Source organism: Pleurodeles waltl, chromosome 8, assembly GCF_031143425.1.
Source record: "Pleurodeles waltl isolate 20211129_DDA chromosome 8, aPleWal1.hap1.20221129, whole genome shotgun sequence".
NCBI classification, from domain to species: Eukaryota; Metazoa; Chordata; class Amphibia; order Caudata; family Salamandridae; genus Pleurodeles; species Pleurodeles waltl.
Window position 1 is genome coordinate 1,444,707,060 of NC_090447.1, and position 101,121 is coordinate 1,444,808,180.

Below are 101,121 nucleotides of genomic sequence, written 5' to 3' on the forward strand. Positions count from 1 at the left end.
GGAAGACGGATCAATTGGTGTCCACTTCTACCACTGAAATTGTAAGCAATAGATTAACCCAGATTGAGAGGCCTCCCGTAGCTCGCCCAAGAGCAGAAGGAGTAGCAACAACAGAAAAGCAAGCAAAGGCCTCACATGATACAGGATTTATAACACAGATCTCTTGAAAATCTTTGATGTAAAATCGGCGAATAATCATCATCCAGTCTGGACTGCCATTCTTGGGGGTGATACTGCAACCAATCAATGAAAAAGAGGTTGCAGGCTTGCTAAAGTGCCTTTCTGTACCAAAATGACTTAACAGTAAACAGGAGGAGTGATTAACAGATCCTCCTATGACCTATAAGGCCTGAAGAAGGAAGATGATCTGTACATCTGCCAGGTCTGGCGGGTCTGTCGGTATCGTGGTCAGGTTCCTCTGGGTCCCCAGGCTACTGCACATCGCTGTACTCTGGCCCACGTCCTGCATCCTGCCACTCACAAGCGCCCTATCTTCCCTTCTTTTAGGCTAGGATGGCCTCAGGCAAATAGTTCCACCAAGAGGGATCGGGCGAATAGAAGTGAGTCTGTTGGGCCTCCCAGCCCTTCAGGCTGCTGTGCCTCGGTGACGAGAAGAGTAAAGGCCGCACATCTAGGCAGATTGCGCAGTAAGGGGGCCTTCCTCATGCTCATGGCTCATCTAGACCCCAACAGCGCTGGCCAAAGTCACACCAGCTGCCATGCTTAGGAGGATGCTCCCCATGCGAAGACCCCTTCAGTTTCTGGCTCCCGGCACCCGGCAGTAGGTGTGGTGGGGAGAAGGGCTCTGGGATCCTTCACTACTAAGCAGTACTAGCAGCCCCAAAAGACCAGTTACCGTGAGGCTCACCCATATCCAGGATTACCAAACTTTACCTATTTTCTTTACTACATGCCAGAAACACCATATACGCTCCAGTGGATGAACTGGCATATGGATCACAGTGTAAGCCCACTTTGGTAAGCTGAGGACCAGGGACTGCTTTTATGAGTTGATGCAAGGAGGAATCATCATTTAAACATCCCATAGGTACCACACACAATAATCTAGACATTTAAATAATTTGCCCCCCACCAATTTTCCTGGAGATAGGCTTATATACTTGTTACACTCACTCAGCACACTAGGAAACCTTTATGAACAGATTTCTTACTGCTTTTGCTTCTGAGTCTTCCATTGGATGCTGTTCAGGGCCCTGATTTAGAGTTCGATGGACATGTTACACCGTCACAAACATGACAGATATCCCATTTGCTGTATTATAAGTGCATTATATCCAATGGCACTTATAATACATCAAACAGGATATTCATCATATTTGTGACTAAGTAACCCATCCTCCAAATTCTAAATCAGGCCCTAAATCTCTTTTTATGAGCTTGAAATCCTCCAGTGAGGTAAGGCTGCAGCCTGTGTGTGGCAAGGGCTTCATGGGGCTGGCTACCTTCTTACTATGGACCTGCTTTTAGAAACCATGCACCCTGCCTTGTGGACTACAAGGCCTACACAGGGGTGACTTACTAATATTAAAAAGGGTAATTTTGACATGTTGAGCTGCAGTTTTGAAACTGCAGCAGCCAGGCTACAGTGGCAGCCTTAGGATGGTCTTCCCCAAAACGTTTTGTCTTCTCCCTTCCTGTTTTTACCAAATTAGTTTTTGTTTGCCTTAGGACTTTGTGCCCTTTACCACTGTTAACCAGCTCAAAAGGGCTTGTGCTCACTTTCTAAAACATGCTTAAACTGGCGTATACCTGATTGGCATATTTAATTTATTTATGAGTCCCTTGTAAAGCTGCATACCATATACCTACATCCGGAAAATTACATGCTATTATTGTGCCACACACTGAAGTAGCCCCTTAGATCATGTCTCAGGCCTGCCGTTGCTACCTATGTGTAGTTTTTAACTACCAATTCAACCTTCCCTGGGGCAGGGAGCATTGTATTTAAAAAGGTGGACATGTACTTTGAAGTTTTATGTCCTGGTAGTGAAAAACACACAAATTTGTTTTTCACTACTATGAGGTCTACTTTTTCCAAAGGATAACAGTGAGTTACCCTATTACATTTATTAAGTTTGGGAGCAGGTAGAAATGCAATTTTAGGGCGTCTGAGGAATTGTAATTTAAAATTCTCTTTAATAATAAAGTAGAATTTTAAGTAACAACTCTGAAAAAGCCACTTTTAGAAAGTTGCCATTTTTCTTGTCCTAACCATGTGGAGCCTGCAGTCTGTTTACTGGGTCACAGGACTAGGTGTAGTAGGCAGTGTATTCCTTCCAGACAGTCACAAAACAGAATGATTGGCTGTTAGCAGGATGGGCCATACTGACAAGATGGGAGCGGTGGAGCTGAGCCCCACTTGCACTTCAAAGAAGCTGCCTCCACCACACACACAAAGTTCACACGAGCCTGTTGTCTCCCTAGCCGTCCAGGGACCAGGGCAAGGAGAAAGGAAATTCCAGGTACCTTTATGCCAGGGGAGGTGTCTCAAGAAGCTTCTAACACTTCAAAGCTGCACCAGGTATAAAATTAGGACTCTCAGACTCACTCTTCAGTTCACTTCTGGACCTGTGAAAGACTCTCAGAGGACTGCCTTGCTGCCTGTAGCCTGCTGTGTACTTCAGAGGGCTGTCCTACAGCTTGATATCTGCTTTACTTGAACTCAGGACTACCAGAGTGACTCCAAGGACCAGTTGGATGGCCTCCTGATCAGAGCCTCAGGGACAGAAAAGGCTCTAACCATCTTGAACACACACCTGGCCTTAGCCTAAGTGAGTCCTGAACCTCCAAGTGGTGGCGCTCCAGTGCTGGATCCTTGGAAGGGGTGCTAAATTGCCCAGATAGTCCACATACAAAACATGGGGCTAAGAAAATTTTCAGCCAAAAAGTTTCCTTAGAATCGAGAGGAGACTGGGACCTACCTGCTTGCCTATCCACCCCAGGTGCATTGTGCAGGTGTTGTTTTGGAATCAAATAATATATTATATTTTACTATATTGTTCTAACAATGTGGATTTTGTCTTGTGTTTTCACTTTATTACTGTTTGAGTGCTGCATAAATACCTTACACATTGCCTCTAAGTTAAGCCTGACTGCTTTCGTGCCAAGCTACCAAAGGGTGAAGCAGAGGTTAATTTAACGACTTTTTGTGGTTCACCCTCACAAGAACTGTGGCTGGTGCTTGAGTAGGGTTACACCCCGCTGTCAACAATCTAATTTCTCACACATAGTGAGATAAAGACGAAACATGCTGATGAACCTTTAAAAACAACTAATAAACAATGAATCACATTATTTCAAATTGGGTTTACAAGAAATGGAGATTATACATAGAGGCAAACAATAAATATGGTTACATTTTTGGAACAGTTTTAAGCAGGCCAAAGGAGCTGACAGTTGACTTGAATAATTACTCACTCTACCTATCACCTTGTTTCATTGATAAGAATGTATGTTTAGTCCAAAGTAAGCCTGCCTTTACAATTCAATGTGGCCTTTTATTTAACTCAGACTCCCCCAAAGCGCGAAAAGAGGTCTTAACATAAACTGGTTAAAACTCAAACTTAAACAATCTTAAAAGATTCCCTAATTAAATGTAATAAGCCCTATATAGGCTAAAACCAAATCCCTAATAATAACGGTTGGACTTTTTTTTCCTTTTGCAGGGTCATCTCCAATCTTTTTTCCTCCTGCATCCTATTTTTTCTGACCTGTTTTTGTTGGCTTTTGAACTCTGAGCACTTTACCACTGCTAACCAGTGCTAAAGTGCATATGCTTTCTGTGTAAATTGTATTGTTGATTGGTTTATCCATGATTGGCATATTTGATTTACTGGTAGGTCCCTAGTACAGTGCACTAGAGGTGCCCAGGGCCTGTAAATCAAATGCTACTAATGGGCCTGCAGCACTGGTTGTGCCACACACTTTAGTAGCCCTGTAATCATGTCTCAGACCTACCACTGCAATGTCTGTGTGTGCAGTTTTAAACTGCCAATTCGACTTGGCAAGTGTACCCACTTGCCAGGCCTAAACTTTCCCTTTTCTTACATGTAAGACACCCCTAAGGTAGGCCCTAGGTAGCCCAATGAGCAGGGTGCAGTGTATGTTTAAGGTATGACATATACCAACGTGTTTTAAATGTACTGTCAGTGAAATACTGCCAAATTCAGTTTTCACTGTTGCAAGGCCTATCTCTCTCATAGGTTAACATGGGGGCTGCCTTTAAATATGATTTACAAGTAGATTCCCTTTGGGAGCAGATAGGCATGTGGAGTTTGGGGTCTCTGGACTCACAATTTAAAAATACACATTTTAGTGAAGTTGGTTTTTAGATTGGGTATTTTAAAATGCCACTTTTAAGAAAGTAGGCATTTTCTTGCTTAAACCATTCTGTGACTCTGCCTGTTTGTGGATTCCCTCTCTGGGTTAGTTTGAAAGTTGGGCTGTTTGCACCTCTCTCTAGACAGTCACACAAAGGGAGCTGGGGTGTAGCCTGCATATCCTGATGAGCCATTTGTGCTAGGAGGGAGAGGAGGAGTGGTCACTTACACCTGAAACAGCTGTGCCTACCCTCACACAATGCAGTCTCCAACCTCCAGGTGTGTGTATAAGAAGAGCACCCAACCCCCCGAAAATTAGATCACTTCTGGACTCAAGATGAACCTCTGCCAAGGAGAAGAGATGAAGAGCTGAGGAGAAGTGCTGCCCTGCCTGTGACTGTGCTTTGTGAAGCTATCCTGCAGTTGCTGCTTCTGCCTGTGAAAGGGGACAAAGACTGGACTTTGTTGTGCACTCCTGCTTGTGAAGAATCTCCAAGGGCTCGAACTGAGCTTGACTCCTGTTGTTGAAGTCTCAGGGCCATCAAAGACTCTCTGCCGATACTCCTGCCCTGCCAAGTGGTGCCCTATCCTGTTCCTGGGCCCTTGGAAGGTGAAGCTGGCAGACAAAGACTGAAAATCCACGCACAGACCGCCGTGCGGGGAAATCTTTGAAGCACCTATCAAGACGCTGCTGAGAAACGCCGGCCGCCGGCTTTGCAACTGAAATCTACTCTCCACCTGCATCGCAGCTGGATGATCGAAGCAAAGCAGCTGGAGAAATGATGTGCAACACTCGCTAACAGAGGCTGATAACGTCGCAACCCCACACAGCGTGGTTTGGTGATACTGTGTGACCGGATTTTCAACGCAACATCGCTGGGAGCGAAAAAACAACGCACGCCGACCCGTCTGGAGGAGGAACGACGCACGGGCTCGCTTGCGAGTGAGAAATCGATGCATCGTTGGCCTTTTCCGATGCACACTCACCCGTGCGGTGTTCTTTTGACGCTATCCAGGTATGTTTGCATGCTAGCAGTGTTCTCACTGTTTCCTAAAGTATTTAAGACTCTTTTTGCTTTGTAAATTCATAACTTGACTTGTGTATGTTGGATTTTTGTCGTTTTGGTCTTGTTTTGTTTAGATAAATATTACCTATATTTCTAAACCTGTGTTGTGTCATTTTGTAGTGTTTTCACTGAGTTTCTGTGTGTGTTATACTTTACACATTGCTTCTGAAGTTAAGCCTGCTTGCTCGTGCTAAGCTACGAAGGGGGTGAGCATGGCTTAACCAAGGGTGATTCTCCTTTACCTGACTAGAGTGAGGCTCCTTGCTTGGACAGGGGGTAACCTGATTGCCAGCCAAAGACCCCATTTCTAACAATAACACTGTTTAAGTTGTTCTCATATTTGATCCGAAATAATAACCAAAGAAGAAGAGTGTGCAAATGACTTAAATCTGAAATATAACCTTGGCCCAGTTCTTCATGGATGATGCGGAAGGGATAACAGCCACCTAAAAAAACTGATTTTCAAGCACTTGCAGTGAGGAATTATATGAGTATCCCCATATAGCTGACTTGTATACACTTGGCCTGACAGATCTTTAGCATTGCCTCAATAGATTTGCTAGCCTGGAACCAAATTAGAATCCGACTGAAGTTGATGTAAACAATTGGTATCTCTTGGATAAAAAAGTGTGGACCAGTCATTAGCACAATTTAACATTACACCAAGGTAGCAAAGGGATTGAACCTTAGTTCTAACGCTTTTGTTCACAATCTTGTTCACAAACATATGGCATTTAGTTGATCTGGGGCTCACAACCATAACATGCAATTTACTAAGGTTTGTACTAAGGTCTAAATAATCAATACAGGAAACAAAAAATCTAAAAGGTGTTGCAACCTATTAGCCGTTCTAGAAAGTACCATCATGTCTTCAACATATAGCGGGATGGTCGATTAAACACAGAGTAAAACAAAAAAAAAAGAGGAAACAGTATCAGTACGCAAAAAGTGGTGATAGGCAAAAAGAGGCACTTTCTTACAGTATGGACCTGGAAACTGGGTATCAACAAAGCAAATAGTGATGAGAGACATGAGGATAGAAAGTGAGTAGGATGATGCCATTGTGCAATAGTATGTCATTAATAGGGAACATAATGTAATAACATAATATTAATAATATGCAGCAACAGACCACCCTACTGGATTAGGTGCCAGATTTACATAGAATGTTTAAAGGTTGCAGAAGCTCCAATTTGGAGTTTGCGTTTTCTGTTGTACCATTCCCATTTTAGGAGTTGGTAAACGTTTACCCTCTCCTAAAATGGCACTGCAGCCCCTTCCAGTTCCTAATTGGGAGAGTTGCATTATGGCCACCCCTTTGAAATACTGAACCTTTATGTGAAAACTCTGAGAAGTTACCAACTCCAGAGCTGGGGAGTAACCCATTCACAAAAGGGAATGGGTCCCTTCCCCTTAGTGAATGTAAAGGATTCTCAAACAAATTTTAAAACAAATGAAACACTTTTTTCCACATTTCCATTGAGGAGAACATCAGTATTTAAGAAAAAAAGATTCTTTATTTAACATCAATCACTGTCACATTGGTCTGCAGGACGTAGTTGGGTATCATCCCTGTGGAGCCGGCTAATCAGAGTGAGTCGCAATTTGTGACCTACTTCATAAAATTTCTGGTGAGCTAGGTTGTATAATGACCCACTCTGAATCAGAATCTGAATTTTATGAACCAATTTATTAGTGCATAGATCAGCTCAGATAGTTCTATACTGGTCACAATAACACTGGTCACAAATTGGGACCATTTTTAGACCTAACATTTAGCACATCTGGCCCTAGGTCTTATACTCTTAAGGATGTGAAGTTCTCTTGAAATTTTACATGTATATAAAGTATTTAGTATCTACAAAAAAACATACAAGTGTTTATTGACGATATGTAAAGTAATAAGGGACCAATTGAAGCCTGGCGGATGGGACACTCCATCAGAAGCGTGACGAATATTCTGTCGACCTTATTACAAGTGTGTTATATCTTATGGCACATATAATGCAGTAGACTGCATGTACGTCAATTCTGTAGGAGAGTACTCATTCCTCCAAACTGTAAATGGGAACCTAAGTGTTGAATAGAAGTGTTTACATTTTCAGATACGTTTTCAGAATATTTTTTTTATTTACTATCAGTCCTAAGATTTCCTTCATATGAATCAAGTATCGCCATCAGATTATAAATTAATTAAACCACACATGCATTTATTTTTTAAGTAAAGAATAGAACTAGTAATATGTGCAACTCGTACCTCCAACAACTAAGTTTTCTGTTAAGCACAAGATACATACTAGAGGGATGATGGCAGATATTAACCATTGGAAGGGCTAAAAGATGACCAGGGGCCTGATTTAGAACTCAGCATGTGTGTTACTCCATCACAATGGTGATGGCCATACTGTCTGCCAAAATCTAAGTCCCATAGAATATAATGGGATTTAGATTTTGGCGGATGGGATATCCTTTACTGTTGTGACAGAGTAACCCATCTGCCACATTCAAATTCAGACCCTTGGTCTTTTATGGTAGCTGGTGTCTTAAGTGGTTGAGAAACTGGAGCAGCAGTGTACTACAAACATAGACTGTGGTAAATAGTTGTTTGTAGCTTGAATCGTAAAGGCATGTAGCTGGAATGTGAAAGGCACGTACTACGGGAAAGAGCACAATTCAAGAGAATAACTTAACACAAATCAAATTATAAATTCAATAAAAAACCAGAAGGGGGCGTAACACAACACAACCAAACAATCAAAACACAACGCAGTAAACCCAATACAGTACAACACAAGAAAACATAACATCCTGTGTTGTATTAGTGCATCATTACGTTGAGTTCTTTTTGCTTTGTAATTGACTCTGTATGTTGCATTGAATGAATAAATGATTAAATTAAAACATTTGTAGAGTGCAGCAGCTGCTCCAAATGTAGGGTTCCAGCTCTAGTTGCAGGAAAGAGAAAACAGACAACTGGCATACCTTAAAAGCAATGTGGACATGAAATTAAAGGAGATTCATACTTCTTTAAAAAGATGAGTCTTTAAAAGGGCTTTGAACCTAGCCAACTTTGTCATTGTGTTGGTGTGTTGTATTTTATATTTGCTGTGGTGTTATTGTTGGACTCTTAGATTGTTATTCTTCGTTGTGCTTTATTTCTATCACTGTGGTCTGTTACTGTAATATGTATGCCGTTGTTATGGTGGTGATTTACCTCAACTACAGTCTCTTTGCTTAAAAATGAACAGACATTCTTGTAACAGTTTACCACCTCCACAAATCTTATTTCAAACTAGAATGGTAAAATTGCTGTGCACTAATCACTAACAACCTTACTTACCACCAAAGGCTTGCAAGCCAAAAATGTTTTGTGATTCGGACACAGCACTCTAGTGGGATCGATCACACAGCTTCTTTGGGTTACTCATATTACATAAAACAATAACTATGAGTAGATGAAAAGGAACAGATGAATTTAAAATCATGACACTTGTTTGCTCATTTTATTAGGGATAGATATCTAGCAGCAAATGACAATGAAAAGTGTAAATCATTAGGTGCTGTGAATTAGGTTGAGTTGAACAAGAAAGTTTTGAACTTCATACGATAGCTCTCGAAGGGGGGCATCTTAAATCTTTCATTCAAATCCACCTCTGTCTCTTTCCTTAAAGCATAAAGAACTCCACTAACTAGTTTGTCTATGGAACATAGATCCTAGATTATTTGGAACCTTCTGTTCTTTCCAGTCACTTCCGCTATCAGTGTGGCAATGATTTTCGTTAATTTCTTCTGCTGAGCCTTTTTGCATATAAGGATATCTTCTCACCAACATTCTGAAAGAGAAAACAACAGGATACACTTTAGTTTTTTTATTTTGTAAACCCTGAAAGAAAACATGTGAAGGGCAGAGTAAGGATGAAAGTTACTGGTACAACGTGTAGCTGTACCATTTATTTGTCCCTAAAGTAGCCTCTGCATTCTTTCTTCTGGCACCAGTTTAAGGGGCCTATAACCCTTAGAGATCCACCAAATAGCAGATTGGTGCCCCCCAGGGTCACCCATTTGGTGGAACCTGAGGTAAAGTCTCTGATTGGTCTCCACAAACTTAGGGCCTAATTAACTTCCTGGCAGATGGCCCTTTTGGAGTAAATTACCTCATCGCCCTGGCGGAGACACCATCCGCCAGATTTAGAAATGATCACCAAACAGGTAATTATTTCTAATGCATTTCTAGGAAATGATAGGGACCACTATCACAGTGGTTCCTGTCAATGCTTTTCACTATTTAGGGCAGGGCTCCGTCAATATGAGTCAAATTTGTTTAAAAAAAAAAAAAAAAAACATGATATTCACAATGGGAGCCCTTTCCCATGCAAGGAGAGCTTTTTTCAGTTTTCACTGCCCCCTTACTCCAGGGCTTTCCTGGTGGTGATGGGCTGTTAAAACTGACCTCTAACTACACCAATCTAAGTTAGATGGATGGAATTTGAGTTCTGCCTCAGATGGGTCTTACTCAATAAGCCATTAGAGGGGTTTGATCATGGCAGAGATGGAGTCCATGTGCATTTAAATTCAACTGTCAGACTGTTATGTTGGTGGTATGTGTACTCTGCCACCATTTCAATGGAGTATAAATACCACCAACATAAAAATTAGGCCATTTGTCTTAATTAGAAGTACTTCCTTAATCCTCTTACATCAAAACCTGACTAGCATTAGTATGATGTACTGTTTTGAGGTGCCCAACAATACCCATTGGTACTGCCTGCTGTTCGTCCCATGAAAATTAAGCCAGAAGCTCCGGGTGAGGAGTCTGCTGCTTCTCTCCAGATCTGTACTGTTACTGACTTTGTAGTATGCAGATAGCCCCCAAGCTGGCCCACTTGGAAGGTTGAAGAAAGACCATAAACCTTCTCCATCTATAACCATGAGATTACAAGTAGGCTACTGAAGAATTGGCTTAGATCAATGTCAGTGTTTATGTAGAGTTGCTTAACCCTTCAAACGCCTAAACAGGTATGAAGTTGTGTTCCGTAAGAGATCAACTGTTACGGCTTTCAGGTCTGCCTGGCAAGCATACTCCATGCATCGATGTTTGCTGTTTCGATCCATCTAGCCATTGGCTAGCCATTCTGCCATACAGCCGGATCCTCTCCTATTGTGAGCCCTGAGCATTCTTGGGCATGTGACACTTTTGTCCCTTGACAACTCATGTCAATATGCCGCCCTTGTGTCCAACATCGCACATAAAAAATTTGAGACACTTTCTCATTACTTTACAGGCCGATGATACTATATCTAAATTGCCGTGGTGTTTGCCTGGTTTCAGATGTTCCTGAACCTCTATGATGGTGAAGACTCTTGAAAGATTGTGATCACATCACACATTGTACAATATATTTGTATTCCTCATGAATATGTCACTGGAGTAATGTTACATACTGCATCATGTTAGTTCTGTTTAACTGTTTATACTGTATGCATACTGTAGACATATTTCATACTCATATAAATTATATCCCACATGTCAACTTGGCTTGGTATTCAAGCTATTTTGAAACTGTGATAATTGTTCTGTACTTTACATATGCTGGCCACTTACATCCCTTTAGTTAGGCCTTGGCTGCTTGTCCACTTATGCAAAGGGAGGCAAGGCTCCTTTGGGGAGGCTCACGGTCATTCTGGGTTTCCCACTGGGCTGGCGGGCGACCGCCGAAAGTCCGCCCGCCAGCCCAGCGGGAAACACCCTTCCCACGAGGAAGCCGGCTCAGAATGGAGCCGGCGGAGTGGGAAGGTGCGACGGGTGCAGTTGCACCCGTCGCGAATTTCAGTGTCTGCAAAGCAGACACTGAAATTCTTTGTGGGGCCCTCTTACGGGGGCCCCTGCAGTGCCCATGCCATAGGCATGGGCACTGCAGGGGCCCCCAGGGGCCCCACGACACCCCATACTGCCATCCTGTTCCTGGCGGGCGAACCGCCAGGAACAGGATGGCGGTATGGGGTGTCAGAATCCCCATGGCGGATTCCCATGGGCAGCGGAGAGTCGGCGGTACACCGCCGGCTTTCCGCTTCTGGCCGCGGCTGTACCGCCGCGGTCAGAATGCCCGGCGGAGCACCGCCAGCCTGTTGGCGGTGCTACCGCCAACCTCCGCCATGGCGGTATTTACAGCCAGGGTCAGAATGACCCCCATGGTCTTTTAAGCTCTGGTTTGCAGGGACCCTAACCTTTCCTACATTGAATGCTTAATGGACCCAGCAACTACATCAGTCTGACAAAGGTAAATATTTTGATTAACATATTTTAACTACTGGGAAATTCCTTCAAGCAGTACTCAAGTCACTACTTATAGGTTTACCTTAAAATGGGGTGAATCATATGGAAATTGTGCCCAATTTATTTTTTAATAGATCTGCTTGTGATACAGCCTGGCAACAAAAAAGCCAATTTGCATCTGAGGTACCATGCAAAATCCTATGCTTCACCAGAGCAGTCTGTTGGGATTCTATATTCAGCTTCCTGTATATGAAGATTAAGACAACTTTGTGTTTGAAGGAGTGAGATGCATTTCCAAACCTTTAAATTCCACTGGGATCACTACTTTCAAAGTGACTTTAAGATATAAATGATAACCTCAAAAGCACCAGTTAAGAAACCGTTGCTGCCTTAAATACCACACAAACTATTCACTGCTCATGATTTCACCCACAACATCGTGCATGCCATCACAAACAATCATTGATGAGTGACAAAACTGCACTTTACTGCTTCCAAAACAACCCTTACTTCTCTGTAATTAAGGTTTTTATAGAGAATTTCATGGATTTTGTGTAAATATATTCCCCAGATGAATAGAGGGCCATGCCGTGCACCCAGTGCCAATGTGATTTATCCCTGTAGGGAATGGTACAAGATAATCCCATGTACTCAGGCCCTATAACCTCTGGTTACTGGACACAGAGCCTGCCCCATGTACATCTGCAATCTGAAAATACAGCGCATAGCTCTTGGCTGTGGCATCTTTCACTCACCTTTATTTCTAAGTTATTGATGGAAGCACTCACCTAGGTGGGGTTCCCCATTCAGTTCTCACATCCTTTTAGACTTATTTCAAATTCGGTACTTGAGAGAGCCAACAATATTCTCAAACAAGTCTTTGTTGTTGGGATCTTAGTTGATATTACAACTTGGCTAAATATCCTATACAGTGCACCAAGAGCTCATGTTATGACGAAATGCATGCTTTATGAGATGTATGAAAATGTATACATGCAATCTTCGGGAAAGGAGAATCCTCATGATCAATCATGCCTTGCTCTGTCACAGGATTTTTAGGTTGTCCAGCAAAGTTTGGTTGACACACACGAAGTAGAGTCCAATCAAAGTTTTCTGGCTGTTACCCAATGTTGGAAAACTTGTGGCTGTGAAGCTGGGCGAAAAAGAGGAATTAAATCCCGCCTACAAAAGGGCTGTGATAGTCATAGTGATAAAAGGAACAAGAAGTGGCATTGTCACTGTTACTTAGAAAGAAGAAACAGAGACTGATATCCATTGACTGTACCATGTGGACTATTTTGTACAGTCCACAGAGGAACTACCAGAATTACCACAGACTGTACAACAGACAAGAGTTACGGCAGGTTGTGCTACATTCAGAACACACCCTAATGAAGAATAGCCAAGTCCGTGCATAAATAAACAAGAAATAATTGCTGAGATGATTGGTCATGCATTGCTAACACCATTTGCACCACCACTAACACCTGCCACAGATGACCTTGAAAGCTTGTTTGCTGAGAGCACCAAAAACCCTCAAGATTGTAACTTACAGCTATCTAAATGCAAAACATTCATAGCTTAGTGCTTGCTGGAGAGCAACATTGTAGCTTTCAAATGGCTTTCATGGAGAATTTACTCGGAAATTGGCAAACGTAGATTTGTGGAGTTCAGATTTGCAATTGAGACTTGCATTAAGCCTCCATGGACCTATGTCTGGATAGCTTTAACACTAATTGTGTCCACGTTTATCTGACCATGGTGTGGACAGAGAATCTAAAGGAAATGATGATGATGTCAAACAAGCAGAAATGCCTACATAGAGTCACTAGAAGTGAGTGGAATAAGTTTACAGTTAGAACAGAAACTATATTGCTGCAAGACGGTGTCTATTGGAAGGATTTGGGTTAACAAATCCTAGGACCAGGGGAGACTGTACAAATGCTGCGTATGTTTTGACTGAACCTAGATGACATATTATCACAAGGACCTCTTATGAGTGACTAGGTTAGGAACAATATACATTTATTTGTTGATTTACAATCCCAGCACTTTAATGTATGGTGATGATCCACATCTCACTACAGGTGACTATAGAGAATTATAGTGTTAGAGTAGAAATGCTGACACATTTCAAATGTCGCTAGGATGATGTTTCAGCACACTGAGTGGGAAAACTTCACTGAACCGATGGGGAAGATTGAACCTGAATTTATTACAGATTTCCCTCACTACAAACCAAAATTGACTAGAACGATTTGACCCTGATACTTCTACAATCAGAAGTACTCATGTTTTTTCTATGAATAAAATAATGTATTCTTCTATATTTTGAATCAAAATGCCCAACAGGGGTTTATGTTGTTGCTTTAAACAATTTCTTTACATGGAGTGTGGGGAACAGAGTGATGACAAAGCCAAGGAACAGACACTGTTTTTGCTGCATGAAATGACACTGTCCATCAAGCAACATACTTAGGTTTTGCAGTGAGTAGAAAATAATTTTCATTGCACTTAGACAAATCTCCCACATTTTCTAAACTGGAAATGATGAAAGGTGCTAGTTAGAAATGAAATTGATGCTTTGTTTGCTACTGACATTTTTTACAAAGTAACAGACGAATGTAAAGTAGCATGCTTTTGGAATCTGCACAGAAATTAGCATGATCAGAGACTTGCTATAGGATTTGTAAGATCAGTAGTGTACAAGCTAGATCCGAAGTCTTGGAAGGTCAATGTCAGTACCTATAGTATTGGAAAATGTTTTCAATTATAGTCTAAATCAGTCCCCAAAATAATGGAATACATTGACTGATTTAATGAATGAATGAATATGAATGTTTTTCCTAAGGAATTGCAACAGTAAAGCAAGTCAAAAAGAGATTTAATAGTGTGCATATCAATTGCGTTAAAGTAGAAATCAGCCAATCCCATGAGGGAAGCAGCCGGGAGAAATAGGGAAATAGATACTGAGAATAGTAGAGGCAAACTAAGCATAATACTTTAGGACCTTAGAATGCTGAAAGAAAGAATATATTCCTTTCACAAGTGGCATCTCTTAAAATTGTGACAGACAGATTAGGAAACTATAAGCATGAATATGGGCAGTAAAAAGCTACTTTTTGCGTTGCAATCTTCTACATGAGAGCTAAAGTCACACAGACTGCCATAGAACTGCCCAATTTTTTTAAATGTTATGGTGTGAATGATCATCAAAAAATATTAAGTAAATGGAACTCAATTTAAGAGTTTAGTTTTGGTACATACATTTGGGCTAACTCGTTCATCGCAATCAAAAAGTAAGTATAAGGGGGCGGAGTCTGGCTGCCGTCTGATGGCCGCCTCAACGTAGAGCTCCGAGACTCGAGGCGATAAGGATTACCCAAACAGCTGTCAAAAAGCCTCCTTGGATTCAGAATGAGAGGAAATATAGATGTGATAACAGCCAACATAACTCTAATTGAAGCCCTGAAGCCCGGCTACAAATCACCTGAACACGGCCCAGCTGAGCAAAGAACAACACTTTCTGTCAGGACACAGCGTCAGCTGCTGAAGAGATAAGGGGCTTTCTTCGTGTTTAAACTGGGAGGCTGCACCAGGGGAATTAAATTACTGTTGACCTTTGGTTGAACTCTCCACACAGCACAGGGAAGCCTCTGACAAGTCTCAACTCTGAGGTATTTTCTCTTTGCTTAACTGTTCAGACTCCATTACCTGAATGTGTGAGCACAGGATTTTCTTGTCAGCTGAGTGTGTGGAAGGAAATACAGCCAGTTCCTTAACAGATAAGTGGAATTCCCTTTCTTGAAAGGCTGCTGTAGGGGAAACATATGGACTTTCACTTCTGAGGTATTTCTCTTCATTTGACAGTTTAGAGTCTGCTACGCAATTAAGTAAATGCTGGAATTCCTATCAGCAGAGGGTGTAAAGCAAATTTGGATAGGCAGGCAAAAGATGTGAGCTGTTTCTGATGCACTGATTCTCAGGGACACCTGTCTGAAAGCATTCAATCATTATTTTTTAAAATTCTAGAAGTCTGTGGCAAAGACTAATTCTGTCAGGAAACACAGCCAGCTGCTGGTGGGATAAGTGAAAAGGCTGCTGTAAGAGAAGCCTCTGACAACTCTCAACTATGAGGTATTTCTCTTCACTTAACTGTTCAGGATCCATTACGTGATTATGTAAGCGCAGGAATTTCTTGTCTACAGGTGTGTGGCGTAAATACAGTTTGGCAAGTGAGTGTTGTACACCATTCCTACAGCTGAGAGAGTTTGTGAAAATTACTCATTCTATCAGGAAACACAGACAGTTTCTGAAGAGATATGTGAAATTCCTTTCCTTGAATGTCGAAAGGCTGCTGTATGAGAAGCATATCAACTTTCACTTCTGAGATATTTCTCTAAATTTGACAATTCAGACTCTACTCCGAAATTAAATAAACCCCGGAATTCCTATCAGCAGAGGGGTAAAGTGAATTTGGGTAGGCAGGCGAAAACTGTACAACATTTCTGATGCACTGTTTCTCAGCGACACCCGCTTGAAAACATATAGCCATAATTTTAAAATCCCAGATGTTTGTCACCATTTACAGTGTTAATATCTACCTACTTTGTGAGTCAATTGGATATCATATTTGATTACTAAGCTGTACTTATTTATTGTCTTCTCTAACATTAAAATATAACAGTATGGCCAGTGGCAAATCTAATAGAAAGCCTTTGTTTACTCAAATAGTAGGGAACACTGTACCTCCAGGGACGTCTACTATTGTCCCACAAGACATTGCTTCTATGGGCCTTATTTTAAAAGAGATCTCTGCAGTGGGGCAAAGATTGGGATCTATGGATGTAAAAATTTCAGATCTCGCAACAGAAATGAAGACAATACGGATGGATCTAAACTCTTTTCATACCAAAGTGGAAATTTTAGATCAAAGAACCACTTTTTTGGAAGAGAAATTAGATAATGCAGAGTATTGGGGTCCGGATATCTGGCACCTAAAACAAACAGTTATAGATTTGGAAGACAGGGCCCGAAGAAATAACATTCGTTTTTATGGAATTCCAGAAAAAATGGAAGTCAATAATGATGTGAAGAACTTGCTACTAACGTTAATACCGCGGCTACTGAACATATCTTTTGAGCATCCCCTTGAGTTGCAGAGAGCTCACAGAATTCGATTAAGAACTTCAACTTCAACTCTTGAATCTAGACCTAGATCGATTGTAACATGCCTCTTACGTCATGAACAGGTCTGCCAAATATTAACAGCTGCTCGTAAACATGGTCCGTATGACTTGGAAGGCCATAAAGTGTTTATTGCTGCAGACTTCTCCACTGAAACCAATGCCAAACGAAAAGCGTTCCTGCAACTTAGGCCAAGACTTCGCAAATGGGATATCAAATATGGTCTTTTAGAACCTGCCACAATGTGGATCACAATGGATGGGAACTCAAGGAATTACACAGAGCCTGAGGATCTGGAACGCTTCCTGGACAGTTTGGATGACCAACATATGGACTCAACACCACTGAACAAAGCCATCGCACCAGTAGATTACACATCCGTACCTTTAGGAAAGAGTTTGACAGAGATAAAGCAGTCCACTTCGTAAAGTCACTCACACAGGAAAATTCCAGAGACAAATCGAGATCACCTCTAAAGTCACCCACGTCTTTTAATAAAGTAACTGATGCTCAACCTTCCACTATCACTTCTTCCAGCTAGATGAGTATATTTATACATGCTATGTATTAATATAATGTTATTACTGTTTTACTGCAGTTATTCATTCTGATGGATATGATTCATTTCCTATCCTCATATATTGCTGTTAAATAACCATGTACATTTCCTACTGTATTTGTATTTACAGATTTTCTCTTGGATAGATTTTAAAACTCCATGGAGTGGTTTTTCTTATAATCTATTTACCATGAGTGGTTTTCCTTTCTTCCCCTCTAGAGTCTGGGTTTCGAATTGAGGTTTAGACCCACCGACGAAAGATACATATTATTTGATCTGCAGTGTTCTTTTACATTCTAGCACTTAGAACGGTGTACTTACACCATTTAGAGTTTAGTGTTAACAATATTTTATGATTATAGTTCCACATATTGGTTTCAGGTTTACTATACTCCAGTAAGTTCTCATTATCACATTACCATATAATTGATCTACTTCCTTTTTTAGCATTTTGACTCAGTTTCACACAATACAAATATACTTTAACATTTTCAGTCAGCATCATGACAACAAGTCCTATGCAAATTGTCTCTCTCAATGTCAATGGCTTTACTAATTACATTAAAAGGAAGAAAATGATTTCCTATTTAGCCTCCAAACATACTGACATTGCTCTCATCCAGGAGACTCATCTATCTGAAATAGAATCAGAAAAATTCAAACGAGATTGGGTAGGCCAGATTCTTTACAGCTGCAAATCCCCTTCTCACATATCAGGAGATGCTGCATCCCACACTACTACTAGAAAAAGTGGTGTAGCCATTCTAATACGGAAAACATTGCAATGCCAAATTCTTCAGTCATGGTCAGATGAGGATGGTAGATTTGTTTTAGCCAAGCATAAAGTTGGTAACAATATATTAGGAGTGGGTTCCATTTATGCCCCTGTTGGGACTAAAGCCCCCTTTTTCCTTCATCTAAATAGAATTCTAACAGAAATGGGAATTTCCAGAATAGTTTTGGGAGGCGATTGGAATCTTGCGCCAGATGTGATCTTAGACAGATCAGGTCCCCTGGACACAACTCATGGTAGAGATAGAGCCATACTGGGAGACATCAGGGAAGATCATGGTTTGATCGATATCTGGCGTTTACTACATCCATCAGATAAGGGGTTTACATATCACTCAACAGTACATGATTCCCATTCTAGAATAGATTACTTCCTTATTTCACATTCTATTACACCACAAGTACTAGATTGTGATATTTTAGAAATTGCACTGTCAGATCACGCTCCTATCAGTCTCCAGCTTGATTGGGGTCTGAAACGCCCTTGTAGGAAACCATGGCGATTAAACATATCGCGCTACAAACTACCAGCAGAAAAGTCACAATTACAATCACATTTGACTACTGATATGAAAGATAACAAAGGATCAGTTTCTTCTACACAAATCTTATGGGCAGCCGCAAAAGCCACTATTAGGGGGCAAATTATGAGGGATTCTGCCATAACAAATAAACGCAGAATAGAACAACAGGCCATTTTGGAAAATGATATCAAAACACTGACACATACTCATTTTAGTAATCCAACTGAAGCTTCCAGATGCAGATTGGAAAAAGCTAAAATGGAACTTAATACACTATGGGGGTCATTACAACATTAGCGGTAAAAGCCGCTTACCGCCGTGCAGAAGACCGCCAATACACTGCTGCGGCCGCGGAAATACGCCACAGCTATTATGACCCACATCTCGGAACCCGTCTAAATTCAGACACCCACACAAGTCCGCCACACCAAAGGTCAGTGATAAACTGGCGAAAACAAATCCTCCACTGTCACGCCAACAGAAACACGCCCATGCTATCACGACACACGAATCCACGCTGCGGTCTTTTAACTGCGGTATTCCATTGGCGGTACACAACGCCACGCTCAAAATACACACACATCTCCAAAACATCACCACATTGGACAAATCGAAATACACACACCTGATACACATACAAACACCACTCCCACACACTCAATACTATATAAAACACACACCCACATCACCCACAAACCCCTACGACCAAAAGTTTTGACGAAGGCCAGAGAGACTGCACAGCATAGACAACCCCACCACACAGAGGCACACAACAGCATCACCCACACAACATCCACGCACAAAACACCACACACCACTACACATCACCGCACTCATCACCACATACACCACCCCACACATCACCTACACCACCCCATGGCACGGCAAAGACACCCCAGGTTCTCCGAGGAGGAGCTCAGGGTCATGGTGGAGGAAATCGGCCGGGTAGAGCCACAGCTATTTGGATCACAGGTGCAGCACACCTCCATAGCTAGGAAGATGGAGCTATGGCGAAGAATAGTGGACAGGGTCAACGCAGTGGGACAACACCCAAGAAATCGGGAGGACATCAGGAAGAGGTGGAACGACCTACGGGGGAAGGTGCGTTCCGTGGTCTCAAGACACAACATCGTGGTACAGCGGACTGGCGGCGGACCCCCACCTCCTCCCCCACAATAACAACATGGGAGGAGCAGGTCTTGACCATTATGCATCCTTAGGGCCTCGGAGGAGTCGGTGGAGGAATGGACTCTGGTAAGTCAAATTTTATCTATCATATCCCCCACCCTACCTGCATGCTATCACAGACCCCCACCCTCACCCCCTCCCCTATCACTCCAACTCCTCACTAATGTACTAATAACACAAACCACCCATCCCAACACCAACCCCTGCATGACACAACAAAGCATGGACACCCCTCACTAAAGCATGCCCACTGCACATACCCATAACACCCCCCCAACCATCATCACACAAGCCCTCACACGGGAATGCTAGCACCGGGGTACACGCTCACCCACCTATTGCACACCATGACACACACACTTGCAATAATCATGCTTTTACACCCCTGCAGGACCACTACCCAACGTCACCAGACAGGAGGGTCCAGACATCTCTACCCCACCCACAGAAGAGGCCCACAGTGATGACAGCAGCTCTGGCCAGCTGGATCCAGATGACCAGCCCGGACCATCGTGGGCCTTGGGACAGTCGGTTCCCCTCGCACAGGCACAGCCCACCACAGACCTTCCACCCTCTGGTAACACCAGCACAACACCCACCCAGCGGGCCCATACCTCCGTCTCCAGGACACGTCAATCAGCTGTGTGTCCACCACTACAGGGAACCCAGGATAACCCACCACCCCAACAACAACAGGGACCTGGGGGCAGTGGTAGTGGGCACACGGTCCAGGGGACGGAGGCCCAGGAACACAGGGGAACTGGGAGGGCTGCTGTGCGACAGGGGGCGGACAGGCCAAGGGAACCCACTCTCCACGAGGCCCTCTCCTCCATCATGGGAGCATACCACCACTCCCAGGAGACGATGGCTACGGTCCTGGCCAAGTTTCAGGGGACCCAGCGCATGCAGGAGGAACAGTATTTGGGGTTCAGGGAGGAACTCAGAACCATCAGCTCCGCCCTGGGCACCATCGTAGGGGTGCTGAAGGAGATACTGAACACCAGGAGGGACACCGTGGCACTCCAAGGGGCCCCTGACACTAGCATGGACGATGAACTGCCCACCACCTCGCCGGCACTAGTGGACAGGAGGCACCGCCACAGGGCCACCACACCAGAACCCCACCCCCTGCAGACGGAGAACCACCCTGCAAGCGGTCCCTGAGATCCAGGAACAGGACAGAGCACGATGGCAAGACCCCCGCCAAGAAATGAGACCACCCTGATTGTCATCCCACTGTCCCACTTTGTCACCCTGTCCATATTGGAACTGCCCCAGCTCCACTTCCTATGCCCATATGGGCCGTGCACCTGTGAGACTAATAGACTGGACTCTGCCATGGACATTCCTCCACCATCACCCCTCACTATTTTACCACCCCCCTCCAATATTTAGCACTTTAATAAACACCCTTGAAGCACAAAACAATCTGGAGTCAGTCTGTGATTATGAACATGTGTATTAGCAATGACAGTGACAAAATCCGTTCTCAAATGTAATGTCAACATACCTATGTCACACATCACAAGTCCATGAAGAATGTAAGCAGATGACCCACGTTGGTAACCACACCTGTGAAACCGTAATGGAAATGTACAACTCAGTTACCATATACTGCTTGAAATTGACAGACATGATAGAGGTAGAAGTGTGAAAGTACTTGTAGTAGGCAAGAATGTGTTCTCACCTGTGTGTCACTGGAAATATTGCTGGATGACTGAGTCCCTGTTGTCAATTCTTCCTCTGCTTCCTCCTCATCACTGTCCACAGGCTCCACAGCTGCCACAACACCGTCATCTGGACCATCCTCCTGCAGAAAAGGCACCTGGCGTCGCAAAGCCAGATTGTGAAGCATACAGCTTGGCGATGATGATCTGGCACACCTTCCTTGGTTAGTAGAATAGGGAACCACCTGTCATATAGAGGCACCTGAACCTGGCCTTCAGGAGGCCGAAGGTTCGTTCGATCACCCTCCTGGTCTGCCCATGGGCCTCATTGTAGCGTTCCTCTGCCCTGGTCCTGGGATTCCTCACTGGGGTCAGTAGCCATGACAGGTTGGGGTAACCAGAGTCCCCTAATAGCCACACACGGTGCCTCTGGAGTTGACCCATCACATAAGGGATGCTGCTATTCCGCAGGATGTAGGCACCATGCACTGAGCCAGGGAACATAGCATTTACCTTGGAGATGTACTGTCTGCCAAACATACCATCTGTACATTCATCGAATGATAACTCTTCCGGTTCCTGTACACCTGTTCACTCCTGTGGGGGGGGGACCAAAGCCACATGGGTCCCATCAATGGCACCTATGATGTTGGGGATATGTCCAAGGGCATAGAAGTCACCTTTAACAGTAGCCAAATCCTCCACCTGAGGGAAAACGATGTAGCTCCTCATGTGTTTCAGCAGGGCAGACAACACTCTGGACAACACGTTGGAAAACATAGGCTGGGACATCCCTGATGCCATGGCTACTGTTGTTTGAAAAGACCCACTTGCAAGGAAATAGAGCACTGATAGCACCTGCACTTGAGGGGGGATCCCTGTGGGATGGCGGATAGCTGACATCAGGTCAGGCTCCAACTGGGTACACAGTTCCTGGATTGTGGCACGGTCAAACCTGTAGGTGATGATTAAATGTCGCTCCTCCATTGTCAACAGGTCCACCAGCGGTCGGTACACCGGAGGATTCCGCCATCTCCTCACATGTCCCAGCTGACGGTGCCTAGGAAGGACAACAGTGACCACAGAGTCAATCAACTCAGAGGTATGTACCCACAGTCTACACAGACCACAAAACATAATCCAAAAAGTTGTCTGTATGTGTGTTGAGTCCAGGCCTAGGTATGTGTGACGCAGTTGAAAATGAAGCCATGTGGGTCCCTGAAATGGCGGCTGCCTGACCTCTAAACTGGGACAATGGGATGTGAGGTAACTGCGCTGGTGTTGTAGACCGCTGCGCAATGCTGCATTGGTTAACATTGGACCCTATGGGTCCCAGGATCCAATGACGAAGTGCGCCGGCGGTGATGAAACGCACCGCAGCGGACGTCACCGCCGCGGACATGACCGCCATTTTCTATCTGTTGAATCATTCGATACCTGATCTTCGACAGGAGAGGACTTACACTGCAAGTGCTGCTGTGACCTTGGTCTGGAAGAGACAATGGCTCGTGCATCTGGGGAAAGGGCCGCTGCCTTCACTGCACAGGAGTTTGAGAAGCTCGTGGACGGGTCCTCCCCCAGTACACGCTACTCTACGGTCCTCCAGACCAACAGGTGAGTACACAGGGAGCAAGTTGTATGGGCTATGCCTGGGTGGAGAGGCCTGGTTGTAAGAAGGAAAGGGGCAGAGTTCTGCGAGCATGAAGGACTGTGAATGCATGTGCCACATGGCAAGGGTAGGGATGTGGGCCACTCACTTTGACGGTGCAGTTGGTAATGACTTCTCTTCTTCCCCTGTACATGTCATGTAGGTCAGCGCCCACCAGAAGAAGGATATTTGGCGAGCCATCGCCAAGGACGTCCAGACCCTGGGGGTCAACCAGAGACAGAGCACCCACTGCCGTAAAAGATGGGAGGACATTCGCCGCTGGAGTAATAAGACGGTGGAGGCTCAGCTGGGGATGGCCTCCCAACGTGGGAGGGGTGCCCGTCGCACCATGACCCCCCTGATGTTCAGGATCCTGGCGGTGGCCTACCCTGAGTTGGATGGGCGCTTGAGGGCACCACAGCAGACACAAGGGGGTGAGTACACTCTCATTCAGCGGACTTTGCGCGCAGTGAACGTGTCTGGGTGGGGGAGGAGGGCTGTGTTTTTCCCTAGGGCAGGGCGAGTTCCGTAGGCTAGGCCCCTCCGTAATGCAGGCCATTTGGCACTCCACCCCACCTCTGTAGAGTGCCAAGTACAGGTATACATGCCCCTGTGTCATCTATGTGTGCTGATGTCCACCATAGCCATGTAGGCCATATCCCAGGAGGCCACCGCCCGAGTCAGTGCTCAGGAGGGCAGCCCCATCGTCACTGGCCAGGAGGCCAACGCCAGAGTCAGTGCCCAGGAGGGCCACGGCAGCCACAGCCCCGCTGGGCAATGAAGGACCGCCATGGCAAACACTGCTGAACAGGTCATAGACAGCAAAGTCATGCACCGCTGAACAGGGCAAGCACCGCTGAACAGGGCAAAGACTGCCATGGCAAGCACCGCTGAACAGGGCAAGCACCGCTGAACAGGGCAAGCACCGCTGAACAGGGCAAAGACAGCAAAGTCATGCACCGCTGAACAGGGCAAAGACAGCCATGGCAAGCACCGCTGAACAGGGCAAGCACCGCTGAACAGGGCAAAGACTGCCATGGCAAGCACCGCTGAACAGGGCAAAGACAGCAAAGTCATGCACCGCTGAACAGGGCAAGCACCGCTGAACAGGGCAAAGACCGCCATGGCAAGCACCGTTGAACAGGGCAAGCACTGCCAACTCAAGCACCGCTAGCCCATGTGCGGCAGGGGCAGTGACGGAACTGGGACCGTCACAGGAAGGGGGATGCACTCTGGGCACCAGTCCCCCTCCAGAACCAGTGGAGAACAGCATCCACTCCATCTGTCCTTAACAGTATGAAGCACTCTGGGCACCAGTCCCCCTCCAGAACCAGTGGAGACTGTTATCGACTTGAGAGACTGTGGCTTCGCACTCCCCAGGATGATACAGTGGGCAACCCACCCACTGTAGAGACTTGAGAGTCTGTGGCTTTGCACTCCCCAGGATTGAACAGTGGGCAACCCACCCACTGTAGAGACTTGAGAGACTGTGACTTTGCACTCCCCAGGATTGAACAGTGGGCAACCCACCCACTGTAGAGACTTGAGAGACTGTGGCTTTGCACTCCCCAGGTTTGAACAGTGGGCACCCCACCCACTGTAGAGACTTGAGAGACTGTGGCTTTGCACTCCCCAGGATACATCAATGGGCATGGAGCCCCCTCGTGGATCTGGCGTGCTGCACTCATCCGGCTGAGGTGCCCCCCCTTCACTTCCCCCTGAGGTGCCTGTTGTATTTCTATCTGATGCCCCAGCAGTGTTCTCTCCGTTTTGCTCAGGTATCGTGTGTGGGCCTCGCCCATGCATTTTGGGCTCAGTGGTCCACGGACATTGAATGGTGCATTACCTGCACTACTAATCGTGATGTATATTTTGTTGAATGTGAAATTATATTTGTATATATTTGGTTACTGTATTTAGATATATTACAATGGTTGAATTCATTTCCTTTTGTCTTTGCATTCTTCCGGGGGGTTTGTGGGTTGTTACTGTAATGTTTGGATATGCATTGTTGTGTGTGTTGTAGTGGGTGAGGATCGGGGTGGGGGTGTTGCGTTTGTGTGTCCCTGACTTTTGCCTCCCCTATGTCGTAGGTGCAGTACTCACTGGTGTCTTCAGTGCCGGCGTTGATGATGGTCGTACAGGAGCAGGAAGACTGTCGCAGCGAGTATTTGGAGTTCCGGTTCCATGGTGTCCTCCTTCCTCGTGGAGTGTGTAGAGGGGAGCATTTTCCCATTGAAATGGCTGTTTCCGCCGTGTTTTTATCCACGGTGAATCCGCCCCGGTAAAGGAGGCGGATTGGTAGGTTGTGATACTGTGGGCGGTACTTTGTCTTCCGCCTGTCTGTTGGCGGTGACTGCCGCGCTGTTTGTCTGTACCGCCATGGCGGTCGGTGTGTTAAAGTGGCTGTCTTTGTTGGCGGTTTCCGCCACGGTCATAATTCCCATTTTTTTCCGGCGGCCTGTTTGCGGTCTTACCGCCGCTTTAACACCGTCCGCCAGGGTTGTAATGACCCCCTATATACTTCCAAAGCATAATATATGCTAAATAGACTTAAGGCTCGCAATTATGAACAAGGAGAAAAAGCAGGCCGTTTACTAGCGGCACGATTAAAACAGCGAGAAGCTATGACAGCTATTCCAGCTATATATAACCCTGAGGGTAAACTAATAACTGAGACTCAAGCAATAGCTAACACGTTTGCAGATTATTATACCAAGTTATATAGTTCAGAAGTTGATGATGACCTCCTCAAAGAACAGGAATTCTTTGATAAAATAACACTACTTTGTCTCAATGAACAGGACCAGCTCATACTGACTGGCGAAATAACAAAGGATGAAATTGCGCAAGCAATCTCCAGTCTCCAATACAATAAAGCACCGGGAGAAGATGGTTTTCCTGGGGAATTTTACCGTTGGGTAAAACGAGAAGCAATAGATGCCCTTTATGAGGTTTATAAAGAAGCAGAGGAAACTGGTAGTCTCTCCTCACTCTCAAATAAAGCTATCATAACTGTCCTTCCCAAGCCTGAGAAAGATCCATTATACTGCAGTAACTATCGTCCGATTTTTCTTCTGAATACAGATTCAAAGCAATTAGCCACCATTCTTGCCAAAAGACTCAAACAAGTTATCTCTAAACTCATACATAATTCTCAAGTTGGATTCATGCCAGGCAGAAACTCTCATAGCCATCTCCGCACTTTGGCTCACATACTTTGGTTTTCCAAGGATACTGGAGAAGACAGAGTAGCATTATCCTTAGATTCCGAGAAGGCCTTTGACCGCATTGAATGGAGCTATATGTTCCGTACATTGCATAGTTTGGGATTAGGTGATGATTTTATCTCTAAGGTTAAATGGTTATACAAGACACCATCTGCATAAGTGAATTGTGGGGGTTTCCTTTCAAAAACCTTTTTAGTGCAAAGAGGTACCTGCCAGGGTTGCCCTTTATCGCCCCTCTTATTTCTTCTTGCACTTGAACCACTGGCTGCAGCAATAAGACAGTGTTCACAAATAGCAGGCATTCCTACACCAGCAGGCATCTCAAAACTACTTCTATACGCGGATGACATATTACTCACACTTACGGATCTACCTACTTCACTCTCGGCACTCATGTCTACTATTTCTCACTTCTCAAACATTTCTGGATACAAAGTCAATTGGAATAAGAGTGAAGCTCTCCCATTGTCTCGGGGCACAACAAAAGCAGCTATCTTAGGCTACAATTTTCAATGGAAAGCGGATCGCCTGAAGTATCTAGGTATTTATATCAACACAGGTTAAGAACTTATGATTCAAGATAACTTAGATCCACTCATTGCTAAAACGAAGTCAGAATATGAAAAATTGTCCCATCTTAACCTGTCCTTTTAGGGTAGAGTCCAGGCAGTGAAAATGATTATAGTGCCTCGTTTCACATATGTTTTAGGTATGTTACCTTTGACAGTTAAAATATCAATACTGCGAGACATTGACAAAGGTATTAAAACCTTTATTTGGGGATCTCTGAGACCTAGACTCAAAATCTCCAAACTGATTGCTCACAGGCGATCTGTTGGCCTTAGTTTACCATGCATTGAACATTACTATACAGCCCTCCATTTATCTCAATTGGTTTATCTTTGGCCAATACAGGATGACCCCCCACTATGGGTTCTTATTGAAAAGCAATCTTTACAGGTATACAAAATGTTTTATACTCATAAATCGCCTGCTTTACAAAGTTCTAACCCTATTATTCAGTCTATGCTTAAGATTTCGATACACTCCCACAAACTCTTTAAGAGTAATCCGAGGCTACATAATAAGGCTCCCGTATGGCATAACGCTGATATTAGAATAGGGAATCAGACAATTTCCTGGGATACGTGGGAGAGAGCAGGTATTCTAATGCTGGATCATTTATTCACTTTAGAAGGCGAGCTTAAAACCTTTACGATGCTTCAGATAGAATTTCAACTCCCTAGCTCTCAAAAGGGGAAATACTTACAATTGAAACAAGCTCTACTTAGTAGACTAGGACCATTTCCGTGGATACCTGAGGATTCCCCAGTCGTACAATACTTAAAAACTTGGTCGAAATTGTAAGGAGCGGTCTCTGGATTTTATAATCTCATTGTGCATAAACTACATTCATCACCATTACTAGCACAACTCCACGTCAAATGGCAAGGATTACTTAATGTAGCGTATTCCAATGAGGACTGGACGGATGTTGTTATGAACATGGATAAAGGAATCAGAGAGGCAAGAATGAAATTTACTCTTTTCAAAATTCTTCATAATTGGTACTGGTCACCACAAAAACTCAAGGCAGCAGGTTTACTACACCATTCTACCTGTTGGAGGTGACCTCATGAGGACTGTGATATCCTACACATTTTATTTCGATGTCCATTTTTTTACGGAATACTGGTCTTCTATAACTTCCTCTCTACACAGAGCTATACATGAGTCCATTCCTTTAACAGAAACATTAGTTATTTTACATGATGTTACTGATCTCCCAAATCTAACAAACCATACAAGACGATTGATTGCTATTGCACTCACTGTAGCAAAAATTTGTATATTACGACATTGGAGAACACCACAACGTCCTACACATGATGAATGGCTTATTGAAATATATAACATGGCATCATATGAAAAGCTGGTTTACAGATTGCAAGACAATGTTGGGATTTTCATCCAAATTTGGAAACCCTTTCTAGCTAATACATATTCTATTAATATTCACACCTATCTTTATTAAGACATTTTTATTATTGTTTTGAGTCATGCTGTTATTGAGACAATTGGCACTTCACCCATTAACACTGTTATTTTAAGTAGGACTTACTGTTCACCAATTCAACACGGTTGAATTGGCAGGAATATCTCCATTTGAAATGTTATATATGTGGATTTGTATGATATTACTATCTCAACTGTCTTCTAACAACCTATAATATATGGTGTAATACATATTGCATAATTCTTTCTTTCCAGATTTTCTTTTATAGGTCTACTTCTAAGAGTTAATGCACAGTTGGATGCTCATAAATAACCTCATATATTGCATTTATTGATAGATTTATAATGTTTTTTTTTTATGTTTATAAATCTGAGAAGTTAATATTTCATAATATTTTTCATATATGGCCATAATTTGATTTATTGTTTCTCTATTTAACACAGTTTGTATATTGACATGTACTTCTCAATAAACATATACATATACAAAAAAATAAGTAGAAGATGGAGTTGTGAGCACATCAAAAAACAACACCAAATCGTCACTGGAGTCCATAAAAACAAGTCTTTTATTCCTAGGCTCTCAGTAAAACATGTGCTAGCCAGCCAACGCGTGTTTTGTCAATAACCCAATGGCTTCTTCAGGGCTAGGAGGAGCACATACAAGTACACAATAAGTTCATCAAGGTCATAAATAAAAGTGAAACTAAATATGAATAGTTCACCTCAAGGTAAGGGAAGTGATTATGTCCAAACAAGTATCTCCCCTAGTACCTTAAAGATTGCCAAACAGTAAAAGTGAGTGAAGTACTGTAAAAAACTGGGTTATTACTTGAGAGGGATGGAAGCCTCATAATACGAACAATAAAAACAATCCTTGTAAGGCAGAACCACAAAGGTCACTAAATTAACCTGTGTTTAACCCTCTGGTAGCTAGGCACAACGCGGTCAGGCATAACTAAGAGGAAATGTGTATAGTATTTATGCAGCACAGAAACAGTAATAAAGTAAAAACACAACACAAGAAAAATCCCCACACAAATTTAGAAAAATAGAGTCGTTTTTAATAAATACAAAGACAACAAAACAAACAAAATCAAATCAGTAGAACTGGAGAAATTAAGTTTTAGGTAAAAAATGCGCTAAGGAGCAGAAAGCTCCACTTGTGATTATCTGGTCTCTTTGGACCGGGGAAAGTCACAAGTTCAGTCCAACCGTGATGGACGGCGGGTTGGATACAAAGATCAGATTAGTCCTGCTGAAGAGTTGCTTCTTAAGTCCGGCGTGAACAGTTCCGTTCACGTTAGAGTGAGCCGCGAGCACATGGGTTCCAGCACAAGGAGCAGGTCGAGCTTCAATGACGGTCGTTGCTGTAGCATGAAGAGCTGGTCGCCAATAGAGCTTTTCATTGGTTGATCTTCATGGATGGTCACTGTCAGCACGATGAACAGCTTTCACTGGTGCTTCATGTTGGTGGTCATTGAGGGTGGTCAATTCTTGGTGCAAAGAGGTTACTTTTATGTCGCAATAAACCCGATCCTCAGAATTTTCACCTTTTCTTAAGGAGTTCACACTGATGCCAACCAAGGATCCAGGACCTGGGGGACACGTCTTGGAAATCATCACTTACTCCAAAAGAGGACAGTAGCAGGGCTCAGGCAGGTCCGGGCAGCTCCAGTTGGTGCTGGTTAGATAGGCAGCTGCAGGGAGGTCAGTGTAAGCTTGTTCTGTCCCTGTAGCTCACAGAAGAAGTCAGACAACTGACTCATGAAGTCACTCTGGGTAGCGTGGGTACAAGGCAAGCTGGTTCATTGTTCCTTCTTCAGACAGCAAGGCAGTTCTTCCAGCAGCAAGCCAGTCCTGCTGGCAGCGAGGGCAGACCTTCATCTGAACCTTTCACAGTCCAGGAATGTTTTTATAATATGTTTCCTAGGTCCCCTTTTCATACCTGGTGCAAGCCTTGATGTAATGGGGTTCCCTGACGTACTCCCATAACTGGTTTTAGTGATTTCTTCCCCTTCTCCTGGTCCTGGCTCCAAAATGTCTAGGGTGACAAAGGCAAAAGCAGGCCCAATGTCATGTTCCTTTGTGTGTGCTGCAGGCAGTACCCTTTGAAATCTAACCAAGGCAGGGTACAGCTTCTCGCCAGCAATCCTGTAAGAAGATCCTCTTCCCCAAACAGAGTCTTACTTTGTCCCACTGTCTGAAAGCAATACACAATCCCCCAACAGCGGAGCCATTCATATTCATGTGACCCAGGGCACTGGTAGAAATGCACAGTCAATTTAGGCAGAAAAATGCTAAAGTTCTAAAGGTGGGATTTTCGAAATTGTAATTTAAAATCTGACTATACCATTAAAAATATATTTTAAAAAATGTAATTACAATTCATTTGAGTGTAAACATAATTCCTCCAGCTGCCTCAATCTGAATTTAGCATTTACTAACTGTAGTAAGGTAACCCAGTGTTAGTCTATGAGAGAGATAAGACTTGCAACAGTGAAAAATAACATTAAGGGTTTTTCACTGCCACAATATGTAAAACTTAAACACAATTGTCCCTTATTTTAATTTCCATGCCCACTGTTCTAGCAGTGGTTCAGATCTACCTTTGGGATGACTTATACGTTTTAAAAAGAAAGGTGTAGGGCTGGTAAAAGATTAACTTGCCAGGTCAAAATTACATTTTAAAACTGTACTATGCGCTGAAGTGGCAGGCCTGAGATGTTTTACAGGGTTACTTTAGTGAGTGGCACAATACCTGCTGCTGCCCACCAGTAGCATTTAATTTACAGGCTCTGAATAGAGGTAGAACCACGTAAATTAAATGTGCCAATTAGGTGTAGACCAATTTTACCTCATGTTTTATGGAGAGAGGGCTTTAGTACTGGTAAGCTGGTGTAAAGTGCACAGAGTCCAAATGGCAATGAAAACAAGTTCAGAAAAGTTAGGAAGCCAACGGAAAAAGTTTGGGAGAATACCACAATAAGGATGTCATGTCTAACAAGTACAACTTGGGAACCAGGTACCTATGCTATATTATACTTTCGTAGGCCAAATGAGTGTCGATGACCAACAGTAGCATATTACTAACTATTACATACTGCACTTTTTGTCAAAACATGCAAGATCACGTCAAAATGAGAAAGATAGAGTAACAGGCCACTAAGCCAAAAAGGGTATTTGAAGATGGTTCAATTCTAGAAGTGAAAAATACCCCAATATAGTGAACATCTAAATGAAAGTGACAAAAAAAATCTAAGGAATGAGATACTGTGGAATTATCTCACCTTCTCAGTGTATATAATCCTGCACTGCAGAATATATAGTCCTTAACTTTGTTTATGATTCATAGCAGGAGATCTATGGATTAGAAGGGGCTCACTCTTTAGTGTGTGTGCACATTTCCCTCCCTAAACTCCCCCTTAACATGCCATTTACTCCTCCTTAATCCTCACTGAACCCCTCCTGTTTAGTTGTCTTTTCTAATTTGTAGCCACTCCCCCACCCACTCCTCATTTATTAAATTTATTAATAAAACTCATGCTTACGGGTGAGAAGATCTCAGTAGTTGGGGCAGAGATCTCAGCATGTAAATGATAGGAGGGATGGAGGAATAGACCTCTGTAGGCAGGTCGGTGAATAGCATTTTGTAGTATGTAAGTAGTACTATTGTAATATTACTAACCATATTACAACATGAAGTTTGGGCATAAGCCCCAAAATGTTACAATACAGGTGTGAGGTTAAACCTATTTGGTAAGGTATTAATCAGCATACCAGATGGGGCCATTGATTGTCAATCATGACAATCTTCACACAAGACGGGGGATTTCATGTTACTCACTATTTATTGGGATAACATTCGGTAGATACCTAAACCCCGGAATTGACTACAGGTCAGTGGCAGCTGGTGATTCCTGAAAGTGGTGAGGCATAATACTTGCCATTGGTTCACATTATTGTTTTACAAAATTTGCCTTGGGAACCCTCAAACACAAATGTACCCATACACTCACACTCACTGTTTCTCACATACAAACAACACTCAGTGACCCTCACTCACAACTACAGGGGTACAGGTGCTCTGATTTGAAGTCCTAGGACACAGGCCTTTGTGCCCTGGTGCAAGTGCACCTGCTGCATCTTTGGCAGCGGTACCCCGACTCACTCTCACTCCTTTTCACAGTCTCCCCCTCACTCAATCATTCTAATTCACTCACATGGCTTTACTCACGTCCTCATTCTCACCTATTCATAGTCAGTCTTTGATTTTCACTCTTCCTTTCTCATTGGCACTTTCAAACACATTGTTCTACCACACATTTGACTCAATTTCACTCTCTCAATCACTCACAAACACATGTTCCCACACGTATGCACAGAGGACACTGAGGGCCTCATTCTGACCCTGGCGGACGGCGGAGGCCGTCCGCCAGGGTACCGCCGCTGAATGACCGCACCGCGGTCAAAAGACCGCGGCGGCCATTCAGACATTTCCTCTGGGCCGGCGGGTGCTCTCCAAAAGAGCACCCGCCGGCCCAGAGGAAATGCCCCTGCAACGAGGACGCCGGCTCAGAATTGAGCCGGCGTAGTTGCAGGGGTGCGACAGGTGCAGTTGCACCCGTCGCGTATTTCAGTGTCTGCTCAGCAGACACTGAAATACTTTTCGGGGCCCTCTTACGGGGGCCCCTGCCGAGCCCATGCCATTGGCATGGGCACGGCAGGGGCCCACAGGGGCCCCGCGGCACCCCCTACCGCCATCCTGTTCCTGGCGGGCGAACCGCCAGGAACAGGATGGCGGTAGGGGGTGTCAGAATCCCCCATGGCGGCGCAGCAAGCTGCGCCGCCATGGGGGATTCTAAGGGCAGCGGTAAACCGGCGGGAGACCGCCGGTTTGCCTCTTCTGACCGCGGCCGAACCGCCGCGGTCAGAATGCCCTGCGGGGCACCGCCGGCCTGTCGGCGGTGCTCCTGCCGACCCTGGCCCCGGCGGTCTTAGACCGCCGGGGTCAGAATGACCCCCAGAATTATCACTTTTTCGCTTACCTTTCTGTTTTGTGCTTTCAACTCAGAGTCTCCATTGCAGCAGCAGAACAGGAATCTGGCGATGGACACTGGAACCTGCAGGCCATGATTTCCAATGAGGAACCAGATAGAGCAGCATGGCTAGGTTTAAGTGGAAGACCCACCTCAAGCCCTCACCCAGCTTCTTGATAGGAGAGGAAGCACAACCATATCAGAAGGTGGGACAGTGCTGGTGCTCCTTCTCCCTCTGCTTTGTGTGACCCCTCCCTGGCCTCAAGAATGCACTGATGTGTACCCTGAAATCCATATGTTAGCAGATAATGTGCTGCCTGAGGCATAGGCAGTATTTCTGGCAACTAAAAAGGATTATGCCTGAGTTCAGGGTCATAGTTGAACTATGCCCCTCACATGCACAATCCAAACATCTATCTACAGAGTGCTGTGTTTTTAAACAACACTCTATACCTGTATCATTGCTCAACCCTCTTCTCTTCCTCCTGTCATCAGGAGCCTGGTGGGGAGGTAAGAGGGTTGACCTCACGTGTTAGACCTGGCATCCTTGGTGTGGTTTCCCCTGTCTTTTTGCCTCTGCTTCCTGTATTTTTGGCTATGTGCTGGACTTCGTTGTGCTGGTTTTTGGTACTCTGGGCACTTTACCACTGCTGACCAGTGCTAAAGTGCAAGTGCTCCCTGTGTAAATTATGATTATGATTGGTTATTCATAATTGGCATATTTGATTCACTAGTAAGTTCCTAGTAAAATGCACTAGAGGTGTCCAGTGCCTCTAAATCAAATGCTACTAGTGGGCCTGCAGAACCTATAGTGTCACCCACATAAGTAGCCCTGTAAACATGTTTCAGACCTGCCACTGCAGTGTCTGTGTGTGTAGTCCTACACCGCTAATTCAACCTGGCAAGTGTACCAACTTTCCAGGCCCAAACCTTCCCTTTTACTACCTGTAAGTCACCCCTAAGGTAGGCCCTAGGTAGCCCCATGGACAGGGTGCAGTGTACTTAAGAGGTAGGACATGTAATGGTGTGTTTTAAATGTCTGATAGTGAAATACTTCCAAATTCTGTTGTCACTATTGCAAAAACTATCTCTCACATAGTTTAACATGGGAACTGTCTTTAAATGTCTTTTAAGTGTAGTTTCCCCTTGGGAGCCACTAGAGAAATGGAGTTTGGGGTCTCTAAACTTACAATTTAAAAATACATCTTTTTGTAAAGTTGTTATTTAGATTGTCAGTTTGAAAATGCCACTTTTAAAAAGTTGGCGTTTTCTTGCTTAACCCTTCTATGCCTCTGCCTGCCTGTGGAATCCACGTCTCGGTCAAACTGACAGTTGGGCTGTTTGTGAATTCCCTCTAGACAGTGACACAAAGGTAGCAGAGGTATGTCCTGCGTATCCTGATGAGTCTTCCTGGGCTAGAGTGGAGAGGGAGGAGCTGACACCAGCACCTGGAAGGGCTGTGACTGTCCTCACACAATGCAGTCTTCAACCCCCTGTTGTGTGTCTGGGGACAGGCCTGGGCAAGGCAGGATCTTGTGAACAACAGAGACTTTCCTTTGAAGTTTGCCTACTTCAAAGGCAGAAATGAGCGTAAGTAGTGGACACAAAACCCCAGATTCTTAGAACACTTCTGGATCAAGAGTAACCTCTGCCAAGGAGAAGAACTGAAGAGCTGAAGGAGGAGTACTGCCCCTTTGCTGTGTCTACTTTGCTGGGTTGGCCTGCAGTTGCTACGTCTGCCTTAAAGAGAACAAAGACTGGACTTTGCTGTTTATCCTGCTTGTTAAGTTTCTCCAAGGGCATGGACTGAGCTTGCCTCCTGTTAAGAAGTCTCAGGGACAGCAAAGGCTTCACCTACCAGCTTCTGGGATCACCTGCTCTGGACCCTAACTCACCAGATGGTGCCTATTCCAGTTTCTGGCCCCTAAGGAGTGAAAGCTGGCCTACACACAAGAAGAACCAGGTGAACCGACTCCAGATGACTCCCGGATCGACACCGCTGCCTGACTCCACAAAGCTGCCTGCACCTGAAGCCACGGTCCCCGCTGGAGTGCGACGACCATGACTGACTCCGCAGTCCCAACGCCGCCACAACCCCGCTGACGTCCTGCGACTTCGTGAGACCCGAGTGCCATGTCACTGAAGTTCATGACACCCGACTCCGCCGCGGTACCTGCAGCTCTTTGACGTGACAGCAACCCTGAGAGGTCGCCCCACTGCATCTTGACCCGCCGGACTTATCGCCTCCACCGGAGCGTAATGAACCGACACTTCACACCGACGGTGCATCATCTCCCTTGCCACACCGGATCCAGCAACACCTCACCTCCCCGACCCTGTGTACCACCTTGCTTCCTCGTTATTAAAGGTACTGTACCTGGGGGTCCTTGCAACTCCGTGACCGGCGCCATTGGCATCAGATTGTTGGGAACGACTCTGTCACGACGCCATGATAGCACCAAATTGAAGCTTTTGTGTATCTAAGCACTATACTGAATTTTTATCTTTGAAAATCTTTGCAAATTCATATTTTGTTTGTGTATGTCAGAATTTTGTCATTTTGGTCGTTTATTTACTTAGATAAATATTGGCTATTTTCCTAAACTGGTGTTGAGGACTTTTGTGGTGTTTTCACTGTGTTACTGTGTGTGTTTGTACAAACACTTTACACATTGCCTCTCAGATAAGCCTGACTGCTTGTGCCAAACTACTAAGGGGGTGAGCAGGAATTATCTGAGCTGTGTATTTCCCTTACACTGACTAGAGTGAGGGTCCCTACTTGGGCAGGGTGTAAACTGACTGCCAACTAGAGACCCCATTTCTAACATCACGTAACACGAAAGTCATGTTTGCACGAACACTTATAAATTAAGTGATTACAAATGTAATCATTTTATTTAGCAGTGGCTCCTAGGCAACTCACAGGTGGCAGGGCTATGCCCATAAGCTCCTGAAGAGGAATCCCCACCTGCTACTAGCATTTTGGAGGAAAGGAGAACAGGCAGGTGCCTTTCCTTCTGCCTCTACTGAGATAGGCTTGTGGGAAGGGAATGTCATTAGTCAGACAAACATATCAGCAGGTGACATATATAGAGCCCTGTACTGCAATCATGAAATCAGTACACACACCCAGTATTTGGTATTTTATACATTATTTTTTTTACAAATAATGTGGACTAGAATGATTGTATTGAAAACAGCTCAGCAACAATCATAGCAATTAGGTAAGGTTCAAGTGCGCCCCAAGCATATTTCATCATACACCCCTATTTTACTACTTTTAACCTAAAATGGTTGTAACCAGCCCTCTAATAGCATGGCTTGGTAAGTGTTTTTTCTATGCTAGTATATCAATATGCCCTGTAATACAGCCCCCCCCAGTATACATTATGGTTACTTCAGACTTGAAGTCAGAAATCCATAATTTATAAAATTCTACTCCCTGCAACCAGTTTTTGTGGCTATCCCTACCCCAGTCCTAATATGCTATATGCCTTTTGTAGCACCATTTTTTCAGCCGCCCTAATGGGGGAATCCCCCCCTTGCATACATTATGCCTGGCACAGGCAAAATGTGGTGCAAGGGTTCACAAAGTGGCTCAATGCATGCATTGTGCCACTTTGAAATATAGTGCAGGGAAAATGCCACTTAAGCACCACCTTAGTGTAAAAACAAATTACGCTATGGCAGCGCTAAGGTAGCACTAGCGGCTCTTAAATCTGCCCCTATTATTTAGGAATTGACAATGTGCAATTTTAAATCGGTGCAGTCGCAGAATTGCATTTTTATACTTTAACTGAATCGTATACTCAATTATGTTTTCTGTACAAGTAAAAGATCTACTGGTTTGTTGCACATTCATACACACCACATATTCAACAATTCATGCTTTTGCACAACCGTACTTTTATCTGTGCACTAACTTCAGATTTTGCTTCTTAATATTGAGAGAAAGGTGAAATATGAATACTTTCTCTACCAATTTATTCTCACATCGACCATTTAAGAGGCTAGGTAACCAACCCAAGCATTTTCAAATAGATGGACCAAAACTTCTAATATGTGCATTTATTAAAACATAATTAAGAGTTAGTGCCCACACCTGAAGACAACAAGACTATTAATTACCTACCCAAGTAATATGGGCCTAAGCTACAAGCAAGGATTTTATACCAAGAAATGACACCAGTTTAATGTAAAGTAGAAGAGTGAACTTGACCGGTATTCTTCCCCACTTTTGTCTTCTTGTAGAAATTATTTTTTCATGTGAAAAAAAAACTCTTCCTATACACTCCCATACGATTTGGGGAGGTGATTCGTTCTGGAAACACAGCTGGACCTGTTTATAGGGGCATTTTGGAGTATGTAAAGTAGTATTTCTGTAGTACTATCTTAGGTTCTCTTCCAGGGGATCCTCATCAATAGTCATAAACATTGAATATTCCCGCCCTTGTGCGGGGACCCCGGAGCATATATAAAATACATATATATAAAGCATGAAATATGCACAAAAAATATATATATATCATTTTTAGTAGACAGATTTTCATACTAAACTCATATATACTTGTGTAAAACAGCAATGCAGACTATAACCATAATCTAAAATGCTTTATTTCTATGAAGTTTTTTTTTTTTTTTAAATAGTCCTTTTCAAAAATTACAATAAGAGAAATAATATTTACCAAAGCCTCATAAATGGGCCTAGGGAAATAAGGAGTAGTAACATCAGAGAAAAAAGAAGAAAAACTACATTGAAAAACAATGGAGCATTCTTAGCCAATAGGCTGCATGCAGGTTAACACAGGAGAACTATAAAAATTCTGGCACCGTGCCTTTAAGACCCTGAGCACCTCCAGTATCCCACCATGCCTCAGGGGTGAAGGGGAGGTGACAGTTAGTTCACAGTTAGGTCAGTTCTTTTTTCCGGCTTCTTCTGAGAGGATCCTGGAGCATAGAGCTCTCAGTTTTTCTGAGTTTTTCTCAGAAAAATACTTCAGAACAGTGTTTTTTCCACCTTTACTCGACATCTAACATCTTTGTCTGAGTCTGGAAGTTTTGTCCTGACTGAAAAATGCCTTCCCTTTTTGTGAAGTGCCCTTCCTGTGGGAAGAAGAAGGCCCAGTCAGATCCACACTCTCTCTGCATTGTGTGCTTGCCTCAGAGTCACTGCACTGACACTTGCAAACACTGCAAGAATATGTCAAAAAGAACTCTGAAGGACAGGGAGAAGATCAGGCTTCATGGGCTTCATGAGAGGCAGAAAACATCATCCTCTTCGCTTCCCAGGCAGCCAACAAGCCATTCTCAGGAGAGACAGGCTAGATCAACGTCAGCAGGTAGGAAGATACCTGTTTGTTCTCCATCGACGTCGTCGCTGCCACCATCTCACTGTTATAGATCGCCGTCGACGGCGACCCGACCGACGTCAAAGGATACGGCGTCGAAAGAACATGGCCATCGCAGGGGCATATCTCCATCGACGGCAACCCACCGATCGACGTCGAGCCATCACCGGCGTGCCCATTCGCCACCGAAGGCCTCGCACCCCTCAACGTCAAGAAAGGCGACGTCAAAATCACCTCAACGGCGGGAGCGAGGACATCCGCCATCGGCGGTCCACCGCTCGACGGCGAGGCACGCGACGGCGAGCAGGTCGCGGTCAAGGGACCACCGGTCAACGTCGAGGCACTCGACGTCGAGACCAAAGCAACCTGTGGCACCCCCTTCGACGTCGTTACAGCTGTCGACGTCGACACAGGTTTTACCTGTCTTGCAGGGAGCAGAGCATCGGCTTCCGCCTGCAGATAAGACCACTCCAACATCTCCGGTGGTCTCCATAAGAAGTGGTTCATCTCGGTCGAGAGCTGCAGCGTCTGGGCATGTCTCGCCCATCAACTTGTCACTGAGGTGGCTGGAGAGCCTTAATAGACCGACTGCCTCCCCGGACTCGCAGTATTCGAGGATGTACTCTCCTACTGCCTCTCTCCCGAGAACACCATCACCGACAGCGCGGGCAGGACGGGCTCGTTCTGCTTCTCACCAGTCGACCACGAGGCCTGGGCGCTCTGCTACAGCATCTTAAAGCAGGTCACACTCCCGGAGACGATCTAGGTCACGATCACGACACAGAAGGTCGCCCTCCTGGTCATCGTCGGAGTCATCCGTCAGGCAATACTCCCCCACCTCAACGGATTCTCCACCAGCTAGGGTTTCCCCGGTGGTCGACATCACTACCTTTAATGCGGTGCTTATCAGGGAGCACAAAAACTAAACATAAGGTTTGTGCAAGAAGGTCTTCCTGGTTGAGACTGACAGGATTAAAACAGGAAGCGCAACAGCGTATCTTAAATCTTCCGTTCAACGGGAACTCGCTGTTTGGTGCCCATACAGACGAAGAGATGGCGCGCATGAAGATGGAAGTGGATACCATGAGGGCAGTAGGCCTGGAGAGGAAAAAGGACTTCAGGCGAAGGTATAGGCCTTACGACAGGCACCCTTTTCAGCAGAGGGTTCAAACCCCTCATTGGTCTCAGAGGCCACAGCAGAGGCAAGGACGCCCACTTTTTCAGTCTTGTAAGGCCACGAGGGACCGAGGGTCAAGTAGACCACAGCAGTCCACACCAAAAACGCCAGCAAAACAATGAGGACTCGCTTCCCTTAACACTGTGCACCACTCCGGTGGGAGGAAGTATCACAGACTTTATTCACGAGTGGCGTGGTATAACAAAAGACAAATGGGTGCTCAACATTGTCGAGAATGGGTACTCTCTTCTTTTCCGACAACCTCCACCGCACTTGCCACCAACTAAATGCAATCCGTCTCACGTCAGCCTATTGCGCAGAGAGGCTCACGCCCTTTTACGAAAGAAAGCAATAGAAAAAGTTCCAGTCGCGCACAGAGGGAAGGGAGTATACTCCCGTTATTTTCTGGTACCAATAAAAGGCCGAGAGGGAGTTTTCAGACCGATTCTGGACTTACGACTACTGAACAAGTACATAAAAAAGCAAAAGTTCAGGATGCTGGCCCTTCACCAGATTTTCCCTCAGCTACATCAGGAGGACTGGATGTGCTCCATCGGCCTGCAGGATGCATATTTTCACATCCCGATCATTCCCAAGCATCGGAAATTCCTACGCTTCCGGATAGCCTCACAGCACTATCAGTTCAAGGTGCTACCATTCGGACTGAAATCTGCCCCTCGCGTTTTCTCAAAATGCGTAGCAGTGGTGGCGGCACATCTAAGGAAGCTAAAAATCTTAATTTACCCATACCTAGACGACTGGCTACTGAAAGCCTCCTCTCCGGAACAGGCGAGAAGCCATCGGGACATTGTGCTCAAGGTTTTCAGGTCTCTAGGTCTACAAGTCAACTACCAAAAGTCCACCTTGATTTCAACGCAAAATCTCCACTACCTGGGAGCAATACTGGATACAGAGCTCGAAAGAGTGTATCCTTCGGAAGAATGACTATTATCAATAAAGAGAAAGTGTCAAGACATGTTGAAGTCCGACGCACCTACGGCCCGTCAGGTGACATCTCTACTGGGCTCCATGGCCTCATGCATTTTCATTGTCCCGAATGCCATGCTACATATGAGGCCTCTCCAAGAGGCACTGGAAAACAACTGGAACCAGAGCACAGGCCGCTGGGAGGACAGGGTGCGGCTTCCGATAGGAGCACGACAGTCGTTGCAATGGTGGATGCACAGACCTCACCTGTCAGTCGGGGCTCCGTTTCACCAGGTAATCCCATCCGACACTCTGGTAACGGATGCGTCTCTTCAGGGATGGGGAGCTCATCTAGGTCCCCTTCAAGCTCAGGGCCTGTGGTCCGACAACGAAAGGGAGTACCACATCAACCTGCTGGAGCTCAGAGCAGTCCATCTAGCTCTCAAGTCTTTTGCTCCATCGATTCAGGGGAAATCTCTACTAATACAAACGGACAATACGACCACAATGTATTATTTGAACAGACAAGTTGGAACGAGATCCCTACCCCTATCTCGGGAGACTCAAACAATATGGCGTTGGCTCCTGGCGAGAGGAATGTCGCTTACAGCGGTTCACCTACCAGGTCAACAAAACGTGGAGGCGGACTTCCTGAGCAGACACCTCGAGGACGCCCACGATTGGGTCCTGCACAACGAAGTCGTCGAAGACATCTTCGCTCAATGGGGTCGGCCTCAATTGGATCTCTTCGCAGACGAGGTAAACAGGAAATGCCCAGACTTCGCATCCAGGTTCTACCGTCCGGGATCTCGAGGGAATGTCCTGTTGATCGACTGGTCAGGGATATTTCTCTATGCTTTTCCATCGATCCCACTCATACCGGCGGTGGTCAACAAACTTTACAGATCCAGCACCAGAATGATTCTCATAGCTCCGCAAAGGCCTCGTCAGTTCTGGTACACAGATCTCCTCAACCTATCGGAACAACCTCACAGGAGGCTGCCGTGCAGACCGGATCTCCTTTGCAGGCTGGGGGGCAGGATACTTCACCCCAACCTACCCTCTCTGACGGCATGGCTCCTGAATTCCTGCAGTATGGGCACCTAGGGCTCTCGCAGGAGTGCATGAACATCTTGAAGGAGTCCAGACGACCTTCCACGCAGCGTTCTTACGCTTTCAAGTAGAAGAGGTTCTACATATGGTGCCGTCAGCAAGGTCAGAATCCTATACAGGCTCAGGAGGAGGTCATACTGTCTTACCTGCTCCATTTGGCAAAATCCGGTCTGCAGGTATCATCTATTAAGGTACATTTATCTGCCATTACAGCCTATCGTAAGTCACCTTCTCAGGAATCCTTTTTTACGAGAGTAGTAGTCAAGGATTTCTTAGAAGGTTTGAAAAATGTTTTTCCACCCATTCGGAAACCCTCCCCTCCATGGGAGCTGAACATAGTGCTATCAAAACTTATGGGCCCTCCTTTCGAACCTATACACAAAGCCTCTTTGCAACACCTTACGTGGAAGACGGCTTTTTTGGTAGCCATTACTTCCGCAAGGAGGGTCAGTGAGATTCAGGCTTTGTCCTCCAAAGAACCGTACACAGTCTTCCACGAAAATAGAGTGGTTCTACGAACTCACCCATCATTCCTACCGAAGGTGGTGTCAGAATTTCACATCAATCAGACTATTTCTCTACCAACTTTTTTCCCCAATCCGGAGACTCCGGCGGAGAAAGCTTTGCACTCCCTAGATTTGAAAAGAGTGATAACATTTTACTTGGATAAAACCAAGCTAATTAGACATTCCAACCACTTGTTTGTAAATTATGGTCATTTGAGAACAGGAGAGGCAGCATCAAAATGAACCATATCTAGATGGATAGTTTCTTGTATTGTTAATGCATATCAATTGGCTAACAAACAACTACTTGCTAGACCTAAGGCGCATTCAACAAGAGGAAAGGCGGCTACTGCTGCCCTCCTTAATAATGTCCCAATCTCTGAAATTTGTAAGGCTGCTACATGTAAGTCTGTACATACATTTACTAGACATTACTGTTTGGACTCAGATGCAAGAGCAGACTCCCAAGTTGGGCAAGCTTCTCTGAGAAATTTGTTTGCATGATACATATCTATTCCTGCACTTCTATTGGACGGTCCGCAGAGTCAAGGGATGGGCTTGCTAATCTATTAATGTTTATGACTATTGATGAGGATCCCCTGGAAGAGAAGGATAAGTTACTTACCTGTAAATCCTAGTTCTCTTCCAGGGGTATCCTCATCAAAGTCATAAACAACCCACCCACCTCCCCGGACGCACGTCTCCTAGAAGTGCAGGACAGACTATCTTTCGAATCTGCTACACAGCTTGTCACCGTAAAAAAGTACTGACCTAACTGTGAACTAACTGTCACCTCCCCTTCACCCCTGAGGCATGGTGGGATACTTGAGGTGCTCAGGGTCTTAAAGGCACGGTGCCAGAATTTTTATAGTTGTCCTGTGTTAACCTGCATGCAGCCTATTGGCTAAGAATGCTCCATTGTTTTTCAATGTAGTTTTTCTTCTTTTTTCTCTGATGTTACTACTGCTTATTTCCCTAGGCCCAGTTATGAGGCTTTGGTAAATATTATTTCTCTTATTGTAATTTTTGAAAAGGACTATTTAAAAAAAAAAAAAAAAACTTCATAGAAATAAGGCATTTTAGCCTGTTTATGGTTATAGTCTGCATCGCTGTTTTACACAAGTATATATGAGTTTAGTATGAAAATGTGTCTACTAAAAATGCTATATATATATTTTTTGTGCATATTTCATGCTTTATATGTATGTATTTTATATATGCTCCGGGGTCCCCGCACAAGGGCGGGAATATTCAATGTTTATGACTTTGATGAGGATACCCCTGGAAGAGAACTAGGATTTACAGGTAAGTAACTTATCCTTCTCTGCCATTCCTTTGTGAATTGCCCTCAAAACATAAAATAAGAATAAAATGGGACTATTAATGGACTATTCATATGCAATTAGTACAAGTAGAACAGAATGTGCCCTCTTTCCACTTTTACTTATAAGGAGTTGGGTGTTTTGGGGTCGATTTACAATAGCATGTTAGAGAACATAAAGCATGTAAGAGAACATAAAATACTACTTCTGTAGCATAACTTCCCATTCAAATAAATGCTTTACTAAATTGCCCCTCTGTGACAAGAACATTTAGTTTGTGAAAATGCACAACTGACTGCATAGTTCGAAACTACCAATAAAGCTTTTGAGAAACCTCAAATGTTTGGAGATCACGCTTTCGCATTCTCCCTTTGTCCTTTTCCTAAACTTAAGTGCTAATGTTTGCCAGGTAGGCAGCCTTTTTCACTTTGATAAGTGGATCTGCACACACAAATTCAAACAGAAATGCATTTATTTTGAGCAATTTCCATTGGTAATAGATGCTTACTCAAGGACACCATGAGTAAGCAAGCCTTATTCTTGGAAATTCATTAGTAAATTACACCTGGGCCTAGATTAAGATGCACATCCTCGTGGAAAATGTTTAGTTAATCAGGTCTTGATATTCTGGAGTGAGTCACACCGAAGCCTGGATTATGATTCATTTACTTATTGAAACTGTGAATTGGATCCTTTGTGTAAATCATGAATTCATCTTTAGAAGTGAAGAGTTCAATTTTATGCTTGTATGTGACTTAAACAGTTTGTGAAATGAAACAGAACAAAAAGTAGTACATGAGAACATCATCAGATTGCTTGGGAGCATTTAGTCATTTATTGGGTAATGGTGAACGGAAACAAAGTCAATGATATCACAGCACAGGATTTTGTATATATGCATTAGTACAAAGTGTAATATGCTATTTATTACCTTTGTTGAGTGCGCGGAGGGACCCTGACTCACAAAAGGCAAAGCGTTGAGTGTGGGTCATATTTCTCTCTCTCAACAAATTCAATAAATAGCATATTACACTCTACACTTCCGGACATATGGTATAAGACATTTAGGGATGTGCGTAACTGTTGTAATTCTCTTTTGTGTAATTACTCATAATTATTGCAAAATTACTTGTAATCATGTACAATTACTTCAAAAGTTTAGTCCAACATTTAGGGCTATTTGCTTAGTACAAAATGCACCCTCACATCTAAAATAAGCCTGAGGATACATTGCCCGCTAAAGGAAATAGCACTAAATGTTACAGCACCCCAAAAGCAGTAGCCAGCAGCTGCTCGCTGTCTCTTAGGGCCAGATGTAGGTAGGTTTCCTTTTGCGAGTTGCAAATTGCGAGTCCCAGCGACTCGCAATTTGCAACTCGCAAAAGGAAATGCAGAAAGGTGTCTCAGACACCTTCTGCGACTCGCTATGGGGTCGCAATGACCCACCTCATGAATATTAATGAGGTGGGTTGCAGTTTGCGACCCCATAGCGAGTCTAGGCACTCACGGGGATGGTGGCCTGCTGGAGACAGCAGACCACCATGTCCGTGACTGCTTTTAAATAAAGCAGTTTTGTTTTTTTCTCTTTGCAGCCTGTTTTCCTTAAAGGAAAACGAGCTGCAAATAGAAAAAATACCGAAACCTTTTTGTTTCGGTTTTTTCAGAGTAGGCAGTGGTCCAAAGGACCACTGCCTGCTCTGAAAAAATATTTTTGTGGGCATTCACAAAGGGGAAGGGGTCCCATGGGGACCCCTTCCCTTTAGCGAATGAGTTACCATCCACTTCAAGTGGATGGTAACTGCCAGTTGGTTTGCGACCGCTTTCGCGGTCACAAAGCAACTCTACATCGTGATGCGGTCGCAAATAGGAAGGGAACATCCCTTCCTATTTGCGAGTCGGAATCACATTTTACGAGTCGGTACCGACTCGCAAAATGTGATTCTGCATCGCGTAAGGGCTTTTGCGCCTCGCAAACTACGTTTTTCGCCGTTTACGAGGCGCAAAAGCCTTCCTACATCTGGCCCCAAGTTCCTTTTTCCTGTGCTTCTGCGGTAGGATTTTTCCCCAAATTACTCTTGATTACTCTAGTTGGCATGGTGTAATTGTAAGTAATGAAATTACTCTGATTAACCCGGCGTAGTAAAAATGTCATCCAGGCCTAACAACATGCCTTTTTTTCAAAAAGATATTTAATCACAAACAGGTTGCATATGGTTAAGTTTGACAGGAAGTAAAAATGACTTTGAAGATTTCTTGTAACTATTAGGAAAGGAACCTCCATGTGTGAAGTAGTTGTAACATGCAATTACTGAGGCATTTAAGTGTTTTCTCCACGCCAGCTTTGCAGTATTATAGTGACAACATTGAAATATGACCTTTGCATTGTAATAATAAAAGTGTGAATGTGTGTTTATTAGAACAGTTGCTCCGAACACCTTGTGTTATTGAGCCACATCCATTTTCACTGCAACAACATGAACATTTTTTTTATTCATTTATGTTTTATATCTGTTCAAAGGAAAAGCAGCAGGGGAATCTTCCTTCTGCTCTTTCCGCATTAACTTACTGTGTTGAAAAAATGTTTTCTAGTCGTGTTTACTTATTCCTACAAAGTATACACTAATAGCATGAAGAGATGCATTTATGGATGCTTGAATTGTGTCAGCAAAGCAGCTGACAGAGGAAAGGAATATTGGAATGCGTTGTGTTATTATGGTTTCCCTTTCTTTTTTCATGCTCAGTGATGGAAATGGAACTTCAAATGACACCGACAATGACTGGAAGCCACAATGTGTGTGAATCCATTGTAGCTACTGTCAATAGTCGAGCGGACAGGCTGACTATACGACTACTTTGGCCGTATCACTGAAAGTGAACACTGGTGATGGCCACAGTTTGGGGCTGACTGGTGTAATAAGTAGTTGAAGAACTGGAACAGTGCTATTTTGCCACCTTAGATAGTGTTAAATTGTTGTTTTTCATAGGAACGTCCAGGACGTAGGCTGATTTTGAGTGGAAACAAAGCAGTGTGTGTTCCTCTATCAAAAGAAAAGAACAAGACATAAAATCATACCGCACAGAAAGCACCTTCCGACCCCGCAATTAAAACTTAACTTGGCACATCACAACAAAACCGTCAAAGCAAAATCCATCGAAAAACTGCGGAACTAAATAAAATACTTTGTAATATTACAGCAAAAATAGCCAGCTGCACAAAAATCAACATCTCACATCACCAACACAACAAAATGCCACACAATAAATATAGCATAAACGCTCTCACCCCACCTTATCCCCTCCATAATTTTAATAAAGCGGTGGGGGGGGGGGAGTTGTTGAGAACAAGTGCTACCTTAATAGCACAAGACAAAAATGTGACTGCACCCCATGTTTCTTCTGCTTCTCAGTATTTCCAGACTGCCCATAAGGTGGCATTCAAATCATGCAACGAAATAACACTGTTTTGTTTCGAGAAGGTTGTTGCGGCTCACATTTATGTTCAGATACTTCAACACGTTTCCTATGGACACATAACGAGTGTAAAACTAGGGTTCACCAGACCCTTAACGCTCTAATGGGTACTGATTCCCCAAACATCAGACACAGAATTCCTTGCATCCCGGAGTTGTCTCCGTGAATAGTGTTGTTTCTTCGTCCAAAGCAGCAGACTTGGAATGAGCCAGAAATAGGCCCGGACACCAAATAAAAAGTAGCCCCCATTAGTGAATCAGATGACTTAAAAATATAGCCCACATTTGTGACAGTTTTAAACTTGTAAAGATACTTTATATGGGTCTTATACAAGGTAATGGAGAATGCATGCATGGGTGCTTGCTGCAGCCAATGCTAGTGGTAATATCAGGGAAATCAACATTAAAAATCAGCCACTAGACCATAAAGCAGGCCCAGAAACAGCCAAAAAATTGGCCCCCCACACCGACCAGTCAGCTCAGCCCTACCGGCACTGCCAGATTGCTCTATAGGCAGGGCTTTAAGTGGGCCAGGTTCCTCCGGGTCTCAGACCCGACAGGTATTTAAAAACAGACATTGAAACGGGCCCCTCTCAAGCCCTATGGTCATGCCCTTAACTTTATAAGCAAAAATACTGATCGATTTCTGAGCAAAGATTTGAAACAAACATTATGGTAATCTATGTCACTGTAGGTTATTTCATGCAGCATCTTACTCTTGTGCAGAGTTTATGAAGGGGCATGACTAAGAGCTTTAGATCTGAGGCTGAAGGCAGTGTGAGCTCCAGTGCCTGTCAGTGGGTTAAAATGTGTTCACAGTACATGTACATCCAATCCTTGGCCTCTCTGCAGAGTGCACAGAGGAAGGGTCACGTGTGCCCATTCCAACTGTGATTCTATGCAAATGTGTGTCAAGGAGGTACACAGTTTTCAAAATATTGACAAGGTGAAAGTAAAACGAAATTGAGTGCTTGCAAATGAGTGGGTGCGATCAGTGCTTAATTTGTAAATAAAAAGGTGCCAGTGCCCAAAGCCCTTCTCTTAAACACACGGCAGCTGCAATTAAATGCGTGAACACGGAATCCTGAGGCGGCGTAATCCTGAAGCCATCTCAGGCCTCTTCAACCCATGTAAAACCACTGCCTGCCCCTTCATCTCACTCTTGCAGCTTTTCTAATTTCTCCCTTTGAGACGCTTTTTTGTTTTTCCCTTCCTCCGTCTTCCCCATATGTGTCTTTTGCTCGCAGCAAATGTTTGAGGCAGAAGAATAAGCCCCGGCCCTTAAAAATAAGTGCCGGTGCTCAGCACCCGAAACAACAAGCACAAATTAAGCACTGGGTGCGATGTGTGTGTTGGGGGGAAGTGAAAAAGATGCTCAGAAGTATGTGCAGGAGAGATTGACGAGACGGTCTGAAGAAGAAAGAGATGAGAGATGCAGATAGTGGATTTCAGATAGATGTGAGGAGAAAGAGGGCTAAGTGTCGGATATATACTGCAGAAGAAAGTGGCGTGAAGGGAAGAGCAGAAGTGATTGACTTTGAAGACAAAACCTTCCTCAAACATTAGTAATGATTAGTTCAAACTCTCATACTTATAGAACTGAAACATGTTCAATGTTAATTATTTGAAATGAAATCGATGTTACTCTGTAAGAGCTAACAACCATTGTCCAAGACAATAGTGAAAATAGTAACAACTTATTTTAGGCCTATGTCAGTTGTTGTAGCTGCATGCGGTAACAGAAAGCTAAGCGAGGAGCTGAAATGAAAGTCAGGTGAAAGCACGAAATTTTAGTTTATATGTTTAAACCACGCCCTTAGTTACATAGGCAACACCTCTTGGAAATGATTCCTAGTTACACTTATTTAGCAAGGACCCTCTGAGAGCCCCCCCCCCACGTTTTTCATTCCACTTAAAGTCCTGCATATTGGCCTGTCCGACCCTGACAGGCGGACCCCAATGGTGGCACTCAAGTTCTCTCGGGCGTCCTTCGCATTCAAGCTTGGATTAAACGCAGTGCTTTAAATGGGCCGGTACTGTCCGGTACTGAGTACCGGCACTTTTTTATTTTTGAGAGGGAGAGTACCTGCATTTCTCAAGAAAAACTTAATACTTTTGATTAGAGAGTACCGGAACTTCTCAGAAGCAAGCAGGTACTCTGGTACAAAGTACCTTCACTTCTATGTTTCCATTTCAAGCGCTGAATAAACGTATCTGAAGCCCGCTATTCTGGCAGTTGCCTTCACAAGCGGAAGTGAGACGAAGTCAGCCAGTCACTTGTCAGGCAATATGTCTGAGTTTAAAAAATGGAGTATAGCCTTACCGCATACTTTTGAAGCTGGGCAGGGCAAAGCAGAAATATCCATAGTTCTACATGATTAATTTCTTTAGTTGCAATTTTTTAAATGCTATATCAAATGCTGGATTTTTAAGCAGGCATCTTTATGCGGATACTTTAAATAATCACGAGCTTATTTAACAGGACCTCTTTCACATGAGGTATCTGGGATGAGTGCCATTTTTTTCTTAAAGACTCCAAATCAGTAGATCTCGAAGTTGTCCTTCCACGTGACCGGCTAGAAGTTTATATTTGCAGCACGCACCGGTTCCATTAAAAGCATTACAGCCTCGCTATGAAGCACCCGTACTTTCCTTTCCAAGCTCGCGGAGTGCACCTGCAGGCTGGAAGGACAGCAGCGAATACCCATGAGGAATGACATACTTTAGTTCTAATCACTAAGGGGGTCATTCCGAGCCTGGCGGTCCAAGACCGCCAGGGCGGAGGGCAGCGGAAGCACCGCCAACAGGCTGGCGGTGCTTCCTGGGCTATTCTGACCGCGGCGGTAAAGCCGCGGTCAGAAAAGGGGAACCAGCGGTTTCCCAACGGTTTTCCCCTGGCCCAGGGAATCCTCCATGGCGGCGCTGCTTGCGGTAACCGCATGGCGGGCGGCGACCGCCTAAATAGCATCATATTAGAACTACGGGGGACAACATTTCTCGGACATTTTTGTTCACGTATCATTCTGTAATATTTACGAATTAGCTGGGCAAATATCACAACGTGGGCCGGCGGGTGAACGCGTGGTGGTGAGGTGTGTGGATGGATGCATGCATTTGGGTGAATGTGTGTGTGTGGACGGGTAGGTGGAGGTATGCTTTTGTGTGTGATGGATGGATGAAGGGATGAACAGTGCAGGAAGTGTGGGGGATCTGGCAGCTATTATTCAGCCTGGTACAGGCTGGACGCAGTGAATATGCTGAATGACAACAGAACACATTCAGCAGCACCCGCACGTTGTCTGCTTTCTTTACGAAGCCTCAACATGCCCGTGGTTTGGGGGCTTTCTTATTCACTTCCAAGTGGGCCCAAAATGAAGGCCTGATTTAAAGGACCGATAACCCTTCTTTTATTAGAGCATTAGCCTCGATGGGAGATATCTGGAGCCTAACACCTCGATGCGAATGCTGTGGAGGAAAACAAAGGCCCGCAGCTTGTTAGCACTTATGGAGCACTTAAGAGAAACTATGACTGGGAGGCAGGTTTTTGACTTGTTCAGCCGCTACACACGAGAGTTAACTCTGCTATATTAAAAGACATGCAATTTATGAACTGAAAGAAAAAAAACAACCTCTGTATCAAAAGCGGTAAGGTTCTTACATAGGAGACAAATCTGTGACCTGCATGTCACAATGTGCTTTGCAGCAGGCACATTAACCCTCTAAGCCACTTTGAGCCAAAATTGTGACTAAGCAAATCTCAAATCTCTGCAGGAAGTTTATTACCAAACATATTTATTGTCCCTGAACACAGCTGGGCACATGATGATATCTGGAACAAGTGCTATCACCCCATAAGATTTATTGAAATACCTATTTCAGACCCGGTAAGTAAGCCAGAATACAATTTCTCTGGCTTGTGACCTGGTTGCTAATTTCTTTGCAGCTGAGTTTTAAAAAATGAAATATTTAAATTTAGTGTCCTTTCTTTTCATGACTCCCTGCCCCTTCCGCTGCAACAGCTTGATCCACAAATTATGTGGTTGTTAGACCTGACGCCCTTAGGGTGGTCACCCCTAACTTTTTGCCTGCCTCCCTCCACTTGTTTGTACACTGCTTTTGCTGGCTTTTAGACTCTGTGCACTTTACCACTGCTAACCAGTGCTAAAGTGCATATGCTCTCTCCCTTTAAACATGGTAACCTTGGATCATACCCAATTGGACTATTTAATTTACCTATAAGTTCCTAGTAAGGTGCACTGTATGTGCCCAGGGCCTGTAGATTGAATGCTGCTAGTGGGCCTGCAGCACTGGTTGTGCCACCCACTTAAGTAGCCCCTTTACCTTGTCTCAGGCCTGCCATTGCAAGGCCTGTGTGTGCAGTTTCACTGTCACTTCGACTTGGCATTTAGAAGTACTTGCCAAGCCTAAAACTCCCCTTTTTCTACATATAAGTCACCTCTAATGTGTGCCCTAGGTAACCCCTAGGGCAGGGTGCTGTGTGGGTACAAGGCAGGACGCTGTGTGGGTACAAGGCAGGACATGTACCTGTGTAGTTTACATGTCCTGGTAGTGTAAAACTCCTAAATTCATTTTTACACTACTTTGAGGCCTGCTCCCTTCATAGGCTAACATTTGGGCTACCCTCATACATTATTGAAGTGGTAGCTGCTGATCTGAAAGGAGTAGGAAGGTCATATTTAGTATGGCCAGAATGGTAATACAAAATCCTGTTGACTGGTGAAGTTGGATTTAATATTGCTATTCTAGAAATGACACTTTTAGAAAGTGAGCATTTCTTTGCACTTCAATCTTTCTGTGCCTTACAATCCACGTCTGGCTGGGTTTAGTTGACAGCTCCTTGTGCATTCACTCAGACACACCACAAACACAGGGTACTCAGCCTCACTTGCATACATCTGCATTTTGAATGGGTCTTCCTGGGCTTGGAGGGTGGAGGTCCTGCTCTCACACAAAGGACTGCCACACCCCCTACTGGGACCCTGGCAGACAGGATTGAACTGAAAGGGGACCTGGTGCACTTCTAAGCCACTCTTTGAAGTCTCTCCCACTTCAAAGGCACATTTGGGTATAAAACAGGGCCTCTGCCCTACCACCTCAGACACTTCCTAGAGAAGAAACCTGAACCAGAACCTGCACCCTGACAAGAACTGCCTGGCTGCCTAAAGGACTCACCTGACTGATTTCTTCAAAGGACTGCTGCCTTGCTGTTGCCCTGCTGCCTTGCTGAACTCCTGCCTTGCTGCAGAAGTGCTCTCCAAGGGCTTGGATAGAGCTTGCCTCCTGTTCCCTGAAGTCTCAGGACCAAAAAGACTTCTCCCTTTCAACTGGACTCCTTGTGCGCCAAAAAATTTGACGCACAGCTTGTTCCGCGGTGAAAAATTCACTGCACGCCGAACCGGAAAGACGCCGCTCGACCCCACGAGGAAAAGATCGACGTGACGCCTGTAGTGCGACTGGAACTTCGACGCACGACCCACCTGGACAACGCCGCCGGACTCCCAGAGGGGAAATCGACACAGCGCCTGCCGTGAGGAAGAGAATTCCACGCACAGCCCACCGGAACGATGCGCAGCCGGACTACAAGCCCAGGATTCCACGCACAGACTCCGGGGCGTCTGAAAACTCCGTGACCCACAGAGGAGACCTGTCCGCGCGCCGGAAATCGACGCAATGTCTTCCCTGCGTGAAAAATATCGACCCATGTCCATGTGTGAAGGGGCGAAACCGACGCACACACCATTTTCCACGCATCTCCTCCTCTGCGACCCTTTGCGGAGATTTTTCACTCCAAACAAGGTACTTTGTTCTTGAAAGAGACTTTGTTTGATTTTTAAAGACTTAAGACACTTTATATCACTTTCCAGTGATATCTTTACACTCTCTTATTGCATCATTTATCGTTTTGACCTGCAAATATCCAAATAAATATTATATATTTTTCTAAACACAGTGTGGTGTATTTTTGTGGTGCTATATTGTGTTATTGTATGATTTATTGCACAAATACTTTACACATTGCCTTCTAAGTTAAGCCTGACTGCTCAGTGCCAAGCTACCAGAGGGTGGGCGCAGGATAATTTGGATTGTGTGTGACTTACCCTGACTAGAGTGAGGGTCCTTGCTTGGACAGGGGGTAACCTGACTGCCAACCAAAGACCCCATTTCTAACAGTGGTCATGGAATAAATATTTTCCAGATGGGTGCATGGTTGCTAAATATGAGTGCATGGATTGGGTGAATGACTAGGAGAGGTTTGATGGATGCCTTGATGTGGGAGCATGGGTAATGCAATCTATGGGTGTGGTTAAAAGAATGCATACATTACCTATAGTGGGTGCATGGATAGATTAATTAAAGAAGTGTGTGGAGGGCTGTTCACGGTAGTGAGTAAATGAAGGATTGGCATGTTTGTGGGGGTGGGCTAATGAATCAATGGTAGATGGCTGGATAAATGGATACTAGAAAAACATGCACATTTTGTACATCTGCTTTTACTTAATATGTCTCATGTTAACATGTTACTACAGTTTATGTTGCAAACTGTTACATAGCTCTGTGCATTGTTCTCTTTATTCAGGGCAAAATCTCTTTTGAAATAAAGCAATTTTCCAATGTACAACCTGCTGCTAGAACCTCTTGCAGTGAAAACATACACCAAATCTCAGGCACAGTTCCTCCTCATCTCTTGGACACAAAGGCCCTGATTAAGATCTTGGGGGGTATTACTGCCGGACCGCAGTGGCCGCGGACCCGAGTACTCCGTTGTGGATGGTGTTCCAACCGCTGTATTTAGATGTTGCAGTCCTGCAAACGGTGTACCAATGGGGATTTCTGATGGAGGGAGACGGTCATGGGAGACAATAGACAGAGTACAATGGCAGCAGTCATAGAATGGAGGTAAGTGACACACACACTGTACCTTAGCCATATGTGTCCAGTTGCGCAACTCACTACATACACAGTATAATCCTTTTCCATTCCCCCACAATACAACACATAATGCAGAAAACAAACATTGCCAATACATCTATGACACAACATACACACACTATTGACACTACACCCACATATGACACAACTACAACAACCAACACAATGAGACACCACAAACACACTCACATAAAAGCACAATTGCACATATCAGAACAGCAACCAATACACAACAACAAAACATACCTGAATGTTTCGCACAGCAACACAACACACAACCTAACATACATCAGACCCACAAGCAAGTGGCACACATACTGACAAACCACATCATCTACTCCAGCTCCCTCTACCTCAATCAGCCAATCCATTCACACACACAAACATTTACTGACTCACATAGACAGCTGGAAGCACAACATCACAGGTACAGGTCCCCTTGCAATGTGCACACCGTGTCATAGCTGCCAAGTGTGATGTTTTTGATATTGTAGTGCCAGCATTTATTTGCCAATGAATACTGACATCAAAATAACAATTGTGTGTGAGTAATATGTGTCTTGTACCAGTGTGTCCCCACCAATGTCTGACACAGATCTTTGTCTGACATATGCGTGTCACAGGTATTGAAAAAAATGAGTGTGACATGTATATGACTGAAGTGGGCCTGAGCCCACATACAGTCACCACACAACTTATCGAGGCAATACAGAATCCCTACCTTCAAGTCTGGCGATGTCATGATTCCTCCCTGGTCCAGTGGCAGCAGCGAAGGCAGGTGATATCCAGTTGTGTTCAGTACAAAATAGAAGCAGAAACATGAAGAAAGGTACGTTTTGTGCTCCTTTTCCCTCCGATCCACCAACTCAGGTGTGAAGGTTGCACCACTACAGCCGGCTTGACGGAAAGGCGTATCAAAATCTGCTCAGTGGGAAGAGTGGCTGGAGTCTCACCGCCAGCCCCGATTTCCACAGCCGCCATCAACAGGGCGGAAGATTCCTTGCAGTGTTGTGGAACTCAAGTGGTGTTTCGCCTATGGTCCCGCCAACATCTAATTCGGGTGGGCTGACCGCCAAGGCAGCAGATAGATATTCCGATGAAAAACTAGCGGCGAGACCGTTACTTCAAAGATCTAAATCAGGGCCAAAGTTGGGTAGCTCTCTGCGTAAAAACAGGGCTCTCTACAAGTTGTAAACACTTGTCTTAAAAGCACCGGTATACAACATATACCCACTTTACTCTGATAACATTTTGACTCACGATGTCCTGCCAGTAACCTATCAGTCAGAAACTTTAGTTTACATCAATGCCTTCATGTGCAAGGTTCTGGTTTCAATCTCCACATATTAATGGTGCCTTTGGATACCTGGTCTTAGTCGTCCCTCACTTACTCTTTTAAAATTATCTTCTGGTGCCATCTCAAACAATAAGAAAGACAATAATATAGTGCTTTATATGTGCCAGAGTTTGCCGATGTTCGGCACAGCACTTATTTTTCAAGACCAACACTTATTCCAGGCAGTCAACCTCATGGCACAGCTCTCTGTCTATTTTTGAGAAAAGCACGTCACCAACAAACATTCCCTGATCTTTGTCTCCATCTTCCAGATCCTTTCTTATCACTGTTTGTCACTTTTTTGCAGTCTTTCTTTTCCTCCTTCCTCCCTTGTTTTGTTTTCGTGGCTGTCTTACTTTGAGTGAAAGTCTGATGAGGAAAAATAAGTGCTGATCCCCAAAAATGAGTGCCTGTTGGCCCAATGTGCAACAACCAGCTCAAATTAAGCACTGTATGAGTCCGAAATCAGGCACAGAGAGTCAAGGAAAGGACTCAAGAGGTAATCGAAGGTAAAAACATCAAAGCTATGGCAGTTTAAGGGTATTTGGAGGTTTCAAATCTAGAAGTGAGAATTTAGAGACATTGCAATCTACAGATGTCCGTATCTTCCTGACTAATATTTATGTAGGATACTCTGGACTTAAAAGTGGGCTTAACTGTAGTATTGATAATCTTTGCTCTAGATCGTTTGGTGACGTTAATGTCTAGTGAAGACTTTAAAAGGGTTGCGACCCCGCCTTCTCTAACTGAATGTCGTTCGAAAGGTTTAAGCGGTATTCCAGGGAGAGAGAGATGTGAGGACAAATCAGTGTCGGGGGTAACCCTTGTTTTAATGACGAAAAACAGTCTAAATAAGGATTAGAAAGGACTTTAAAGTGGTAGAAAACTCCACAGAGGGCCACATTTGAGAATATTCGGTTGAGAACCATCAACGGAGGATGGAGAGGAAACGAAAGGGCAAGAGAGAAGTGAGACACGGAAGGTAGGTTAGCGGGGGGTGGATGCACATTGCTTTATTTTTTAGGAGCATCACGCATCTCTAATGTCAGAAGATGTGATTTCACGTGAACGTCAATGTGTGTAAGAACATGATGGAAATAGAGAGGGGAGTAATGTCGGATTTACATGGAGTGAGTGTGGTGATGGCTTTAGGATAATAGATTGCTAGTGGGTCATAGAATGTAGTAATGTCATGAAAGTCTGAGTCTGTATGTCAGTTATGTCTGTGACCCTGATGTACGGATGCATCTTGATGTCTCCAAAAAACTACTTCAACATCACTGTGTTTCTAGAGGAATAGTTCACTTCAGTAAGGTGAAGGGTTGAGGGGAAGCATCGCTGTAATGTAAGGATGGATAATCGAATGGTCGAAATGGGGGGTTGTATCAATAGATACCTCTGATAGGTAACCCCGCCCCAACCCCCACACCTGCCAGCAGCAGCAGCTGCAAAAAAAAAAAAAAAACAATAATAAACAATGTTTATTATCATTTTTCTTTTTCAGGGGGCGTGGTCAAATGGGATGACGAGCACAAAGGGGGCGTGATGTGCATTCCCCTCAGTGCGCATGTGTGTTTGGTCGGCTGCCTTGGGTGGCCAAACACATGTGCGCCCTGTGCTCTCTCTAACCCGGCAACCCCGCACTGTGTTGCCGGGTTGGAGACACAAGCAGAGGATCCCAGTCTGCCACTGAGCACCAAGCCAGGATGCTCTGGCCATTCCTAAGGCTGGTTTCATGCTGCCCGCAGCATGAGAGCAGAGTTAGGATTGGCTGCTGGGAGCCTGTGCCTGCTCTGATTGAGGATCGAGGAGCGGCACGGCTGAGGCGAGTAAGGTAAGGTTTTTTTCTTTCATTATTTTTTAATGTGTAATGTTTTTTGTGTCCCCCACCCGCCGCTTTACCCAGACTGGAGCCGCCCCTGGGAAAGGAGAATAAAAACTCAGAACGTGCTGTTGCATGAAATGATAAACATGAGGCTCAAGGCTAAAGCGACCAGAGGGCTAAAGATGTGAGTCGGACAAACTATAGAGTCACATAAACAGAAGGCAGTGTGATTGTCAGATCAGAATCAGACCGAGAACTTGGCCAAGATCAAGAAGCAATTTAACAGATCAAATAGAGATCCACTGCAGCTGTCTTGGATGAATACGTTTGAAGAAATACCAAGTAAACTGTCACCAGCAGACCGGCAATAAAGTTACGAGATCAATGAACTCTGGTGCTCAATAGGCACACATAGGTGGCCTGTAGAGTTTAGCGTGCCAGGCGCACAATCCAGAACATAATATTTCTGTAAAAATGAGCTGTTGCTGATGGAATTAAGAAACCTTTGCAATCAACCCTAGTTTTATTGAAGAGATCTGGAAAAGTAACTCGTTCCTCATTTTGCCGGGGTTGAGATCAACTGAATCAGAAGGTATCTGAGGCGATGGATTGGCAATCTTCAGCATATTCTGGAGCCACCAGTCTGAACAACAGTTTGAATGTAGAGTTTCGGCAAAATTAGATTTGGTTTACAAAGGCTTAGGCAAGAAAATGTGACTTTGACTGAAAGGTCCAGCTAATTCCAAACAAGTGAAACTCTCCTATTCACAGCAAGCATGGACAAAGCCAATAGGTCTAGTTTCACGAACACAGCTTAATTTTGAGGCAGGGGACTGTTAGGAATGTATTATGTGCAGATATTTTACATCTTTACACTTGCAGCAGTGTTGTGTATTATTTTGGACTGTGTTTGATTATATTGCACTGCACTGTATCATTTGTATAGCAATGAATACCCGAATGAGACTCAAAACCTCTTTCAGGTAGTTAGGTTAAAGTGTCCTCTCTTTATAGTGTATAGTTTGTAGAGTGTGGGTTTCCAGTGTGACCTGTGTGGGGGATGTTGTGTGACATGCACGTGGTGTGATGAGTGCTCCAGTCATATCATGGGAAACCCATGGCTCTTCTTAGTCGTGGGGTGGGACAGAGAGGATTAAGAGAGTCAGATCTGTAAAATATGTACCATGGTCCTCAAGAATATGCAAGGGCTATTTAGAATTCCGAGCTTGGTTTGTGAGGGGTAGGTATGGTCTTCCTCCTCTGTTCCAGGAGTTCACTCTGGTTCTGACTCTGGTAGCTGGGCTTACACAACTAGTGCATGAGATCTTGAGACTGTGCACATGCAACAAGTATGGCTGCGAAGAGTAAGGTGGATCGGGATGGCTTACATTATATCCCTTATGCTCTTGTTTGGCACTGCCTAGGATATGGCAGATGTTAATTTGTAGTGTAGCCATTTTTAATATAGCTTCATGCACGTTAGTTTAACATACTAGGCCGCTGTGCACTTTGCCCTAGATACATTTTATTCAGCCTCGCACTGTTATTTTACAATAACCAGTTTTACGGTCTTGTTTTTATTTCCTTCTATCACACTGTTTAGCTTAGTTCAGCACTGTGTTCTCAAATAATGCATTCTTGATCGCCCTGTGCTTCAGTCAAGGCTACAGTCTGGTACATTGCCGGTAAACGTGGTAGAAAGTTTAGTCTCCAGTATTCGTAGAAAATACACATCCTTACGTAGGGACATTTTCTTAGAACATCTGCGTGTTAGTTATAAAAACACTTCCTAGTCCTAGTACAGGTCAGAGGGAGATTCCGGCCAGGAACCTACAACTAGATGCTGACTGCCCCGTTGCAGATGCTGATGCAGATTACAGGCCTTTGCTCAGGTATGAGGGTTGATGTCCTCCCGGGGAAACCTGAAAGGCAGGCTTAGAGCTTCACATGCTGTGCTCGAAATATAACTTAGAGAGAACATAATTTAGCGGCACTATGATAGCTTTATTCTTGTGTTTCACTCTCATCGTTACTATTTTAATCCTACTGTGTTGTGTAGTTCTGGTTATTGCAGCTCACGCTTTGCTATCTAACATGCAGTTGTTTTATTAAACCAGTCTTTAAAACTGGAACTGCCTTTGTCATTTATGTATGAGACCGCACTGTGTATGAGAGAACCAGTTGTGACCTGAGTGACTACGACTTCCCTGGGAAGTGCTAAGATGTCATGTGCTCAGCTGCCCAATTGTCTCTCCCATTTGGGAGAGATGAGGCACTGCTAGTTAGCCAGAGCAAAACCCAGATTTAGAGTGAGAAGGGTCCTTCACCGTGGGTCAGACTTAGTCCCCCACACTGCGAACGATCTTGCCGCTCAAAATCCAGTAGTCTCATTAGGATAATGAGAGCCTACGGGACATGGCGCCGCCAACGTTTGGTGAGGCTCTAATTTTCGGGTCCACCAGCATATCTCGGTCTCATTTGTATATAATGACCCCTCAGTTCCTTGTACGGAGACGTCCGTGGTACTGAGGATTTCCACTACCGCCGTATAGGTAACCCTATTTTACAGCGAGTGGTTGTCCAAGCTTGAACCTTAAAAGTAAAAAAAAAAAAAAACCCTGCCTTGGTGTGCCTTCTCTGAACCCTTGCTGCTATTATAATGGCGAATCCCCAGGCTGTACAAATAGCTCTTAACATGAGACAACCACTTACGACACATTTACTAGCACATGGACTTACAGCACAGGGAGGTCCAGTCACATTTGTGGTGGACGCTCACACAGCCTATAGAACAGAGCTGTTTTACTCTTGGGTCACATTTCCAGCAGAACACAAATACATTTCATACATATACAGTTGCGAACGCTCTTGGGCAGTACAGGGCGTACGCATACTTAGAGATACCTTTAACTTATCAGTGAACATAATAATTGGCTTGATGGCGCCCTACCCGATACAATATTACCAGTGAGGTTAGGTCCACTAAGTAATGATGGTCCGACATGGCCTTTATTGGCCACATACACACCTCATCCTGTGGTTGCGAATATGGCGGTAGCTGAGGTTCGATGCTTATATATTGAATTAACAGCAATATATAGACGATTAGTACAATTTGTGATGCATACACTAAATACAAACCCAGCGTGTGCTGCTCCAGCACAACCACATGCAGTAACACCAGGTACAAAACCGGTGACTGTACACTCTATTATGGGTAAAGTCCCAGCTAAACGAGAGGAGACTCAGTTTTGGCTAGCACAAAAAATTAATAAGTTGGAGGCAGTATTTCCCCATACGGGACCTCAGGATAAACATAGAATATTAACTATTTGCTTGCCCTTTGGTATGGTTCCCACAGTTGAACACTGTAATACATGGGGCACTCTATACAACGGCACATGGTACACCGACACTAGCCAACTTACCGGAAGTGCTTAAACAAATTCAAGATGAATACGGGGCTGCCCCGGCCCTAGATTTAGGAATGCAACTGATGGGCAACTTTGCCACAGTTTCTTCAATTATCCTAAGTGTTAGACCTTTCATCCTTGGCGTGGTCTCCCTTAACTTCTTGCCTCTGTTCCCCAGGTTGTTGATGTGTGCTGGACTCTGATTTTGCTGTTTTTGTTACTCTGGGCACTTTACCACTGCTAACCAGTGCTAAAGTTCAAGTGCTCCTTTACAAAATGTGTATGTGATTGGTTTATCCATGATTGGCATATTTGATTTATTAGTAAGTCCCTAGTACAGTGCACTAAAGGTGCCCAGGGCCTATAAATCAAATGCTACTAGTGGGCCTGCAGCACTGGTTGTGCCACCCACATAAGTAGCTCTGTAATCATGTCTCAGACCTGCCACTTCAGTGTCTGTGTGTGCAGTTTTATCTGTAAACTCGACTTGGCAAGTGTACCCACTTGCCAGGCCTAAACCTTCCCTTTTCTTACATGTAAGACACCCCTAAGGTAGGCCCTAGGTAGCCCCAAGGACAGGCTGCAGTGTATGGTTAAGGTAGGACATATATTAATGTGTTTTATATGTCCTGACAGTGAAATATTGCTAAATTCATTTTTCACTGTTGCAAAGCCTGTCCCTCTCATAGGTTCACATGGGGGCTACCTTTAAATCTGATTAAAGTGTAGATTCCCTTTGGGAGCGGATGGACATGTGGAGTTTGGGGTCTCTGAGCTCACAATTGAAATTCATCTTTTAGTAAAGTTGATTTTAAGATTGTGTGTTTGGAAATGCCACTTTTAGAAAGTGAGCATTTTCTTGCTTATACAATTTCTGTGACTCTGCATGTTTGTGGATTCCCTGTCTGGGTCAGTTTGACAGTTGGGCTGGTTGCACCTCACACTACACAGTGACACAAAGGGAGCTGGGGTGTAGCCTGCATATCCTGATGAGCCATCTGTGCTAGGAGGGAGGGGAGGAGTGGTCATTCACACCTGAAAGGGCTGTGCCTGCCCTCACACAATGCAGTCTCCAACCCCCTGGTGAGGGTCTGGGGCCTGGCCTGGGCAAGGCAGGATTTCACATTCCAAAGAGACTTTACTTTGAAGTAGGCCTACTTCAAAGGAGAAATTGGGTATAAGAAGGGCACCCAAAACCACAGACTTTAGAAACACTTCTGGAACCAAGAGGCACCTCTGCTTGGTGAAGAGCTGAATAGCTGAGGAAGAAGTGCTGCCCTGCCTGTGACTGTGCTTTTGTGGCGCTTTCCTGCAGTGCTGCTTCTGCCAGAGTAAGAGGGCAAAGACTGGGCTTTGTGTGCCTTCCATCTTGTGAAGAAATCTCCAAGGGCTTGATTTGGAGCGTGCCTCCTGTTGTTTGAAGTCTCAGGGACAGCAAAGACTTCTCTCTGCCAGCACCAGGAGTCTCTGCAGAGACTCCTGCTCTGACAAGTGGTGCCCTATCCAGTCCCTGGGCCCTTGAAAGGAAAGCTGGTGGAAATCCAAGGAAATCGACTTCGGACGACTTCGGACCGACACCGCTGCTGAATCCGGTGACACCGCCTGCACCCGACGTCGTGACCTTCGCTGGAACGCAACGCTCTACGCAGGCCCGACGCAACTGCAGCTCGCTGAAGTCCGCGACTCCGTGGAAGTCGCCGCACCACGTCGTGACCGATGCCGTTCGAAGTGCGCGGATTCAACGTTTCGCACAGACGCCGCGATCTCCGACTTCGTGCATCGGCTTGTTTTCACTCTTCACCAAAGGTACTGTACTTGGGGGTCTACGCGACTCCGTGTCCGGCGCCGCTTGTGTCGGCTTTTTGGCAACGACTCTGTCACAACGCCGTGTTAACACCTCATTGTAGCATTTTTGTTTCTAAGCGCTATTTTTGAGTTTAATCTTTAAAAATTCATAACTTGACTTGTGTATGTTGGATTTTTGTCATTTTGGTCTTGTTTTGTTTAGATAAATATTTCCTATTTTTCTAAACTGGTGTTGTGTCATTTGGTAGTGTTTTCATTAAGTTTCTGTGTGTGTTGGTACAAATACTTTACACCTAGCACTCTGAAGTTAAGCCTACTGCTCTGCCAAGCTACCGAGGGGGTAAGCAGGGGTTAGCTGAGGGTGATTCTCTTTTACCCTGACTAGAGTGAGGGTCCTTGCTTGAACAGGGGGTAACCTGACTGTCAACCAAAGACCCCATTTCTAACATTGGTGGCAGCGGTGGGATTTGGACTTGTATTTGTACTTGACATACAGTGATTAAGTGTACACTACTGTTTGAGTTCAGACCACTACGTGACCACATACTACTTGTTTGGTGATCTTTTGATTTTTTCTCTTTGGGACTGTTTTTGTTCTACTTTCATTTTTTCCCCGCTGATTCCTTGATTGACTTTCTTTGGAACTTCATTTGGGAACTAGTTTTTCTGCCTTTGGATTCTGCACTTGTTTTTGAATCTTCATCATGTCCCATGCTGGAGATCCATCAGTTGGAGCTGACTTTGACCTTGAGAAATTGGAGAGTTATACCAAAGCTCAGTTGAAGCAGTTCTGTAAAAGTTTTGACTGTCCCATTAAGAGCTCATCCAGGAAGGAGGAGCTGTGAAAGGCGCTGAGGGCCTGGGTGACAGCCAAGAGCACTGAAGGGCACACAGAGGATGAGGGAGAGTGTTCAGTACACAATGGTATTGTGGGTGGGCCTGTTATGTCCAGGAAGAAGGTCTCCAGGGCAGGTAGCAGTGTCTCATCCAAGGGTCTGACACCTGAGGAGTTACAGGACAGACAGGCAGAAAGGGAGTACCAATTGGAGCAGAGGTGGCTAGCCCTTGAGGAGAGGAAGTTAGCGATGGCTCACGAGCTTAGCTTGAAAGAGATGGATCATAGAAGCCAGTCCAGTAGAGATGGTGGCAGCAACCCTACAGTGCAGCCTGAGAGGAGGGTGCACATTCCAAAAGACCTTGTGAAAGATTATAAGAGGGAGGATGACATATACTTGTGGTTCAAAGGGTATGAGTCTGCTCTCCACATGAATCTGGTCCCTGAAGCTCATTTGGGGGCGGGTCTGTGGAAGCACTTTGAGGTAGAGGGGAGGGATACACTGACAGCCTTAGGGGATGCTCAGAATCTCACCTACTCTAACATGAAGGATGCCTTGCTTACAAGGTATGGTCTTACCCCTGAGCAGTACAAGGATACTTTTAGGTCCTACAAGAAGAAGGAATCCCAAACATGATTGGAATGTGTTGATTCTTATTGCAGGTCACTGGATGGTTGGGTGAAGAGCAGTAAGGTAACTACGTATGAGGGGCTTTACAATCTGATTGCTTGGGAGCACTTGTACAGTTTATGTTTTCCAGAGCTGCGCCAACACCTGATTGACAGCAAGCTGACTGACCCCAGGAAGCTTGCGCAGGAAGCGGACCGCTGGGAGAGCACCAGGGTCCAAAAGAGGTATTGGGGAGACCATGCCAAGGGTGGGCAGGGTCCCTCTCAGAAGAAAGGGGGTTGTAGAAAGGGGGGGGTAAGGGCAAACAGGGGGAGTTCTCTAAAGGGCCCCAAACTGATTCCCAGGGTAAGGATTCCCAACCCCCCCAGTGAAAAGAAGCCATGGTTCTCCAAAGGGAGCTGAGGTGTAGCCTGCATATCCTGATGAGCCATCTGTGCGAGGAGGGAGGGGAGGAGTGGTCATTCACACCTGAAAGGGCTGGCCTGCCCTCACACAATGCAGTCTCCAACCCCCTGGTGAGTGTCTGGGGCCTGGCCTGGGCAAGGCAGGATTTCACATTCCAAAGAGACTTTACTTTGAAGTAGGCCTACTTCAAAGGAGAAATTGGGTATAAGAAGGGCACCCAAAACCACAGACTTTAGAAACACTTCTGGAACCAAGAGGAACCTCTGCCTGGTGAAGAGCTGAATAGCTGAGGAAGATGTGCTGCCCTGCCTGTGACTGTGCTTTTGTGGCGCTTTCCTGCAGTGCTGCTTCTGCCAGAGTAAGAGGGCAAAGACTGGACTTTGTGTGCCTTCCATCTTGTGAAGAAATCTCCAAGAGCTTGATTTAGAGCGTGCCTCCTGTTGTTTGAAGTCTCAGGGACAGCAAAGACTTCTCTCTGCCAGCACCAGGAGTCTCTGGAGAGACTCCTGCTCTGACAAGTGGTGCCCTATCCAGTCCCTGGGCCCTTGAAAGGAAAGCTGGTGGAAATCCAAGGAAATCAACTTCGGACGACTTCGGACCGATGCCGCTGCTGAATCCGGTGACACAGCCTGCACCCGACGCCGTGACCTTCGCTGGTACGTGACGCTCTTCGCAGGCCCGACGCCGCTGCAGCTCGCTGGAGTCCGCGACTCCGTGGAAGTCGCCGCACCACGTCGTGACCGATGCTGCTCGAAGTGCGCGGATTCAACGTTTCGCACAGACGCCGCGATCCCCGACTTCGCGCATCGGCTTGTTTTCACTCTTCACCAAAGGTACTGTACTTGGGGGTCTACGCGACTCCGTGTCCGGCGCCGCTTGTGTTGGCTTGTTGGGAACTACTCCGTCACAACGCCGTGTTAACACCTCATCGTAGCATTTTTGTTTCTAAGCGCTATTTTTGAGTTTAATCTTTAAAAATTCATAACTTGACTTGTGTATGTTGGATTTTTGTCGTTTTGGTCTTCTTTTGTTTAGATAAATATTTCGTATTTTTCTAAACTGGTGTTGTGTCATTTTGTAGTGTTTTCATTAAGTTACTGTGTGTGTCGTTACAAATACTTTACACCTAGCACTCTGAAGTTAAGCCTACTGCTCTGCCAAGCTACCAAGGGGGTAAGCAGGGGTTAGCTGAGGGTGATTCTCTCTTACCCTGACTAGAGTGAGGGTCCTTGCTTGAACAGGGGGTAACCTGACTGTCAACCAAAGACCCCATTTCTAACATTGGTGGCAGCGGTGGGATTTGGACTTGTATTTGTACTTGACATACAGTGATTAAGTGTATACTACTTTTTGAGTTCAGACCACTATGTGACCACATACTACTTGTTTTGTGATCTTTTGATTTTTTCTCTTTGGGACTGTTTTTGTTCTACTTCCATTTTTTCCCCGCTGATTCCTTGATTCACTTTCTTTGGAACTTCATTTCGGAACTTGTTTTTCTGCCTTTGGAACTTTGCACTTGTTTTTGAATCTTCATCATGTCCCATGCTGGAGATCCATCAGTTGGAGCTGACTTTGACCTTGAGAAATTGGAGAGTTATACCAAAGCTCAGTTGAAGCAGTTCTGTAAAAGTTTTGACTGTCCCATTAAGAGCTCATCCAGGAAGGAGGAGCTGCAAAAGGCGTTGAGGGCCTGGGTGTCAGCCAAGAGCACTGAAGGGCACACAGAGGATGAGGGAGATGAGGAGGATGAGGAAGAGTGTTCAGTACACAATGGTATTGTGGGTGGGCCTGTTATGTCCAGGGAGAAGGTCTCCAGGGCAGGTAGCAGTGTCTCATCCAAGGGTCTGACACCTGAGGAGTTACAGGACAGACAGGCAGAAAGGGAGTACCAATTGAAGCAGAGGAGGCTAGCCCTTGAGGAGAGGAAGTTAGCGATGGCTCACAAGCTTAGCTTGAAAGAGATGGATCATAGAAGCCAGTCCAGTAGAGATGGTGGCAGCAACCCTACAGTACAGCCCTGAGAGGAGGGTGCACAATCCAAAAGACCTTGTGAAAGATTATAAGAGGGAGGATGACATATACTTGTGGTTCAAAGGGTATGAGTCTGCTCTCCACATGAATCTGGTCCCTGAAGCTCATTGGGGGGCGGGTCTGTGGAAGCACTTTGAGGTAGAGGGGAGGGATACACTGACAGCCTTAGAGGATGCTCAGAATCTCACCTACTCTAACATGAAGGATGCCTTGCTTACAAGGTATGGTCTTACCCCTGAGAAGTACAAGGATAAGTTTAGGTCCTACAAGAAGAAGGAATCCCAAACATGATTGGAATGTGTTGATTCTTATTGCAGGTCACTGGATGGTTGGGTGAAGGGCAGTAAGGTAACTACGTATGAGGGGCTTTACAATCTGATTGCTTGGGAGCTGTGCCAATACCTGATTGACAGCAAGCTGACTGACCCCAGGAATCTTGCGCAGGAAGCGGACCGCTGGGAGAGCACCAGGGTCCAAAAGAGGTATGGGGGAGACCACGCCAAGGGTGGGCAGGGTCCCTCTCAGAAGAAAGGGGGGTGTAAGGGCAAACAGGGGGAGTTCTTTAAAGGGCCCCAAACTCTTTCCCAGGGTAAGGATTCCCAACCCCCCAGTGAAAAGAAGCCATGGTTCTCCAAAGGGAAGCCAGTGGCAGGTGGTCCCCCACGTAAGTGTTATGCATGTGACCAGGTGGGTCAAGTGAGGGGGGACCCCAAATGCCCCAAAAGTACACCGGCACCCACTGGTGCACCATCCCAGGGTTTGGCCAGTGTAGCGCTTGGGGAGGAGTTGGTTTCAGGTGGGTGGGAACCAGCTGAGATGACCCTTGTCTCATTAGGGGACAGTGAGATGGTCCAGAGAACCCTAGTGCCTGAAAACACTAAGAAGTACAGGCAGTGGGTGACCATTAATGGACAGAGGGTGTAGGCTCAGAGAGGCACAGGAGCCAGTGTGACTACAGTGAGGAGTCAGCTGGTGTCTGAAGAGCAGATTGATCCCCGGGTACTTCACCAAGTAGCTGCAGTGGACAACTCAGAGAGCCTGTGCAGAGTGGCACAGGTTCCCTTTGAATGGGGGGGGGTCTCAGGGGCCTTGAAGGTAGCTGTGAGTCCAACCATGCCTGTTGATTGTTTGCTAGGCAATGACCTGGAGGATTCCCCTTGGAAGGAGGAGGAACACAGGTCTCACTTGGAGATGTTGGGTCTGCCTGGGTGGGTATGCGTATTCACCCGGTCAATGGCAGCCCGTCAGGGTAATCAAGAGCCCCTGGAGCCTGAAACAGTGGCCCAGGGGACCGCTAAGAAGAGGAAGGGCAGGGGGCGCGGGAAACCGGCCCCAGAAGTTCCCACAGTCCGGGAGGAGGCGGAGCCTGAGGGTGACGCCCCGGAGCCTACAGGGGAACAGGTGGCTGAACTGGGGGAGGTCCCTGAGCTGTCGCAGTGGCAGCAGGAAGGCGGACCCACCAGGGAAGCATTCTGTGCAGCACAGAAGTCATGCCCTACTTTGGAGGGTTTGCGGCAGCAGGCGGCAGACCAGGTGGCTGGCAAGGATACAGGATCACACCTGATTTATTGGGAGGATGACCTCCTGTATAGCGAGCCTAAGGTTCCTGAGCCTGGGTCAGCCCGTGTGCTGGTGGTACCCCAGTGCTTCAGGGCCTTCCTACTGGGGTTGGCTCATGATGTGCCTTTAGCTGGACATTTGGGGCAGGACAAGACCTTTGAGAGGCTTGTCACCCACTTTTACTGGCCCCTAATGCGCAGGCACTCAGATGCCTGGGCCCTTGAAAGGAAAGCTGGTGGAAATCCAAGGAAATCGACTTCGGACGACTTCGGACGACGCCGCTGCTGAATCCGGTGACACCGCCTGCACCCGACGCCGTGACCTTCGCTGGAACTCGACGCTCTACGCAGGCCCAACGCCGCTGCAGCTGGCTGAAGTCCACGACTCCGTGGAAGTCGCCACACCACGTCGTGACCGACGCTGCTCAAAGTGCGCGGATTCAACGTTTCGCACAGACGCCGCGATCCTTCGAGCATCGGCTTGTTTTCACTCTTCACCAAAGGTACTGTACTTGGGGGCTACGCGACTCCTTGTCCGGCGCCGCTGGTGTCGGCTTGTTGGGAACGACTCCGTCACGACGCCGTGTTAACACCTCATCGAAGCATTTTTGTTTCTAAGCGCTATTTTTGAGTTTAATCTTTAAAAATTCATAACTTGACTTGTGTATGTTGGATTTTTGTTGTTTTGGTCTTGTTTTGTTTAGATAAATATTTCCTATTTTTCTAAACTGGTGTTGTGTCATTTCGTAGTGTTTTCATTAAGTTACTGTGTGTGTTGGTACAAATACTTTACACCTAGCACTCTGAAGTTAAGCCTACTGCTCTGCTAAGCTACCAAGGGGGTAAGCAGGGGTTAGCTGAGGGTGATTCTCTTTTACCCTGACTAGAGTGAGGGTCCTTGCTTGAACAGGGGGTAACATGACTGTCAACCAAAGACCCTATTTCTAACACTAAGTAACCTTAAAGGGGAAGGAGTTGCACTTGACGTGCGCATGCGTCTTCGTGACGTTCCGCAACAAGATCAGGAGCGAGAACTGCCTAAAATAATAGTGGAAACATATTCCAGTATCGGTCGAGATAGCCTTGGGGCTAGACCAGAAAAACCTCAATTTCAGGGTAAAATTAATAAAGACAATACTAAGCAACAACCATGAGGGTAATAACAAACGCTGGGAGAAAAAACAACAAACATCTAAAAAAGAAAGGAGAGAATCTCCACTCACGGAGACCCCACAGAATAGGTATAATCTCAGAAATAGAGAGAATATAAAAACGCCTGATAGATATCAATATACTGATATACGCCAATCTCGTTCCTTTCAGGACTCATCAGAAAAGAGAAATGAGAGAGGTGGCCGATCAGAGCGGAGAACAGAGTATGTGAAACCGAAACAGGAATCACAACACTCTTCAGAGGTTTCTGTTAAGAAGGAAGAGAAACCAGTACAACAAAAACAACAGTTTAAAAAGAAAAAAGTGGTAGCTGTCTCAGTTAGACATGCCACTCAGGAAGAGGGTTCTCTTGAAGAACAAGAACTGGGCTCTAGCACTGCTAGACAGCGCGGCAGAGGTCACAATAGTTCACTGGAGTCTTCTAGAGCATTGGAGGTGAAAGCAACTGATGACTTCATACAAGTAGAAACAGCGGATATGCGTGTCTCCGAACCCGATAGGGTGTATAGAGTAACTCTACAATTAGAAGGAGACATTGAACGCACCATACACGCAATCTTCTGGGATCGTGTAGTTAAAATATATGACATTTTGTTGGCCGCCTGATTTTGTCCGCACCTGCTCAGCTGGGGAGGAGGTTATTAGACCTTCCTTCGCGCCCCTTGTTCCAGAGGAACTTGCTGAGTCATATTCAATAGAATGGGCTCTCGCACAAGCACCTGCGTTATATAGAAATCATGTAGGGTGGGACAGGGATTCTCCATACCATGTAATTCCCATTAAAGGTGAACCTCAGCCACAACCGCAGTATCCCATAAAACATGAAGCAAGGGCACCGGTGAGAGAAATACTTACGCAATTAGAATACCAGGGGGTGATTTACTCACCGATGAATAATCCCTTATTTCCTGTAGTTAAACCGGACCATTCATACAGAATAGTCTTAGACTACAGACATTTAAACGGAAATACACGTACATATGCAATACAAAATTTGCATAGCGCTGCACTAATGAGCAATATTGTGCGAAAAAAGTATAAAACAACTTTGGATATCTCAAATGGATTCTTCTGCCAGAATATAGTGCCTGAAAGCAGAGACTTAACAAGCTTTAGCTCACTAGGCTCCCTTTGCCTCAGGGGTATAAGAACAGCCCAGGACTGCTTGCAGCTCGTGTGACTGCTATTTTACACGAGTTGGACCCTGAAGCATTGTCATCTGTGGATGATATATATCTCATGGATGACGAATAACTACAACATTTAAGACGGGTAGCCCGCATTGTTGTAGGGTTTTCCGAAGTCGGCTACAAATTTAACTTCAAAAAATCAAAAATTGCCTTCCTCAGCATCCTGTTCCTGGGATGTGAGCTGTCAAATGAAGGGAAGAGCCTAGCGCCACAATTTTTAGAAAAATGTGCACAATTGCAACCACCAAATACGATAAAAAAACTACAATCATTGTTGGGCTTTCTAAATTTTGGTAGAACATACATTCCTGATTATGCTACACGCATAAAACCTTTAAATTAATTAATACATCCTGTTTTTTCAGGCAAATACTGGACAATTGAACACACACATACTCTTCGAGAGTTACAAGCAGACATGCTAGCAGCAAACAAAACATCTACACACACGGGACAATAAGACACATTTGGTCATCAGGGTAATAGCTGGGGCCATTGGGTTTACTTATGTCACATTTAATGAAGGTGAGACAGTCCTGATTGCATACAAATCACACCTGTATTCCGCTGCTGAACAACAATTTGCACTCACAGAGAAAATACTCACTGCTGTACAGATGTCTGTTATTAAAGAAAGACCTCTTGCCCAAGGAAAATGCATTATTTTCATTTCTCCTGTTCCGGCCCTTGAGGCTGTTACAAATGCTAGTGTCCCGAACGCAAAAGCACTTCATCCAAGATGGATACAATGGGCTACGTCTCTAACAGCCACTGATGTAGACTACATTTTTGACCCAAAGTTACAAACTCAAGAATTTCTACAATATGAAGTTGAATATCCAGTTCTCGCTGACACCTTGCCAATTGATCAATATAATGTAGTCATGTACACCGATGGCTCAGCGCAACCAGCGATTGGAACTAAACATCAAGATTCTGCTGCATGTGCGGTCGTGAGTGGCTATATGGAGGGGGAGAAATTCTGTCCCCAACATACCTATACACAGACCTTAGAGGATTGTACAGCACAATTAGCTGAGCTGAAAGCCCTACTAATGGCACTAGAACATACAGATCCGACACAGTTCACACTGATTGTTTGTGATTCATATTATGGCATCCAGTCTTTTAATGAATACCTGCATTACTGGCGCTTAAATGGGTTCAGAGATTCGAAAGGCAACACCATAAAACACAGACTACTGTGGGGGAAGGTAGAAGACCTGAAAGAGACGCTACCCAAAGTCCATGTTGTGCATACACTTGGACACCAGCGTGTTGGGATACACGTTGCTGGAAACACTTTGGCTGATGAAGCCGCAAAGTCGGCAGTGGCAGTTGCCACTGTAGCTGCAGTGACTCGTTCGAGTTTCAAACCAGACACAGACATTATGGCTGCCATAAAAGGTACGGTTGATGGTACACCTTATCCTAAAGGATTTCCTGATAAATACCAATACTTGATGTGAAGTATGCTGAACGCTGAAGTTAAAATTCCAGGTGTAGGCGTACGCGACATCCCCAATAAAGATGTAAGACCACAATTGATTAAAGCAGCGCATGAGGGGGTGGCATCTGCACATGCTGGCGTGGCTAGTACAATTTCACTCTTGCAGGCCCGTTATTGGTAGCCTGGTCTCTATAAAGAGGCTAAGCAGTATGTCCTTTGTTGTGACATCTATCAACAAATTAAAGTTTCCACATCTAAGCGCCCGCCGCAGACCCCCCTCTTAATCTCAAATAGACCATTACAATGTGTGTACTTGGATCATTGCGGTCCATTAACACCTGATAGTGCATACAAATATATACTAGTCGCTGTTGATTCTTGCTCCAGATTTGTGTGGGTGTTTCCACAACGCTCGGCTGACGCTCGGACTGTTATTAAAGATTTGCGAGTCTTTGTCGGTACATATGCAGTTGCGGCATTCCATTCGGCCCAGGGCCCTGCTTTTGCCTCAAGGGCATTCAGGGACACCATGGCTTTGTTGGGGGTCCAGTTCCAGTACTCGTCTCCATTTCATCCCGAGGGAAGTTCAGTTGTGGAGCGATTAAACCGCGATTTAAAGCAATCCTTAACGGCCAGAGTCTTAGGTACGGGTCGTAGTTGGCTAACCCACTTGTGTGGAGTTCAGAGAGCCCTAAATAACCTGCCTAGAAGGTCCCTGGGGGTCATACTTCATAAGAGTGCCTGTTCGGAACACAAATGTTTGTTCCGCATCTTGATGGTCCTGGTGTGGAGGTGGCGGAAACACCTTTTGACATAAATGATTGTGTCACTGTTTTACAGGAATTACAGCAGTTCCGTTAAGATAACTCTTCTAAAAGTGCTGCCTCCACAGGAATTAAGGATGTGGCAGTAACACCTACCGGCTGGATTCCCAGAGTTGGGGATCTTGTGCGGGAAAAGGTTGCAGTGAAAAAATAATTTGGTCCTTCTTATCGAGCACCAGTCCCTGTGTTGGGGATACACGGTACCAGAACTGTTATCCTACCACCGTTGCCAGGTGCCAAAGAAAACCGCTTTGTTTGGATTGACAATGTCAAGTTACAACATGTGGACGATTCTACACAGCCGACCAAAAGGAACGTCCAGTAGCTCACGAATCCCTCTCACCACTGGAGAAGAAGTTCCGCTTCAAGTTATCTATACTAACACTGATGCCTCTCCGAGCTTGGGGAGGGTGGATGATGATGATCTCGCATTGGTTCCACTAACAGCGAGCAACTTAGAAACATTTGATCAAGTCACTATGACTACAAACGTGACAGATGGTGCTGTCTACAGTGTCCCGCCACGGCAAACACCTACTCCTCCATTGACTACGGCAACGCCTTTTGCACGAACTGCCTCTGGTTACTTTGCCGACAATTCGATGGTCTATCGGACTTGTTTGCCTCTGCAACTGCTGACCTGTCAGGTCCACGTGAGCTGATACATTGGCTTAAAAATACGTATTTTATTTTTCCATGGAATTATCTGTGGCTTTTCTTGACTGTCCTAGCATTTTTTCTTTGGATTGGGTTTGTCATTACCTTTTTTCTGTTAATACATGGTCATTTCCTTCCCGAGAGATCAGTGGTTGAACAGGTGGAGGAGGTATTGAAACCACATTTTTCATCACATAAGGTTCGAAGAGGCTTGTCCTTTGTGAACATTTCTGCAGTACCAATTCCAGATGGGATTGTGTGGGATAAAGTAATGTTTGATATACACGGTCCCACTGAAATAATTCAAATACCGTATGTGTTAAAGTTATCCATGAATGATATAGTTATACCAGGCATTGTATTTGATGATTGGGATGTGAAAACAGTTGATTCGATGATGACAGACCTGCAATATTATACTGTCTATGAAAATGAGGATGTTTACCAGTTTAAGGACAATTATGGTGACATGTTTTGCTATAATTATTATGGGCACCACTTCATACATAAAGCGAGCAGTCCAAAAACGATATTTGATTATACACAATAGGAACATTGCCAAACTCCCCCGCAAGGGAGTTCAAAAACGTATTTTGAAAAATTTGCGTATTTTTCTGGGCATCATCAAAAAAATGCTGAGTCATATTATTTTAAGATAACTCCGACTAGGGATAAACAAATGTTGTTGACCAACACAAAATGTATATATTCTGACTCCTTTGTTTCCCGGTTATCAATTGGAGGTTATGAAGATTGGTCAAAAAATGTTGATTTGAAAAGTGTTTGGGGAACAAAAAATTGGCAAATCAAGAGTAGAGAAACATTGTTTAGAGCATGTCTCATGCCCGTTCAAATGATTTTTTAGAATGAAACAGTACAACAGACCAGTTGCTTAGGCTTAGCTACAATTAGAGAATTAAACAGGCCCAGTATACCTGCCCCTGCAAAATTTAATAACTGACAAAAGTACACAAATGCAACTTTTAGTGAGCTTAATGAGTGGGTTCAGAATGGTACATTTACTACTTCACTGTCACGTCCAGGAAGGTGGTTATTGTGGCCAATAGATACCAATGGGTGTCATCAACGTTTTGTCACCTCCTCGGGGGGTTTCCGAATGAGTAGGTCAGACCCTCGCTATATATCACCAGAACACGCTGAAATAATTACAACATATAGGGCCTGATTCTAACTTTGGAGGACAGTGTTAAACCGTCCCAAAAGTGGCGGATATACCACCTACCGTATTACGAGTTCCATAGGATATAATGGACTCGTAATACGGTAGGTGGTATATCCGCCACTTTTGGGACGGTTTAACACTGTCCTCCAAAGTTAGAATCAGGCCCATAGTGTAGGAAAATTGTGCCAACAGTGGCTAAAATCATCCTCACTAGATGGGGTTAAGACACATCTCAGTCTCCTGTCTAACAACACTGACTTACAAGATTTTTTGTCAGGACCAAAGATACCACGTAGGAAGCGTTTCTTGTATGAGGTATACAGTGAAATATGGAAACTTTCCCAACAAGAGGCTGCAGCCCGGTTAAGGCAGATCGATCAGGAAAATTTGAAAAAGGCATTAGCTGTTGTGGATAATGGAATTCACACCTTGTCCGACCGGATATATACAATTAACAACATTATTTCTTCTGCCATAGACATTATACGATCTGAAATGTCTTCTTTATATCATGGACAGAGTCAGACCAGGTCCATCATGCAGTTGGGTTGGATGCTTCAGACATTGAAAGCAGGTCGCGTTCCGTGGCAGCACATCAGTGCCAGGGATATATTTTTTCCTTTAATTTAACGCGACACCAACAACTAATGGCTAAGAAGGAGGCAACTTATGTCATGCTCAACATTGAAAAGATAGAAAGATTGCCTTTTACCGTGGCTGAGATTCCCTCAGCAGAGTGGTTGATACACGGGGTCATTAATCTGCCTATTTCTACATTACAATTCACTTCTTGTTTGAAACATGTTCCGGTAGGCAGATATGAAAAGTTGGGAGATAGTTACATCCATGAGGTGTGGGAGCTTCCCTTCTCGTACAAATGCCTCAATGGCATGAAAGAGGTCTTTCTTAGTGGCAGTGAATGTGAGACTTCAGTCAGCCATTCGATGATTTGTAAGCAGCTGTCCTTGCATGGGGCGTGTAATGCTTCGGTTGTGAACTTGGCTTGCTATCTGAAGGGAGTTCCAGTTGCCTTGATTAAATGCACGTTCCAGGTGCTTTCAAACGACAGCTATGTCCTCCTCAATAGTGAAGACTGTTGTGGCATGCGGGCTGGAATAGTTTACGTTGTTTCGGTCACTAAGGTCGTTACATGCTGCGGGAACGTGTTGTTTCCCCCCACTAAAATTAGGGAGGTAGCAGATATTTGGCCTCACATTGCTACTTCCAAGGTGAATTTTGACAAGTTAAGTAGACTAAAGGCTTTATTGTTTCAGAAGCATGTGGCCCTTACATCTGCACACGAGATCTACGCACTTCAGGTGGCAAGGTCATCGGCGGAAATACAGTCCCTGTTAAATACAAACTTTCAGAGACACTTTGGTGAACTCGTGGGACGTGTATTTAATGCGTCCAGCACGGCTGGATTAGCAAATTTTTTCAAAGCTGTTGGTATTGGTTTTGTTCACACCTTTTCCTCCATATTCGGTTTGATACCTTCGGCTATTCATTCAATTTTCGGAAGCATTTTTGGGGGATTTCCGATAACTTTGGCTTTATTAGCCGGCATTTTGCTGTTGCTGTTGTTTTTCCGCAATGGCTGTCCCGCCGCAACAAGGAGGAATGAGGGCGCTCCCATCAGCGCAGGTGTGTCGTGAACACATGATGCAGCACTTTGGAGCAACACTCCTGGAATATTTGGAGTGTGACTGGTCTCTGTCATTCAGACTGGTTTTGGATTGTGTGCAGCCCGTGTTTTGGTGCCGTTGGTGCTCTTTTGAACATGCACTGGATGTTTGTCTCTCACAGCAACGCCCCTCAGTGCTTGATGCTGATCTGTTGATGTTCTTGATGAGGTGGCTGCGTTTGCTCAGAGAAGCTGATTACGAGCTACCCTTCCTGGAGGAAGTTGATATTGACTCGTTCATATGCACTGCACGGGATGCCGCCTTGGTTGACACTGGGGCTCTGGAACACACCTGCTCCTTGGAAGTTTTTGGTGTGGACTTACCGGTTCTGTCATCTGCCGAGGTGGAGAATCTCCTGCTTTCCATGACTAATGCTTGATTTGGAACTATCCTAAATTGACATTTTTCTTTGAATTCGGCATTGGGCCGCATGCTCACTTTAAAATTGCAAAATAGTATGCTTGTGTGTCCTCTTAACTTGTTAAAGTTGAATAGGGTTTCAAATATATTTTAGCTTAGGGCATTTTTATATTCGGCTTAACCCACTTTCTACCGACAAGGGAAGGGTGTAGTGTAGCCATTTTTAATATAGCTTCATGCACGTTAGTTTAACATACTAGGCCACAGTGCACTTTGCCCTAGATACATTTTATTCAGCCTCACACTGTTATTTTACAATAACCAGTTTTACAGTCTTGTTTTTATTTCCTTCTATCACACTGTTTAGCTTAGTTCAGCACTGTGTTCTCAAATAATGCATTCTGGATCGCCCTGTGCTTCAGTCAAGGCTACAGTCTGGTACATTGCCGGTAAACGTGATAGAAAGTTTAGTCTCCAGTATTCGTAGAAAATACACATCCTTATGTAAGGACATTTTCTTAGAACATCTGCGTGTTAGTTATAAAAACACTTCCTAGTCCTAGTATACAGGGAGTGCAGAATTATTAGGCAAGTTGTATTTTTGAGGATTAATTTTATTATTGAACAACAACCATGTTCTCAATGAACCCAAAAAACTCATTAATATCAAAGCTGAATATTTTTGGAAGTAGTTTTTAGTTTGTTTTTAGTTTTAGCTATGTTAGGGGGATATCTGTGTGTGCAGGTGACTATTACTGTGCATAATTATTAGGCAACTTAACAAAAAAAAATATATACCCATTTCAATTATTTATTATTACCAGTGAAACCAATATAACATCTCAACATTCACAAATATACATTTCTGACATTCAAAAACAAAACAAAAACAAATCAGTGACCAATATAGCCACCTTTCTTTGCAAGGACACTCAAAAGCCTGCCATCCATGGATTCTGTCAGTGTTTTGATCTGTTCACCATCAACATTGCGTGCAGCAGCAACCACAGCCTCCCAGACACTGTTCAGAGAGGTGTACTGTTTTCCCTCCTTGTAAATCTCACATTTGATGATGGACCACAGGTTCTCAATGGGGTTCAGATCAGGTGAACAAGGAGGCCATGTCATTAGATTTCCTTCTTTTATACCCTTTCTTGCCAGCCACGCTGTGGAGTACTTGGACGCGTGTGATGGAGCATTGTCCTGCATGAAAACCATGTTTTTCTTGAAGGATGCAGACTTCTTCCTGTACCACTGCTTGAAGAAGGTGTCTTCCAGGAACTGGCAGTAGGACTGGGAGTTGAGCTTGACTCCATCCTCAACCCGAAAAGGCCCCACAAGCTCATCTTTGATGATACCAGCCCAAACCAGTACTCCACCTCCACCTTGCTGGCGTCTGAGTCGGACTGGAGCTCTCTGCCCTTTACCAATCCAGCCACGGGCCCATCCATCTGGCCCATCAAGACTCACTCTCATTTCATCAGTCCATAAAACCTTAGAAAAATCAGTCTTGAGATATTTCTTGGCCCAGTCTTGACGTTTCAGCTTGTGTGTCTTGTTCAGTGGTGGTCGTCTTTCAGCCTTTCTTACCTTGGCCATGTCTCTGAGTATTGCACACCTTGTGCTTTTTGGCACTCCCGTGATGTTGCAGCTCTGAAATATGGCCAAACTGGTGGCAAGTGGCATAGTGGCAGCTGCACGCTTGACTTTTCTCAGTTCATGGGCAGTTATTTTGCGCCTTGGTTTTTCCACACGCTTCTTGCGACCCTGTTGACTATTTTGAATGAAACGCTTGATTGTTCGATGATCACGCTTCAGAAGCTTTGCAATTTTAAGAGTGCTGCATCCCTCTGCAAGATATCTCACTATTTTTGACTTTTCTGAGCCTGTCAAGTCCTTCTTTTGACCCATTTTGCCAAAGGAAAGGAAGTTGCCTAATAATTATGCACACCTGATATAGGGTGTTGATGTCATTAGACCACACCCCTTCTCATTACAGAGATGCACATCACCTAATATGCTTAATTGGTAGTAGCCTTTCGAGCCTATACAGCTTGGAGTAAGACAACATGCATAAAGAGGATGATGTGGTCAAAATACTCATTTGCCTAATAATTCTGCACTCCCTGTAGGTCAGAGGGAGATTCCGGCCAGGAACCTACAACTATATGCTGACTTCCCCGTTGCGGATGCTGATGCAGATTACAGGCCTTTGCTCAGGTATGAGGGTTGATGTCCTCCCGGGGAAACCTGAAAGGCAAGCTTAGAGCTTCACATGCTGAGCTCGAACTATAACTTAGAGAGAACATAATTTAGCAGCACTATGATAGCTTTATTCTTGTGTTTCACTCTCATCGTTACTATTTTAATCCTACTGTGTTGTGTACTTCTGGTTATTCCAGCTCACGCTTTGCTATCTAAAATGCAGTCGTTTTATGAAACCAATCTTTAAAACCTAAACTGCCTTTGTCATTTATATATGAGACCGCACTGTGTATGAGAGAACCTGTTGTGACCTGAGTGACCACGACTTCCCTGGGAAGTGCTAAGATGTCATGCGCTTGGCTGCCCAATTGTCTCTCCCATTTGGGAGAGATGAGGCACTGCTAGTTAGTCAGAGCAAAACCCGGATTTAGAGTGCCAAGGGTCCTTCACCGTGGGTCAGACTTAGTCCCCCACACTGCGAACGATCTTGGCGCTCAAAATCCAGTAGTCTCATTAGGATAATGAGAGCCTACGCAACAAATTCAAGGGCTCATGATGACCGGCTTCCATATTATTTTTTTCTATGATGCTTGTGGTAGACAGAGGTATCAATATAAATCCAGCATTTCAGATGGTTCTGCATCAGCAAATTTATAGTGCTAGTAGTAACCGCCTAAATTGTTACTTCAATTATTTCTGGGAGGCATAGTTTACACTATGAAGTCATCTGAATTGCAGTGCAGTGTTGATTGTTGAATTGCCTGGGGTGCAGTGCAGCAAGACAGGTGTTATATGATTGATTTGTGTCTCTAGCTCGTTATGGCAGGTTAGTGCTACCAGGATGCAGCACAGAGTGATTAGTAAGCATGCTTGGAATGGTCTGTAGTGTGGTGACTTAGGGACATATTTATGAAAAGTGGTGCTGCACCCGGTGCAGTGCCACTTTTCATGCACCCCTTAGCGGCCTCCTAACGCCATCATGTGTGCGCCGTATTTAAAATACGGCGCACCATGGCGGTAGTTAGGATGACTGGTGTCATAATTTTTTATGCTAGTCCAGTGCTTTGCAGGATTAGCGTAAATAATTTTGAAGCTAATCTTGCAAAGCACAAAGAAATCAATGGGAGCCCCTATGCCGATAGAAATGGTGTAAAGGAATCTCATAGATTCCTTTGCGACATTTTCTACGCCCCCCAGTCCCGAAACACCCCCCTTGCATACATTATGCCTGGCACAGGAATAATGTGGTGCAAGGGCTTACAAAGTGGCGCAATGCATTGTGCCACTTTGTAAATATGGCGCAGGGAAAATGTCACTTTAGTTCTGCCTTAGCATTAAAAAAATGACGCTATGGTGGTGCAAAACTGGCGCTAGGGGCTCTTAAATATGTCCCTTAGTTTCCCAACTATCCAGTGCAGTAAGCTGTTTTATCAGCGTTATGATTCAGAGCTCTCTACTGCAGTATTGTCTCTGATTACAGTGCAGTAGAGTGGATTAATGCTAGTATGATGCAGCAGTGTGATGGGTTACTGTTCCTATAATACAGTGTAGTGTGCTTGGGCACGGTCACCATTGTGCAATGAGGTTGATTACTTGCACAGGGAGGCTGTGAAATGTTATGGGTGAGTGTACCAAGGAGGCAGTGTAGAATGCCAGGAGTCTGCTTAGTAGTGAGGATGGTTAGTGTCCTAGGATGCAGCGTAAGGCTTTGTATTAGCATCCCTACGGTGTTCACTTGTGAGTCTCTGTTCCTATAATTTTGTGCATTTTCCCTATTGTACGCAGCAGTGTGGTGGATTAGTGGTAATAGGATGCGGTGTTGTGAGCTGCTGCCTCGAAGGTACAACAAAGTGCCTTTGTGATGCAATGCATTGTTATTGGTTATTATTGCCAGGGTGTAGTATGGTTGTTGAGTGCCCCAGGATGTTGAATAACAAGGTGTTTTCGTGTCTTTGGCATTTGGTGCAGTGTTGTTTGTTTCCCTCTGATACAGGGCATTGTGCTATGTTGGTGTCCTATTGGGCAATGGGGTATACTAGGATAGTGTCTAAGGAATATGGTACAGAGTGGTGGACTGGTGTCCCTATAATGTTTTCACTATGGTGGTTAGTGTCGCTAACAGCCAGTGTATCGTGAGCTAGCGTCACGGGTTCTTCAACGTTAACACTCATTTCTCCTCTCTTTACATACCCACCCTCTATTGATATTGACAACCGTGCCTCCTGGTATGCAGATACTACAAAGCTGTAGAAGTGGAAGGTATCCTCTAGTTCTCCTACTCTACCTCTTCTAACATGCTATTAGTCCTGCCAGCCCCAGAAAGAGGTATCACCCATAAAAGAATCCCATACTGCTCTTGTGATACCACCCACCACCTCCACACTAGCCCATTGCCCATGATAGTATAGGTGACATGTCCGAATCTTGTAGCCTTCTGACTCCCTGACTGAGATTTATGATTCATGCTCCATCATCAACATGTACCCTGAAAGAGGTCGCATGAAAAAGGGAGTGTGGTTTTCTTGTGCTGTGTTCCTCATTTCATTGCTCTTGTTCACACTTTTTCTCTGATATGCTGCCAATGGCATTTGGGAAGCCACCAATAATATAAAAAGATCTGTGTGTTTTCTGTATCTGTTGTGAAGTCTGTGGAGTTGATGAGGCATGCCACACGATGATTAAGTGCCACCGTGACGAACCATAGTGCCTTGATGAACGATGCTTAAATATGTCATTCCCCCTATCCCCTATGGAGACACAGACAATTTAGTATAAAAACTTCTGTGGCCCTGGCTGAAAAATCTAATGATCTAAAAACTTTATTTGCTAATTAGAAACATCTGTGGGTCAGCCATATGTCTTGCTGCTGGACAAACCTGTAATTCACAATTTTGGCAAGTATAGCTTTGCTAAAGCGGACTCAAGATGTCTTGTTGTTTATTTATTGTTTCTAGTAATCTTTTGGTGTGAGAAATATTTGACCTTCCCATTACTACCCAGTACTATAAATGCATTTTTACATTTTAGGTATGTAACTTTGCAATCAATGTACAAAGGGCCTGTTTTAGACTTTGGCGGACAGATTGTTCCATCACAAATGTGATGCATGGCCCTTCTGCCTTATTACTAATGCATCATATTCTACAGGACTTGTAATAAGGTGGAAGGGATATTCATCACTTTTGTGAATCCCAAAGTTCCTTATCAATAAAAGAGATATGCCTGTTACTTCCTTTGGCACAGTTTCATAATATTATATGAAAGAGATCTTTTAGACCAAGCAGCAGCCAATGTGCAAATGTTAAAATGTGTAAATTTCAAGGAGCTCACAGTGATGACCTAAATAGCATATTTGACTGAACTGGTATAAAATATGGATGTGATATTTTACACAATGCATATTTTTGGAAGGTGTGATCTCATAAGCACAAGAACAATACTCACTTCTTTTAGTCTGGACTTTACATTCATTTCAAACACCACTTCACCTTATTTCACTTACTATTAGACAATCAGGAGAGCATTTGTTGTCTCATGTTACTCATGATTCTTTTAAGGGTGCCCAGTACCACAATGAGAAGACAGGTTGGCTTCTGGGGGAGATGAAGAGATTATTGCCATCCTCACTCGTTATCCCAGCTGACACACCACTTGGGAGTAGAATGACCCATTTCCTTTCAGACAAACAAACACAAATAATTTATATTCATTACCTTCACTTGGGAGAGGATGAAAGCACCATATAGTCTCAGGAATGCTTGAGTCAAAGCAGCATCCTTTGCTTCTGCACTCTGTGGCAGGGATACCACCATGGCCACATTCCGTCCTCTTATTTACTGGTATTAGACATAGATCATTATCTGAAAAAAAAGGAAAATGTTCATTGTCTATCTAACTTTTTCAGTGGTGGAGGTTAAGAACAGCACCCCTTCCCTACCCCCTCTCTACAGGTAAGATACTACCATCTGGCACATTCCAAGGAGCCCGTACATTCCACCAGCCATATATGCATATTTTAATTTTACTCTAATGAAAGATTCATGCACCACCTGCTCAATATCATTGACCATAAAACCCTAATTCACAAGCTGGTTAACACATATGGGGTGTGCCAACCATGTACTGCACTAGTTGTCTTGTTGTCATCCCATAAGGTAACACCTCATACAAATGAGTGCGCCAAAATTCCAAATGCTATTGGTTAACATGTGAATTGCCTCAAGTATCTGTCCTCTCCCCTATTATCTTTAGTGAGCACATTCAGTGTTTCAAAGTCCTCTTCACCAACCACGCCATCTCGATTTATTGCTACAACATTGATACACACTGCATCTGAAAGTCTCCACAGTCAAGGACATTTATCAGCTCAAATGTTGCATCACTTACAACCAAGCCTGGGTGTTCAGAGCCATCCTGAGAGTGAACTCAACAAAGATGAATTCTTTCCTATCACCAACAATTTCAAACAAGTCTAAATCTAGAAATTGGCATCAGTCATGAAGTCTGAAAGTTTCTCACTCAACTTTTCTCGAGGGCAAAATTGCTCAGATTCATTATCAATAATGACGTCTCCCTCAAAACCTATTTCACCAAGAAAATGAGATTGCCAAATATTAGTCCATAGAATCAAGTTTCACTTTTCAGACTGCAGAGCAACTATCCAAGTTTTTATTTTATCTTATCTGGGTGTCAACAGCCTATTACTTACCAGCATACCTTACGCCTCTCAGGCTCTTCGGCTAACGAGTGCTTCATCAAATGATCAAATATGTATAACTGCATTAATTCAACCCTATTGGCCTGCGATGTTTGTTCCTTCTACTTTACATGATTTTCATGACCTTCTGCATGTAATGGAAGGCAATACTACACTAGGCATATTTATCACCCTAGTAGTTAATTGTAGACAAGGACCCACATCATAAGACCTGAAACTAAGAAGTAGAAAAATGAAAGTTTGATAAAATGACTTGCTTTAATTTATGCATTCAAGACGTTGTACAACACCACTCCAAAGGAGGCAAACATGCATCTCTTCAAAAAGCATGCTGTCTTGCACAGAGAAGACACCTCCTTAATCCTTCTGCCTCAGGATCCATCAACATGACAACATGCACAGTCCTTCTTTCCCTCTTGTCCTTATGTACAGTGCCATAGCATGGCCTGCGCCAACTCAGTTCTAGTGGGTCCATCAAAGGTGCGAGGCTCAAACTCCTTAGGTCTCCTGAACAAGGTAGAACTTGACTGCATACCTGCTAAAGCACAGCCTCTGTCATGCCCCGCTCTGCAGATGCTGTTTTTCCCCATTGTTTCACTCTTTTCTAAGAGCTAAGGGAGCTGTCAACCAGCACAGACCAGATGTGGATTGGAGATAGGCTGTAAGGCACAGATGGAAGTAAGTGCAGGGAAATGCCTACTATCTAAAAGTGGCATTTGTGAAATAGTAATGTAAAATCCAACTTCACCAGTAAGTAGGATTTCTTACTACCATTCCAACCGTACCAAAAATGACAAGTCTGCTCCCCTCAGATCAGAATGTACCACTTAAAAGTATATAAGGGAATTTCCATTGCTGGTCTATGAGAGAAGCAGACTTCACAGTACTGAAAAACAACTGTGGGAGATTTTCACTACTAGGACATGTAAAACGTAAAAGTACATATCCTGCCTTTTACGTACACAGCACCCTGCCCTATGGGTTACCTAGGGCCTACCTTAGGAGAGATTTATGTAAGAAAAGAAGAATTTAAGGCATGGCAAGTCGTTTTAAATGCCAATTCAAAGAGGCAGTGAAACTGCACACACAAGCCTAGCAATGGCAGACATGAGACATGGTTGGGGGCTACTTATGTTGGTGGCAAAATCCTTGCTGCAGGCCCACTAGTAGAATTTAATTTACAGGCCCTAGACACATCTAGAACTCTTTACTAGGGACTTATAGGTACATTAAATATGCTTATTGGGTATGAGCCAATGTTACCATGTTTTAGAGAGAGAGCACATGCATGTTAGCACTGGTTAGCAGTGGTAAAGTACACATAGGGGGTTATTACAACTTTGGAGGAGGTGTTAATCCGTCCCAAAAGTGACGGTAAAGTGACGGATATACCACCAGCCGTATTACAAGTCCATTATATACTATGGAACTCGTAATACGGCTGGTGGTATATCCATCACATTTGGGACGGATTAACACCTCCTCCAAAGTTGTAATAACCCCCATAGTCCTAAAGCCAACAAAAACAAGGTCAGAAAAAGAGGATGAGGAAGGCAAAAAGTTTGTGGTGATCCTTCAGAGAGGGCCAATTTTCAACACACCCCCTGCTTCTAGCCTAAAGCCAGGATAGACTTATCAGTACCTTGATGGACTTCCCTGCTTAGGGCGATAGAACTTGGACAAAGACCCTCTGTCTATACTCTCTTGGCCACTGAACTGATGTACCCTTCTCCTCATCTGTGGACCCAATCTGTGAAGCTCCTAACCTTAATTTGCTCACAGATGCATCCCTGTAGGCAGACTGTACCACTATGGCCAACAGACTGATTTGGCCCATTCTACTCTTTGTGTCTGACTTCTATGCCCACCCCAGGAACAATTATGTCCACAGGGACAGCAGCCAACAGAGGCCACTGACAACTATCAATGTCAAGAGCCAGGCCCCAGGCCATCCACTCCTAAGTGGAGGTCCTAAGCGGGGCCAATGGTTATGTTTCTCCACTGGCCTTGGTGCTGGCAGGGAGTTCCCTAGAGGCTCCTGGGGTTTCCCAGACCTCTGAGGCATCTCAGAGTCGGGGGCAGTAGCTCCATGGGTTTTGCACCCTACCTCCACTCTTCTCCTGTCAGTTCAGGTGTGGTATCCTGACATTGGTCAATCAAACCAGGGTCTGTACCCTGAGGCTGAACAGAGGACAGGGGTGAGTCCTCCCTCACCTTTCCCCTACATCCGGGCTCCCGTACCCTTCTCTGGGTAGTGGTACTTCTAGAGAACTAAAATGTTAGGGTGCCTTTAGGGGTCACCCCTCCCAGTTCTCATGCCACCAGGGGTAACTCATTCCCCAGAATGCAGTCTTTGGGTACCTGGGGACTAACTATGACCCTCCTCTGGGTCATCTTCCCACCCCACTCCAGGAATACCAGGTCCAAAAGGTGGAAATAATCCTCCTCATGGGCTGGAGTCACCCTACACATCTGGACGGTATACTGCTCTGGGGAAACTAGTCTCTCCACCATCATGGTATGACTAGCCCCGGTGTCCCGCAGAGCAGTGACTGGGACCCCATTAACTCCCACCTGGCGAAAGTGATGACTCATACCCTCAGGTGCCACCAGCTCACCCTCTGAGTCTATCTCTCAACTGAGGGAGATTATGGCATGGTCTATGACCTGCCCCTGGGAACTACTTCCCCTAAGGTCACATTGGCCACCCCTGTAGAGGTCCCACCAGTGGGCGGCTTCTTAAGACAGACAGAATCCTCCTGCTTGTGTCCTTGCACTCAAAGCAGCGGGGTTGGAAATGGGGCACCCTGGGACACCACCCACCAGGAACCAACACCCTGTTTTTTTTTAGATGGGGCTTGTCTGGGTCATCTTTATCCTCCTCCTCACTCTGCTTAGATTTCCCTTTTCTTACATATATGTCACTCCTAAGGTAGGCCCTAGGTAACCCATAGATAAGGGTGATATGTAGGTAAAAGGCAGGACATGTACTTAGAAGTTTTACATGTCCTGGCAGTGAAAAACGCCCAAAGTTATCTTTCACTAGTGTGAAGTCTGCTCCTCTCATAGGCCAGCATTTGAAATTCCCCAAAATACTTTTAAGTGGTAAATTCTGATTTAAGGGGAGTAGACTTGTCATTTTGGTATGGCCAGAATTGTAGTAAGAAATCCTACTTACTGGTGAAGTTGGATTTTACTTTACTATTTCAGAAATGCCACTTTTTAGAAAGTAGGCATTTCCCTACATTTACTGCCATCTGTGCCTTAAAGTCTGTCTCAAATCCACGCCTGGTCTGTGCTGGTTGATTTATGGTTTATGAATTACTTTATAGAGCATGTGAATACCTAATATGTGCCTTGGTGCTAAGAATCCATAAAATACAAGCAAACTAAAAACAAAGGGAACAGGCAAGGAATACACTGATGTTAGATTATGTTGGAAACAGCCATGATTTCAGTGCTTTATGAAAAGTGAAAAAATTGGTTTGCAGTTTAAGATGTTAAGGCAGTCTTTTCCACTGCAGAACTATACCCCAGTATACAAAACTACACCCTCCCACCCAGGAAGTTGTACCCTTGGGACGGCGATCAGTGCCGATGAGCCTGATCTAAGATGTCTGTTGGGTTCATACCACCTTAATTTTTGAAGCAAAACCTGGGGCCTTAGTGCTATATAAGGTATTATGGGCAATGCACAAAGCTTTGAAAGTCACTCTTTCCTTCACAGTGAGCCAGTGAAGTTCCTTTAGAGCACTTGATGCTGATAAATATTTTGGAAGATTTTTCAGGATCCATGCAGCAGCATTTTGCAGCATCTGCAGTTTCTTAAGAAACAATTGCTACAAGCCCATAGACAGGGCATTAGATTAATCTAGCCTAAAAAGAATAAGGGTGACGATCACTGCCTTCTGTAACTGGTAAGGAATGAATGGGAGTACTTTCCTTATTGATCTAAGAAGCAAAAAACAAGTCAACACCACTTTACTTGCCTGATCTACAAAGGAAAGGTTGGCATTTAAAATGACACCCAGACTTTTTACTTTGGTTGCAGGTGTAGGCAGGACTCCTAAGGAAACTGGCCACCAGAAATGACCCCAAAGAGTAGTGTCCTTACCAAAAGTGAGAACTTTGGTCTTATCTGAATTTAATTTTAAACAATTGGGAGTCATCCATGTTTTGATAGCTTTCATGCAGCTACTAAACCTGGCAGCCACTTCGTCCACATTACTGGAAACAAACCCCTATCTGGGTATCATCGGAATATGCGATAGTGGCGAAATCATAAGAATGGATCAGCTTAGCCAGGGGAGGAACTTATATATTAAATAGCATAGCCCTTAAGGATGACCCCTGGGGAACTCCACATGGAAGGGAGAACAAATTTGAGCAGAAATTCCCCAACACCACTGTCTGTTCTCTGTTACTCAAAAAAGCAGCAATAAGATCAGAATCTACTCCCTGGAACCCAAATACTGACAGTTGTGCAACAGAACTGAATGACTCAAGTATCAAAAGCAGCGGAGAGATCTAAAAGAACCACTGCAGCTCTTCCACCTTTATCTTTGATCTGTCTGATCTCCTCCTCTACTGCAATTAATGATGTCTCAGTACTGAAGCCTGATCTGAAGCCAAACTGTGCCTTATCCAGCAGAGCATTAGTCTCTAGCCATTGGGATGGGTACCAATTCAGATGTTTTTCCAGAGGTATAGCCAGGAATGTAAGGTGCGAGATTGGTCTATAATTTTTCTCTGCATTTGCATCTAAGGTAGATTTTTTTTTAGCAAAGGCAGAATGGAGATCCTTTCCACTCAGTTGGAAAGTCTCTGAGGAAATAATAACATTCAGTAATGTTGTTAGTATTGGAGATAAGCTCCCTGCCACTCCAGGTACTATCTTTGGTGGGCATGGCTTCGAGGGTGCTCCTGATTTTATTTGAGCAATAAGTTCCATGGTCATATCGACCGTCAATAACGGAAAATTAGCAAAAATTTATTTGCATCCTGACGTATTGCTAACTGTTTGTAGAGGAGAAGCAGAGCAAGAAAACTCTCTGTAAACCAATTCTATGTTAGATTTGAAGAAGACAACCAACTTGTCACAAAATTCATGACTCAAAGGGTTACTCGATGAGGAGGCTGTTGCGATTTTAGTTTTTTCTTTGATGATAAGGCATTCATATTCTCCAATATTTTCTCTATACCTGTTTCTCTTTAAGTCGCTATAGTCTATCTGCCACAGCCTTTCAAGTCTACGACACTGCTGTCTCATGTTGAGAAGTAGTGGCAAGAACCAGGGCCCAGGGGCGCTGCCTATGAGACTTAACAATTTTTAGTGGAGCATGTTTCAAGAGTTATGAGTTCATTGTATCTAGTTACCACTATGTTGGATTTGTTACCTAAGTCTGGCTTTACATGCTCTAGACTTTCTGCCAATGCCGATGTGTTTAATTCATTCCATCTTCTTATACCTACATTGTATCTCTTTATTTTTAATACAAAGTCACTTTTGAAAGACAAGATTGAGCTGAACTGCTGCATGGTCAGACCAGGACAAGATTAAAATACCTGCACATGCTAAATACGGATCGTTTGTAAAAAACAGCATCTAAGGTATGCGCTGCACTATGAGTAGCCAGTTTTACCTTCTGATCCAACTAAATTCCCTGTAGTAACTATAAGACAACAGAGGTATCATGATTGTGTCACGGCATCATCAACCTTAAATAGCCTAGAGTAGTGAAGACTAGACTGCTAAATGCACAAAATAGCGGCCCCCGCTCTAACAGGCGGGTGGAGCTGAAAGATCGATACAGTACAAAGTGAGTCAAAAATATTAGTAAAAAGGGATAGTGTTGATTTTGATTGAGTGCTATGAGTTGCCTCCAAAATAGCAGCACTTGTCTTTAGTGAACTGACAGCTCCTCTTGTGCATTCCACCCAGACAGCCATAAACACAGGACACCCAGCTGCATATGCATTCATCTACATACAGATTGGTTTCCCTGAGCAGGAAGGGTGAAGGGGCTCTCACTTACCCCTCAAAGGCCAGTGGCCTGCCCTCATACAAAGGACCGATAACCCCCCAACAGGACTCTTGGCAGACAGAGCTGGGCTGAAAGAGGAACTTGTGCACTTCAAAATGACTCTTTGAAGTTTCACTCACTTCAAAAGCACGTTTGGGTATATATACTGGGTCTGTGATCCCCTCAAAAAGACACTTCTGGATCTACAACTGGATTCTGTCAGAGGGACTCCCTGGCTGCCAAAAGGACTCATCTGGACTGCTTTGCTGGATGGACTGCTGCCCAACTTGTTGCCCTGCTGCCTGCTGGCCCCTGACTCTGCTGGAAGAACTCTGCAATCTCCACAAGTGCTCCTCAAGGGCTTGGATTGCGCTTGTCTGTCTCCTGTTCTGATGTTTCAGGGCCACAAAGACTTCACCAAAGAGAAGAAAATCCCTGTGCATCAGAAAATCTATGCAATGCCTGTAGAAATCGATGCAGCGCATGCCTCGTGGCTGAAAAATCACCTCATCGCCTACAGGATCGACGCAGTGCCTGCTCCTCCTTACCAGCACATCATGGATTTTCAATGCATCGTCCCCAGGCGTCAAAATATTCCCTCATCGCAGTGAGGAACCAAGGCTACACTCCTGGAAATCAACATATCACCCTGCAGCAAGGAAAGAAATGGTGCATCGTCTGTGCCGCACTGGAAAATCTGATGCAGCACTTTATTTTTCAATACGTCTCCTCCTCTGGGGCCCTCGTGCATCATTATTTTTAATGCATCCCACGTACTATGTGTTAAAATGATGCAACCACTGATTCTGAAAGATTGAGACTCATTTAAACCTTTAAAAAGTGATATCTTGACTTCTACTTGTTGGATTTTTGTCGCTTTGGTCTTATTTTATTCAGATAAATATTATTTATTTTTCTAAACTGGTGTGGAGTACTTTTTGTGGCATTTTCACTGTGTTACTATATGAGTTATTGCACAAATACTTTACACATTGCCTTCTAAGTTAAGCCTGCCTGCTCTGTGCCACGCTGCCAGAGGGTGAGCAAAGGATAATTTGGAATTTGCTGTGACTTACCATGACTAGGATTGTGGTCCCTACTTGGACAAGGGTGCATACCTCTGCCAATTATATACCCTATTTCTAACACTGGTGGCAGCGTTTAGATAGGCCTTTTGTTTGTGCAGTGCCATACAATAGCTACGTGTACAGCACCTACCCACATTTAAAGACCATTTCGATTTGTTTTCTGCAATTTTACCTGCTTTTGCATTTTTAATCCATACTATACATCATGTCTCTGGCTAGGTCTACAAGTGGAGCTGGGGAGTTTGACTTGACTAAGCTAGATGACTACATAGTTATCCACCTGAAGGACTTTTGCAAAGAGATGGGGGTAACTGCCCATGGAGCTTCCAAGAGGGAAGAGCTTCAAAAGGTGCTGAGGGACTGGGCAGAGTCCCACGCCCAAGAGAATGATGAGTTGGGGGAACCTTAGAAGTGCTCTTCTGAGGTGCAGCTAACAGCAGTTGGGGATGACATCCCTGGATTTGTGCTACCTGTGAGACCAGGGAGCAGCATCTCTAGTCATGGCCTGACCGCAGAGAAAAGGAGAGAGGAGAGAGAATTTCAGCCTACAGTTGGCAAGATTAAAAATGGAGGTAGAGGAGAGGACAGCTGAGAAAGAAGCTGAGAGAGCCGCCTTAGCATAAAGGAAATTACTTCCAGCTCATGAACTGAGTCTAAAAGAGCTTGGCCTCAAAGCTAGGCAGTCTGATTCCAAAAGTGATGGTGGTAGTATATGTACAGTTCCTGATGGAGACAAGAAGGTTTGTATACCCAAGGATTTAGTGCCCAGTTATGTGGAGAGAGATGACATTGATAAGTGGTTTTCTGGTTATGAATTTGCACTGAGGGCATATGGGGTTCCTGAAGAGCACTGGTGGGGGGGTAGGTCTGTGGAAACACATGTCAACACTTAGGAGGGACACACTTCTGACATTAGAGGTTGGGTACCTGACCAAGTACACTCCCAAGAAAGCCATTGTGATTACCAAATTTGGACTGATCCCTGAGAAGTATTGTCAAACATTCAGGAAAAGTGGCAAACACCTCAACCAATCCTGGGTAGATTTCATTGATTTCTCCAATACGTCACTGAATGCCTGGGTGCGGGGCAGCAAAATCAGTGATTATGTTGGGTTGTACAGTTTAATCCTGAGAGAGCACATGCTCAGTATTTGTTTTAGAGAGTTCCCTCATCACCTAGTAGACTGACCCCAGGAAGCTTGCTGAGGAGGTGAACCTCTGGGCTAGCACCAGGGTATCCAAGAAGGTACCTCGGAGTGAACCCAAGAAGGGTGGTTCAATCTAAGGCTTGGCAAGCAGGTTTAAAAGCCAATTCGACATGGCAGTGAAACTGCACACACAGGCCTAGCAATGGCAAACCTGAGACATGGTTAGGGGGCTACTTATGTGGTTGGCACAATCTGTGCTGAAAGCCCACTAATAGCATTTAATTTTCGGGCCCTGGGCACATCTACTGCACTTTATTAGGGACGTATAAGTAAATTAATATGCCAATTGGGTATGAGCCAATGTTAGCATGTTTTAGAGAGAGAGTGCATGGACTTTAGTACTGTCTAGCAGTGCAAGTGCCCAGAGTCCTAAAGCCAACAAAAACAAGGTCAGAAAAAGAGGAGGAGGAAGACAAAAGGTTTGGGGTGACCCTTCAGAGAGGGCCATTTTTCAATAGCCACCTTACAGTATGTGCCTCAGTGGTAAAAATATTCTTTACACCAATTGTTCGCATTCTGCATCTTACATTAGGTCTTAGACAGCAAACTGTTGCCTTAAATTTATTTAGAGGAAGGTAGATGTTATTGTGGTAGCATACATTGTTTCTTTGACCATGATTATTTTTTGATATTTTGTTTCTATTCTCACAAATGCAGACACCAAGGGGCATTTTAGAAGAATGCATTTTCAAGGGTGTCAGATGCAAAGGACATCAATACTATTTAAACCAAAGGGAGAAAAATGCCCAAGCATGCATCTCAAGGGACAGATTTACAAGAAAGTGGTGCATCAGGGATGATGCGCCACTTTTCTTGTGCCCCACTACGGGCACCTAACAACACCATGGTAGTGCCCTAATCACAATACGGTGCACCATGGCACATATTAGGACAATAGCATCATAATTTATGAAGCTATTGTGGTACTTTGCAGGATTAGCAGCATAAATAATGGTGCTAATCCTACAAAGTAAAGGAAAGCCCATTGAAAGTAATGGGTGTATCATTTTAATGCCTTCTCTGAGCAGGCATTAATAATTATGCTAAAAATTGCACAGTGAAATGTTGTAAATTTCACTGCGCCATTTTTACAGGCCTCCCACCGCCGGAATGCCCCCCTTGCATACATTATGCCTGGCGCATGCATAATATGGCACAAGGGGTTGCAAAGTGGCCAATGCAAGTATTGCATCACTTTGTAAATACGGCGAAGGAGAATAGCCTCCTTAACGCCACATTAGCATAAAAAAAATTATGCTAGTATGCCGCTAAGAGGCACTAGGGCCTTGTATATCTGGCCCCAAGTCTTTTAAAGTCCTTCTCTAAGCCCTCCCTAGCTCACAAAATGGCAGTGCCTATTTAGTGACTCTGTGTTTGCCCAATGAGAGCTACCCTGTGATGTCAGATAGAAGTGGCATGTGTTGTTTAGTAGTAGCACGTGCACCTTAATCACACCACTTTACAGTCACATGGCCTTAGCCTTTAAATTAGTGAATTTGATGGATTGCCTCAACTAGTTAAACCACTGGCTTGCGGTTGCCTGGGTGTACCCGCGCTGGACTGGCCATTTAGCCAATCGGGCATGTCCTCGGGAGGCTGGAAACCATCGGATGCTGTTTTGAGGGCGCAGGGCTGCCGCAGGAGCTTAAAAGACGCTCGGGCACAAAAGAGTTAATTGCAGCAGGCATAGCAGGGGTGAGATACAGAGTGAGGGAAAATTGGTAGAGAGAAAGAGAGAGAGAGAGAGGGGGAGAAAGAAAGATATTAAGAAGAAGAGAAAGGCTCGGGCTTATTTGAAGATTTTGCAGGGCTGCTTGAGATTCATAGAGCAATCTAGTAGGGTTCTAAGACTCTGGAAGCCGATGATTCTTATTGGATGAGTAGGTTGAGACATTATATACGATGACATATACATCTTTGCTTCACACATCTAGGTTTTCATAACTTTTTACTTCCTGCCGCCTTTCCTGGTCAACCAGATTCTGCCAGGCGTTTTTCAGTTCGGTCACATCATTTGGCATTACTCCCAGCATCTGCATTTATAACTACCACGCAACCAGCTATCTGGCATTAATTATTAATGGGTTACGCTTGTGCTCAGCATAGTCGACCTCCATCACTATTTAACTATTTTGTCGCATGGTTACTCTTGTTCTAAGACATGTTCCAAGATGATCTGCTTTCTGCTTTAATCTTAGGAACCAACCTGTATTCGCACTAACTCTCTTTTGGGCCCTGACTCTTCATCACATAACAGGTGACTACAATTGGCTTTAAGTAGCTTGCGTATATACAACACTTTTCTGATGCATATCGATTGCCTTTATTAGCCAGTGCCATCCTTTAGCCATGCCATGTTTGGGTTGAAACCTTCGTCCAGGATCAAGAGGACCCACTCCCACCCAACTGTAACTCAGATTATTCGGCACACATCACTCTGAAGCACTTATAACCTGATCCCGAGGTGAAACATAGCTCCTATGGCTTGCCCTCCTCCTAGAACACAGAACCACTGAAGCAGCTCGTAGCTGGCCCCTTTATGATAAATGTATTACGGCTCTTCTTTCACAATAATGTATTCATTTATTTACCGATTTATGCATTTCTTTTCTTTTTTATTTACATAAGCATCCGTTTACTTATGTATTCATTAATGTATTTGTGTGTGTACGCATGTGTTCATACCTTCACTTACTTTTCCATTTGTGTATGTATGTATGCTTGTATGTATGTATCAATGTATCCATCCCCTTACTTACCTCTTTTTATTCTTTTATATACGCATGTATTAACGTATTCATCCCTATACTTATTTTTTTTAATTTGTATGCAATGATGTATTAATATATTTATTTATCCATCCCTTTGCTTACTTTTTAGGGTTGAGCGTGCGCAAGCTCTGTACCATGTTGTAATCTCCCTGTGGGCTTCTAACCACGCCCATGTCACGCCACTCACTTTCGTTAGTTCATGGGCTTGCCTTTTAAAAATCGATTGATTCCATTTGTGAAAGGCATGCATACATCATGCCTTTTCCGTGTTTACCCCTCCTCGGGTGCACGATAAACTACTGAAAACATACGACGATCCGTGTTTTCAGCTGGTTTCTGGACTACTTTATCTTTTCATTTCCTGCGCAGCACGATCTCGCTGAGCAGAAGTCGAGCGCTTTGCATGACCTCGATTCTGTTACATGATAATTGCACTTTTGCCGGTAACATGGATAATTCCACTTTTGCCGATAAGTTTCACTGCGAGCGAACTTCTGTTTTCTTTTCTGTGTCTCCTTCACGCTCATGGCAACCATCGGCTGGCATATGTGAAACTGTTTTACTTTTTATTATGAATTTATATGGCATGAAAAGTCTGGTTAGGAGTTTACAACGCTAAAAGCTCTAACGCGAGCATACGCGAGACCCGTTGCATTGCAAATGCTTGTTATTTTTGTATGTTTGCATGCATTAAAGTATTGATCCCTTTACTTGTTTTTTTAGTTTTTGTATTCAATGATGTAATAATATATTTATTTATCCCTTTTTCTTACTATATTATTTTTGTATTTATGCATATATTATTATGATTATTTATTCATCCCTTTACTTACTTTTTTGTTTGTTACGCGTTCATTTATGTGTTTATTCATTTAATAATTTATCGATGTGTTCATCGTTTTGTTATGCATTATGTCTCATCTTTCAGTTACTTCGCAGAGGTAAGAATTGATCTAACTCAATCTGAGCCAAGCAGCATAGAAGGCGCCCGGAGATGAAAGCACTTACCATTTTTAGTCTCTCCTGTTACGGCTTCGTGGTGCTGTAAAATGAGAGCAAAGGCCAAGAACCATAACATCGTGCACCCCATGGCAGCTCCGACTTCGCACACGGTGGTAAAGATAACATGGAATCCTCGCAGGTAGATCTTTATATGGCAAGCAGTGTTTGTTTCCGTTTGGGACAATATTTACCTAAAGGGTGCACTGTCCAAAGTGTGTTCCCTCCCATTTGTTTTGCTGATTTCCGTAAAAGTACACAGGATTACGATGATGAGTCAGACAATGTGGTGTTAGTTATGATAAAGGGAGTGTTCATGAAATGGTCACATTCAGGCTTCAGAAAACCCACCCATGGCCTCACGTACCGTTCACAGGCAGAATTCACGCGGTATTTATGTGGCCCACAGAAGGAGCCAACTCCCAAAGGTAACTTACTGCGCACGCGCAAATGTGCAATCACCAGTATTAGCCGCACGCTCGCTGCTGACAAGTGCGATGATCTGTAAGAGTTAGGATCCCAGCGAGGACAACTCACCCGACCGTGTCCCTCCGGTCCGTAGAAACACTTAGGGGCAGATTTACAAGAAAGAGGCGCATTGGTACCGATGCGCCCCGCCACCTAACAACACCATGGTTGTGCCTTTTTTATAATACAGTGCACCATGGCGTCCTTTACCACAATAGCGTCAATTTTGTTTACGCTATTGTGAAGCTGTGCTGCACTAAACGTCAACAATTTTGACGCTAGTGCAGCAAAGCACAGGGAGGCTCATAGGTTACTATGGGTGCAGCAATTTTACGCCTGAGCAGGCGTTAAAAATTACGGAAAAAATGGTGCAGTGAAAGGTTGTAAATTTCACTGTGCCATTTTCTCGGGCCTCCCTGCTTCAAAATGCCCCACTTGCATACCTTATGCCTGACTCAGGCAGCATGTGGAGCAAGGGTTTACAAAGTGGCGCAATGCAAGCATTGCAACACTTTGTTAATACGGTGCAGGGAATAAGCCACCTTAGTGTAAAAGAAATGGTGCTAGGGCGGCGCTAGGAGGCGCAAGGGACTTGTAAATATGCTCCTTAGAATGGCAAAACTGAGATATCAAGTGTTCCATAAAAAGTTATATATCTGGGTGCGTGCAAGTGCAGCACAAGTTCATGCTAGTCAGTACATTTAGCAAGTTAAAAAGTAAACGAAGAGTAAAAAAATATGAAATGTGCACAATATTGGCAAATTATTAGGCTAACTAAGCAAATCACCACATCTTCATACGAGAACGTAAGTGGTTTGAGACACAGAGGGGCAAATTTATGGAAAAGTGGTGCATCATTCATGATGCGTCCCCCTAACGACACCATGTGTTTGCGGTATTTACAATATGGTGCACCATGGCGGTCGTGTCCATATTAGCATCATAATTTATGGCACTTTGCTCGATTAGTGCCATAAATTATGGCATTATTGAGCAAAGCAATGGTAGGCCCATTGTTTTCAATGGGAGTGTCATCTTAACGCTTGCCTTAGGCAGAAGTTAATAATGGCGCTGAAAGTGGAGCAGTGAAATCTAGTAAATTTTACTGTGCCATCTTTCTGGGCCTCTCTACGTGGCAACGCCCCCCGCATACATTATGCCTGGTGCAGGCATAATGTGGTGCAAGGATTTACAAAGTGGTGCAATGCTTGCATTGCACCACTTTGTAAATAAGGCACGTAGAAAATACCACCTTAACTCCACATTTGCATAAAAAAAGTGTGCAAACATGGCCAAGGTGGAGCTAGGGGCATCATAAATATGCCCCACAGAATAGAGTAACACCTGTGTGCCCAATTATAGTCAGACTTATTAATTGTGAAATATGCGGTAATTCCCGTAGACGCAGATCCTTAAATTATGAATAGTGCGATAAGCGTCACACCCCCTGCATACATTTAGGCGGGTAAAACGTGCTAACACATACTGGGGGTAGGGAATGTCCGATTAAGAAAGAGACCTGTTTAAATTATAACATCATGTACCAAAAATCCAGATGCTATACACTATTTTAAGAGCATATTTGTAAATGGGCGATTGTTGTTGCCCTTATAAAGTCTGATTCCTTCAGTTTGGAATATATCAGGTGAGATTAATATATCTCATCCTTTCCCTTACTGGCCGGAATAGAAGCCTAGGACAGAAGTCATGCTTGCACATTGAATTCTAATTTACAAAACGAGCGAATGTACCCTTTTGAGCAAAAAATAACGCCCACAGTGAGGATTATTCAATACACAAAAAACAACAAAACACTGTCTTATTCTGAACATATAAATCACAAAAAGTCAAAACATGCATAACAACGATATCAAAAGAGAAATCAATGGGGGATATGATTTACTTTTGGAGGCAAACCCACGTCACCTTATAACAAAAAAGAAAAAAAGCATGACCTTCACCTATAGGTACCAATTTGCCACTTCTAACGAAGCATAGCCAGAATTATAAGCCTCATCCTTCCATTGAACTGTACCGAACACGCCTCACACCATCACCCATGCTGCTGTAGAAATCCTGCAAGAGACGGTGGATAAATGTAGCTTGACAAGGCATGTATACTATTACCACTGCCAAATCTTAGTATAAGGACTGCAGCTTAGGATTGCATGAGGAAGGACTCCTTTCACAGTCTCAGACATCTCAAGGTCCTCATTTGCAGCCTACTACATCTCATCACATTCCACTTTACAGCCAAGACACATTAACCTCACGCAATGGCCATGCAACCCAAGCTGCTCCTGACTTGCCCCAACTGGGTCTGCCAGACTGTATTGCTATCTATTCAATGTTCTTTTTGCATGGACAGAACATTTCACAATCAAAGAGGCATCTACAATATTAATGACTTGTCAGTCATCGTAGGGTCCACCAGTGTATACACTTAGCCACCAGGAATGTCCACCGGTGCCCCTGAATCTATTTCAGCTACACAATCCTCTGTTTCTGTGTGATAAAAATGCACTCCTCTCAGAATTTACATTTTGTTGCATGGACTGATGCTGACTACCAGCTTAGTCTTCTCAAGAGTGCAAATGTCACATATATAATTTTCCCATACATCGTTAAGCAAGTAGGAAACAAACACATAGATATACAAGCATACACACTGAAGCACAAACACATGCATACGAGCTTCCACACTTAAGCACATCCACACTCAAAATACACTCACACACACACACTCACACAACACTGTCCTCATACACGGTTCATAGTAGCCCTACATGGTACGCTTACCACATATATTTTACACTTCCACGCACAGGTGGAAGAATGGACTTTACATCTACCTACAAATGACAGCATGTTCTCTGCAAGACATTGCTGGTGATGTCCTACCACAGTCCATTCACCAGGGAATAGAGAAGATACAACAGGACATGTCTAGACACTGTGCAACATGAAGCAGACAACCACTGTATTTGTGTGCCTGCAAAAGGGCATTTACAGGAGCCTTGTGACACTGAAGACTTAATGCTACAAAACCTGGCTACTATAACAAAAAATTCTAGGTGACCACAAATAATTCCTTTTGGAGCTACCACTGCAACTACTGAAACATGAGGTGTCAAACAAATACTGCTGCAGCAGTTACCTCTAACAACTACAGAACATAGTAGAACGCAACTATATAGTGGGATGCACAGATTAGGACTTCACAAACACTCTTTCTGGAGCGAAGGGTGTACTGACAATGAGTCTGCTGACTTCTGCAAATTGAACTAGGATCATGCCAACCTTCTCTCCCGCAGACCTAGGCTACCACAGCTATCATGTCTGTCTACCCACTGCCACCAGAACAGAGATAGTGGGGTTTAAAGGACCAAACCACTAAAAGAGGCACAGCTGTGGATGCCAGGGAGGAATATGATATTTGAAGATTACATGACTTGGACATAAGGGAAACTCATCCCAACAGACAGACTTCTAGGGCTAGATGTACAAAGCATTTATGCGATCAAATCAGGATGTTTGGGACGACAAAAATGCATTTTGTGATGTGCAAAGCCCAATTTGCGAATCAGTAATTTGTTATCGAAACGCAGTTTGGGTTTTGCAAATCGGTATTTAGAAAGGGCGTGTTGAGGGCATCCCTTCCTGATAACAAATTGGAATAGTATCTACAAATGCAGTTGCAAAACATTTGCAATTTACAAATAATTGAAAGTTGGTGGTAACCCATTTGCAACTGGGAAGGGGTCTTCCTGCATTTAAAAAAATAGATTGCATTCTTTAAAAGCAATCACTGACATGGTGGTCTGCTTACCCCAGCAGGCTGTCATAACTATGATGGCAGTGAATGGTAGTGGGTTACAAATTGGGACCTACCTCATTAATATTCATGAGGTAGGCCTATAAGCAACCCACTACACATTTCCAATGAAACTCAAAAGAGTTTTGTGCATTAGGAATAACGATTTCCCAGTTGTGATTCACAAAAAAACACAATTAGATAATCAGTATTTCTAATTTCCTACATCTAGCCGATAGTCTTCACATACAACTCTATTTTAATTTAATATGTTGATGGTTTAGTGATTGCTTCTAACTCTTTCTGACACCTGAAAAGAATGAAATAAGATTCTCTGTATATACTCAGTAAACTAGATAAACATAGGCACAAGGCACCTATAGAATAATTGCATTTCTGTTTAACTTGTGTTCAATATGTAGGACACAACTACTCTTCCGGACTGCTAATCAAATAGAGGCTGTCCAAACGCAAGCCACACCTATCACCTTTTCTCAGGTATGCACTCTTGAGGGAATCATCAGATAATTCAGACAGTAGGTTCTGAATTTTGCTAGTGCTGTGAAACCAACCCAAGATTTTCTGAAAAAAGGGGACACTACGGAATCCTTGCTATGGTGCTAAGAAGCAGACGGCTTTGAGGCATATTTATGAACCCCTACCGCCACTGGGGCATCACTTTACATGACACTCCAGTGGCGCTAACCTCTGTTCCATATTTACAAGAAGATGTAACGCCACTTTTTGTGACGTTACACCTCCTTGAAAATATGGGCCTCTCTGACATAGTTTTCTGCGTCAGAGTGTCGTGCAATGGGTGTTGCTGTGGGCATGTCACAGCAACACCAATTGCATTTTGACGCTGCCTCAGATTTACAAGATTTCGTAAAACCAAGGCAGCACCAAAATCTAACGCCACCCTCAGGGGTGGCATTAGCAAGGCGCAACAAGGAGCAATACTTTTATTCCTCCTCGTTTTTTGCTTTTCTATGCAAGCTGCAGAGCAAACTGCAAGAAATTATTGTTTATGTGCAGATAGGTGTCCCTTCCTGCACATAAACAATCATTTGAAAATGACGCTTTGGCACTTCTCTGTAGGGACACCTATCCACACATA

At 44.3% G+C, this 101,121-nt stretch overlaps 1 long non-coding RNA gene across 1 annotated transcript; it reads right to left on the bottom strand.

Moving 5' to 3' along the window:
- Positions 1-6,940: 6,940 nt before the first annotated feature.
- On the bottom strand, positions 6,941-95,879 carry LOC138248744 (uncharacterized). The gene is made up of 3 exons (XR_011194638.1): positions 95,732-95,879; positions 82,630-82,776; positions 6,941-9,240 (listed from the first exon to the last, which is right to left on the bottom strand). It is a non-coding gene; the product is annotated as an uncharacterized lncRNA (long non-coding RNA).
- Between the last annotated feature and the right edge of the window lie 5,242 nt (positions 95,880-101,121).